Source organism: Indicator indicator, chromosome 36 (assembly GCF_027791375.1).
Source record: "Indicator indicator isolate 239-I01 chromosome 36, UM_Iind_1.1, whole genome shotgun sequence".
NCBI classification, from domain to species: domain Eukaryota; kingdom Metazoa; phylum Chordata; class Aves; order Piciformes; family Indicatoridae; genus Indicator; species Indicator indicator.
The window spans coordinates 1,213,343-1,349,215 of NC_072045.1; the positions used below are offsets into that span (position 1 = coordinate 1,213,343).

Here is a 135,873-nt window from a genome sequence, read left to right on the forward strand (position 1 = left end):
TGGAGACATCCAGCAGTCCCTCAAGGACTTTTTCCCAGGTCCTGCTGGCCCACTTGTGTCTGGAGATCTAAGGAAACTGCTCCAGCTCCACTCTTGGATCCTTTGTTTTGCTGCAACATCCCGGGGAGGAAGGATCCAAGCAGAGAAGCAAGGATAGGAAATGAGCTTCCTGCCCACTCCTGCAGGCAGGACGGACATCCTGCCATGGCCGGGCTGGGACAGCTCAGCCTGCCTGGGGGATGTGTGCTGGGTTGGTTTCTGTGTACAGCATGGAGGCCTTCACTGCAGCACTGTCCTAGGCAAAGCCCTGGGCAGCCTTTGCCTGTGGGTCTCACACTGTGCCCATCCTAGCCAGCCCATTGGTGGGGCCATGGAGGGGGCGATGGAGGCAGGAGCCAGGCTTGGGCAGGCATGGGGGAGCTGGAGCAGGCGGAGATGAGCTCAGGCAGGCAGGAAACGGCTGGAACACACCCCAGCAGCTGCTGTTCCACGTTCACCCTTAGCACAAAGTTTCTCCCAGCCATAGCCCACCAGCAGGCAGCCCTGGACATCCAGGGCTTTGGGAGCCTGCTGCCCATGGCAGGGACCAGGGTGCCAAACGGTTTGGGATCCCAGTGCCCAGGGAGCAAATGGAGTGGGTCAGTTCATGCTGCAGCACACAGGGCTGCAGCCTCTCCCCACCAGCATCTCCAGCAGTGTTTCCCAAACTCTCTCCATCTAAGGGCCACCAGAATGAGGCAGGATGACAGCAAAGGCTTGCTCACAGCCAGTTGCTTGCCTGGCCAAGCTCTGTGAGTTTCCTCATGTGCCAGCACCGTGCAGTTCCTGTGCTGCATGAGCAGGGACATGGACACAGCCTGTTCTGTCAGTTTGCATCCACTTCCAGCTCCTGGGGCTCTGCTCCCAGCACACTGCAGAGCAGCTCCTTGCCATGCTGGTGCACATCACAGCACACACACCCCTACTGCCTGGATAGGGAAACTGAGGCACAATCACATGCACAGTCCCAGCTGGGGCTGGCAGAGAGCAAAGGACTGGGATTCACAAAACAAAAGCATGGTTTGAGACCTTCTTCTGGACCAAAAAAAGCTCTTTAGTGTTTCTGATGATTGAAAACTCATTAGGTCCCAGAGTTTTGGGAGGGTCAGGGCCAGTTATTCTGTCCAGCAGAAGGTTCAGGACCAGGCCCGGCCAGGATGCCATGAAAGTTAGTAGAGCCCCAGGCAGCTAAACTACAACATTGCAGCACCAGGAAAACATTGGGAGTTGGCAAAACTGCTCCTACAACAGCCACGAAAGCCTGGCTAGCCCCACTCATCACTGTGCAGGGTGGTGAGAGATGTTGAATGCTTGGTCCCAGGCTGTGGCAGTCCCTGATCTTTACCCATGTCCTTACCAGGACTGGGCACCCAGCTGTCTTTCACCTACCTGAAGACCTGCAGCCTGGCAGTTGCGTGTTCATTAACTCAAAGCTTGGCACAGCAGGGCAGGCAGCAGGAGCTGCCATTTGCCTCCAAGCCTGGATTCAGCTGGGGCTGCCAGGGCCTGCTGGCCCTGCCAGGCAGGTGCCCCAGCTTGGACTGGTCCTTGGTCCGCATCCCTGGCCCGGGGTGAAGGCATCACGCTGGCCAACATGTGAGACTTGGGAATGGCTTTTCTCCATGCAGCCTCCCAGTGCAGCTGTGATTTACTGGGGTTACAGCAGGGTCTGGCCCTTGGCACTGCTCTGGCCATGTCTTTGTGCTTGAGCTTTACAGAGCTCCCTCAGGAAGCCCTGAATGTTAGAGGCAGAGGCTGTCCCTTGGGGTTAGTTCTGGTTGGTCACAAGAGCTTACAGCCAAGGGTTCTGAGTAGCTCAGGGAACGACTCCACAGCCCAAAGGCTGCTGTTGAGCTTTAGCCTGGAAATACCTCTGAGCTGCCACAGCTGCTCCAGCAGCAAATTTAGGCAGCCCCAGGTTTCTGTTTCCTTGGAGGTGCTTCGTGCTTCAAGGCTCCTCAGCACTGTTTCACAGCTCTGCCCTGGTCCTGGGGTGGCAGTGGACACATGGGAAAGGTCTGCAGAGCTGGCATGAGATCTCTTTCCCAAGATCATTTTAACTCAACTCTTCCAGGGTTTTTCCCTGCCTTCACAAGGAGGAAACAATAACTGCAGTTTGGTAATGGGTGACAGCTTTGTCAGGATTCCAAGAGGGAGACCAAGGACCTGGCTGTGTGCCCTCCGTGGAGCTCTGAGCTGAGACTCAGGGCACAAGCTTTGTGGCACGGCCAGTGGGCAGACACTGGTGGGACTTTGCTCACTGTGCCAGACTTACCTTCCAGGTCTGGATGGAGGAGGCAGGCTGCATGGCTAGGGAGGAGAGGCCAATTTCTTTGCCAGGCAGGCAGTGAATCGACAGGAGTGGAGCTATTCTAGACCTGCTTTGGAGACAGAACAAGGGCATGAAATGATCAAGTTCATTACCACAGGATGTTGGAGAGGCCAAGTATGTAAATGGGTTGGAGAGGGGTGAGGTTTGTCAGTGGAGGTAGATCCATTAGGCTTTTCCGTCCAGATGCTGACCTTTTCCCAGGAAGTCCCCAGGCTGGCAGGCGGCAGCTGGGCGGGAGCCGGGAAGTGCTGCTTGCTTCTCCTGCTCTTCCCGAGAGCAGTGGTTACAGAAGAGTCAGCCACGGAAAACCACCCGCGGGGTGCAGCAGCTGAAAAAGAGAGAAAAAGAAGCAGAAGTCCTTGCTGAGAAATTCAGCCTTGAAAGGGGTTGGAGCTGCTAGTGAGGGCAAGCTTTAAAATGTGAAACTGCCAGGGGTCCCTGCGGGATGGAGCACGGCCCAGAGCTTGGCGCTGAGCGACCGGCGTGCGGAGCAGGCAAGGAAGAAAGCTGGCAAGAAAAGGAGACAAACAGCCTGCTGCTGAGCCAGGGCAGGGCTGCCAAAACCCAGCGGGGCCAGGCCCGGGGGAGCCCGTCTGGGGAGAGTGGCACAGGGCTCCCAGGCACGGGTGGGACGTGTGAGACCAGAGGGGCCAGGCAGGCTGGGGGGACACATCTGTGATGTGAGGAGGAGGATGGAGCAGGGAGCTGGACTCCTGGCACCCGCAGGCCACCAGCCCGCAGCAGTGTTGAGCTCAGGGCTGAGGATACCACACATCATCAGGGCGACACAGGCAGGGGATCCCCCTTTCTCCAGGGAGACCATGGCAAGGTGAGCAGGGTAGGGACATGCCCAGAGTGATGAGTAAGGGCATTATCTCATCCCATTCGAGAGATAACCAGGGCAGGGGATTCCCCAGAGATAACCAGGGCAGGGGTTCCGCCATCCCTGGAGTGACTGGGACAGTGGACACCTCCCTTCCCGGGCTCTCTGGGACAAAGGAGAGCCCTTCCCCAGGGTAACCAGGACGGCGGACCCCGACGTGACCAGGCCAAGGGACATCCTCTTCCTGGGCTCGACAGGACAGGGGATATCCCACCCCGGGGACCACGGGGACAGAGATGGCCCCAGATGCCCCCAGCCCCAGGAGAGGGGAGCGGCAGGACCTCCGTGCCGGAGTGAGAGGGGGTCCCGCGGTGCTGCGCGGGCCGGGGGCGGTGCCCGTCCCGGTCGGGGCCCGGGGGCGATCCCCTCCCGCCGCCACCGCCCCGCCCCGCCCCGCTCTCGGCCCGCCCTCGGCCCGGGGCTGCGGCGGGCAGCGCTGCCCGGCGCCGCGGTGCAGCCCAGAGCTGCGGGGCCCGGGACGGCGGCCCCGAGCTGGGGCCCGGCTGCAGCCCAGACGCCCGGGCGGTGAGGTGAGGGGCGGCGGAGAAGGGACGGGGAAGGTCCGGTCTGGCCGGCAGCGGCGGCTCCGGACGGCGGCGGGGCGGGGGCTCGTCCCCGTGGCGGAGCCTGGCGGGGCCCCCGGAGTCGGAGTCGGAGTCAGAGCCGCCGCCGCCGCCGCCCGGGGCCCGCCGAGGGGCCGCTCGGGGACCGCGCTGGGGTGGGGCGGGCCTGACATCTCCCTGCTCGGGAACTATGCCCTGGCAGCACCGGGACCGGGGCTTCTGCCCTCACCCAGCGGAGCCTGGACCGGTGCAGGCGGCTCCGGGCCGTCGGGGCCGAGCTGGGCCGCCTGCCCCGGCTGACGAGGAATCTCCGGGGCGGTGTACGGGTCTGGGTTGGGTTGGGTTGGGCTGGGGGCGCCCGAACCTGCGGGGGCGTGCAGAGGGCTGGGAGTGCTATGGGCGTCCCAGAAGGGTGGGAATGCTGGTGGGCACCCGGGGTGTGGGGACCTGCTAGGGACGGCGGTGCTGTGGAGCACCCCAGGGCACTGGGAGGCTGCAGGACTGGGGGACACTCCGAGGTGCTGGAGGCCCACAGGGCTGGGGGTGTGGCAGGGGCTGCAGGCCCCTCTGGGGTGCTGGAGGGCACATGGTGGGCAGATGGGGAACCCGTCGTGGGGCTGTGCCCAGTGCTATGGGTGTACCTGGCTGCGTGTGTACCCAGGGCTAAGTGGAACCACTTCACCCCCCAGCACCTCCTCGCAGCAGGGTGATCCTAGGCCGCTGGGACTCTGCCAGCTGCATGTGTGGTCATCAGCCCTGGGGGGATCAGGGAGGTGTTTCTGGAAGTGGTGGTGGGCAGCTGTGATGGGAGTGCAAGACCAGAGGTAGATGTTTTCTAGTGGAGTTACAGGAGCCCTACTGAGCTATAGATGTGGCACGGCATGGAGAGCAGATCCCCCTGTGAGCACATCTACCTATGGACCACACCTGCTGTCCAGGTTGTGTGAGCCTGGGGAGGTCCCCGAGGTGCTGGAGAGCTCAAGCAGCTCCCATGGCTTTCTGACACCCATGCTGACAGTGACAAACTCCAGAAATAGCAGCCTAGCCCTGAGATGAGGCTGCTGAGTGGGAAGCAGCATTTCCTTTTCCCTCTCTGGCCAGCACAGGCACACCCACACAGCACCCAGCAGTAATGGGAGCAGCTCCAGCATGGGCAGTGTGGCCAACGGGGCCTGGGAGAGCAGGCGTGGGGACAGCAGGTGGCACACAACACCAGCTGTGCTCTACAGCCATGGTCCAGGGGATGGGGACAGGAGAGGTGGCCAGGAAGGTGCCACAGCACCAGCGGTGACACTGCAGGTGACAGGGACGTGTGAGCAGCCTGAATCCCAGCAGGGCACTGGCAGTGGTGGAAGCCCTGTGCTTGCTCAGTGTTTTCCCTTTAACTCTGGGACAGCCTCAGCCCCAAGCTTTGGGCCTTATCTCCTGCACGCAGCTTTGGGGGAAGCATGCCTGGCTGAGATAAATCAAGTTGTGCTGGCCAGGGCTGCTCTGGACTCTGTTCTTCTCACATTCCTCATGACCTCACTGTTTTGGCTTGGGAGGAGAGCCAGTGAGAACTCTCTCCATGTCCAGCTCTGGCCACGCTGGTGGAGTGGCTCAGGCTGTATGGCCAAGCATATGTGGCTGAACCAGGGTGGGGGCTGCCCCACTTGTGCCCCTGATGAGGGAAAGGGCCCAAAGAAGTCTGCAGCTTTAACAATAGCTGTTCCAGGCCTGTTCCCTGCAGCCCAGGGGCTTGGGGACCCAGAGCAGAGAAGGCTCCACAAGGCCAAGCATGCCAGGGGGTTGGGTGAGGCTGGGGCATGAGTACTGGGCTGTATGTGAGCTGTGCCAACTTGCCCAGGCTGCCCCATCCCCTACAGGGCTTTTTATTGTCACTGAGCAGAGCAGCTCTAGTTTTGGCCCCAAGTTTCCTGTGTTGGCATCACTACGGTGGCAAGAGGAAGAATCAGAGGTGCAAGCCCAGGGTGAAGTGTAGCCCTCCCTCCATAGGGACAACTGTGTCCTCATGCAGTAGCCTTCTCCTTCACCTCCTCCTCCTCCACTTCTCTTGGTCCCCCCCTGCTTCTCTGCAGAAATAGAGCAAGACTAGAAACAACGTTTGCATTTTTTATCCAAAGGAATCTGGCACCTGGGGGCCCCTGTGCCCAGCCCCATCAGCACCAAGCCCTGGTGCCCAGGGGAGCAGCCACAGCTGCTGAAAATCAGCCTTTGGCACCAAGGTGGCCGGCATGGTCTTCCCCATTGGGACTTCAGCCCAGGTGGAGAGCGGCTTCCCTTTGAAGTGCTGGTGGCGGCCAGCTGGGGACAAGGGCTGGCTTTGTGTGGCCGCCCCAGCAGGTGCCAGCAGCGGCTGGGCCAAGGGTGTGGGGACTTAACCCTTTCACTGCCGCTGTACAGGGCCCTCTGCCTCCTTTGCTCATACTCTCCAGCTCAAATCCACCCTGCCTCTCACTTCACCACCCAGCCCAGGGCAGCCCAGGTGCAGGTTGCATACTGCATGGTGCCCAGGGGGACATCATGGGGAGCCTGTCAGGGTTTGGCCATCACAGGGTCTCCAGAGCAGTATGCAGTGATTTGGAGCAGGTCCATGGCCTGGCCTGGCTCTTTGTTTTGGAGCTGGGTGAAGGCAGAACTGGATCCAGCCCATCTTGTTGGACCTCCAACGATGGGGGCCAAGAGCCACAGGGGAACTGTGAGAGGCTGTCCCCTGGCTTTGGGGACAGGCAGTGCTGCCATGTATCCGCTGGCATCAGCTGAAGGGGCAGGACGAGGTGGCACAGGGAAGGAGCAGTGCAGCCCTGGGTCAGCAGAGGGGACATCAGGGCAGTGCTGGGGGAAGGGCCTCTGCCACAAGCAGCAGAACTTGTGCAGGGCTCCCGGCAGAGGCAGCTCCTCCTGGCACAGCCCCAGGCAGGACAATGTCTGCCCAGGCAGCGGAAGGGAGCTGCTGGCTGAGGAAATGCTGCTGCTGGCCCTGCTCCTGCTGCTCTCCCCCTTCCTCCCGTTTGATTTACAGCCTGCACAGAGCCTGCTGGGAGGTTTGTCCTCACCACCATGCTGCTTAATGACCTGCAGTGAGGGCCTCGGGGAGGAGGAAGCTGGCAGCTCCCCGGGGCAGGAGGGATTGGATGAGCTGGGGGTGCCAGGCACGAAGTTGGTGGCAGGGGAAAGGTGGAGTGCCAGGACAGAGCTGGGATGATCCCAGGGAAGGTGGAAGGGGTGCCAGGATGGAGCTGGGATGATCCCAAGGGAGGTGGAAGCTGGAAGTACATCAGCTATGGATGGGTTGGTAGAGGAGGGCAAGAGCCCCAGGATCTGGCCTGGTGACTGATGGGAGGTGTCTCATTCTTGCTTGGTTGTAGTGAACCCCTCGACCCCATGCCCTGGGGCTGCAGTGGGAGGCTGCCCTGTCCAGCTGAGCCTGACCTGGTGCTGCCTGTTCCAAGGCTGCTCCTCCAGCTCCTGGCAGCTGCGTGGTCAGGGTGAGCCACAGGCTGGTGACTGCAGCCGCATTGCCATGGGCAGGGGGTGCAAGGCAGGGACGCTCACACCATCCCCATGTGACAGGGATGGCCACAGCATCTCTGCTGTGGAAGTCTGGATCCTCTGATTGTCCCAGGCAGGGGATTTGGAAATGGATGTGAATGTCTGTCTGCAGCCAAGGGCAGATCCTGAACCCTGATCTGGACAGAGCTGAGTCTCAGCTTCCCTTAGGGCCGTTCCTGAGCTGCCTTTCCTCTGCAGCATGCTTCCTCCCTCGCTTTTTTCCAAAAATAGCTTGGTGCCAGATGCTTTGCCCACCAACAGCTGCACAGCCCTATGGCCACCTGTGCCCATGGGCAGGGCCACCACATCCCTGCCAAGTGAGAACCCTGTGGGTGCCTGGGGGGTGATGCTGTGCGCAGCAGCAGTAAGTGATCCTGGGGTTCTGTTTGCCCCTGTCCTGCTCCTGCCAGGAACACTTCCAGCCTGGGCCCAGCACCCAGATGCTGCCAGATGTTATGGCAGGTCCCATCTAAATGCTCACAGCTGGCAGCACCCTTAGCTTGAGCTCACCCTGGCCTGTAGCCACATCCTGCTGGCTCCCCTCCAGCATGCCCATGCCTGGCTCCTGGGGTTCCCATTTCATTGCCCCCACCTCCCACCATGCCTTAGCCCCCACTAGGAAAAGGCAGCCAAGTCCCTCCTGGGGGGTCACTGACCCTCAAGACACCCCTGGGGCAGGGATGGACAGCACAGGGCACCCTGGTCCTGCTCAGCCCTTGCAGAGGGCAGCCATGGCACCCAGTGGCCCAGAGGTGCTGGCAGCTACCTGCTGTCAGGCAAAAGCATCGATTCACTTCATCCAAAGCAAACTTTTCTGCGGCCTCTTTTTTCTTTCCACTCGTTCTCGCAGCACAGCCAGGCTCTGACTCACGGCTCTGCACCCTTGGAGCTGGCAGGGAGCGGCCGCAGCGGCCCCAGCCCGAGCATTCCTTAAATGTACAAAGAGCCCCAGCCCCGCAGGCAGCGCTCCGCTCCTGCCGCACCGCCGGCGCCACAGCGGGGGAGGGAGCTCGGCACATGGCGGAGGGTGGCTGTGGGGTGTCCCCCGGCCAGGGGACACTGATTTGTGGCTGCGTGGGGCTCAGTGTTCCCTGATTGCTCAGTTTCAAAGGACGTGGCCCTGTCGTTGCAGGTTGATGATCCCCTAGTCAGCAACATCCTGGGGAGAAGATGGCTCAGCCTGCACCCCTGAACCAAAACCTTCCAGGTAAAGAGGCTGGGGGTGTCACGGGGCAGGGACAGCAGAGGGCACGTGAGGGGAGTGGCAGGGCTGAGCTGTCCCATCCCATCTTCAGGGGCTTCTTCACCCCAGCACCAACCTTGGCACAGAGTGGGTGCCCTGTGACACCCAACAACACTGAGGGTGCCAGGGTCCTCTGCTGGGCGCACTGCCAGCAGTATCCTGGCACAGAGTGGGGCCTGCAGAACCCAGTATAACCCAGTGGGAAAAGCCTTCCTGCCTCCATCAGGTCTCTCCCTAGCCATCCCTCCTCCTCCCGCAGATCTCGGGGGCCCATTCTTGTACCGGGACCAGGACGATGGGGAGAAGAGCTCCTACTCACTGGAGACTCCCTACGGCTTCCTCCTGGACCTGGATTTCCTGAAGTACGTCGATGACATCCAAAGTGGCCAAACGCTCAGGAAGGTGCCACGCAGGGCCAGAGGTGCCCGGCAGCCGCCCAACGCCCTGCGCAGCCCCATCAGCCATGCCAGTGCCTGGACCTCCACTGAATCCCTCACCTCCATGGCCAGTGAGGATGGAAGGGCAGCAGTGCTGCTGTCCCCACACAGCCAGGGGGCCCCGAGCAAGCCAACCTCCCACCCTGTCTCGCCGCCGCTGCCGGTGCGGCTGCTCCCTCCTCCCACCCGCAAGGGCCTCGTGCGAAACCCGCGGGTGGAGAAGACCCTGCTGGAGACAAGCCGGAGGCTGGAGCAGGAGCAAGGCCACTTGCAGGACTTCAGTGGTGCCTCCCGCAGCAGCCCGAGCCAGCAGCTCCCCTGGGCGCTGGTAGGCACGGAGGGGCAGGTCGGCTGGGGCCAGGCGAGCCCTGGCAGCTCAGGGCACAGCACCCCGGCGGTAGGGCTCAGCACTGCACCCCTGCACCATGTGCGGGAGCAGATGGCTGCGGCCCTGCGGCAGCTGCGGGACCTGGAGGAGCAGGTGAAAGTCATCCCCCTGCTGGAGACACAGATCTGTGAGCTGAAGAGGGAGAAGGCAAAGCTGATGGAGAAGCTGTCGGCAGAGCCCAGCGAGGCTTTCGGCCATCCCCCTGGCTCCGAGGCAGTGGCAGGGGGTGAGGAGCCAGCCCGAGCAGGGCTGGAGGGTGAAGTGGAGCCAGTGAAGGGGCGAGCGAGCAAGATCGCAGAGCTGAGGAAGCTGACGGAGAAGCTGGCAGTGCCAGAGAGGGCTGGCCGGGGTTGGCCCAGCAGGAGCCCCAGGGCCGCCGAGAGACTGTGCCGCTCTGTGGCGGTGGGTGAGGACCGTGCCATGGCTGATGTGGTCTTCTACTACCGGTCCCAGCAGGAGGGCAGCGATGTGGTTGACAGCAGGGAGAGGGAGCGCAAGGATGCGTCCGTCTGGGTGCTGGAGTCCTCACTGGGGCTGTCCAGCGAGGCAGAGCAGGAGCTGGAGCTGCTGCAGCAGACAGTGGGGCACCAGAAGGAGGTAATTGCCCTGATGGAGGGGCACCTGCAGGAGGCCACGCGGGAGTTGGAGGAGCTGCGGCTGGAGGTGTGTGCCCGTAGGCCCTGTGGGCAGGCGGACAAGGAGGTGACAGCCAAGCCACAGGTGGCTGAGGTGCTGGTGGAGGCTGCAGTGGCGATGCAGAGCCGGGCGGCCGGAGACACCCTGCAGACGGCGGAGGCAGGTGTGGAGTGCTGCCCACAGACTGCCTGCATCGGGGTGGGCTGCCACCCCCAGGGGCACGACGTGGCCGTCGGACCGGATTCGGTGCCCAGGGGTGAAGACAAAGGCAGCCAAACAGATGTGTGCAGCAGCCAGACCGACATGGGCAGCACCGTCCCAGCAGGCGAGGAGGCAGAGCCCAGTGCAGGCCATGCCCTGAGTGCCTCCTTGGTGCAGGCTGCAGGAGAAACAGGGGGGATGTGCCAGAGCAGCCCAGCCCCCAGGCCAGCCATGCCAGACATGATGCCCAGTGGCTGTGACCCGTGCCCAGGGCAGGATGGCAGAGCTGCTCCGAGCCCTGCAGCTGGTGAGTCAGCACCACGGGTGACAGCAGGGTTTGGGATGGGATGTCCCTGTAGGAAAGAGGAGGGTGGCCCTAATGGGGACAGCGCCTGCAGGACCAATGTGGGTAGGCTCCTGACACCCATCTCTACCCCAGGAGCCCTGAAGTCCATCATGAAGAAGAGGGATGGCCCTCCCCGGAGTGAGGCCGAGGGCAGCAAGAAGAGCCTGCAGTTCGTGGGCGTGCTGAACGGGGAGTATGTGCTGGGGGCCTTCTCCTGCCCGCCTGGGCCGGCCCTGGGCCCCAGCATCCCCACCCTGCACTGGGGAGCAGTGGCAGTAGGGTCTCAGGGGGGGACCAGCCAGGTGCTGTGTTACCACCGAGCAGCTTCCCTTTGCACAGGTACGAGAGCACATCCAGCGAGGAGGAGGAGGAGGAGGAGGAGGAGGAGGAGGAGGAGGAGGAGGAGGACAGCTCCTCTGAGAAGGCTTCGGCTGACAGCTCCAACAGCGAGGAGCAGGACACGGAAACCACAGATGAGGAGGCTGGGGAAGGCAAGCCGGAACCAGGACAGGAGTGTCAGGGGGATGCAGTGACCCTGCTGGAGCCCCCTGAGGTGAAGGAGAAGTAAGTGCCCAGTGAGGAAGGCTCCCTCACGCTGCACAGGCTGGCACCAGCCCTGCCCACTCAGCAGCTCTGCCCTGGGTTTGGTGCAGCTGATGGGGAAAGCACTTCCAGCTCCTGCAAAAACCATTCAGCAGGAAGAGTCCTGCCAGCTTCTTGGGTCTGCTGTGGAGAGGAGGAGAGCGCAGATGCCCCTTTGCTGGAGTAGTTTGGAGTGGGATATAAAAAACCAACAACCCTTTAATGGCATTTTTCAACGAAAGGGAAAAATTTGGCCTAAATCTGGATAAACACTGCCTGGGCACACCCAGGTAGGGCTTGGCTCAGCAGAGCTTTGCAGAGGCTGAAGCTGCCAAGTTACAACTACCAAGCTGGTTGTTGCACCACAAGAAGCTCATGGGCACAGGGGAGAGGAGGCTCTGGAGGAGCCTCAGGGTGGCTCTGGCTGGGGAGGCTTGGGTCAGGGGATGCAGGCCTGTGGTACAGACCCCTCCCTGCTCTCCCCAGGTTTGAGCTGAGCCCCAGGATGCGGGAGGCCTGCCTCATTGTTAAGACACACCTGGGCCATGCTGGTGCCACCAAGAGCAAAGAGGTGGTGAGTGGGGTGCTGTGGGTGGGACCTGCTCAACCAGTGCCTGCCAGGGTCCTCCCTGGGGCTGCCCTTCCCAAAAACAGACCAAGCAAAGCTCAGCATCTTCCCCCAGAACACAGCCCTTGGCTCCAGACACCCCTGAACCCACGAGGACTCAAGCTTGGGCCATCCCAATATGGGGTTGGGGTTCCCTGCCTTCTCCCAAACCCTTCCTCTGGAGGATTTCTGCTCCCTGCCAGGGGCAGCAGCAGAGGGTGGCTGCAGGGGGGTGTGGGGCATGCAGAAGCTGCAGCCCCCAGCTCAGTCCCGCTCGCTGCCCACAGCTCGCCAGCAGCAGCTTGGTGCTGCAGGAGTGGTTCCGTCTGTCCAGCCAGAAGTCCTCCGTCCCTGACACAGTTGCCAACCACCTGCTGGCCTTCGCCGAGCTCTCTCCTGCTCTCCTGACCCACGTGGTGAACCTGGCAGATGGCAATGGCAACACAGCTCTGCACTACAGTGTATCCCACTCCAACTTCCACATTGTGCAGCTGCTGCTGGACACAGGTCAGTGCCCCTAAGCCCCAGAAACATCCCCATGCCACCATCCTACTCTGGCCCCAGGCCATGTCCTGGCCCTGCCAGGCATGGCGAGATGGTGCTGGCAGCAAAGGGGCAGGAAGAGCTGCCCTGGGCTGTGCCCATCCACAGGTGCAGAAGAATGTGGGTAGCCACTGCAGCCCAGATTGGAGAGGGAGAACCCCTCAGCAAGCCTGTGCCCGTGGGGCTGTGGGACATCTTGAAGCACCCTAGGCAGGGCAGGATCCAGGCACGTGGCTCAGTCCATGCCTACTGAGCCCCCTGCTGTGCCCATCTCCCAGGGGTCTGTAATGTGGACCACCAGAACAAAGCTGGCTACACAGCTCTCATGCTGGCAGCGCTAGCAGCTGTCGAGCAGGAAGACGACATGAACGTGGTCAGGAGGCTCTTCAGCATGGGCAACGTCAATGCCAAGGCCAGCCAGGTGAGTGTGGGCTTGGGGTCACCATCCTTACCTGCTCCTCTGGCCCCGAGGCAGCTGCCAGGGCCAAGCTCAGCTCCTCCAAGGGCAGGACTGTGACTCCAGAGCCTGGAGGGGCTAGGACAGAGGGCATCATGTTAGGAACTCCTGCCTGGCATCAGGGCTCTTAGGTCTCACCCATATCTAATCTCGAGTGAGAGGTGCCCAGAGACTGGGTGGGCACCAGGGACAGGAGCAGTCCCTCCCTGGGGCAGCAGAAGAGTGGGTGGCAGAACCAGGGCAGGAGCAGCCTGGCAGCGTCCCTTGCACTGCAGGCTGGGCAGACCGCGCTGATGCTGGCTGTCAGCCACGGCCGGCAGGAGATGGTGGCCGCCCTGCTGGCCTGCGGGGCCGACGTCAACCTGCAGGACGAGGAGGGCTCCACGGCTCTGATGTGCGCCTGCGAGCATGGCCGCACCCACACCGTGAAGCTGCTGCTCGCCCAGCCTGCCTGCGACGTCTCCATCACCGACACCGTAAGTCTCTGTGCCGCCGCGGCCCGGCGACACCTGCCCCGCCCCGCGGCCTGCCCCGAGGGTCTTCCCAAGCGCCCTCCCTTCCAGGACGGGAATAACGCCGTGGCCATCGCGCTGGAGGCTGGGCACAGCGACATCGCTGTGCTGCTCTACGCCCACCTCAATGGCACCAAGGCACAGCCTCCAGTGAGTACCTCTCCCCGCCACCCCCCAGCTCCTGCCACCTGCCCTGTGCCACTGCACCATGCCTCAGCTGCACTGGTAGGAAGGGGGCCCCGTGGGAGTGGACAGGGCTGTGACCCACAGTACCCCCCAGGAAAGGGCTGCAAGGACAGGTGCCACACACTCACTGCATCCTCAGAAGCAGGGACCCAGCCTGGCTGGTCCTGACCAGGAGTCACTGGAGGGATCTCTGGTGACATTTTGTGGCTGCTCTCTCTACAGCAGGGGATATCTCCAACAGCCCTGAAGAGCCCAGGCAGCCCCAAGACAGCAGATCAGTAACCCTGGGATCCAGCCAGGTGCCAGTCAGCATCATCAGCACTGGCCTGTAACTGATGTCCCCTCACCTGCCACTCCTGTGCATGCTGAACTGCTCCCTGCACTGCAGATGCTCCAACCCCCCTGTCACTAGGAGCAGGCCTCCTCCCAGGGCCTCACTTGCCTGTCTGTGCTGCTGACAGCAGCCCAGGCATGGCCACCTTGCTCCACCAAGGGACAGAGAAGCCAAGCATCAAGTGACCTCGGCATGGGGTGTGCCCCATCCCCTCTGCTCCCTGCTGTCACCACTGGAGCTATGCTGGCAGGGCCCTCTGTGAGTCCCTAACGCACTGGAACACAGAAAACAAACCCAACAGCACTAGCTCCTGGTTTCTGCTCTCAGCAGCCCCTGGCAGCTGTGGGGCAGTGGAGCTGGTGGCAGGGGGCAGGGCTGTGGAAGGTCTGCACCAGCTCAGTGTCCCTGGGGAAGCCATGCCCAGCAGGCAAGAGAGAGGGGACACAGCAAGCTGCTTCCTGGTGCCTTGGACATGGTCTGGGAGCAATTCCAGACTGAAATACTTGCCCTTCTTTTCCGGCATTTCCTTTCCTGGATGAAATCTGCATTTTTTTCCTAGCACATGCACACAAAGTGATAAAAACCCAACCCAACCATATATTACTTAGTCAAAGGATGGAGTTCAACATGGAATCACTTGGTGATGTCATCTGCTGAGCCAGGAACACTTCTGGGCACTCAGGGCAGCAGCGAAGCTAACAGGAGGAGGCCACAAGCCACGGACAGAGACTGCCCAGCCAACACCTGACGCAGGGAGCAGAGACCTTGTCCCAGGGGGAAGGACAGAAATTAGCTGCTCAGTATAAATAGAGTCTCAGAGCCACTGACTGTGAAGGCAACCAGAGCCCAAACCCTTCCCAAAAGTGAGGAGAGCATCTGAGGATAGCTCCAGGAAAAAAAAAGTGGCAAGAAGTGCTGAGGGAGCCCAGGGCCTGCAGAGAGGGATGTGTATGTCGCAGATGTGTGTGTGCACCAGGCAGGGTGAGAGCAGGCAAGGTAAGGAGCAAGGACCAGGAAGAAAGAGAAAAAAAGCTTCTGCATGTGAAGTCAGCTCTGTTCTGAAACCTTCACAAAGCCAATGTGTGGCACAGCCCCTCCCCCTTCTGCTCTGTGGCCCAGCCTCCTCCCCCACCATCACTTCTGCCCCACCTAGGCCTGGTCTGGGCCATGCTGCAAGCTCGGAGATGCTCCCCAGGAAACTTGGTGTGGGCTGCACACTGCTGACCTCGCAGTGGGGCTGCTTCAGCTTTGCACTGAAGTTAATCTACAATGCTCACAGCCACTCCCTAGTACACTACTCTATGTATTCTGTACTCGCTGCTTTGGTCTCACAGGTTTGTTTACTGATATTTTAATACTGATGTCTATTTTTAAGATATAAATAAAATTTAAAGTAAAAATGCTTTGAATTATTATTACAGCCAGCAGCAGCCTCCTGCCTCCTTGTCTGGCTCAAAACCCCCAGAACAGCTACAGCAGAGGATACCCCAGCACAGGCCTCACCCTGAGCAGGTGCCTGCACATTTCTGCATTCCCTGCAGGTTTCTGAGCTGCCTACATCCACCAGGCTCATTTTATTCCAGCTGAACTGTCCCAGTCAGTGTCTTCTGGCCTGTTTCACTTCACAGGACCAAGTGGGACAACAGGACCAGACTGAGCCCTTTGCTACCCCTGGCTCACCCCGTGCTCTCGTGTTAAGCTACATTATTCAAGGGCAATCAGAGTGGGGATGCAGTCACCTCTGTCCTCACATGGTCATGGGCTGACCCCACAGAGACATCTGGGATGGGCTACAGCTGTTCTCAGCCATGCCTACTGTAAGTTTACCTCTGACTGGCCACTGACTCACAGCTAATGCCTCCTGCCTGGGCTACTCAGCACTGTCAGCTGCCACAGCAAATGCTCTTTGGTCATTTCTAAAGCTCTGCAGGGAAAAAACAGCAGCCAGAGGACTGAGTTCTAAGGTGGACTTCTTGTACTTGCAGCTAGCTCCTTAGAGCTCTGCTGCACCACACCAATCAGGGGAGTGCAGGCTCATGCAATGCTCTGAGATAGCCCCAAAGAATTACCAAGCACAAGATCAAGTGACAGCACAAGCAGATATTGGTAAGAGCTTTGTCCTGAGCACAGAATCCATGAGCTGACCACGCACAACACCCACAGGAGGCAAAAAAACCCACAAACCCCTACTCTTTCAATACCAGCCCCCAGAGCAATCCTCACCATCTGCCCAATTTGAGCAATGGGAACACCCATTCCAGAAGTGCTCTCCTCAGCTTCAGGATAGTCAAACTCTCAATTCCACCTGCAACTAAAGTGTCTTAACCAAGGCCTGAACACTGAAGGATGAACACTCCCATCAGACATCCCAGAGGAGGTGCAGACCTGACACAGTTCAAGCATACCATAGACCAGTGTCACCCTTTCCAGATAGAAAACGCCAGTACTTAAAACCCAGCCCTTCAATTGTGCCAGTTTTCAGGCTCATTCCAACTCCTTCCAGCCTTTTACTTTATGCAACAGCTCAAACCAGTAATCTTTCTAGCTGATCATCTGGTAATAGGAAAAGTTGAGGAGTGAAGTAAGGGCAACAAGTTTATTAACTCCTTTAAGGAGAGAGGGAGAGAAACTCTGACTGTGGGTGGCTGCCAGGAAAGAGCAGGTGTATTTATAGCAACATTCATAGAATGGTTTGCTGAGGACAGACAAGCAGCAGGCTGGTGCCCTGGAAGCTGGTACAAAGCTGGACTTCCAATCTGTAAACTCCTCAGAAGTCCACTTTGTTTATCAGTGCCACTTTACCAGTTACTGACAAAAAAACAGCTACTGTAAAGGTCAGATCAAGACTACTGCAATCAAAATAATTATTTTTGTTAATAGAAATTCAAGAACACAGCACTATTATAAAGAAGAATGCTGTGTAACCCCAGCAACAAAGCAGGGTGTGCTTTCATCCCTCAGCTGAACCCAATGACAAAAGGCAGGCGAACAAGTGCTGGGATACAGCAGAGCACTAGGACACAGCAGGGCAAACCTGCACTCAGTGAGATCCAGGCAAGGGACTACTGGAAAAAACCTTTTATTGCAATTACAGGACCGCTATGCTCCTCTCCATCCATCCGGCCCAGCTGAAGCCCACCAGCCGCTCCGAGTATGCGCTACCAGAATTCATCACCTGAAAGAGAGCAGCAGGGGCCATGCCGGCTTAGAGGCTCGGGGGCTTCGCGGCGCGGGGAGGCTGCAGCCGCCGCCCCGCAACCCCGGGCGGCCCCACACTCACCGGCTCAGCGCAGCCGCCGCGCCTCACGCTCCGACTCCAGCAGAGTGAGAACGTCGCCCTCCCGCACCGGCCCCTTGACGTTGCGGATGATGGAGCGGCTCGTATCATCCATGAACTCCACACGCACCTGCGGGCCCAGAAGGCGTCAGCGCGGCCCAGCGGCCCCGTTCCCCAGCCAGGCCCGGCCCGGCCCGGCCACTCACCTGCGTGCACTGCCCCTGGGAACCGGTCCGGCCCAGTACCTTAGTCACCTGCGGGGACAGAGCGGAGGGTAGTGTCAGCTCCCGATCCCCGTGTCGTGTCGTGCCGTGCCCCGTCCCGTCCCAGAGCCCCCCAGCCCCACCCTGGCCAGCTTGATGGGCTGCACGCGGCTGGTGTCCATGTCTGCTCCGCGGGGGAAGGGCCGCTGCCTACCCGCGCCGCCTTATATAGCGCTAGCCCTCGCGAGACACGGCGTGCCCCGCGAGCTCCCAGCAGTCCCCGCGCCGCTCGCTGCCCTTCACAGCGGCCAAAATGGCGACGGCCACTAGCATCATCCAACGCTTCCGCAACTTCCTGGCGGGGGTAAGGGCGATCCCGGTCCCGGTCCCGGTCCCGAGCGCGGCCGGGCTCGCGGGGCTCTGCGCTGTTGGCTCTATAGAGCCGCCGGTGCAGGGCAGAGGCCCGCGGGTCTGCACAGCGCCCGGCATTGCGTGAGCCGCTCTCCCCTTGCCTTGCAGCGGAACCTCCAGGCCAAGCTGGCGCTGCGCTACGAGGAGATCTCCAAGAGGTGCTAGCGGGCCGGGCCGGGCTGCGGATTTCGGCGTCAGTGCCGAGGCTCCTCGGCCCCAACTGACCTGCTGGATCCGTTTTCTGTCTAGAACTCAGCCGCCGCCTCGGCTCCCGGTGGGTCCCAGCCACAAGTTCGCCGATAACTACTACTGCAGCCGGGATGGACGGCGAGAGTCGTTCCCTCCCATCGTGGTCGCGTCGCAGCAGAAAACTCTGGCGGCAGGGGCTCAGGTTGGCAGGTGGGTCTGACCTTGTCCGTCCTGCAGCACTGCTGCTGCCATTGTTCGAGCTGAGTGGGTTTAAGCCTTGTTTGACTTATACCGGAGATGCAGAACTCTTCCTATTACCAGTGATGGATTTCCAAAGTTGGTAAAAGAACCCTGAACTATTTCTTTGTCTGTATCTCCTCTTGAATAAGGGAAATAGTTGGAAATTGACTTAACAAACCTCTCTAGCAGTAATGAAATCTGTACTTCCAATTAAATCTTGCTAATCTATTTTTCTTTCTTTCTTTCCTCTACCACAGTTCAGGCTCTGCAGTGACAACAGCTGATAAAAAACCGGTGACACCAGGACCACCACTTAAGAAGTGGGAAATTTCTAAAGACCAGCCCTATTTGTGAGCAGTGAGGGTGAACAAGGCTGGATGTGCTGGTCACACTTTGTCATAAAGCAGCACTCTGAGGGGGAGGCCTGTGGTGGACTTTGCAGCAGTGGTGCTCCATGGAGCTTGTCAGCTGCTGCTGATTGATAAATAAATGTATTTAAAGCTGTGGTTATTCCTCCTCATTCTGTCTGTCCTATTTAAATTAGCCAGAGTACTGCTTTTTAATGTTTTGGGCGTGAGGCTTTCTTGAGGGAATAGGAGCACAGCACATGGAGGTGAGCTCTGAATTTGTAAGTTACAGCTGAGGCCCTGCTTCAGGATGGAGCTTACCAAACAGTCCCTAGCCAAAAAAGCCCTGATTTTGCAGAGACAAGTGCCCTGCAGCCTTCTTACTGGAAGTCAGGCTGCCCTGCTGCAGCCACCCACTGTAGTCACAACTCTTCCCTAGTGACAAGGGGTTGGCTGTAGCTGCTGTGAGCTGTGCTGGTTACTCCACTGCACTGCTGAAGGTTTGCCTGCTGCCTGCGCTGCCGGAGCGTGAGGTAGTTCCTTTGCGCATGGCGGCTGGCAGCTAGCAGCGGGGTCACCTCGCTGCCCGGGCTGGGAAGCCGGAGAAAGCTGCAGATGCGGCCGGGGCTGAAGGGAGCCGGGCACCGACTGTGGAGGATCTGCCCGCCAAGGGGCACCAGAACCGCGGCCCGCTCCCCCATCCGGCAGAGAATGCCTCGGGATGGCGCGAGGGGCGGGTTGGGCCTCCTCAAGGGCGTGCGCCTTCGTCCCGCGCATCCCATTGGTCGAGGGCAGACCCGCGCGCATGCGCTCCGCTGGAGCGCGGCCAGCTTTATAGCGCAGAGGAGGGGCCCTAGGGCCTGGGCTAGCGGCATGGCGGGGCGGCGTCGGCTGCTCTCGTTCTTGTTCCTGCTCCCGCTGCTCTTCCCGGTGCTGGTCCCGCTCCCGGTCTCGCTCCTGCCGCCTCCGCCAGCGAACGGTGAGAGCGGGAGGGGGGGTAGGACCGGCACTCGCACGTGTCGCGGTTGTGCTTCTTAGCTCCCGCGTACACCCTTCGCTCCCATTGGCTGCTGCTCGTGTACGCCCTCGCGTGCGGGCTTCCCTCGCGAGGGGCGGGGAGGGTAGAGGATCTTTGGGGGGTGGGGGGGGAATCAGCATTCCAGCGGCTCCTCACCCTCTGGCCGTCCCTGCAGCCTCCCTGCCTGGTTGCTCCTCGGGCCAGTTCCAGTGCAAGCCTGGCACCCTCTGCTTTCTGAATGAGTGGCGCTGCGATGGGCACCCGGACTGCGAGGACGGGGAGGACGAGCGGGACTGCAGTGGGCGCCCGGACTGCGAGGACGGTGAGGACGAGTGGGGATGCGAGACGGCGACCCCGGCGGAGCCGAGTCCTGATGACGCCTGGGTGACCCCGCCGCGGAGCTCGGCGGTGCTGCCCACTGACAGCGCAGGTACGGGACCGGGAACACAGATTCCGGTCGGCCGGGGGAGGGCAGCTGCAGACTGAGTCCGGTGGTACCCCGGTAAAGGCCCTCACTGCCACGCAGAGACCACTGCGCTGCTGGCAGCGTGCTGCGGGGAGGGGAAGCGCTGCAGGGTTGGCCCTACCTTGAGCTTCCTCCCGTGGACAATGCGGTGAAATCCCCCAGGGGAAGTGCCTTTGAAGTACCTTCTTCCAGAAAGTGCCATTCTGTAGCTTCCTTCCAACAAAGCAGTGGTACTGGAGTCCCATCTCAGCTGCTCTCGTCTTTGGGGAGTAGGTGAACTGGAGGGAAGGGGACAGTGGAAGCGCTTCTGGGCCGTAGGAGCAGGATCAGGGCAGCAGATGCTGGTGTCTGTCAAGCTGACCTTCAGCACCTGCATCCCCAGGGCTGCTCTTGTCTGCTGCTCTGCTCTGAGTTGTTCTGGAGCTTCCCTTGTCACAGACCTGTAACTGGCTGAGGGGCTTGGAAGGGCTGTTCCAGCCCCAGGGGTTCTGTGGTGTCAGGGAGTTGAAGCACCAGGTATGGAGGGTAGGGATACTGCTGCAGGCATGAGCAGCAGTGCTTGGATTTGATCTCTGCAGCAGTTCATTTGGTAGGTGGGGAGGTGTGTTGCAACCAAAAGGTTGGACCTTGGGCTTCTACAAGGACAGGTTAGGATGCTGCAGCTACAGCTGGACAGTTTCCCAGCTTTCCCTCTCACACATTTCCAGCAGGAGGTTTGGTTTTTTTTTTTTTCCTCTCTGCTGTGGGCTTATCACAGTAACAGCAGATAAGTTTCTGCTCAAATTGAAAAAGGCCTCTTGAGGTTGGCATTGTTGAGGTGAGCTGGGCACTCAGCCAGACACTGACCATAAGGTGTGTTGGAAGCCTGACTGACTTCTTGCTTTTTCTTGCAGAGACTTCAGGTACAGCTGTGCTTGAGGGCTCTGTGCCATCAGGGACTCAAGGCCACTTTTGGATCTTGATTGTTGCAGGTATGTGAGACCCAGACTGCTGTACATGGTCCTGGGCTATACATTGAGTATCCTGATGGAATTAATTCCAGATTTGTGTCAGTAGCTGCTTTTGCTGGGCTGGGAGGACTGGGGCAGGCCTTACACCACAGCTTAATTATTCCTCTGACTCGGACACACCATGTCCTTGGAAAGGTCATTCCATGCAGTCTGGCACTAACTCGTTTCCTCTTTCTGTCCCTTATCCTTGAGGGAAGCTGCTGATCTCTAGCTGTTGGCTAACACTGTTGAGCAGCAGAATCCAGCCCTGATGTCCAGGCCAAGTACTGTGAGTGGTTCTCTGCTTGTGCACTCTCCTCTCTAGTGCTCCTGAGTGTCCTGGTAGCTGTGGGTTCTATTGCTGTTTGGGGTCTGTCCAAAGCAAAAAGCAGATCTGACATCTTCAGTCTTGAAAAACCATCCAGGGAACAGCTGATGCCTGACAAGAGCCAGACAGGTTCCTTTCCCTGAAGGTAAGTCTCTTGTGCCCGAGGGAGAAATGCCTATTGCTTTGTATTCCCAGCCTCTAGAGCTTTCCCCTCTGGGAGCAGCTTTTCCCAACTATTCCTGCTGCTGGTCAGCCTCATGCCTGGGTTTTCAGTCTGGCTTGAAGCAGCAGAGCTCTCCTCTTCCTCACAAGTCAGGCTTGAAGGCTCTTGCTTGGCTGCAGGGGTAGCTGCCTAGCCCAGTGTGAGACGATGATGGCTTGCTCTGGTGGTGATGTCTGATCTCTGTCCCTCCTTCACTGCCCAAGGACACTGAGCAGTGTCCTTGTGCTGATCTGCTGCTGGGGGCTGTTTTCCTCAGCTTTGCACAAAGGGAAGTCAAACCAGTCCATTCCCAGAGGCCTGTCCATAACCAAGTGCTTCTCTGCTCTTGTAACAGGGATTTTTGCCATGAGGTGATGAGATGGTTCTGGTGCCCCTCCTGCTCACTACAGAGGCTGACTGCGTTGGACATAAGCTCTTCAGTCTGGGTTGTTGCACTGGAGTAAGAAGGTGCTCCCCTTGGAAATGGGTCTTAGATGGTTGGGACTACTTTGGCTCTGGAAGTAGCACAGAGCCTTCCCTGGTGCTATGAACTCACCCCTCATACAGATGGGAGACATTCCCTCCTGTTGCTGTCTCCAGGGGCTGGTGATGCCACTTCTTACCAGTGTGGCCTTGGGCACAGAGGTTTTGTTCTCCATGACGTGACAGGCACTAGGTGCACTGTTTCCTCCCAGATTCCTGTCAACTGCTTTCTTCCACTTCCAGCCAAGAGGCCTTTTCCACCTGCCCCATTCTTCCCCCTGAGTTTTGTCAGGGAGTGGAGACTCCGACATGCATTTCAGCAGGAGCTGAGTGACTCCACAGGGATTAGCTGGCTGTTTGCTCCCTGTTTGTGCTGGGCTTTTGGTGCTGCTCAGTCCTACCTGCAAGAGGTGTGTACTGGCAGGTCAACCTTGAAAAGCTTCTGCCTGATGGGGCTTTGCCAAGCTGCCACTGAGAGCCAGCATGGGGCAAGCAGCTTCTCCTCACACTCCCTTCCAGCCATCCTCACACTCCCTTCCAGCCAGGTCACTGCCCTGTGCAGAACTACACTTTTCACCCCAGTGCTGAGCTCTGGATGTTGTTTCTCTGACACTGTTCGAGGTATCTTCCTTAAAACTCTTCTGACATCAGTGGTGTCCTTGAGGTGTCTGTACTGGGACCAATGCATTTATCTCCATCAGTGGTGTGTTCAGTGGGGTCAAGTGCGGTTGATTTGCCTGGGAGATGGGATCCAGCCAGAGGGACCTTCAGGCTGGAAGAGTGGGGCCATGTGAACCTTATGAAGTTCATGTGCAAGGTCCTGTGCCTTGGTTGGGGCAGTCTGGAGAAGAGAAGGCTCCAGGGAGACCCTATTGTGTCTGTTCAGTAATATAAATATTGATTAAAAGTACAAATACTGATTCAAAATATAAATAAAGGGGGCTTGGAAGAAAGGTGGAGAGAGGCTTTTGACCAGGGCCTGCAGTGACAGGACCAGGCACAATGGTTATAAAGTGGAAGGAGGTGGACTAAGATTGGACACAAGGGAGAAATTTTTCACACTGAGGGTTGTGAGACCCTAGCCCAGGTTGCCCAGGCAGGTGGTAGATCCCTGGAAACATCTGAGGTGAGGTTTGGGGTTTTTTTGCTTTCAGCTTGCAGTAGCTGATGTCTTGGATCAAACATGGTTTGTGCACTGGGGCCTCTGTGCAGCTTCCTGAGCAGCTGCATGCTGTGCACTTCTCAGGAGAACTGGCAGTTGGGGAAGGAAATTCCTGAGCAGAGCCTTCAGGTCAGTGGTGGCCCCATGCACCTTGCACAAATGTTCACCAAGTGCACAAATGATGAAATGCTGCTGCCCAGGCTGCTGAGCTCTCTGCCTTAAAGGTGAGACTTTGCCTTGCCAAGCAGACCCTGGTCATCAGCCTTGGAGCAGGAGCCTTCATCTGCTGGATGGTGTGGGGGAGATGGTGAACCCCATCAGAGAGACAGCTCCATGTGGTGGGGAGCTCTGAGTTCCTCCAGAGCTGCTATGTTTAGCACCAGCCTGCAGGTCACCTTCAGGGCTGCACACAGCCTTGCTTCTGTTTTCATAGGGACAGGTGGAGAGAGCTGCTGGTGAATGACACAGGGGAATAAAGAATCTGAAACTAAGGGCTGCTGGGTTTTTTTTACTTTCCTTGGGTTTATCCACGTGGGAGGGTGGGGGCTGCATCACCTTGGGATTTTCACATCCTGGGAAAGAGGACTCGTGGTGGATAGGCTGGCAGGGCAGGTAGGGAAAGCAAGGGCTGCTGTGCCTGCCTGGGTCTGGAGTGACACCAGCACACGCCAGAGAAAATGGAATCAAGGGAGCAGAGTGACAGAAGAAAATGAAATAAAGGAAGCAGATTGTGTGGGGCCGAGTGAAGCAGCTGGTGCTGGCACCCAGGGGTGCACAACAGATGACAATGGAAAGTTTAGCCAACAACCTGAGAAATTTGAGACTACCTGAGTTGGCTCCTTCATGAGAGTAAGGGAAAGGGGCAAATGTGCAGCAGAGTGGGAAGGTGCTCCAGAGATCCCAGTAGGACAGGGCTGAGCCAGGGCTGATAGAGCTGCTTGTGGCAGAGGTCAGCTGTCACCAGCCTGGCCCAGATCATCCTCTTAGCTGGAGCTGTAGAGCTGAGCTGCCCTGTTCTGTGACACAGGGCAGAGCCCCTTGCTCTGTGTGGTGAGGAGCAAGGCTGGGGGGTCATGCTGAGCAGTCTCAGCCTCTTCCCACTGCAAGTCCCTGCAGGTTTTGCTCACTGATCCCTGAGCTGTTCCAGGGCTGAAAGAAACTTTTATTTTTTTGGTGGGTCTTGTGCCAGAAGCATTTTTGTTGTCCTAATCCCCAGGCTCAGGGACTTCAATGGTGGTGGAGCCTGAGCTGCTTTCCAGCCTGGGAGCAGCTTTGTGCTCCAGGTCCCTCTGTTCAATTAGATCAATTCATGGAAATCTTTGTGGTGTTTCACATGGTGAGCTAAGGCTGTGCTCCAGATGTTTAGTTTTGATTCCCCTTTTAACTTGCAGATCAAAAGGATTCTTTCCTTCTCTTCTCTTTCTGTAGTTTAGGGGAGTTTTTCCTGCATATTTGCATTTCCAGTGCCCCGTTTCCTGTTCCTGCCCTTGCTGCTGGGAGCACGGCTGCTGTGGTGAGCAGGTGGCACAGGGCATTGATGCAGGAGCAGCTCTCACGTTGAGGATCTTCTCAGGCACTGAGTTGAGGGTCAGAAGGTTCCTTCACCTCTTTCCGCATCAATCTGGGTGCTGAGGGATGAGCTGGGAGGTGACGGCCACTTCCCTGCCTTGGGCTGTGACAACTGATGGGGCAGGGGCAGCTGCTTAAGGAGTGGCTGCTGCCAAGAGCAGCATCTGCAGTGGGGGTGCAAAGCTGGTGGAATCCTGACCGCCTGCACCTTCCTGTGTTGCCAGGGGAGGGCTTCGGGGTCAGATCAAGGCAAGTCCCTGCTGCCTCTCCACTTGCCATTGTGGATGCCGTCCTTGGGAGCCGGGTAGCGTGCCAGAGGCAAACAGCTAATAACAGCCCAAGGGAGGAGAGGGGCAGGCTGGAAATAGTTCCTTACATAAAGGGCTGCTGCTCCAATCTCATTATGGTCTTAGGGAGCGGACACTCGGCCGCCTCCGACCCCTCGGATGGAAATCACAATCTGATCAGCAATCGGCTTTGGGAACCTGGCAGGTGCCACATGGCACCATAGCACAGCCAGTGCCCCCTGGGCAGCAGCTCACCGCTGCTCCTCTGAGCCCGCAGCACTTCTCCCATCGGTGTGCAGCCGGTGGGAACACTCCCATGGAGCCGGAGCTGCCCTCCTCCAGCCCATAGCAGCAGGCAGAGGGCACCATGCGGCAGCTGGCAGCGAGGCGGGCGAGTCTCTCAGCCAGCGTCAAGATCGGGGATCGCCGCGGCTGCTGCTACAGGACCCCGGAGGAGGAGGAAGTGCACATTCCGTTCGCACAGGACAGCCTGGTGAAGCGATGGAGCTCCATGCAGAACGTGGCAGATGTGAGCCAGGAGGAAAGCAAAGCTCCCGTCCAAAGGAACAAGTTCCTGCTCAACATTAACGTGGGTGGCAAACCGTTCCAGATCGCCTGCAAGGTGGCAGCCCAGTACCCTGTCACCAGGCTGGGCAAGCTTGCCCTCTGCACGGACCCCATGACAAAGCTGCAGCTCTGTGATGACTACTCGGTGCAGAAGAATGAGTACTTCTTTGACAGGGACCCTTCCATCTTCCACTACATCTTCCACTTCTACTGCAGCGGAGTGCTGTGGATCATGGATGAGATGTGCCCCAGCAACTTCATGGAGGAGGTGGAGTACTGGGGGATCCACCTGAAGTACAGCCAGCGCTGCTGCCGCATCCTCTTTGAGGAGAAGCAGGACGAGCTCAACGAGTACCTGAAAATAGAGAAGGAGCTGGAGGCAGAACTGGAGCCCGTGGACTTGTCAGGGAAGTTTGAGGGCAAGTTCCTGGGGCAGTTCCGGGGGATGGTCTGGAACCTGATCGAGAACCCCTACTCCTCAGTGGCAGCTAAGATCATTGCGGTCATGTCAAGTCTCTTTGTGCTCATCTCCATCGTGGGCATGACGCTCAGCACCGTGGAGGAGATACAGCACAAGACAGGGAAGGTGTGGATGGAGCAGCTGGAGGTGGTCTGTGCCATCTTCTTCACCTCTGAGTACATCATGAGGCTCATCTCCTCCACCAGCTTCAAGAACTTCCTGCGTGCGGCGTTCAATGCTGTGGACCTGGTGGCCATCCTGCCCTTCTACGTCCAGATCCTCTTCGAGAGCCTGGACGAGGCAGAGACTCTGTACCATGAGGAGCTGCACAAGGTGGAGAACGTCAGCAAGCTGGGCAAGGTCCTCAAGCTCATCAAGCTCATGCGGATCTTCCGCATCCTCAAGCTGGCGCGGCACTCCACCGGGCTGCGAGCCTTCGGCTTCACCATGCGCCAGTGCTACCAGCAGGTCTGCTGCCTCTTCCTCTTCATCGCCATGGGGGTCTTCACCTTCTCCGCCCTCATGCACTCGGTGGAGCATGACGTGCCAGGAACCAGCTTCACCAGCATCCCCTATGCATGGTGGTGGGCAGCGGTAAGTGGGTAGGGGCTGCCCTGCTGCCTGGGGGGCTCACCCCTGCTGCCAGCCAGGAGGCAGAACAGGGCCCAGGCTTCCCAGCAGCTCAGCCCTCCATGCTCTGAGAAACCAGAGATTTGGGCTCAAAAGCCAGCACTGTGGTGGGATGGTGGGACAGAGGTGGTGGCCTGGGAACCTCCATGCCTGAGCTGGTGACAAGGTGTAACTCAGTCCAGGCTTTGTTTTGTCATGGGACGAAGTGTTGGGTGGATGTGAGACAGCCAACCAGGACACCACTGCAGCCTGGCTGGGCTCAGGAGAGGGTGACCCAGGGCTGCATGTGAGTACCAAGGAAACAGAATCATAGAATCACAGAATGGTTTGGGTTGGAAAGGACCTCCAAAGCTCATCCAGTCCAACTCCCTCTGCAGTCAGCAGGGACATCCTCCACTAGATCAGGTTGCCCAGAGCCTGACCTTGAATATCTCCAGGGATGGGGCCTCAAGCACCTCCCTGGGCAACCTTTTGCAGTATTCCAGCAGCCTCATGGTGCAGAACTTGTTCCTAACATCCAATCTAAATCTGCTCTGCTCTAGTTTCAAACCATTGCCCCTGGTGCCATCACTGCAGGCCTTTGGAAACTGCCCTTCAGGCACTGCAAGGTTGCTATTAGGTCTCCTCAGAGCCTTCTCTTCTCCAGGCTGAACACCCCCAGCTACCTCAGTCTGTTCTCATAGCAGGGCTGCTCCAACCTCATGAGCATTTTCATGGTCCTCCTCTGGACCAGCTCCATGAGGTCCATGTCCTCCCTGTGTTGAGGGCTCAAGCTGGATGCAGTGACATGGTCACACCATGGTCACACCATGCCTCAGCTCCTGCCCTGGGAGAGGGCACAGCCTGGGCTGTGCTGCAGGGGAGGACAGGAGCCCTGCTTGTGCTGAGAGCCAGCACCTCTGCTGAGCCCAGGGCCAAGGGTGAACCTGGGATTGGCTTCTGTTCTTACAATCCCCCTTGACCACCACAGGCTGCCTGCTCCTAATTCACTCTTCCAGGGGGAATTGCAAAGTCACCAGCTTGGAGCATTCAACTGTCACAGGCAGACCCTGTCCTGGTCAGCACAGCTCCATGCAAAGCCCAGAGCTCTGCCTCAGCTCTCCCTGTCTTCACAGCCTTGCTCCCCTGCCATCCTCCGGGAGCATTCCTGGGCAGAAGCTCCATTTGCCTTGGAGGGAGGGACCAGGAAGCTGCGGGAATGGGCAGCTTAGGGCCAGGAAGCACCTGAGCTGTGCTGCTTGGGGGCAGGAAGCTGCAGCAGCTGGCTGGCTGCTGGGAAAACTGCAGCTTGGTGACGTCCAACTGCTGGGAGGGATGGAAAGGGCAGGAGGGAGCAGGGAGACTTGCATCTGGTCTCCACTCTTGGGGCATCATCCAGCTCTTGCCTTGGACTCTACAAGCCTGCTGGGTGCAGCCAGGGGAGCTGAGCATGACCTGCAGGCTGCTGGAGCAGCCAGTGTGGCTGCTGGCTGTGACCAAGGGCTGTGCCATTCCCGGGTGCTGGCTCCCACACAGGGGCAGAGGCACTAGGTCCCAGCACCAGCAGGCAGCCTCTGCTGGGCTTGTCCAGGAGGGATTTTTTTATCCTTTCCCCTCCTCCCCCAGGTCAGCCTCTCCACCGTGGGCTACGGAGACACAGTGCCCGACTCGGTGCTCGGCAGGATAGTGGCGTTTGCCTGCATCTCCTTTGGCATCATCCTCAACGGCATGCCCATCTCCATCCTCTACAACAAGTTTTCTGACTACTACGCCAAGCTGAAGGCTCACGAGAACGAGCTCAACCAGGCGCTTAAGCCCTGCCGCAGGGTCCGGCTGAAGGAGCGAGTGCTGCGCAAGCTGTCCGAGTGCTGCGGCGCCGACCCCCGCGGCCCCCGCTGACCGCCGGCCCCGCCCCCACCGCCGCCCTGTGCCCAGCCCTGCAGCCTGGCCAGCCTGGAGCAGCTCCTGGCCCCCAGGGAGGCTCCGTGGCTCCGGCAGGGTCACAGCAGCGTCCGGGTGGATCTGCCATGCAGGGGCCCCTCCAGCCCGGGTTGTCCGGAGAGACAGTGTGGCAGCGGTGACATCCCTCGGTGCCACCTGCTAGGCTCTCCTGGGCGCAGAGCGGTCGGTAAGGGATCAGCTACAGAGCAGGCTGCATGGCTGAGGCAGGTTGGCTAGGTGCCCTGGGCTGGGCTTGGGGCACCCTGAGGACACCACCGGTAAGGTGCCCAGGGCTGGACTCTGTCATCTCCCTGTGGATGGTAGAAGTGGACACCCATGAGGAACTCAGCCCAGAGTGACACCTGTGCAGGTGCTGCTCCTGGGCTGGATGGGCACACACAGGCTCCTCTACTCAGGCAGTGGCCCAGGACCCTGCAACTCCTTCCCAGCCAAGCAGACATTCAGGCCAGACTGTGTCCAGTGTGTGGACTGGAGTGAAGGCCCACAGGAAGCTGCAGCCATGCATCCTTACAGCCAGACCCCCTTCCCCTCCCACTTCCCCTTTCCCTTCCCTTCCCACTTCCCCTTCCCCTCCCACTTCTCCTTCCCCTTTCCCTTCCCCTTTTCCTTCCCTTCCCTTGCCACTCAAGATGCTGCAGGGAAGTGTGGGCACTCTGGGGGTGGCCACAGCACCCCCAGGAACAGGCAGTTAATAAAGGAGGCCACAACCACTCATTGTCCTGGACACTTGAACAGCCTCTCTGTGTAATGCAGCAAACTGCTGCTGGCAATCCAGGGCTGAGGTGGGGACACATCCCCGGGGCTCACTGCCCACTGGTGGGAAACTGCGGCTCTGGTAAGGTGCAGCTGAGCCTGTCTCATGATGGCTGTGGGGTGAGCTGCCTGCCCCTGGGTGCATTGTGCTCTGTGTGTACTCAGCATGAACGAGTTGGCTCTGCCCTGTGCCCACATCCTGGTGGGACAGAGGGGAAAGATTTGCCTTCCAGTGTGAAACCACATCTGGCTGGAGATTCACTCCTGCCTTGGATGGGATAGGTAAAAGGGCCTCATCCTGCAGGGAAGGCAGTGGTGAAGAAGGGCCAGCAACTGCTGGTGCTGTTTTCAGGTGAGTGGTTGGAGGAAACTGGTGCCCACCAGGCCTGAGTGCGATTTGGTCACTTGCCAGCTGGGTTTGTGGATGAAGAGCTGCTGGGGGAAGTCCTTTATGCCTGAAACCAGAATTCAGCTGCTGCTGTTGAAACTGCTGGAAAGAGTTGGGGTGGTCTGAGTCAGGGACAGCCACACTCCCACTGAGTCCTGCACTGCAGGGGACAAGGGGGCTGTGCCAGATGGTTCAAGATGAAGACCCCTGCCCTGACACTCGGCACCTACACCCACACCCCAGTACCCAGACTGACACCCACCCCCTGCATACCTCCCCAGCACCAACCTGACCCCTAATGCTGGCCAGCTGTGGTTTTCACCCCATTGCTCTTCCCCAAGGAACACTCTCCCCAGGCATGGCACAGCCTCCTCTGGCCACCTCCACCCAGAACTATCCTTCCCCACCACCCACCTGCCCTGGCAGCCCCACTTTGGGGCATCTCTACATCTCTCCTCAATCCCAAACCTTATCACCGCATCTCCCCTGCATGCCCCCATCACCCGCTTGGGATCCCCTAGCCTCCCACCCCCACTGTGCACTGGCTGATGGGTCCTGAGCTCATTCACCTTCCAAGGAACAGGACTCAGCATCCAAACCTTGCCCTGACCCCAGGGGCTGTGCTGTGGCTGCATCTTCATCCCCCTCCTTGCAGCACCCTCCCTGTGCCCACAAGCTGTTTGCTTGCCCTTGCCCAACCCCATCCCAGGCACTGGCCCCGCCAGCAGCCCCTTGGCCAACCCCATCCCAGGCACTGGCCCCACCAGCAGCCCCTCAGAGAACATCACCTTTAATAGTTGCTCTGCAGCTACTTCACATCACTCAGCACAGAACTGTACAGACATTTACAGGACCCCGTGTGGGCAGGGTCTAGCATATATTAGTGCTCTGGCTATGTACATATGGTACAGCCTGTGGGCAGCCCCTGCACAGGGCACGCCCAAACAGAGCTGCTGCCCCAGGGCTGCCAAGTCCCATGGGCTCATTCCCCTCATTTTGATCAGAGCTCGGCCCTGAGCCTTGCTGAGCACCAGTGGAGCTGCTGGCACCCAGAGCAGTGCTGGGCACCCCTTGCTTTGCTCACCCAGGCCTCTTTCAGAGGTCAGAGACCCCTGCGGAGATGCTCCAGAGGGAGCGGGAGCAGGCTCTGCTGCAGCAGCGTCTCCCTGCTCCTGCTCCCCAGCTCAGTGGCAGCCGCAGCTCCCTGCCACCATGTCGTCGTACTGCTTCAGCACCACGTTCTCGTCATCATCGAAGTAGAGCAGGTTGATGGAGTAGAGCTTGTCAGGCACGCAGCAGGGGCTGCTGACACCCTGGCTCAGCTTGAGGGCGTTGATGATGGACTGCACGGTGGCATGGTTGGTGGGCCGCATGTTCTCGCCCAGCGGGAAGGGGCAAGAGCCCTTGCAGTGGTAGGCGTTATAGCCGCGGGGGGAGATGATCCACCCCGACCAGCCGATCTCCTCAAAGTCCACAGACAAGGGACGCTTCTGGCAGGGCTGCAGCCGGTCCAGGGAGCGAGCACTGCGGGGCACACCCAGCCTGGGCACAGACAGCTGGGCAGGGACCACGGGAGCCCGCGGCTGCACATCTGCCAGAGAGGAGCAGCAGATGCATCAGCCGTAGCACGGGGCTTGGAACTGGATGATCCTTGAGGTCCCTTCCAACCCTGACAGTTCTATGATTCTATAACCATCACCACATGAGCCTGGCAGGAGGGAGAATGAAGTGCAGACACCCCCAGGCCTGGCCACCCCTCCCCACAGGGCTTTGTCTGCAGCTGCCTGGTGTGGTGAGCCCTGCAGTCACAGCCTGTCAGCAGCCCAGGCAGAGCCATCAGGAGATGACAGGCTCAGCCCCATGGCCACACTCATCAGAGCAAACAAAATCCAGATTGAGATGTGCAAGCCTGCACCCCTGCACAGAGCAAACCAGACAGGAGATGGCCTCTCCCTCTGGCTTCAGAAGGATCTTTGGATTTGAAGGAGCCCTGGGGAGCACCTCACCACCCTAAGGATGAGGGGATGGTGGCATGGAGGGAGCTATGCCAGGGTGTGTGAGACCCACCTGGGAAGTCAGCCATGGGCAGGGATGCTCCTCGGCGCCCATCATCCGTGAACAGGACCAGCATGGGCTTTTTGCTGTCATGGTGGTCCATGCTGGATGCAAACTGCAGTGGGGGGGGGTCAAGAGGGCTCCCATCCACACCCTGGACTGTCACCAGCAAACCCTGGTTGCTGCTTTCGTCTTCGGTCCAGTCTCGAACCTGGGAACAAAAGCAGTGTCAGCAGAGCCAGGACAGGCACCGTGCTGGTGTCTCCAGGGCAGCCCCCAGGCCAGCAGAGCCAGGGCCTTGCCAGCAGTGGGGCAGTGTGAACTGGGACACCCTAAGGCCACACTGCATCCCCAGCTTTGTTGCCCTTCTGAGCAGAGCAGTGGGGCTGGTCTGAGGCAGGACAGAGCAACCTCCCAGGGCTCTTGGCAGGGCTCCTACCCCTCCCAGAGGCTACATCCCTCCCAGCTGCTGCAGACTGCAGACAGGGAATCAGAGCCCAAAAGGCTGCTGGGAGTGAAATGGGTTAACGAAAGCTCCTGTAGCAACCTCCAGGGCTCTCTCTGTGCCACCCAACCAGAGGAGAAGCAACTCACAGCCTGTGTGATGGCAAAGACCTCCCAGCCCGAGCCCTGCAGCGGGACGAGTCTGGCTGCCAGCAGCTTCTTTCCTCCTGGTGCCTCCGGCTCGCTCTCCAGCACCTGGTAGATGGTGACCTGGGGAAGGCAGCAAAGGGCAGTGACCACCAGCGGGTCCTGCCCAAGGAAGAAGGCCCGGGATAAGTACTGGGGAACAAAAAGGTGGGAGATGGAGTTGTCAGCCTGGGTTTGTCACAATCTGTGGGTGCCTTGGCTGGCGTCTGTACAAACCAGAACCCACCAGGGTTCTATCACCCTGCAAGCAACTGCAGGGTGCCAGTGACATCCCCAGGCACAAACTGGCCATAGCTCCATCCACATCCTGTCCCCATCCCCATGCCCATCCTAACCCCATGCCCAGCCAGGCCTGTCCCTACCCCTCTCCTCACCTGGCAGAAGTGGTGCCTTTTGAGCCCATCGGTGAGCCTTGGCCAGAGGCGGAAGAGATGCAGCTCTGCTGTCAGGATCTTCTCGTTCTTGGCCACGCTGGAGAGCATGAAGAGGAACCTCATACTCTCACCGTGAGCTGGAGGGAAGGATGTGTTGAGGAGTGGAGTCAAACCAGGGGTGGCACCTTCACTGGCCACGCTTGGGCCCTTCCTGCAGTCCCATCCTCAGCACTGCAGGGACCCCCTCCTTACTTTTATCCAAGAAGCTGCGGACGGTGTTGCCCTCCAGGATGTCAGGGTTCTTGGTGACACCATCTGCGTTGGCAACAGTGTTGAATAGATCCACCATGTACTGGGGTGGCTGCTTGACGTGTGCCGGAGGTGGGGGAGGGTCTTCCATGCCAAAGACTTCCAGCAGCCTCTTCAGTGCCTCAGCCCTCCGGCTCCCCGCACCAGCCGGGCTCGGGCAGGTCGGCTTGGCCAGGGCCAGCAGCAGCAGGATGGTCGCAAGCATGATTCTGCTGTCCCTGACTCAGATCTGCTCCCTCCTGCCGTCCCGACCCTGCCTTTATAACTGGCTGGAAAGGTTGAGTGGAGTCAAATATGCACAAGAGCAATCAGGAAGGCAAAGAGAGCTAATTGTTCTGCTAACAAGGTGTGAAGCAGGACTCCCGGCACGCAGTACACAGGCGGGAGGAGAGGACAGCTCACCCCAGAGCTCCTGGGGCTGCTGGGAACATGGGGGGTCTAAGGCCACACAGCCCCTCAGCCACACAGCCCTATAGCAAGGCCCTGGCTTGGTCAAGTCTGCGCTCCGTAGGAGGCTAACTGGTTTTTAATGACGGCACTAATGGGGCAAACGGGAGGGCCTTTGTGTGGAGATCGCGGGCTGGACCTGTCCCCTTCCCATCCCTGTCCCCACGCTGTAGTCACTGCCCAGAGCCAGGGCATCAGTGGGGCTCCGTTTCCCTGCCCCATGTCCCTGCCTGGCGTGCAGGGCAGGGTATCCAGGGACCCTTCACGCAGCAGGAGAAGCCCAGGCTGCAGGTCTCCAACACTCCCCACTGCAACACCTGCACCAGGGAGCCCAGGCAGCCCGGACCACGCTGCCCTCCGGGTCTCCAGCAGAGAACCAGCATCTCCTGGGGCTGTAGCTTCCCTGCACAGGCTGCCGGGTCCTGAGCTGCGACAGTATCTCAGCAGCACAAGGAACTAAACCAGAAATAAGCCTTTTGTTTTAAAAATTAGCCAGGTGGCTTCCTGGGGATTAAAAGGCATTTGCTGCTAACTCCTGAATGCTCAGTGTTTGTATCATGAGAACCCTTTGGGCTCTGGATGATGGGATGGAGACAATTCTTGCACTCTTATTCCCCAGTCACAGATGGTCCAGGCTAGTGAAGGTGGAAGTGTTGACACAGCACACTTGGGCTCTCTATTTGTCATTTGTTTAGTGCCATGTCGCTGAACAGAAAAAAAATGAGCCCCACAAGCATGGGATCTGCTCTCTCACCTTCCCTTCTCTCCTGGTCCCTCAACCCCACAGGCATCAGCCAAAGCACTTCCAGGCAAACATGACAGGAGATGAGGCAAAGGCTATTTGCCCAGATGGTGCCTGTAATTTATTGGTCTAGAGAACAAGTCCCATGAGGAGATAGAGGGGACTAGGAGAGGAGTCTGGAGAAGAAGAAGCTGAGGGAAGACCTTATTGCTCTCTACAACTCCCTGAGAGGAGACTGCAGTGAGGAGGGGGTTGGGCTCTGCTCCCTAGTCTCAGGTGATAGAAGAGGAAATGGCCTGAAATTGTGCCAGGGGAGGGTTAGTTTGGAGAGGAGGAAAAAATTCTTTGCTGTCAGAGTGGTCAGGGATTGGAACAGGCTGTCCAGGGAGGTGTTCAAGAAAGGTGTGGCCATGGTACTTGGGGATATGATTTATGGCCATGGTGGTGTTAGTGAATGGTTGGACTGGATGACCTTAGAGGGCTTCGCCAACCCAAACAATTCTGTTCTATGGTTCTATTCTAACCCAGTGCCTGGATGGTGCAAGGGTTGTTAATTATCCAGAAAAGGCAGGGAAGCAAAACTAGCCTTGAGTTAATTGATAGAGGAAATTGTTTGCATCCCCTGGATCCTTTCCTTCCTCTTCCTGGCTCACCAGCAGCAAGTCCTGCAGAGTATCTGGGGTTGCTGCAGAGGGGATGTCTGCCCCAGCATCCCTGCTGCCACGTTCCTTCTTTGACTCCTTCTCCACATTTTGTAAATGGGAGCAGCTGGGCTCCTGCATCCCCAGCCCGTGCCAGACGGCTGCATCCTCTCACACCAAACCCCGGGATGCCCGGGCAGGCTGAGAGGCCATAGGGCTGCACAGCAGAGCCCCCAGGGAGCTGCAAATTGCCTGTGAAATGCTGCAAAACCTTTTGCAGAGGGTTCTTTTCTACAAGCACTGTTAAAAACAGCTTTTATGCAAAAAATAGCCTCCTATCATTTACATATAGTACAGACAGTCTGGCGGGGGTCTTGCAGGAGCCCACCTGCCGCTGCCCAGCCCTGCTGCCCCCTGCGCTTGCTCTGCCGGATGGCCAGGACGCTCCCGAACGTGTGCAGCTCGTACCGGTGAGAGGCACAGCGGTTGGAGGCAGCCTCTGCCCGGCACGGACATTTCTCTGCACCTTCTGACTCCCTGCAGTTACAGACAAATCCAGTAGGTCCCCTGGCCCCTCACGCCCTGGGGCCGAGCTTTTCATCACCTGCAGAAACGGCAGATGCCCTGGACCAGGGTGAAGGAGAAAGGAGGCAGCTCGCTCCCAGCAGCATCTACTCCTTACTCCTGGTGTAACTGGGTGAGCTGTCTCCTTCCTCTCTGCCTCTGCCAGTCAAGGGTAATTTCCCTCTCCTGTGATTTGCTTTCCTTTGCATCCTTTGCGTTCACCCTGGATTTGTGTCTGCAAGCAGCACCAAGCGCTGCCCCTCTGGCCTGAAGTGATTGCCTGAGGCACCCTGCCCCGCAGTATCTCCCTCCTCCTGCCGCACAGCATCTCCCTCCTCCTGCCCCACAGCATCTCCGTCCTCCTGCCCCACAGCATCTCCCTCCTCCTCCCCCACAGCACCTCCCTCCTCCTGCCCCGCAGCACATCTAGGAGGTGGGTGGCAGGAATGGCAACCCCAGGCTGGAGGAAGCCACTGTCAGGATCCATCTGTCTGCTTTCATGGAGGACCAGAACCTCTGTATGCAGCTGCCCAAAGGGATTCAGCAGCGCCATGGGCAGGTTGTTCCTCACCCAGAGCAGTGTGCGGCTGTGGCACCGCTGCGAACGCTGCTCTGCCTTTGTCCCCAGCCCATAGCGTGACCCAAAACCTGCTCCCAGGTCCAGACCCAGGAGCAGCAGATGTCCTGTTCGACAGGCATGGGAAGAGCTCAGACCTGCCTCTGAATGTCTGTGGATGCGTCCGGAAGCGGAGCGACCGGATCCGGGCAGCTGTGCTTGGCTAAGCGAGCAGGGATCCCCCGAGGAGCAGCTGCCCAAGCACCTTCCCACATCAATTTCCTACTAAGATTTGCAAAACAAAGACTTGAAAACCCCTTGAAGCACCTCACTGGGGACACCTCAGGGGATCTGCCGCCCCCTCCACCTGCCCTCTGTCCTTGGGCTGTACCTACACCCCTGTAGAAGGGCAGCAGCGAGGCCAAGCTTGTAAGAAGCATTCTGGGGACACACCGCGGAGGGGGAGGGGGTTGAGTCAGAGCTCCACACATAAAGGGATGTGGAACTGGAGAGCAGAGTTTCTCTTGAGTTGAGCTTAAAACATGCTTATGGATTATATACTTTTAAAAAGATATATTTTGCTGCTCACTTCATTACAGTTTTAACAAACTCCTCCCCTCCATTTGTTGCTTTGTGGTGCTGATGTGTACACACCAAAGAAGTGGCAGTAAAGGACATTTTATAGCATTTTATATGTATCTGATATATACATTTTAAAGGTTGGACCAGTGATCCTTGGGGTACTTTCCAAACTGGCATTCTGTGGTTCTGTGAGAGCCCTGGGGCTGGTTAGTCTGGAGAAGAGAAGGCTGAGAGGGGATCTGATCAATGTCTATAAATATCTGCAGGATGGGTGTCAATAAGGGGCCAGGCTCAGTTCAGTGGTCTCCTGTGATAGAAGAAGGGGCAGTGGACGCAAACTGGAACCCAGGAGGTTCCACCTCAGCATGAGGAGAAACTTCTTTGGTGTGAGGGTGCTGGTGCCCTGGAACAGGCTGCCCAGAGAGGTTGTGGAGTCTTCTTCTCTGGAGACCTTCAAGCTCCACTGATATAGCATTAGCTTAGGTAGATAAATGCATGTATTAGATGAGGTATTAGTGTAAGGATAGGTATTTAGGTGTATGTATAAGACTATTAGTAGATAAATATGTATGGCAGAATAGAATAGCAAAATCATTTTAGGATCTAACTCTGTGGCTGTTTGAATTTGACCTTGCAGATGCTTAGTAAACTATTTTAGCTATTTCATAATGAGAATTAGTAGGCCTGAGAAAGTAGCTCATTATTAGGATGTAGGCTTGATAAAACAGCTCATTATCAACTACCATATAAAGGAAAGTATCTGTTCAAGGATAGGGGGCTGTGACACCTGGCAAGAAGGTGATGGAAGGACAAGCAGCCAAGTACAAGGTGAAAAGTACAGTTGTGAGGAAGACCACTTGCTTCATCCAAAGACCCCCTACTCACCACCACCAGATGGCTTTGTGCAAGTGCAGAAGGAAGGAATTTTGGGGATGGACTATGCAAATGGTTTCTTAGAACTAATTATCTTAACCCCACCATTTTGTGTCCAGCCTCACCTTGAATATCTCCAGGGGTGGGGCCCCAGACACCTCCCTGGGCAACCTGTTGCAGTGTTCCAGCAACCTGCTGGTGCAGAATTTGTTTCAAACATCCAATCTTAATCTGCTCTGCTCTAGTTGATCCTGGTCCTGTCCCTGCAGGCCTTTGCAAACAGTCTCTCTGCAGCCTTCTTGTAGCCCCTTCAGGTACTGGAAGACTGCTCTAAGGTCTCCCTGGAGCCTTCTCCAGGCTGAACACCCCCAGCTCCCTCAGCCTGTCTTCATAGCAGAGGTGCTCCAACCTCCTGATCAGTTCAGTTGCCTCCTCTGGACTCTCTCCACCAGGTCCATGTCCTTTCTGTGTTGGGGGTTCCACAGGTGGACACTCACTGTTGGTGAGGTCTCAGCAGAGCAGAGGGGCAGGACCCTCTCTCTCTCCATCTCTGGCCACATTGCTTTTGGTGCAGCTCAGGCTGCCACTGGCCTTCTGTTCTGCAAGCTCACACTGTCTGCTCATGTCCAGCTTCTCATCCACCAGCATCCCTGGCTCCTTTTCTGCAGGGCTGCTTTCTATCACCTCCTCCCCCAGCCTGTACTGACAGTGAGGATACCTCTACAGACAAATTTCTTTCTGCTACACTTTGCTGCCAGTGTGTGCTTAGAGGTGCTAGGGTGAAGCTGCCCATGCCAGAGGATCCACCCAGCTGTTCAAACCCCAGCTGAGCTCCACAGAGGAGGCTAAGCTGTGGGAAGCCAACCTTGAGCCCTTGCTCCTGGCACAGAATCACAGAATCAACAAGGCTGGAAAAGACCTCAAGGATCATCAAAGTCCAACCTGTCACCCACGACCTCATGACCACTAAACCATGTCACCAAGTGCCACGTCCAATCCCCGCTTGAACACCTCCAGGGATGGTGACTCTACCACCTCCCTGGGCAGCACATTCCAACATCTAACAACTCTCTCTGTGACGAACTTTCTCTCACCTCCAGCCTAAACCTCCCCTGGCACAGCTTGAGACTGTGTCCTCTTGTTCTGCTGCTGCTTGCCTGGGAGAAGAGACCAACCCCCTCCTGGCTACAACCTCCCCTCAGGGAGTTGTAGACAGCAATGAGGTCACCCCTGAGCCTCCTCTTCTGCAGGCTAAACACCCCCAGCTCCTTTAGCCTCTCCTCACAGTGCTGTGCTCCAGACCCCTCCCCAGCCTCGTTGCCCTTCTCTGGACACGTTGAAGTATCTCAATGTCCTTCTTAAACTGAGGGGCCCAGAACCGGACACAGTACTCAAGGTGTGGCCTAACCAGTGCTGAGCACAGGGCACGATGACTTCCCTGTTCCTGCTGGTCACACTACTCTTGATGCAGGCCAGGATGCCATTGTCTTCTTGGCCACCTGGGCACACTGCTGGCTCCTGTCCAGCTGCTGGTAACCAGTACCCCCAGCTCCGTCTCTGCCTGGCTGCTCTCCAGCCACTCTGTCCCCAGCCTGTAGCACTGCTTGGGGTTGTTGTGGCCAAAGTGCAGCACCTGGCACTTGGACTTTGTTGAAAGCCATCCTGTTGGACTCTGCCCATCTGTCCAGCTGGTCAAGGTCTCTGTAGATCCTTTCTACCCTCTAACAGATCAACTCCTGGTCCCAACTTGGTGTCATCTGCAAATTTACTGATGACTGACTCAATCCCCTCATCCAGATCATCAATAAAGATATTGAACAGGGTGGGGCCCAGCACTGATCCCTGGGGGACACCACTGGTCTCCAGCTGGCAGTGGCACCATTCATCACCATTCTCTGGGCTCAGCCCTCCAGCCAGTTCCTAACCCAGCACAGTGCTCAGCAGTCTCCTGGTGGTGTCCCACCTGGGACACTCAGTTGCATTTCTCCTTCATCTTGCAGCTCTCCAGCATCCCAACCACCTCCCCGCTTTGGGGGGTTTGGCCAGAGCAGTGCTGAACTTTGTGGGAGTGCAGAAAAGTCCATCTGCAAGGGGAGAAGGAAATTTAATCTGGGGCTGCATCTGAGGCTGCAGCATCTTCACCTGCCCTGAGGCACAGATGCAGGTCAAGCTGCAGCACCCAGTGTGGAAAATGCTGCTCCCTGTGTGAGGGTCCCCAGCTGAGAGGCTGGGGCTCACTTCATCACCTCATCAGGCCTCAGCAACAGGTTTTGTTCCTCCATCCCAGTTTCAGACCTCAGGACAAAGAGACATTTTTGTGGGTGCCAGGTGTGAAAGCTGCTCATGGCCCTGTGAAAGCCACATCTGAAGAGGAGCTCCTCAGGGCAGACAGGGTCCTGCACCAGGAGCTGGGGAGCACTGCTCAACCTCTCCTCATTCAGCAGTTCCCTCTGGATGTGCCAGGGCACTGTGCCCTGCAAGGGCTTCTCAGGTGCTGCAGACAGTGTCAGTGGCTCTCCTGCAGATATATTCCCCCAGGCAACTCCAAGGATTGGCTCTGGGCTGGAGTCAGCTCTTCCCACAAGCAGAAGAACTGGCCAGGGCTGGGGGGATGGAGGCAGCAAGTCCCCACACCAACTGCAGCCACTGCATCTGCCTGGCCATGCTGTGGGACAGAGGAAAGCCTGGACAAGAGAGAAGGAAGGGGAAGGGAGGTGATGGTCATGGTTCTGGGGGACAGGATTGAGCCCTGCTTTGCCTTTTATTTCCCTGTTCAAGCTTTAACTGAATGAAAAATTACCAGGGAAAAAAAAAAGAAAGAAGTTGTGTTTGGATGTGTCAGCCCTGGTCTGAGTGTTAGGGAGGGTAGGTAGAGGAGCAGGGTGAGGGAGGGTTCAAGTGGCCATGCTGAAAGGCCACATCTTTGCTGCTGTGTCACGTCCAGGCCAGGACTCACCACCTCCATGGCAGGTCCAGGCTTGGCTGAGGCTGGGGCTCAGCAGCTGGAGAGGAGAGACAGAGGCTCCTGTAGCAGTCTCCTGTCTGGTTGGGAGGAAGCAGGCACAGAGTGTCCTGTCTGGCTCGCTCTGAGCTGTGCAGAAGCAAACAGCTTCTCTGCTCAACCTGCCAAGAGCTGTCCCTCACCAAGTAAACAAGGGCTTAAATCTGCTTAAATTGCATGAGAAGGGTATGGCTACACTGATGGCCAGCTCTTGGCTTTGGGCTCTAAATAAGACCTATCCTTGCCCTGTCCCTGCCCCTGGGTGTGTTTGGTTCCTGTCTCTAAAGTGGTCGTGAGAGTTTCCTGCCTCCTCCCAGCCACTTCAGCTGCTGGAGGAGATTTCTTTGTTCCAGGACCGGGCTGGGTTTTCAGGGGAGGGAAAAGCTTTTTCTGAAAGCAAACCTCTCTGGGCTGCCTTGAGAGGAGGACACAAAATCCCAACCAGCATCTCTGTGAGATTTTAACATCCTTCTCCAGCTGCCCCCTCCCTGCTCCTCTGACCTGCCCAGTCTTTAACATGACACTGAAAGTGTCTGCCTGGCTGTCAGGGGAAAATCCAGAAGGAAAGTGTCGAGACCTGCCCTAGGGCAGGGGCAAAGCTGGGGGGCGAGTCCACATCTCTCAGCCCTGGGCCATTGTCACTGAATGAGCCACGGTGCATTAGGCAGCCCGGGGACACCAGCACCGTCCCGCACCTCCCAGTCACACGTCTGGGAAGTGAATGCTGATTCTCGCACCTCTGGAAAAAAACACTTCACGCTGCCTAATTTCCTCTTCCACTTGCCGTGTCCTTTGCCAGGCCCGCTCCAGCTCTCCCATCCGCAGAGCCCCTCGGGCTTTGGTTTTCCCTCCCATGCCCCCGGCTTCCGCAGCCCCTCTGGCTCAGGTCCCCTTGCCGCTCCCAAGCGGCCAGGACCTGCGCTGGTCTCTGTCCCTCCCTAGTGGTTGCTGCCCAGCCCTGCGCAGGGGCTGCCAGGAAGGGTTAGATGCAGAAATGGTCATAAAGTAAACCCCAGGAGAAGTGATTTTCTCTAGTAGCTGTGGGAAATCATCTCAACACAGCTTTCCAGGCTGATCAAACCAGACCAGCTCACCCTCTCTGACCTGGTCGGTTGTTTTTTTTTAGACTCACAGACTGGCTTGGGTTGGAAGAGACCTTTAAAGGTCATCCAACCTTGCAGGGAGGTGGTCTCACCTCAGTGGTCTCACACATTCAATGTGCGAGACAGCAGAGCAGCTCAAGCAGAACCAGTTCAGCCCCATCCCAGTGGAAGGGTTTGAACTGTCTGGAATGATGCTGTTTGGAGTTTCCTTTTTCCAAGGGATTTTGGGTGCATCAGTGTAGCTCTCTGGTGCCAAGATGAAACGGCAGACAGAAAATGCCACTGGTAATGGTTGCTGAGTGCTCTGTTTTCAGCAGAGCTTTTCACTGGGGCTGATTTTCTTGCTTTGAGTGGGGGGGTTGCAGCAGAGACCCCCGAGGTCCCTCCCAGCCTGGGTTACTCAGATCTATGATCTCTGGTCAGAGGACACTTCCCTGTCACACGAGGGGTTGCATCTCCATGCCCACACCCTGCCCAGGGGCAGAGAATTGCCATGGCACCTGCAGACCTGTGCTGCAAGGGCCCAGAGGGGAAAAGAAACTCCAAACCCTGACACTGTGAAATGCAAGCCCATGCCCAGCCGAGGCAGACCAGAGTGGTGCTGGATCATGCTCTGAGCCCTGCTGCTGATCTTGGTCTCACAGAAGAGCTTTTCCATACTGCTGCAGGGAGGGGAGCTCTGTGTCCTTATGGCCAAGGAGGCCAATGGGCTCCTGGGCTGCAGTCAGAAGTGTGGTCAGCAGGTGAAGGGAGGTTCTCCTCCCCTCTTCTCTGCCCTGGTGAGACCACATCTGGAGTATTGAGTCCAATTCTGGGCTCCCCAGTTCAAGAGGGACAGGGATCTGCTGGAGAGAGTCCAATGGAGGCTACCAGGATACTGAAGGGCCTGGAACATCTCTGATGGGGAAAGACTGAGAGCCCTGGGGCTTCTTAGTCTGGAGAGGAGAAGGCTGAGAGGAGATCTGATCAATGTCTGTAAATATCTGCAGGGTGGGTGTCAAGAATGTGACAGGCTGGGCCAGGACAAGGGGCAGTGGATGCAAACTGGAACCCAGGAGGTTCCACCTCAGCATGAGGAGAAACTTCTTTGGTGTGAGGGTGCTGGAGCCCTGGAGCAGGCTGCCCAGAGAGGTTGTGGAGTCTCCTTCTCTGGAGGCTTTCCAGATCCACCTGGATGTGTTCCTGTGTGACCTGCTCTGGGTGCTCCTGCTCTGGCAGGGGGCTGGACTGGGTGATCTCTAGAGGTCTCTTCCAACCCCTAACACTGTTTCTGTGACTCTCCATCGTTCCCACACCTGTGCTGCAGGCTGGGGCAGAGCACTGCCCTGCACTGACTGACCTCCCAGGGAGAGTCTGGGAAGGTTTTCAGAGCTGGGAGACAGAGACATTCCTCGGGGCAGGTGCTGCAGTGCCAGCCCCCCACCTCTGTCACCTCCACCTCTGGAAGGCCTCCCAGGAGCAGGAGCTGCTCTGTGTGTGGGCACCAGCTGGCAGCAGGACCCCACAGGGCAGGAGAGCCAGACCCTGACTGCAGCAGTGAGTCAGGGAGCCTGAGCTGCACCTGTACAGAAGGTAAAGACATGGTGGAGGACAGCTTCAGCATCAAAGCCCTGCTACAAACCACTCCTGACCTAGAGCTGACTCAGGGTTTGCTGCCTTCCTGCTTTGTGGCTGTGGTGCTGCCCTTCCCAGTGGCAGCAGTACAAAACTGCTCATTCTCTAACCCTGCTACCATCAGCTGAGCTGTGCTGGCCAAACTGGTCCTCATTTCACCCCAGGGTCCTGATACACAGGATGGGTGGCCTTGAAAGCTCCTCCAGTCCAACCCCTGCAGCCAGCAGGGACGTCTGCAGCTAGAGCAGGTTGCTGAGAGCCCCAAACAACCTGACCTGCAGTGGTGCCAGGGATGCCAGCTCCCACCTCTCTGGGCACCTGGGCCAGGCTCTCATCACTCTCAGTAAAGAATTTGTAAATAATAAACAATCTACTTCTAAATAGTAATGAATCTACTCTAAATCTCCCCCTTTTTAGTTTTAAACCACCCTCCCTTGTCCTGTCATGACAGGCCTTGCTCAAAACTCTGTCCCCAGCTTTCTGTTCAGCTCCTTTAAGCTCTGAAAGGCCATCAGAAGGTTTCCCTGGAGCCTTCTCTTCTCCAGGCTGACCAAGCCTAAGTCTCTCAGCCTGGCCTCATGGCAGAGGGCTTCCACTCTCTGATCATTTTTGAAGCCTCTGCTCATGTCCTTGTGCTGAGCTCTCCAGAGCTGCACACAGATCTGCAGTGTGATGATAGCTTAGGAAATGAATGTGGATGTTTCTGCCTGGAAGATGTTGCACCAGCAGTGCCACCAGTGGGACAAGTGAAAGCAAGAGTCTCCAGCTACAGTCCTGCTGCTGAACTCTTGCAGGACACACACATGCAGCACCCTGCAGTGCTTGCTACCAGGGTTAGTTATGCTGCTGGAGATGTGACTTTAAGCAATGTCACTTCTGCTGGGACGAGGAGAGCATCACAGCCTGTGTGTAGCTGTCCCAAAGTGCAGAGGCTCCTCCCTGTCCCTCCCAGGAGTGACACATGGCACGTGGCAAGGGAATGACACAAGCACCTCAAAGGCCATGAGATCACAGCTCCTGCCAGCTCTGCTCAGCCAGGCAGGTCTCCAGCCTTCTACATACAGGGCAGCATCTCTCACATACAGCAGTGGCTCAGTTGCTCTTGCTGGTGGTGCTGGGGAGAAGAGAAATGCAGGAGGGTGCAGCCTGGAGCAGCTGGGCAGGTGCTGTGACAGCTCTTCAGCTGAGCACTGTCCCCTCCTCTGCCCCAAGGCATCCAGCACTGATGGAGTTTTCACTTGCCCAACCTGCATCACCCCCTGCTTGCTGGCTCCAGCAGGACAAGAGGCTCAGTGGGAGGTTTTCAGCAGCACAGAAGCAAACCCCAGGGGTTTTGAAATCACAGCCTCAGACATGACCTTCACCCAGACCTGACTGCCCTGCCCTGGGAGGAGGGGGGGAACCAAGATACTTTTCCCACCTTCTGGCTTCTAAGGAAATGGAGCAATGTCTGGAGAGCCCCAGGAGGCTGGGCTGGGAGGAGCTGACCCCCTGGGACAGGCAGCTGGACTGGCACTTCCCAAACATCCAGGCTGCCAGGAATGCTGCAGAGCACAGGACTGACAAGAGGGATACTCCTCACCTTCAGGAGGTGCAGTGCAGGCTCAGGCTCAAGCCTCAGCACAACAAAAACCCTGAACAAAGAGCCCCAGACCCAGCATGTGCCACAAACTCTTCACCTTGCACTGACTCAAAACCTGCCCTGCAGCTTCAGAGTGAGGCACAACCACCATCCCCATGCTGCACAGCACCAGGAGACACCCAGGGACACTGGAAACTCACCTTTGGGGTACAGCTGCTGCCAGCAGCCTGAGGACTTCTCTGTCCAGAGAGCTGAGTGAGCAGGAAGTGAGTTGCTGTGTATCAGCCATGCCTGGTGGTAATCTCTGTGGGTGCTCCTCACCTTCAGCTCAAGGATGAGACTTGCTGGTTGCTTTTCCAGCTGAGGACACTGCTAACCCCTGCTCTCCCAGCCCCAGAGGCTGAGTTTGTTATTCCCATCCCTCATTTTTACTACTTTTGCTGTTTGCATCTTTATTGACTCCTCCAAAGCTATTTCCTCTGGAGCTGACAAGCTGTCACCACTTGTGCCACAGTTCCTGCCTTGGCTGTGCTCATTTTGCAGTTCCTGCTCCTCACATAAGCACCTGAGGCTGCAAACACTGAATCTGTGCAAGTGCTGCTCTAATGCACTGAGGAAGCCCTAAGCAAGCTCAGCCCTTTGGCTCCACAGTTCAAAGCCACTTTCAGCTATCAGCTGAAGCTCATTTCCCAGAGCCTTACTGCACAGCAAGGGGAACTGAGACTGAGCTCCTGGAGGCCACAGGCTGCTTTCTGGTGAACAAATGGAGCTGGTTCCTACTTTCCCTGCACAGCAAACTCAGGACTCCTTGTTGTGTTGTTGACAACCCTTCCAACACACATCCTGGGAAGTGAAAGTCTGCAGCAGTCCTGAACTTAGACAGCACCAAAGAGAAACAAACAGAACTCAGCCACAGAACTGAACCACCCTGCAGCACCCTGGCACAGGAAACGAAGCCTCCTGTGTGAGATGAACAGACCTAGGGGCCAGGCTCTTCTGTTCCTGAGAAGGGCCACGAGGATGAGCAGAGGGCTGGAGCTCCTCCCATGGAGACAGGCTGAGAGAGTTGGGGTGGTTCAGTCTGGAGAGGAGAAGGCTCTGAGAAGAACTTCTTGTGGCCTTCCAGCATCTGAAGGGGCTACAGGAAAGCTGGGGAGGGACTTTTGAGGGTGTCAGGGAGTGATAGGACTGGAGTGGGATGGAGCAAAACCAGAAGTGGGGAGATTCAGATTGCATGTTAAGAAGTTCTTCCCCATGAGGGTGGTGAGACACTGGCACAGGTTGCCCAGGGAGGTGGTGGAAGCCACATCCCTGGAGGTGTTCAAGGCCAGGCTGGATGTGGCTGTGAGCAATCTGCTGTGGTGTGAGGTGTCCCTGCCCATGGCAGGGGGTTGGAACTGGATGATCCTTGAGGTCCCTTCCAACCCTGATAATTCTGTGATTCTGTTCTGTGATTATTTGGCCAACAAGTCCCCAGAGCACTCCTGTGCTTAATCTCTCAAGGAAAAACTCACCAGGATCATTTCAACATCAGGAAACCCCTAGGACTGGTGGGCAGGCTGTGAGTGGGGAAGCTGAAGGGATCCCAGTTTCTCACGGGCGAAAGGGGAACTCACCATGTGCCACGTGGAGGACATGGCTCTTCTCCCTGCAGCAGCTCCTCTCTGCAGGCAGGGTCCATTGCTGGTCCTCTCTGCCTGTGGCTCCAGCAGCTGCAGTCACAACCACCAAGCCCAGCACTACCCCAGTTTAAATTCACCTTTCCAGATGGAGCTGGGAGAAGGCTCTGAGTGAAGACCACAAGCCTGTAGGCACCTGCTGTCCTGAACCAGCTTCCACTGAGGAGGAGGAGAAGGAGATCTAAGTAGTTACAAGTGGCCATGACCCTTTTGACGTCTCAGGCCTGGCTATCAGGGACAACAGCCACCTCATAACCACTGCAAAAAGTGCTGCCCTGAGCCATGGGGCACATCAGGAACCAGTGCCCTGCTCTCCTCTGCTTCCACATTACTGCAGCCTGAGCTTGGCAGCAGCCTCACACAGCTCATGGGAGCAGCCTCACACAGCTCCATGGGAGAAGCCTCACACAGCTCCATGGGAGCAGCCTCACACAGCTCATGGGCACTGAGCTCTGCACAGCAGCTTCCTCCAGGATAAACTCCAAATGATTTGCTGAGTGCAGCCAATCCTCTACACTTCTCATGGTGAAGCACTGCAGAAAACAAACACCATGCCCATAACAGAAGCATCAGACAGAAAGCCAGCCTGGCATTGCCTGCACACAGCCTGGCATCACAGGCCCACACAAACCCTTTTCTCTCCTGTGCAAGAGGTCAAAGCAGCGAGGAGCAAAAGGAACTTACTGGCAAAGATGGGAGCATGCAAGAGCCCTGCAAAGCACAGCACAGCTCCTGGGTACTTTGAGGTCTCTTCCAGCCTTCTTGATTCTATGATTCTATGATTCTATGCTGCACCCTGGAAAACACAAAAAGGCCTCTGGTACCTATCCTGGGCCCTCCCTCAGCAGCTGAGAGGGTGCCCAGCTGGAGGACAAAACAGGTCTGCATGTGGCACATCCCCAGGCTGCCAGCTGAGCAGCGACGGCAGCTCCTGGCCTCGCTCCCTCCTGTCTATGGGGGTCAGGTCTCAAGCAAACTTCAAAGTGGTTTTTGAGAGCACTTGGGTTTGTCCCCAGCCTGGGGAAAGCTTCCTTGGGGTCTTTGTTCTTATCACCACTTTCAAACTGATTTGATCAAACACAATTGAGTTTGTGGCAACTCAGAGTGGCTTGCAAGTCCTTTCATTTGAAAGCAGAATACATCCCTCTTGCATCCCTCACCCCTCATGCATCCCTCACCCCTCATGAATCCCTCACCCCTCATGCATCCCTCACTCCTCATGCATCCCTCACTCCTCATGCATCCCTCACTCCTCATGCATCCCTCACTCCTCATGCATCCCTCACCCCTCATGCATCCCTCACCCCTCATGCATCCCTCACCCCTCATGCATCTCTCACTCCTCATGCATCCCTCACTCCTCATGCATCCCTCACCCCTCATGCATCCCTCACCCCTCATGCATCCCTCACCCCTCATGCATCCCTCACCCCTCATGCATCCCTCACTCCTCATGCATCCCTCACTCCTCATGCATCCCTCACCCCTCATGCATCCCTCACCCCTCATGCATCCCTCACCCCTCATGAATCCCTCATGCATCCCTCACCCCCATGCATCACTCAATGGTCTTTTTTTCTGGGACCACCCTCCTTGGCTCCTCCACACCACTAGAACTGAGACAAAGCTGTTTGTCAAAGCTGGCCACAGGCAGGACTCAGCCACATCAGCAGTTTCAGTGTTCCCCACAGCACACACAGAGACCCTGCAGCTTTTGCCTCTTGTCAGTGCAACTGAGCCCTGGCACCTTTCCTTTGCAGCTTGGTATATACCTGGAAGGAAGGAACAGTCTCCTGAGTCCTGGAAACAGCAGAGACACAGAGAGTGCTTGTGTGCTGTGTGGGACTCCCAGGCACACCACTCAAGGGCAGTGGATGTCCTGAACTTTTGCTGCATGTGGACCTTAATCACACAGGTCAGGAGCTCTGCAGCAGTTTGGCCAAATGCACACAGCAGGGAAGAGATCCAGCCCCTAAGGAATCCTTTTTTTTTGCCAGATTCAGGAATGAGAGTGTACCAGAGACCACTGATGGCAGCATAATGCATCAACACCACTCTGGCACTCAAAAGAGTTTGGAGGGGTTGGGTTTTTTTTGGCTACAGTTCCTTAGAGGTGCAGCAACCACCAATGTATGGAAGCTGTGCACCCCTAAAACAAACCAAATCTCCCTCGAGCTCATACTGTAGGAGATTCACAGACTGCATTGGCTTGGAAGGGACCCTCAAAGACCCCAACCCCCCTGCAGGCAGCAGGGACATCTCGAGCTAGAGCAGGCTGCCCAAGGCCACATCAAGTTTGATCTTGAATGTCTTCAGGAACAGGGTCTTGACCACATCCCTGGGCAGCCTCTTCCAGTATTTCACAACCCTCACTGTGCAGAACTTCCTCCTGATGTCCAACCTAAATCTCCCCTGCTCCAGTTTCAAACCACTGCCCCTTGTCCCACTGCCACAGATGCAAGCAATGAGCAAGAGCAAAATTCTATCAGAAGGCATCCACTGTAAACACCACAATTTACCACAGGGCTACAGCAATCCCAAAGCCTTCATCCCAGCAGCACACAGGAGAAACCAGCACAGCTGTTTAACAACAAAAAATGAATTTAATTGTGTTTGGCCAAGAAACAGAACATGTACAGAGAAAATTATCCATAAAAAAGGAGTTCACCGTGCCTGGGCACTGAGCTGAGCCTCTCCCTCCACTCACAGCTCTGTGGAGCTGGAGCGTGCCTGGACTGCTACTGTGAGCTGGCCAGAGCTGGGCAGCAGCAGGCACCACTACCAGGGCACAGGCAAGGGACATACAAAATAGTTATGAAAAAATATGCATTTTAAATAAAGAACTTACAAGAACTTAAACTTTATACAAAATATGGTTGCAACTTCAGTGTCTCCACCTATGGACTCTCCATGTCTCCACCCTGCTCTCCACATCCATCTCTGCCAGACTCTTTCTCCAGAGAGCTCCACCTCTGTCCAGCTCAGTCCAAAGTACCTAAACAGAAACAAACAAAGTATAACCTCAGGAGGCAGCAACACAGCTCTGTGAACAAAAACAGCCAAGGGAATGTGCAGTAATGTTTTGAAGTTTACACAAATCATAGAATCATAGAACATTAGAGAGTGGAAGGGACTTCCAGAGAGCATCGAATCCAAGCCCCTGCCAGAGCAGGATCACCCAGGGTAGTCCACACAGGAACACATCCACGTGGGTTTTGAAAGTCTCCAGAGAAGGAGACTCCACAACCTCTCTGGGCAGCCTGCTCCAGGGCTCTGTCACCCTCACACCAAAGAAGTTTCTCCTCATGTTGAGCTGAAACCTTCTGTGTTCCAGTTTGTATCCATTGTTCCTTGTCTTATTCCTGTGCACCACTGAAAAGAGCCTGGCCCTCTCCCCTTGCCCCCCACCCCTCAAATATTGATAGACATTGATCAGATCCCTCTCAGCCTGCTCTTCTCCAGACTAAACAGCCCCAGGGCTCTCAGTCTCTCTTCACAGGGGAGATGCTCAAGTCCCCAAATCGTCCTTGTGGCTCTCCTTTGGACTCTCTCCAGCAGATCCCTGCCCCTCTTGAACTGGGGAGCCCAGAACTGGACACAGTATTCCAGGTGTGGTCTCACCAGGGGAGAGTAGAGGGGGAGAAGAACCTCCCTAGATCTGCATGAGGTCACACATGAAGAAACCCAAATCTAGTTAAAAAATGTTGTAGGTGTCTCAGGGTCCACTTGATTTGTGTTTAACCTCTCAGACAGAGGCCTAACAAGTCACACAATTAAAGGTGTAGAAACAGAAGACTCTGCAAATTATTAAGTCCTTTCTCACCCAAAAAAGAAATTACACAAAACACTGAATCCAAGTGAAACCAAGGAGAAACTCACCCTCCAAGAAAGCAAATTCATCAATAGCTTCAATGGCATTATCTGCAAAGCAGATATTGAAAACAATTAACATAGCTAAACCAACTTCATATCTACATCTGCTTCAAACAGTATTCCAAAGGACATCCCAGCACAGTCACCAGTTTCAAAGAGCTTTACTTGGTTTCAAGCTGGTGAGTGAAATTCAAAGAAGGAGAAGCAGCTACGACAGCTTCACCACGCTGGGTAAGGAGGGAAAATCCTCCACCCTAGCAACCCTTTGCTAAGGACAGCACAGAATATGCTCTCATACCCAGGTCTTTTCTCTGCAGGGTTTTCCTTTTTCCTTGCTGAGCATACACATAAGCATCTTTGGCTATAGTTTCAACAAACAACTCCTGCAACATAAAAACCAAGGCAGTTACACACAAGGGGTGAAAGAGGGAAGAGAGAACATCCTGAGGCAAGGAAAGGTTCTACAAGACTTCACGAAGAAACCAAAACCTCCCTTTCAACATTTCACCTTTCCAGTAAATAGCTCTGAAAATAACAGATGAAGCTGCTGGGCAGTGATGCACAGGAGAAGCAACAAGAGCAGAGAGAAAGCCAGGAGGCAACAGGACAGAGATGGTTCCTCCAGACACGTCCAGGAGACCAGCTACAGTCCAGCTGCTCGCAGGACCCCTTCTGAAGAGGGAAAAGTGTCCTGCACGCAATGCACATAGCACAGCTGTCCTGGCATGGCACCCAGCGGCTTCGGGTGGCAGCCCCCTCCGAACACCTTCCCTCCGCACCGGGGAGCCGCTGCGGGCTGCGGTAGGGTCTCCAGCGCCAGGAGAGGCCTTGTGCTGTGCCCGGCTCCTCCCGCGGCCTCCTCGGCTGTCTGCACCGCCCGGTCGCCCCGGTGCCTGGGGCAGATGGACCGGGCAGGGGCAGCGGCTGCCGTCCTGTTTCCCCCGGGGCAGCTCGGGACAGGGGCCCGGGTGACCGCCGGGCGCTGCCTGCTGACCGGACCAGGCACCAGCTGGGAGAGGAAAGCCTCAAACCCTCCGAAAGGGGGAAAAGCCCTTTAGAAAAAGTCAAGCGAGCGGCTCCACAGCTCACAACCGCCGAGCGCAGTGCTGGGGGCTACGGCCCGGCTCCGTTCCGGCGGCAGCCCGGGGTGAGAGCGGCCTCCCAGCCGCCCCCATCGCCAGCCGGCCGCGGCCACCCCTCACCGTGGCCCGCGCCAGCACGAACACGGCCTCCTGGCTGGCCAGGCTGACATCCGGGTCCGCCTTCACCAGCGCCTTCACCCGCGCCAGCGGCAGCCGGGCCAGGCGGGCCGGCCCCGGCCCCGCGCCCGCCGCCTCCTCCCCCGGTCCCGCTGCCTCGCCGGCCGCCACCGGCACAGCCACCAGCACCGGCACGGGAACCGGCACGGGCACCGGCACGGCCCCCGCCGCCGCCATCCCGCGCCCACAGCTGCGCCTGCGCGGGGCCGCCGCGGGGAGGGGATGGGAGAACACGCGGGGGGCACGGGAGGGAGGAGTGGAGAGCCGGGGAGGGCCCGAGCGCCTGGGCTGTTGGCCGGGGGGCAGTCGCGGCGCTGGCGGCTCCGCCCCAGGTCCTTCTTGCCCTCCGTCGCTCCCCGGCTCCAGCCTTTCGCCAAGCCCCGTGGCCTCCCGCTCGCCGCTCTCACCACAGCGAGGCCCTTGAGCAGCTGCGTGACAGCGCTTGTGCCCCACAGACCGCTCTTCAGCGTCCCTCTGCCCCGAGCTGTGCCCTGCCCGCGGCAGTGGTACTGGTGCAGTGAAGAAGGTGGCGATGGGGACCGAGCTCTCCCAGGAGGTGGCTGCCACAGCTGCCTGCCATGTACTCTCACACTGCCTTCCCTTGGGTCTGGTGTGGGACCTCCCCATGGCCTTTCTTCATCTAGTCTCCAGCAGATGGGATCAAAGCCTTCAGTGCCCACCTTGGGTACCCAGTATCTTCTGCAGGACCCCCTAGGGCCACCATCCTTACCTAACAGTTCGCCTGTCCCAGCCTTCCCCGCACTGCCTCATCCTAACACCATCCGCAGGCACTGCTGGAGGGGCATCTTCCGAAAGGGCTGGAGGGACACAGCACCCCTGGGCAGGGACATGAGCACCTGCCTGCAGCCAGCCAGGGCAGCCTGCTACAGAGCTTGGCTCAGCTGCTCGGACCTTTCCTGCCTCTGAGGCAATCAGCCCTGGTGTTTCGACACAGAGATGGCCCAGCTCAGCATGGCACCAGGTACAGTGCTTCCCCTGCTCCCCATTAGCAGAGCAGGTATCTCTCACTTTCGGACACTGGAAAGCCACAGTCCTCTGCCCAGCCCTGCCGTGCTCCTGCAGAGCTTGGCTGAGCAGGGCCGTGCTGGTTTTGCCATGCAACTTCTGCAAACCTCCTCCACCCTCTGCAGGTCCTGTGGAGTGCTGAAGACCTGACCTGCGGCAGGCTCACATCGACCACCACCAATGGAGAACACAAACCACCCTCCTGGTCCATCCTTCATCCCACAGCCACCACTTGAACTCTTCTCTGGATGGTAGTGGTTTATGGGCAGCAGGGCTTGGTGGGCTTCAAGCTTCCCAACAGCAGCAGTGTCCAAACTAGCAGTGCACCAAGAGCTGCTCCTCCTCCTCCTCTTCCTCCTCCTCATTGCGCTGTTTCACAGTCAGGCTGCGGCGACTTCCTGGCGTTGCCCACAGCTTCTCACCAACTGTTAGGAAAGAACTTCTGGTTTCAGGGCAGGGGCACTTTGGAGAGGCTCGCCCTGCACATGTTGTTCAGCTTGGATGCCTCCTGTGGTCTTTAGAGAGGAGGTGAGCACACGGGAAAGCAGCTGCTGATGGAAAATGGTGAGTAAAGAACTGAGTCTGGGCTTCACTGGACCTGGGGATGGGGCACAGGGAGCAGAGCCACAGCTCCTGCTTGGAAAGGCTTTGGCAGTGTCCTCGCAAGGGGCTGGATCCTGCTGAGACCCTTTCTCCCCCTGGAAGATAAAGTCCTCCTGTTTGTCTGAGCTGGTTGGAGCTTCAAACATCTCTGCTCAGTTCCTGGGCCTAGTGCAAGCTTTTCTGGTTGGTGTTGGGCTGGATTCAAATATCTGTGAAGAGGAGGAGGCTGCTCTGCCACCGAGTCCAGGAGGGCACCCACTGGTGCAAAACCTATTGAAGAACCTGGAGGTGCTCACAGGGACAGTGCTGCTGTGTCCACAGCTACACCTGAGGGCTCCATGCAAGTCCCAGCTGATGGAACAGCTCCCAGACTGATGGTTACAAACCTCTGAATCATTCAGGTGCCAGAGGTCCCAGCAGCACATTGGGAATCAGAGAGAGATTGGGGGTTAGGGTTCATTATTTTGGGTGCAAGCTGCAGTGCCTGGTGTTCAGGAAGCAGGAACCTGTTCAGCTTTACTGCTGGCTGTGCTGCGGCTGCGGCGCTGCAGCCTCTGCAGGGAAGCTGAGGGGGGCTGCCTGGGCATCTGAGGGGAACTTGCACTTATTTGGGCTTATGGGAGGGCATTGGAGCTGGAGATTAGGAAGAAATCCTTTCCAGTGAGGGTGGTGAGACACTGGAACACGTTGCCCAGGATGGCCTGGAGGTGTTCAAGGCCAGGCTGGATGAGGCCTTGAGCAGCTTTGGCTAGTGGGAGGTGACCATGGCAGGGGGGTTGGAGGTGGATGATCATTAAGATCTCTTCTGACCCAACCCCACCCTGTGATTCTATGTACATTGGAGCAGTTATGTCTCAAAGCACTGCTCCAGCTTCTTTGCACGCCAGCCCTTCTGTTGTCAAAAAAAAATGACACAACACAAACCCAAAGTGAAGTCTCAGAGTGGGGAGAACTTAAAAAGCAAAGCCAAGGGCAAGCAAAGCAGGGGTAGAGACACTGTTGTCCAGGGACAAGGGGGTGGGAGAAAGATGGGGGAGGGTAAGATGATCACTGCCCTTCCACAAGATCCATCTGAGAAGCTTAGGGCAAATGTAAGCACATCTCACCTGAGCATCATGACACACCTTGGACCTGGAATTCTTCTTCCAAATGTCATTCAGACACCTCCTGGCAGCCTTTCTCAGGAGGCTTCAGCAAAAGTTGCTTTCTGGTCATTGAGGAAGCCAGGGGCAGCTGTGCGCTGGGGCTGGCATGTCCCAGTTCACATGAGCATGGTGTGAGCAGCACAGGAAATGCACTGGTCAGGAAAGTAGGGCAGAGCTGCTGCCTCTGGGCCTTGGGTTGTGTGTGCAGGCAGGGTGAGTCTCAGCACTGCTGGCCCAGGTTTTCCTCCATGCTGGCATCTCTGTGTGGCCTCCCCAGCCACCTCCTGTCCAGTTGCCCTGAGTTCACATGGACCTCATGGGACCAAGGACCAGGGCAAGACAGGTTGCTCCCATCTGAGGCTTGGGCAGTTTCTAGATTGCAAATTTTGGCCTCAGGAGCTTTGCTACTAGTAGAGTACAATCCTCCACCCAATCCCTCTGTTTGGAGGCTCCCTGGTGGTGCATGAAGGGTGGATCAGATCAAAAGATTCCATGAAATTCCTCCTGGAAGCCCTGGTGGTGGAACCTGTCCTCAGTCTGCTGCAGCCCAATGTTATTTTCTCAGCCATGTCCCAGGACCACTTTGAGCAGAGACCACATTTCATGGAGGGGGTTCAGTGCCAGGCCATGCTGAGGAGAGGCTGCATTCCCTGGGGGGGGCTGTGACTTGTTTTCCTCCATGGTGCTTTAGCTGGAGCTTTTCTTGCTGGTTGCAGACACATCTGGAGGGCAAAGAGGCTGTGGTGAAGCACCTGCTGGCAAAGTTCGAAGGGAACAGGAAGGACCCACCCGAAGCTGGCAGCTGGCCACAGAGCTGCTCTGCAGCAGCACCCGCAGCAGAGCTGGGACAGACCCCCACGGTGGGCTCCAAGGGTGAGCCCCCTCCAGAGCCCCCCCGCATCAGGAGGCTGGACTTCAGCAGGGCTTCTCCAACCCACAGTAAGGGTCAGAGTGTGGGACATCATTTGCCTCCTCATCCCATCTCTGAGCCCCCAGGATGGATGGTGAGGCTGAAGAAGGGGATTGCTCAAGAGGCCAGGTCCCAGCCAGCCCCTCCAAGGCCAGGAGGAGGAGACACATTGAGCAAGGAAGCAGGAACCACCTCCAACCCTGCCCAGAGAAACCAAGCCCAGCAGACGTGGCCGCCCAGCAGAAGCAAAGCTGCTCCAGTGGTTCCTGCTAAAGGAGCAGCTGCCACAGCCTCCCTGGATGCCACGAGAAGTGCCCCTGGGACAGGGCACCCAGACCTGCCTCCCAGAAAGCCTCTGCCAAATGCCAGGGTGCTGGGGGCGAGGCCAGCCAAGCCCAAGCGTCCTCCTGTCGTGCATCTGGAGAAGTTCAGTGCAGCTGCAGGTCCTGGGATGCCTGCACCTCCTGCCACAGAGCCCCCAAGGAGTGTTCAGCTGGGTATGGCAGGTACCTGCAGCTTCCCCAGAGAAAGGGGAAGGAAAATCCTCCCAGTTAGAGTCTGGAGCTCCTGGGAGATGGAAACACTGGGGTGGGGGCACTGATGGAGACATGGGGGCTTGTGATGCCAAAGGGGCTTCTATGGGCATGGTATGTGAAAAGGAAAGAGAGGGCAGCAGGTGCAGGAGCAAAGGGGACTTGGTGCCCTGTCAGAGACTGGGGACAGGCATCAGTCTCTGGGGTGCTTGCAGGGAGTGGGGCTGGAGCGAAAACCTGAGGGGTGCTGACCAAGCTCCTCAGGAGGGTGAGCCCAGTGCAGGACACTAAGGTGGTTGGTGGCTGGAGTCCATGGGAAAAGAGAGGCTGAGATCCAGGCTTGTTAAGGTGGCAGGAGGGAGAGCAAAGAGGAGATCCTCTCACTGCCCACAGCTAAGGGAGGCGAAGGTGGAGCTGGGCTCTTCCCAGAGGTGCCCAGGAGCAGAATCAGGGGTGCTGGGCATGGGCTGCAGTAGAGGAAATCCCAGTCTGCTGCAGGAGCAGCACAGCCCTGTGGCAGGCATGAGGGAGATGGCATCAGAGACATTCAGCTCTCACCTGCATGAGGCCCTAAACAACCTGCTCTGAGGCTAGCCCTGCTCTGGCAGGGGGTTGGGCGAGAGACTCCAGAGGCTCCTTCTAGCCAGTTGACCCCTGGGTGGCTGCCAGAGCAGGCAGCTGTCAGAGCAGGCAGCCTGGCTGGTGGGAAGCAGAGTTGTTTCCCATCCAATGGGCAAGAAGCCTTTCTACACGTTTGGCCAAGGCACAGAGGCTCTCTGAAGCTGGCAGCATGTTGCCTGCATCACCATCTGCCTCCAAGCCTGTAGGAGCCACCAAGAGTAGCCAGGCACAGCTGCAGCTGTGGCCACGAGAGCCATGGTGCTGGCCTGGTGGTGCCCTCCTCACCAGCTGTCCGTGGGGTGCAGGGCTTGGTTCCTCTTGGTCAGGTTGGTTCCAGATCTAGGCAGATGAGTTTTTAACAGCTGTCACTCTGCTGATCATACTCTGGTTGATGAAACCTGTTTCAAATCCTGTTTCTTGTCAGCTCCTCTTAACTTCTTGTTCACCACCCTCCAGCTATGGGGCCCCCAGCACAAGGACACGGAGCTGTTGGAGCAAGTCCAGAGGACCACAAAGATGAGGGTTGGAGCACCTCCTCTGTGAGGACAGGTTGAGAGGGTAGGGTTGTTCAGCCTGGAGAAGAGCAGGCTTTGGGGAGACTTTCTTGTGGACTTTCAGTACTTAAAGAAGGCTCTAAGACAGATGGGAACAGTATTGCTACAAGGGTCTGTAGTGACAGGATGAGAGATGGTGACTTTAAACTGTCTGAGGGGAGATTTAGATTAGATGTAAGGAAGAAATTCTTCATTATGAGGGTGATGAGACACAGGAATGGTGACACCAGAGAAAGTGTGGATGTCCCATCCCTAGAAGTGTTGAAGGCCAGGTTGGATGGGGCTCTGAGCAGCCTGGCCCAGTGGAAGACCATGGCAGGGGGCTGGGCTGGATGATCTCTAAGGTCCTTCCAGCCCAAAGCATTCTGTGGTGGTTCTGTGCTGGTTCATGCCATAGCCATGTTGCAGAGGGCAGCCATGAGTAGAGAGCTCTCTTCCTTTCCTTACAAGGCCTGCAAACTCCACATGCTCTGTGGAGTTTTGTTTCAGGTGGTGTTGCTGTGTGGGCACCCAGAGGCCTCAGGCCCAGCCATGCAGTTGTGGTGGAGATGATGCTCCCTCATGGGCACCAGGCCTGGCAGCAGAGGGAGTGAGCTGCTGTCTGTGTCCTAAAAAGCAGCAGTTTTCAAGTCATTGTTTGATTCCTGGATGCTGAGGCAAGTTGGAACATCTAGAGTTGCAGCCCTGCCCTGCTCTGGTTCTTTTTGTTAATTTTTAGGGCAATCCTAGGATTTTTAGGCCTTGTTATATAATTTCACATTACATGGCACAGCTGCCGTGTTGTGCCATGGATCTTCATGCCAGTTTCTGGGTGATATGGTTTGACCAGGCTGGTGACAGCTACCTGCCTGGTGATTAGAAAAAGAGGATGTTAGCAGGGATGGAGAAGTACAGGGCCAGCAGATCCATGTGCTCAGGGATCTCAGGATCTCAGGGCTTGCCCTGACTGCTACACGTCTGGAGCTCAGAGCTTTCACCACGTTCAAAATACCCACGTGGGCCTCTTCCCCTTTCCTTTCATCACTGATCCAGGGAGAAAGTAGCAGAACTGGGGAAATACTGATTAGAGCTCCCCAGTGAGCTGTGCCCCAAGGTGATGGGATGAGAGAAACTCCTCCGAGGAGCCATGGAGTGGAAACCGCTCACTGGATCCAGACGTGCAGTCAGTTGTACCTCCTCCCACCCCTCTGCACTACCTCTAGCCCAGGGCAGCTCTGACCTCAGGCAGGGTGAGCAGAGTGGACTAAGCCTTTGCTGTTCTTCTTTTCACCGAAGGCTGTATGAAGCCAGCCCCGGCCCCGGCCCCGGCCCCGGCCCCGGTCCCCGCCCCGGCACGCCTCCTGCCGCAAGCTGCTCCCGCTGGGACCGGGTAAGGACCAGGGCACCGCTTCCATTCTGGGGGGCTTCCAGGCTGCCAGACCCAACGCGGGGGCACCTGAAGAAACACCAAGAGGGTCCTTGGGTTCTCCTGCCTGTTCCTGGAGCCCAAGCTGGGACAGCACCTTGTGCAGGCAACTCCTGCAGTGCCATCCTTTGTGGGCTGTGTGACCAAGCAGGTCTGGCTGCTGCCGTCACACCCTGCACCCATCCCCTGCACCCCAGGCTGCTGCCCCATGCTGCTGAGCCTAGCGAGGAGCTGCTGGCACATGGCACAGGGCTGCTGGCACATGGCACAGAGCTGCTGCCCCAGACCTGACCCCAGCTGCCTGCTGCCCACCCTTCTCCTGGCAGCCTTGACCCTGCCCTTGGCCCCCAGTGCCATGGCTGCAGCAAGGCTCCCTGATGGCTGTGTGCCTCCTGGCAGGCCTGAGGAGGAGATCTATGATGACGTAGAGCCAGTGGGGCCACCCAGGGCAGGCCGAGGCTTCCAGCTGCCCAGCATGTTCCGGCCGTCAGCATCTCCCTGCCCCACAGCAGGTGAGTACAAGAGGGGCTGGGGTGCTGCTGGGGGCAGCTCAGAGAGCATCCAGGCCCCAGAGAGCCCTGGGCAGCAGTGCAGCCCACACTGCTCCCATGCAGGGCAGGGCAATGGGTTTCTCTGCTCCCTTATAAAGGGGCATGGGAAACCTTGATGCTAACCACACTCAGAGGACCAGCTCAGGGTTTGGTCCCAGGAGGAGGAAGCTCTTGCTGCTGTTTCAGCCTCGTGTCCTGTTCCGCTGGGTGTCAACATCACCTCTCGGGGATTTGGTTTTCCAGGTGGAGATGCTGGTCGAGCTGCTAACAGGGCTGCCTTGCTGGCAGCTGCACAGAGGTAACAGAGCTTTCACTCTTTCTGAGGGTCCCAACACAGCCAGGGGCTCCTTACTTTGACAAAGCTGGGGGCTTGATGATCTCTGCTGGGCTTGGGTGAAAGGTCCATGGTGAGGAGCACAAGCAGCAGTCCCAACACATGGCTGCAGAGCTCCAGCAGCCCCAGAGCTGGGGCAGGGAGATGTGATGGGGCAGCAGCCAGGGAGGGAAGGGGATGGGAGAGAGCAGAGCCTGGGGTCACATGAGCTTTCCTATGACTCACAACGACTCTGCAGAGAAGCCCAAGTCTCCCAGAAGATGAAGGCAATGACACTCAAGGAAAGCAAGAAGGAGAAGCTGGACAGGGAGTTTCAGAAGAAATTCAAGGTGAGCAGCAATTGCTTTTCCCTCTGAGTTCCCCTGCACCTCCCAGGAAGGATGGAGAGCGGTGGCAGAGAGAAGCTGTGCTCTGTAGAGACCAACTGAGAGCCAGGCCCCGCATGCCCTGTTCTCCCTGACACATCCCCAGATGAGAGCAGCCCTCCAGAGCTCCTGGCTGCAGAGGGATTTGCTCTTTACAGGAAGGGAGGGCTGGGGGTGCTGCCCCGGGGCTGCTGCTGAGCTGCAGCACTGCTGTTTGTGCTTCAGTTCGAAGGAAGCATCAATGTCCTGACTCAGATGATGGTTGACCCTGCAGCAGTGGAGAAGAGGGGAGGAGGGAAGAACCTTCCCCTGAGGCGGGGAGAGATCCTCGATGTCATTCAGTTCACAAACGAGGAGCAGATCCTCTGCCGGAACAGCCAGAGGAGATGTAAGTCATGGCTGAGGCTCTGCCTGCAGCAGGGATCACAGCACACAGGGCCCTGGGAATTCCTCATGTGCACAGCCCTGGCAGGCAGCTGGAGACATCCCCTGTGCATGAGCCAGCCCTGCTGTACCCTGGTCACAAGTGTTCCACTTCTCCTTGCACAAGCTTCCTGTTCTGCTTCCTGCTCAGCTCTTGGCTGGGCTTGGCCCCCCCCTGCTCGAAGCCCTCACTGCTCCTGGAGTCTCTTGGCCACCAGCCCAGCTCAGGCCTTGTATGGGCACAGACTCCACAAGCTGTGGTTGCTGTGAAGGTTGCTCAGGTGAAATGGGTGCAGCTGCTCTGGGCAGAGAGGTGGGGGGTCAGGCTCCTCCCAGCCTGGCAGGCCCAGTCCCTGCATTGCCCCCCAGGTTCCTCCTGAGGGTCCAGCTCAGTTTCCCACAGCCAGGCTCCTCCTTGTCCCCAGCTTTCCTTGTGTCAGGAGGTGCTGCTAACCATTGCCTGTCCTGGGCAGGTGCCAGGGTGAGGGCCTGGCTGTGCTCTGGCTCCCAGCACAGCCTGACTCACATTCCCTGTTCTGTTGCAGATGGCTACGTGCCTCGGGCTGTGATGCTGCACCTGTGAGTACCTCTTCCCCAGCCCCCTCCCCAGCCCCTTTCTCCCCACTCTGCAAGGTGTAGCAATTGCCCAGGGAATGCCTGGCATTGAACCAGCCCTGGTAATTGAATGCCAGCTCAAACCCAAGGTAGCGACCATAAGCATAACTGGCTACTTAGCCTGGCAGTGGAATCTGCCACTTCTGGTGTCAGCAAAGACTCTGGCACTTGAAGCAACTTCCTGGAGTGCTGTGAGCCCTCCCCAAGCTGTGGTCCCTCAGGTGGGGCAGTGGCAGTGACAGGCCAGCAGCTCCCCGCAACCTGAGCCAGGGCCAACCTCCCTGCACAATGTAAGAGGGGCAGAGCTGTGCTCATCCCAGATCCCAGCTCTGCAAGGAGAGCAGGAGGCTGGCAGGAGGCAGACAGGGTGATGGACAGCAGAGTTCCTGCTGGGAGAGGTGGTGCAGCCATGGCAGCAGGATCTGACCCTTGCCTTGGGAGGAGGTGGGCACCAGGCTGCTCATGGCACTGTTTCTGTTCTCTCGCAGGGACACTGACATCTACGATGACGTTGAGATTTAGGGTAGGTGCAGAGGGAGCTGTGATCCCCACACCAGCACCTCCTCTCCTGCTGTTTCCCCACCTTCCTTCTCTGTGATTTCTCTCCTTCTCTCTTCCTTTCTCTCAGTTCTCCACAGGTCCTCACATTTCTCTATTCTCAGTTATTTGGACTTTCCTGCACCCTTTCCATTCTACCTTGATCCCTCCACTGTGCTGCCAGCCCCAAAGACCCTTCAATGTCCTGTGAGATCTCCCTGACCCCTCAGATGCCCTCGGGGATGCCCTTTCTGGGGATCACCCCTGGCTTGCACACAGCTGTGAAGCTGGTGCTGGCTGGAGACAGCTGAGTTTTAGCTGTGCCAACAGGCAAACAGGTTGAGTGATCCATGCTGGAGCCAAAGGCACAGGACAGCAGCACCAGAGACCCCTCCAGGGGCTGGGACCTGACAGCACTGTTTGGCACACTCCTGCTCTGCTTCCTCCTGAGATAGCCACAGAAGCCACTGTATCCCTGCTGGGACAGCAGTGAGGTCTCTGAGTGTGTGGGGAGGTGGCAGCGGGGGGTGGGGGGAGGGGGGGGTCAGAGGCATCCTCAGCTCAAACCTTCTCTGTGGCTTTGTTCTATGTAAAATCTGGCAATGGTTTGAGAGGCTTCCATGGTCTTATTTGTGAGGGGGGCAGTGTATTAAAACATGGGCTGGAGAGGCTTTAACTGGGAGAGGTTTTAGTGTCCTTCCCCACTGCCAGAGCATCCTCAGCCTGGGAGCAGCACCCCCCATCCTTCAGCTGTCTTCTGCCCCACTCAAACCCCAGCCCCAGCCAGAGTCCAGCTGGGCACAGAAATCCTCTAAAATAGACAGGAATCATTTCCCAGGTGTCCCAGCAGCATCCTGGGCCTCAGGGCAGCTTCCCAGCAGAGCTGGAGGAGGGTTTGGGTCTGCTGGGGCAGGCACTGCTGTGGGTACAGTTGGCACCCTGGGTCAGCACCCTCGGCTAATGTTGTGTAGATGCCCACTGGAGATTCTTGCACGACTGGGGAAGAGGCTTCCTCTGCCAGCTCTGCCCTCACAAAGCCCTGCCAGGAGTGGGGTGGGAAGGAGGGGCACTGAGCCAGCAGGGCCAAAAACCCCATAACAGCCTCCAGGGACAGGAGCCAGATCCTTTGAGCTCAGGATCTATGGTGGGGAGGGAGTTCTGGGCCTGAGTCCCTGCTGCTGCCCCTGGGGGAGGGATAACCTGTGAGGGTTTGGCAGCAGCTGGCAAGATGCCAAGCCCAGATTAACCACTTTCAGACGTCACTTTCTGTTATGGGAAAGACTCCTGAATAGCCCTGCAGCTTCTGCTCCCTGGGATTAGCTGCCAGGGCATGCTCAGCTCCAGCTGAGGGCAGGGGTCCAATGGCTTGGCAGTGCCCAGTGCGATGAGCAGAGCTGGGAGCTGCTCCAAGGGGCATCGCCTTGGCAGCTGAGGACGACCATGTGGGAGCAAGTCAGGAGAGCTGTGCTGAGCTCTCTGTCCACCACCTCCCTGCGCCTCTGGAAGTGGCTGAGAGCCTTCTGGTGCAAGAATGGCCTCCTGACGCTCTCCATGCTGTCGGTGGCCACTGGCTGCACTCTGGGGTTCCTGTTGCGGGCACTGGAGCTGACGGAGCTGGTGAGCCTGGCTGGGGTGGGAGCCAGGGGGTGGAGTGGGCAGTTGGGGCAGCTGGCCCTGGGTGCCAGCAGGACATCACCAAAATGGCCCCAGGCAGGCACAGCCCCAAAAGCAAAGACTCCTGCGCCCAACCCACACCTCTCAGGGCAGCTGTCTCCCTGTGGCTTTTCTGGGGTTTTCTGACCAAAAATCTGCCAGTGAATGCCAAAGCTGCAGGACAAATCCTGCCTCCCTCCACCGGGTCCCCCAAATCCTGCTGACTCCACTGGGAATGGGGCCTTCTGGCATAGACCTTGTGGGACCGCAGAGACTCCAGGGGGGATGGGATGGGAAAAGGAGGAGGGGATGCTCAGCTGCCGGGTGCTCGGTAACAGGCTTCCCCTAGCACAAACAGCAGCGCCGGGAGCCAAGGGATGAACTCCTCCTGTCCCTTCCCAGAGGCTGTGCAGGTGCTCAGCCAAAGCACTTCGCACTCTCTGGAGAAGGCTCAGCCAGTGAGCACCAGGCTGGAGCAGGCTCTGGGAGGCTTCCAGGGGTCCCCTTCCTCTGAGGACCCTTGGGGACAAATGCACTGGAGAGGATGCCCCTGAGCAGTGCTTTCCCTCCGTGCTCTTTCGGAGCGCGGCGCTGTTAGAGCCGCCGCTGGGCTCCAGGTGGCTGTGCTGCCTGCGGTCTCCTGGCTGGGGCTCAGCTCTGATCCTCGGCGCGCAGGCTGAGCCTGGCAGCGAGGACGCTGCTTCGGCAGAGCTCAGCTGGGGCTGGAGCAGCCCCGTGTCATCCACTGGGATTTATCCAAGGCTTGTCACTTCAATTACGGCCCTCGGCATCACCGCCCGCGGGATGATCCTTACTTAATGGAGCCTGGGGGCAAGCTCCCTGCCCGCGCGCAGCCCCGCGTAGCCGGCAGCCGCCCTGGGCTTCCGGCCGGTAGAGCCTGGGGACAAGAGCTCCTCACGCTGCCATGCACCGAGTTGCCTGTTGCCACAGCCCTCCACTTTGTCCCCGGGGGCCGCGTCCCCTCCTTAGACTTCTGACCCAAAACCTGCAGCTGAGGGGCTGGAGGAGCAGCTGGTCCCTGGTTTCCTGCCTGCAGTGGTGGAGGTGGAGCGGCATGAAGCTGAGAAACCCTCTAACAAAAGAGACTTTGCTTAAACCTGCTGCTTCTCCTTGCACTGAGCTAGATGGATCATGGCTCTGCTCATCCTGAGTTCCCCCAGGGAAATCAGCCACTTTTAGGTCCCATGGGGAGAGCAGCATGGAGCCTTTGTTCTGCTTGACTTGGCATCCCTCAAATGCTGGATGCTCAAATGTTGGATGCTTTCGAGTAACCAAAAGTACCTGTTTGGGACACTCACCTGACACCCCTGCAGTGGCAGAGTGAAAGACTGGGGGGCAGGGACAGAGGGATGGATAGGTGGAGGCATGTAAGGGACTCAGCAACCAGAAGGATGGTGAATGGAGAGATGGATATGGAGGGATGGATGGTTGGTGGAGGAAGGGATGGATGGGTGCTGGGATGGAGGGATGTTGGCCCAGGTGGCTGCTGGTCTCGCAGACCCCTCACTTTTCCCTTGGTCATGGCTGTGAGATCCAGGCCTTGAGGACCTCTCTTCAGGCAGCCCTTCCCTACACCCTTGTGAGAAATGTGGATGCCACAGGGTGGAAACTTCCCTTGGTCCATCGTGAGGCTGCCCCACAGTTCGGCTGGACATTTGGGCTGTCCCTGAGCTCTGCTTTGCCATTTGCAGGCACCAAGCAGCTCCACCTTTTGCTGCTGCCCCAAGGCTGCACACACAGCTTTGGGACACATTTGTCCATGCAGCTGAGACTCTGCTCCCCAGGAGGTCCTAGCAGCAGGAGCATGAGAACCATTCCCTAGAGGGCGTTGGACCCAGGGATGTTTTTGGGAGGGGACCAGGCCCTCTCTAGTTCACAGCCAGGTTTCCCATATGGCCAGGATCTCCCATCCCCAATCCAGCTCTTGGTAAGGCACAGCCTGAGGAAGAGTATCCTGGGTGCCACGAGGGACAGCTGCTGGCTGGGAGCTGAGCTCAGAGCTGGGCCTGCTTGGGAGAAAGGCAAATTTCCCAGACTTAAGCCCTTAACTGTGGTCAGTGCCCAGCCCTTGGCTCTCACCTGATCAGTGCCTCTGCCACACCTGCAGGAGAAGCAGTACTTTTCCTTTCCTGGAGAGCTCCTCATGAGGATGTTGAAGATGCTGATCCTGCCCTTGATCACCTCCAGGTAAGACTCCCATCTTCTGCTTCTAAAGTAGCATCTCTCCATCATGTTGAGCTTGCCCCATGATCCCCAGTTGAGGAGATCACCCCAAAACTGCATGGGATGAGAATAACCTAATCCCAAAGCAGCCAGCAACCAAGCAGCATCCCCTGGCTTGGTGTCCCTCAAACCCCACAGTTCCCCAGCAGAAGCCTGGGAATTATCCTCACATGCATCTGGTAAACACCTGCACCATGATCAGACACCGGGGCTGGGCTGTTTCCCTTCTTTGTGGGCCCAGCCAGCTGGCAATGCCAGGACCATCTATGGCTGGTTGATGATGGGCAGCTGTTTAAATTTAAAGCAAATGTCCTTATTTTAGAGGGGTTTGAGAAAGCTCAGGTAGGAACCCAGAGCAGCCCTCCATGTGGTGCCTGTTTGCAGATCCCGCTTGCATCTGCCTCTCCAGATCCAAAAATAAGGAGCAGAGTCACACTGGAGCCTGAGCAAAGTCTTGAGAAGCTGGCTTGGATTGACACCTTTTAAAAAACTGCTGGCAGATGCTCACTAGAAAGCCCCAAAGGCTCTGCTCCCTGGGGGCTGTGGTGTGCTGGGGCTGGTTTGGAAGCAGTGTGGTCTCTGTCCTGGTCATGCTTGGCCTGTTATCAGCCCTTGCAGAGCTGCTTTCTTTTCCTCTCCAGTATTTCACACCCCCTCCCAGATGTGCTGTCTGGGTTGTCCTTTTGCTGTTGGAGTGCTCTCCACAGCTCCATGGGGCTGGGTCACCCCACAGCTGCTCTCCAGGGCTGCAAAGGGCTCCCAGGACTTTTCTTGCACATTGAACTGAAGAAGGCTTTTGTCTCATGTAATGACAAAATCATGATGTGACACCTTCCCCCTGTGCACCACCCCAGAGGGAACCAGGAGTGCTCTGAGGATGGATTTGTCCAGGTTGGGGCATCAGCCCAAATCTCCTGTTGGAAAGTGTCTCACCTCAGCATTGCTTCTGTGGCCACCCTGGAGCTTCCAAGAGTCTCTCCCCTTCTGGGAATCTGTGGGCTGGCCACGACCTCAACCACCCATCCCTGGCGTCCAAGCAGGCATCAATGCTTGCAGCCTCTGTCTCCATCACATCACACCCAAGGGCTGTCAGGCTGCTGCTGAACACCACTGCAGGCTTGGCCAGGGCTGTGCAGGGCCCCGGGGGGCGCTGGAGCAGTTGAAGAGCAGCACCCAGGAGCTCAGGGTGGGTCCTTGTGCACAGAGCAAGCAGCAGCCCCCAAATGCTCTCACAAGTGGCAGCAGCAGCTCTCAGCAGCTCCCAGCCTCTGCTGCCTTCTCTATTTTTAGTTCAGTTTTGTTAAGAAGTAGCTTATGAGCTGCTGCTTGGGAGTGCTGACATGTAGGTGATGTCCCAGAGCAGGGCCTGTCCCCACCAGGGTTCTCTAAGCTTTGCTTCATCTTACTTCACTGTTCACAGGGAGAGCAGCAGCAGAGCTGTCCTGGTCTGAGCATGCCTGGCCAGCACTAATCCCCTGCAGCTGCTCACTCATCCCTGCCCACCTCTGCTAGGATGGGAAGGAGAAAACCCAACAAAAGGTGCCAAGGACTAGGCAAGTCTCAGCCACCAGTCGTGGTCCTGGGGAGAAGGCAGAGTCGACTTGGGGAAAGAAAACCCATTTTATTTAAACAAAACTGGCAGCAGTTTGCAACCAAATCAGAGCAGGGCAGTGAGGAACAGGAACCAATCTTCTCCCACTCCTCCCTCTCCAGGCCCAGCTCTCCTCTCTCTGCCTCCTCCCCTCCAGTGCTGCAGGGAGCTGGGGAGTTGCAGACAGTCCCAGTCCATTCCATGCTGTTTCTGCTGCTGCTGCTTCCTCCTCAGGAGAGAAACGGCTCACAATCCTCCCCTGCTGCAGTGTGACCTTCCAACAGGTGATTGTCCTCCACCAGCTTCTCCAACCAGCCTGGGGCTCTTCTGAAAGCTGTGGTCCTCCCAGCAATGCTTGAGCAGGGGCCCCCCTCAAGCCACAGCCTTCTGGAGCAGCCACTGCTCTGCTGTGGGCTATAGATGGAATTCTGCCCCATCACTCATCTCCATGGGCCACAGGTCCTCATCCTGCCACACCACCCAAGGCTGAAGGGAATGGCTGCTCCAGCCTCCCCCTTTCTTGCTCACTGACTTCAGAGTTAATATGATTGACTCTGCCATGTCCACTGCCCCAGCCCAAACCAATCTACCCAGCAGGCTTTTCCTTGATTGCAAAGCTGGGTCTGACCTCTCACAGGAGCCACACCAGCAGCCTCCTCCCCCTCTAACAAAACCTCACCTGACACAAACCCAACACAACAGGGCCCAAGGATGTAAGAGCAAAGCCTCACTCCCAAAGGAGAGCAGCAGCAGCTCTTCACCAGCAAAGCACACTGAGAACATTTACTGCTTATCCCTTGGAGAACACATGGCCAGGTCTTGAGAAGGTGCTCAGAGAGATGTCTCTTGCCCTTCACAGCTCAGCTTAGGCTACCACAAGCCCATCCTGGGTGTGAGATGCTGTGGGCACAGGCACATGGATGTGCAGGAGCTCAGCGATGCCCTGAAGTGTTGGTTAAAAAGCCTCCAAGGAAACTTCTCCCTCCTGCAGACTTTGGCTCTTAGGTGCAGCTCTGGCAGCAGACACTGACCACAACCTTTTCTGTTGCAGCCTCATGTCTGGGTTGGCCACCATGGACTCCAAGGCCTGTGGGAAGATGGGGGTGATCACCATCACCTACTACCTGTGGACAACCTTCATGGCAGTGACCATTGGCATCATCCTGGTGGTCAGCATCCACCCTGGTGCAGCTGCCCAGAAGGATGACTACTCTGTGAGCAAAGTGGTGCTGAGCTCTGCTGATGCACTACTGGATTTAATCAGGTATGTCACAGGATCTCAGGAGGAGCCAAGTTTAGGATGGCCTTTCACAAACAGGATCTTCATGCAAGTAACTGAGGTCCTGGGAGGTGCTGAGGCCTCAAGGGAAACAGGAGAACCTTTGGCCATGCTGAGCAGGCACCAGCACCCTAGACTCAGCAACATGGAGTTCATTGCTCCCCACACTGTCACCACTGCTGCTCTCTGCCCAGAGTCAGCTGCACAGAGAGGTGCAGCAGTGGGGAACAGATTTAAATTCCCTGTGGAGCTCCCAGGTTCTCTCCCTGTGGCCCCAGCCATGGCAAGTGGAGCCCTGCACCTCCTTGGGCTTTGCAGGGTAAACGAACCCAGGGCTGCACTAAAGCAGTGGATGGAGGTTACCTGGGGAGGTGGCACAGCAGGGACCCAGGGCTGGGGCAGAATCTCACTTTCTAGAGGTGTCTGACCAGCTAGGCAAGCCTCTGAGCAGCCTGCTCCAGCCTTGCAGGTGCTCCTGCCCCGAGCAGGGGGCTGCAGATGTGCAGCCCAGACTCTAGCTCCTAGGTGTCAGTCTAGGTGTGCTTTGCTGTCCTGCCCTCCGCTCAGCTCCCAGCCTGTGTTCACCCTCAGCTTGCACAGGGGACGTGGAGCTGTTGGCTGTAATGGTTTTCCTCTTGGCCTTGTGACCTCCAGAGGAGCTTCCCAGGCTGCTCCCTGTGTTCTCAGGATGCACATTAACCCCACTGCTCTTTTACAGGAATATGTTCCCTTCTAACCTGATTGAGGCCTCATTCCAGCAGGTGAGTTCACCCAGATCCACCACCTGGGGTGGTTCTCAGCTCCAGATGCTGCTCTCCCTGGCTGCGAGCTCTTCCCCAACCACAGCATGGACATGTGACCCTTCCCCCAGCCTCCTGTCCCACCCTGCCTGCTCCCATGCTTTCTACTCACCCCAGGGCAGGCCCCCAAAGGCAGGAGGGAGTTGGTGGTGGCACAGGGACACCCCTGCCTGCCCTCTGCCCAGGGGCTGCCACACAGAAGCAGCACAATGCCTCTTCCCTCAGACCTCACTATGGTGCTGTCGCTCTCAGTCCCTTGGGGTTCTGGGAGCAGAGGCTGAGGAGCAAAGGTTGACACTGAGGAGGAAAGGTTGATAGAAAGGTTGGGGTGGATAAAAGGGGGAGACTGAGGAGAAACCAGGGAGGTTTGAGGGAAGAAAGGAAGATGACTGAGCTGAGGGCATTGGGAAAACAGCTGTAAAGCCCCCAGAAGGAGATGTGGGGTGAAGAGGCCTCTCCATGGCCCAGTGCTGTGCTGGGGCCCTGCACAGTGCCATGGATGCTCCCCAAGAGTGCAGCCTCACTCGGGGGTGGCTCTGCTGAGGTCTGCAGGGAGATCTCTATGCCCATTTCTTGCTTCCTTTTAGACCTTTTTACTGCTTGCACAACAAACTTTTGGACCCCAGGACCACCTGGCCCAGTGATGGCTTTGCCCCTGTGTTCAGGGCAGGATGGAGTCTGTTGCCAACAGGACACTGACCTCCCTGCTTTGCTTTTGCTGCAGTACCGAACTGTGCTTGTCCCGGTGGTGAAGTCCCCTGGCTCCCCCAGGATCCCAGGGAAGTCTCTCAGCTTCATTTACTTTGCCCCTGATGATGAACACCCTGAGATTCACCACCCTGTGCTCCTCGAGCTGACGCCGTCCCCAGAGATGACCTACAGGACCCTGCCAGGGACCAGCAACGAGATGAATGTCCTGGGCATCGTCATCTTCTCAGCAACCATAGGTACCTGCTCCAGACACAAGGGACCTGTGCCATGGCCTGGCCCAGCCCCTGGGGCTCAGCAGCAGCTCTGGCCCAGGGTGCAGCTGCTGTGGCCTTGCGCTGTGCACTGAGGGATGCTGAGGGACAAAGTCATTTTAGCTCTAACTGCTCAAGTCCCTGGGGAACCAGGCACAGCAGGGAGCTCCTACGAACACAGTACCATCTATAATGAAGGTTTAGGACACCAAGGAGCCTGTTTCCTCCCCAGGTTCAACTTATGAACCTTCACAGCCCAAGCAGGGTTCCAGAGGGTTTCCAAATTGCCACAGAAGCTGCAGGGTCTTCTTTGTGAGGTCTGCTGAAGCAAGCTGTAACTTCTGCAGAGGCCACCTGGGACACAGCTTGTTATAAAGGGTCCAGAGCCTTTACTCTGGCAATGTTCCTGAGCAGGCAGCAAGTGAAGGCTGGGTCAGACTTAGTGCCTGCCACAAATGAGTAGAAATTCCCAGCAGGAGTTTCTGAAGGTGAGGAAACCAGCACTGCCCAGTTGGGAAGCCTGCACTGCCCAGCTGGCAATCCTGCCCAGGCAAGGTGCTCAGCAGCAGCTTCAGGAAGGAAGGAGCAAGGGCTGGATGGAGAAAACATGCAAGAGATGAGGAGGAAGAAGATTTAAGAGGGAGAAAGTGAGGGAAGGAGGAACTTGGAGCTGACTCAGTGTAAGATAGAAGGGCACTGGGCACAAGGCTGAGGGAGAAAGGAAGAGAGGAATCAGGAGGGAAAGGAGTAGGAGGCGATGAGATGAGCATGGGGCCAGGATTACAGGAGATTAAAAGGTGAGGGCAAGGAGCTTGAACTTAGTGTATAAGGAACCAAAAAGCCAATTAGAGGATTTGAGGGGTGGAAGCAGTGCAGCCAGCAGAGTGCTGGACAGACCAGAGCACTGAGACCAAGGCAGAGTAAGCAGTCTTAAGGGCTATGATAAAGTGAGAGCCACAGTGAGACTGGGCAGGGACAGACTAAGGATCCTTACAGGCAAGAGATGTCTGTGGCAGACTCCTGCCCAGTGACTAACCACACCTGCACACTCAGGCTGTAAGTTCTCCATGTGACAGTGACACATAGCCAAGGCAGTGGTCTCCTGGGATGCTTATAGAACAGTGTGGCCAGGCCAAGGGAGGGTCTCCTCCCCCTCTACTCTACGTTGCTGAGACCACATCTGGAGTATTGTGTCCAGTTCTGGGCTCCCCAGTTCAAGAGGGACAGGAAATGATTAGAGAGGGTCCAACAAAGGCTGTGAGGATGATGAAGGGCCTGGAAAAATCTGTGTGATAGCTGAGAGCCCTGGGGCTGCTTAGTCTGGAGAAGAGAAGGCTGAGAGGAGATCTTATCAATGTCAATAAGTATCTGAGGGGTCGGTGTCAAGAAGAGGCCAGGCTGGGTCAGGCTCTTTTTGGTGGTGTCCTGTGACAGGACAAGGGGCAGTGGCCACAAACTGGAACCCAGGAGGTTCCACCTCAGCATGAAAGAGAAACATCTTTGGTGTGAGGGTGCTAGAGCCCTGGAGCAGGCTGCCCAGAGAGGTTGTGGAGTCTCCTTCTCTGAAGACTTTCCAGACCCACCTGGAAGTGTTCCTGTGTGAGCTGCCCTGGGTGACCCTGCTCTGGCAGGGGGATTGGACTCCATGATCTCCAGAGGTCCCTTCCAACCCCCACCAATCTATGACTGTATGATCCCAAGCTCTTGCTCACAGGACATGTGCCCTGCTCCAGGCCAGCCAGAAGCTGCTTTTCTCTTCTGTGATTACCACCCTGCTAGCGTGGGAGTGAGGATCAGCACTGAGTGAGGACACAGCAGATCCCCAGGGCCAGCCCAGCCACCCAGCTGCACTCTCTAGGCTGTGCATGGGATGGATCAGAGCTCCAGGAAACTGCAGACTAGCACCAAGGGTTGGGCAGCATGGAAAAGGACATTAGAACACCTGCAGCAAGCTTTTCCTGGTGGGAGAGGTTGAGCTAACAGGGTCCGTCTGGCAGAGAACAGGAGGGACAGGGAAGGCCAGCAGGGAACAGCTTGCTGGGGAAAACAAGGATCAGCTCCTCCCTGCAGCAAGGCAGGTGAGGCCAGGTAGAGGGCAGCTGAGATACGGGCAAAGGATATTTGTGTCCAATACTAAAATGAAGCAGTTCGTGGAACTGAGAGCAATGTCCCTGCAATTCCTGTGGCTACCTGGAGTGGCTTTGCTGTGGATGGAGCCCACACAGCTCCCACAGCTCCAGAGATCTCCTCGCTGCCACTGAGCATCTGCAGTCACCTCTGTAGCTTTTAAAATCCAGAGAAGGGCAGAGATTTAAAGCCACTGGAAGTGAGCTGTGCATTTGCTAGGGCTACCTTTGCTAAGGCAGTTGTCTGTAGGACCCCAGGAGATGGATTTATTTCAGACCAGCTGCTACGGTCACCAAATACCAGAAGAGTATCCATAGAGTTGAGATTTAAAGATGCCAGGGCTGGTCTCATTTCTGAGGATGCTGGCAAAGGTGACCCTATCTCATCTCTCTTCTGAGCAAGCCTAGAGATCCAACTACCTGCCAAGGCTCTTCAGGAGTCCTCAGTCCTGAAAACTAAAAAGGGTGAGAGGGATGAAACAAGATCCTGACTCTATTCTTCTTTTCCAAGCTACAGCAGACACTTGTACAGCGCCTCAGGAGTCACTCCAGCTAATGGGGTGACAGCTAAAGGGCATGCAGGGAGCTGGAAACCAGATGGGCAACCACTGAAAGACTTGTTCTGGGTTTTGCTTAATGTGTGTCTGGAAAGCCTCTGCACCAGTGAAAGCAACAGGATTTAGCACTGACCAGACCAGAAAACACCACAACCCCCTAACCAAATTTCCATTTCTGCTTAGTATTCCTCCAAGAGAAGGTCAGACTAGAATTAAATTAACAAACCAGCAAAATAAACCCCAGAGGTGAGGGGAGGCTTACATCACCCATGTGGAAATCTGTACCGAGCAGGACCTGCTGCGAGTTTGCTCCATGAGAGCTATTCTGTGGCCACCAGAGCCTCGAGATGCTGGGCACAGCACCCAGGGTCCTGCTGAGTAACACAAACCACTGTGCTTGGCTGCAGGACTGCTGCTGGGGAAGATGGGCGAGCGAGGAGCCCCTCTGGTCAACGTCTGCCAGTGCCTGAACGAGGCAGTCATGAAAATTGTCTCCATGGCAGTTTGGTAAATCTTTTGATTGATTCTGTGATTTGCCTACCTGCTGCCTAAGGTTGGCACACGTTGGGCACAGGTTGCCCAATACCTATTGTGAGTTATTTTTGTTGGGCTGTTTCAGGTGGCACCCAGCACTGCAGTGACTCCTGCGGTGCCTCAGTGCCTGCTGCAGCCTCACAGATTATTTTCATGCTTGCTCTTGACAGGTACTTCCCGTTTGGCATTGTGTTTCTCATTGCTGGCAAGATCCTGGAGATGGAAGATCCATCAGTGATCGGGCAGAAGCTGGGACTCTATGCCGTCACGGTGGTGTCAGGGCTGGCCATCCATGGGCTCTTTATCTTGCCTCTGCTGTTTGTGCTCATCACCAAGAAAAATCCCTTTGCTTTCATTCAGGGGATACTGCAGGCCCTGCTGATCGCCTTAGCCACATCTTCCAGGTTCGGAAACAAGGCTCAGGGAGGGAGCTGTGGCTGTGTGCAGGGCCAGGCAAGCCATGGCAGCACAGGTACCATTCAGACAAGCATTAGGCTCCAGTGTGGTTTGAAGTGAGATCACTTCCACTTTCCCTTATTAGTAGGATGCTTGGTACTGCCCTGGCCCTCAGCAGGATAAGCCTCAGTTCCTTCTGCAGACCCCATCAGCTCATGTTGCTCTTCTGTTTGCCCCCTCCTGGGGTTCTCCCAGAGAAAGCAGCAGTGTCTGCTTAGCTGCTGCCAGTAGCTCTCTCCCAGAGAGCTCCAGACAGGGCTGTGTTGGTGCTTTACAAACCAGTGTGGGGTTAGGATCCTGGGTTATAACTGAAAACATCAAAAGCTCTTCTGAACACTTTACTGAAACCCTTAAATCAACTCCCATGTCTGCCAGGCTCCTGCAGGGAATAGTGTCATCTGCTTTGGAAGATTTTATAGTTGTAGGTCACTTTAGGAACTCCTGTGTCCCTGCTGGAGAATGGGCAGACTAAAACTTTTGCTTAGAAGACATCTGAGGAGGCAAAAGGCTTTTCTAGCCTCCCTAGTGTTGCTTTTTCACACAATCCCAATAGAGCCATTTGGGATTGTGCCTCTCTCCCCCAGTGCCTCAGCTGCAGTCTCTTTTGCCTCATCTCTGAACTATTCCAGGTGTGCTTGGCCAAGGCTCTGAGCAATCTGCTCTAGCTGAAGATGTCTCTGCTCACTGCAGTGGGGTTGGGTTAGACGGCCTTGAAACGTCCCTTCCAGCCCAAAGCAGTCTGCAATGATTCTCTGATTTCTTGTTCTGCAGCTCAGCAACCCTGCCCATCACTCTGAAGTGTCTCCTGGAAAACAACGGCATAGACAGACGTGTGGCACGCTTTGTCCTGCCTGTTGGTGCCACCATCAACATGGATGGCACTGCACTCTACGAGGCAGTCGCTGCCATCTTCATTGCCCAGGTCAATGAATACGACTTGGATTTGGGACAAATCATAACTATAAGGTAAAGGCTTCTGTGCAGCAGCTGAATGATTTCTTTATTGTGTTTCTAGACATTTTAACAGCCTCTCACTCTTTGGTGACAACATCTCACACTTGGGTCGAGATCTTGCTACTGCAGAGTGAATTTTGCTGCAAGGTAGAGGAGCAGGCAAAGGAGCAGTGTGAGCTAGCCCCTGTGCTCTGCAGAGGGACCCCTGGGACTCTGCACCCAGAGAGTTTGCTGCACAGTCAAAGGCTCTGCCCCTAGGTAAAAGCCAGACTGTGACACCACAGCCAGAGCGGGTCAACACCTGCAGTGCAGATCAGACCCTGAGCACAGAAGGGTTTGTGCAGGTGTGATTTACTCCTCTTCAGGAACGGAATAGCTTCATAAGCAAGGAAGCAAAGCACCTATCTAGATAAAAATAAGTGCAGTTGCAAATATTCAGCAACTTTATGCAGGGGCTGCCCACCCTGAGATGCAGAGGGACTAAGAATTACCTGCTGCAAGCCCTCAGCTTGGGTGTGCACAGGCAGGAGCTCAGGAGAGCATCAGGAAGCAGGAAGGTGGATGAAGCCAGATCCATTCCATCCAGGAATAACTTCCTGTGCCATGCAAACTCCCTCCTTGCTTTCTTCTGCAGCATAACAGCAACAGCAGCCAGCATCGGGGCGGCCGGGATCCCCCAGTCCGGGCTGGTCACCATGGTCATCGTGCTGACCTCCGTGGGGCTGCCGACCGACGACATCACCCTCATCATCGCCATCGACTGGGCTCTGTGAGTGCTCTCCAGAGGAACAGGCAGGGCCCAGTGCCAGTCCGTGGTGATGTATCTGAAGCATCTCTGACAGGGGCAAACAGAGGTTGAGATATCCCAGAAGAAGCCCAGGAGCTAAGTGCAAGGCTCTTCATTTTCCTCGTTTGCCTGACATAGCCCTGGGCCACAGGGAAGCAGCCTCTGCAAAGTGCCTGACTGGAGGCACTGCTGTTCCAAGGAGCTCATCACTGCCCCGTGCCTCTCTGAGGGGAGACCTCATTGAGCTCCCTGCAGGGAGGTTGGAGTGAGGAGGGGGCAGCCTCTGCTCCTTGGTGGCAAGGGACAGGACAAGAACAAATGGTTCCAAGCTGCACCAGGGGAGGCTCAGGGAATATTTCTGCACTGGAGGGGTTCTCAGACATTGGAAGAGGCTGCCCAGGGCAGTGCTGGAGTCACCATCCCTGGGGGTGTTCAAGCAGCCTCTGGACCTAGTGCTTAGGGACACGGTTTAGTGCTGACCCTGCAGTGCTGGGCTGAGGGTTGGACTGGATGAGCTTGGAGGTCTCTTCCAACTGGATGTATTCTGTGGTTCTGTGATTCAGGACTGCACATGGCAGAGTGGGGATCACAACCAACCACTCCCTCATGCAAGGCCCTCAGTTTGAAATGCCAAATTCTGCCCAAATTCCTATCTGATTGTAAACCAGCTTAACTGGAGGTCTCAAACAAGTTGCAACCTCTACCTCTCTGATCCATCCACCTACTTCTACTTCTAAAAGAAGAAAAAGTTGCTGCTTGCTTCCACAGTGAGAGGCAGGAAAGGAGGAAAGCTGGTGTGCAGTATTCATGAAGCATCACTGTGCAAAGCTACTGGTTAAAGTACTCCCTAGAAGTACCTCAAGCCCTAAGCTGCTCCAAGCTGTCCAATCTGTGAACAAAGAGGGACAGAAGTGGTGGCTGGCACACAGCTGTTCTGGTGGAATATTATCCCTGGAAGAGGAACAAGGGTGGTGAGGCAGGGTGGAAGGTATCTGGTTCCTCACAGACGGAAATGAAAATTAGCCAGAATGATAGTAACAAGACAAGAGAGCAGCAAAAGGGGTGGAAATATGCAACTGATCAGGGCAAAAAGCAAAAATCTCCAGAGGAAGAAAAAAACCCAAAGTAGTCAGAGAAACCAATAATAAATCATAAAGCACTGGCAATGATTTGCAGCATGTGCTCATCCAGTTTGCTGCTTCTGGTTCTGAAGCATCAGTGTCCTCACAGTTAAAAAGGAGAAAAGAGAAAGAGGTCACCTCAAAGCAGTACCAAGGTAAAGTGCAGCTTGGGGTCACCTCAAAGCAGTACCAAGGTAAAGTGCAGCTTGGGGTCACCTCAAAGCAGTACCAAGGTAAAGTGCAGCTTGGGTACACACCAAATCAAAGCAGAAAGTTAGCTGGTTTGTGAACACACCCAACAAAAACCTTCTTGCATTTGAGAAGCAACTGATCTCTCAAACCCATCTGGCACCAGAGTTGGAGGCTTACTGCAGTCAGCTCTGCGCACTGAGAAGACAGTGACACAAAAGCAGCTCCAGCAGCCTCACAGTGCTGGGCTCACACAGACTCTGCATGTTCCATTTTCTGAAAGAGCAGTGTTGGACTTATCTTTGCAGCCCAGAAAGCCAACCAGATCCTGGGCTGCATCAAGAGAAGCGTGGCCAGCAGGACAAGGATGAGACTCCACCTGCAGCACTGTGTCCAGATCTGGAGCCTCTATTACAGCAAAGATCTAGAGGGGCTGGAAGGTGTCCAGAGCAGGGCCACAAGGATGAGCAGAGGGCTGGAGCTCCGAGGAGACCTTATTGTGGCCTTCCAGTATCTGAAGGGGGCTACAAGAAAGCTGGGGAGGGACTTTTTAGTCAAGTAGTCATAGGACTGGGGGGGAATGGAGCAAAACTAGAAGTGGGGAGATTCAGATTGGATGTTCTTCCCCATGAGTGTAGTGAGATACTGGAAGAGGTTGCCCAGGGAGGTGATGGAAGCCTCATCCCTGGAGGTTTTTAAGGCCAGGCTGGATGTGGCTCAGAGCAACCTGATCTGGTGTGAGGTGTCCCTGCCCATGGCAGGGGGTTGGAACTGGATGAGCCTTGAGGTCCCTTCCAGCCACTGCCAAAACCAGCAGCAGAGCCACTAGGGACAGAGGCTGACATGTTTCAAAGCCTTAGAAGGCCCCCACCAACTGCACCCTCATGGCTTTCTCTTGCCTAGGGATCGATTCCGGACTATGACCAATGTCCTTGGAGATGCTCTGGCTGCTGGCATCGTAGCCCACGTCTGCAAGAAGGACTTTGCCCCTAAGCCCCCCAAGGTGAGTAGAGCCTGTCTGGGGGAGCAGGGGTACACAGGGGCTGGTGACCATGCTCAGACAGCTGTGCTCACCTCAAGCATTTTTCCTTTTTGCAGCAAGATCCAGTAAGCCACACAGAGAACTGTCCTGCAGAGAGCTCCCAGGTGCACCCCAGAGACAACGTGATTGAGATGATCGAGGAGACTCTGCTTGAGCGGACTGGGGTTCATTACAACATCTGCCAGGTGTAGATCAGCCCCTTCCTGCTCCCAGGAAAAGGATCTTGGTGCTTACCACTGACACAGTGAATGTTAGCTACAGATGCTCTGCAAGATGAAGGCCTTACCTGGCACAGAAGGTGGGAAAATCCCCTCTGTCCTTTGAGGACCAAAGGACCTTCCAACAAGCACCCAACAGCAAAGCTCTGCTGCCGAGGAGAAAGGAGAAGCTCCTCCTTGCAGATGGCTGCAGCGGGGAGCTTGCTGCCCCAATGCTCTGAGGCAGCAGGGACTGGAAGGTTTTATGCCTCACCTGTTTTCAAGCCCCACTCTTTTTGAAGGTTAGGAGGTGAGCAGATACGAGACAGCTGGAACTGGACTGGGAGAGAAGGCAGCAGATGGGACCAAAATCTGACACTGTAGCCCTGCAGCCCTTACCTGATGGCCACTGCCCTCTGGAAAGGTTTCATTTAACATAGAGATTTTCTGAAGTCATTACTTTCTTTGTTACCAGGTTCTCATCTAAAAACTGAGATTATGTGAATTTCTGTCTGGAGCTTGAAACCCAAGTTGGCTGTAAATGGATTTGCAGCCCCTGCACAGCTGCCTGCAGTGCTCCACGCCCTTCCCCACAGCAGGATTCACTCAAGCAGTGGTGCAGGGCAGCTGCACAGGAGGGTTTGTGAGCTGTTCTCCCACACTGAAATGAACTGAGCAGGCCCAGCTACAACCACACTGATTTTCCCAGCTGAGGACCTGTCCCTAATTCAAATTCCAATTACAGCCTTAACATCCAGGCTGCCCAGAGCAGCCTTCTCCACAAAAGCCTTTTATGCCAACTCACGTTGCTGAATTAATCTCTCTCTCAAATTGCTCCCTCCCCTTCTCCCTCTTGCTTTGTCTCTACTGCCACAGCATTCAGGCTCATGGCAGCAGCTCCAGCTTCCACTAACATCACTTAACTGTTCTCCAACTGCACACAAAGAAAACATTTCCTGTGCATAATCCTTCATGCTGGAGTGAGGGGCTTTGAAGTATTTTCTAGTTTAAAAGAAACATTAATTCCACTTTTGCCAAATGGAAAGCAGAAGTTACTGACTATCATAACCCAGCTTGGCACAGAAACCAGCAGTCTTCTCCCTGACAGCTTCAAAAAGCTTTCAAAGAATCAGGATCCCCTCAAGGTCAGCTTGAGGTACTGCTGTTACCTTTGGTCTTTCTTACCCTCTCCCCTCAGCTGAGCAGTTGTTGAGTACCTCCCTAGGCATTACTGCTCAACTGCTCTGCACCAGGAGCAGTTCTGTCATTTGCAAAAAGAAAAATGATCACATTCAAGGCCAGAAATCTCTGCAGCATCCCAGTGGCCCTCCCGACATCATCTACCATCAGCTGCCTGTATCACACTGCAGTTTAGCACCACTGTCTCTTCAGTGTTTTGCAACTCAGTGGCCACAGGCTGTTGTTCTTCCAGACCCAGACCCCACACTGGGAGATTCTGGTGAACGCTGGGGAGGCTCCAAGCAGCTCCCGGACATGGGGCAGAGACCCCTTGCTCCTGCACAGCCCCCAAACTAGAGATGGAGAAATGGATGCTTCTGAAGCACATTGTTCCAAGGTAGCCATTTAAACCAGGCAAGTTCAATAGGGCAGTTTAACAGCCCTGCTCAGATGCCTGCTTTACAGGGCAGGAAGTGGTGCCTGGAAGCAACCATCTCCCTTGCTGATTTCCCATGGGGACCAAAAGGTAGCCAAGGTGAATCCCACTTTTCATAGGGATGACCTCTGGACATTACAAGACAGGATCCTGACCCTGCAATGAAAGCAAACTGAATGTCCCCAGCAGAGGTGGGGATGCAGGATGAGCCTCTGTGCAGTTCCTCACATAAGAGGCCTCTACCTTCTGTAGAGCACCCACACCCCCCACCTCCAAATGCTGCAGGCCTACAGACACACAGAATAGAGCATCCTCAAGCTCCTTGCAGAACTGTTACTGACAAAACTGAGCTGGTGCTCAGGAGCAAACCTGGAGCTGGTGAAGCAAACAACTCTGTGCAGGAGTTGTGCAGTTGTCTTACCAGGAGCACTCCTGGTGCCTGGTGAGAGCTAAGGTTTGATCTGTGACATCAGCAGCAAGGAGATTGTTCTGTTCATTAGAAGTGTCCTGCCATGGACACACCTTCTGATAAAGGGTTAAGCACTCTGAGCCCTGAGCACTCAGATCTGGGCGGTAATCACTTTGCTTCTCTACCAGGATAAACAAGAGGAAAAAAACAAATAATAATTCTGAATGTCTGTTTGTGGTCCAGCAAAAACCAAAGCCATCATTACTGATGTGAAAGAGTCCAAGGTAAGGACAATCCTTCTGCTCCAGCACTGCAAACGCTGCACAGAGGCAGCAGTTCAATACCTTTTAACAGGAAAAAGCAAGAGTGGAAAAGTTAAAGTAGATTTACTAAATGCTCAAGTTCAGTGGCTGGTAAAGTATCCACTGCCCAGCTGACATCCTTGGGGTGGCACCATCCCAGCCCCACCAAGGAAGAACATTTACACCCAGCAGCAGAGAACAACAGCCTTGAGTGCCAGAACTAAAAAAGCAGGCAGGCACCCACCCAAGGCCAGAACATCAGCACAACCTCATGGCTGGGCACAGAGAATGAAAGCCTAGCAGTGGGTGAGGGACACAGGATTTCCAGAAGAGATTTCTACAAGTCAAGAGAGCAGCACAAAGTTTCTGGGCCCCACCTGAAGTAGTTTTATTCTGTCCTGATTATATTCAGGAGCACCATGACTGGAGGGAGGCAGTGATGTGTGCTCCACAGCAGGCAAACCAAAGCATCTTGCTCAGCAGACTGAAAATTACCAATCCTCCCCACTCCTCCAACCCCCCCTGCCCCCCCCCTAAAAAAAAAAAAAAGGTCAGGTAGGATTCAGTGCTACTGACTGATGTGCTGCACCTCCATGGCACGTTAGACTGCTCCAGATACCTGGAAGAACAAAACAAAATGCCTCTCTCCATTTATGAGAGCATGAACCCCTTCCTGCTGCGTTTCCCTGCAACTGGAGATGTATAGCACACACTGTACACACTCTGAGCTCTGCTGTACAGGGCTCCAAACAGAATTTCTCCCATGGAAATCTTTTCCTCCCAAGCGTAAGCTGCTCAGCTGACACAGGGATACAGGTGCCCCAGGTCATGGCTTGGGTCCATAATCCTATAATAAATTCAGAGAGAAGCTGGGAAAAGGAACCTGGCTATTAAGGCTCCACTGAGGAAAACAGAAAGTCAGACAGCTGCTTCCAAAAGCTAAAATCCCTGTCAAAAATATTCATCGGTCTTGTGGTCATTGAACAAAAGCTGAAGCAGCCCTTAGCTCTGTGGCACCTCCCAAATCCTGGCAGAAAATCCACCAGTTTGGCTGTGCTTTGGGAATGCCACGTCACCCGGGGCTTGGGGAATTTGGGGACGTGACTCACCACAAACCGAAGCTTAAAGGAGCCTGCAGCAGATTGAGCCCTGGGCTGGAAAGGAAGCTTCACCCAAGAGACACCAGGCCAGGATCAAGCTGCCCTGACCTCAAAGAGCAGGTTCATTTCCATGCTGCTAGAGGTCTCCCAAAGCATGAATGGTTTCTACAGATCAGAAGCTATAAAAGTGATGCTTTTTGATCACGGACTTCCACTTTGATGTATCTCTCGAGGGTGTGCAAATGGAGGGAGCAGAGCAGCACACGAAAGGCACAGGCAGCAGAGAGCGCTGTGACCTTCCCTTCGCTCACGGCAAGATGCACCTCGGGTTGCGGTTACTGAAACTGAAGAGAGCAGAACTCAGTGCAGCAGCGCCTGGCAAACTAAGATCAAAGCAATAGACGTGAAACCAGCCCCAGACTCCCTATCTGAAACGAAAACATGGAACTTTCAAATCACTCTGAGCAGGGTTTCTAGAAGAACTCTCTGAACATGCCACTCCACGAGGTTTGAAAGTCTTTATTTCATCTGTGAAACACCAGGTTCCTCTGTCCAGCTTCCCAGAGGAGCCCCAAGCAGCACCTATGCCTTAGCTACCTCCTTCTTACCCCTTCTATACTTCCCTCAGCAGCAGAAGCCCAGACTAAAGTCTCCTTTAAGCAGGAAATGCCTCCCTAGGGAACATGTGCTGGGAGTCCTCGGGGTTTGCCTCCTCCTTTCTGATTCCCTGGACACATTTATTTCCTTGAGGAATTTCTGGGTTTATCTGCTAACAACTGGCAACACTTCACTCTGGACTGCAGGCAGCTGCTTCTCAGCACCACTCAGCAGTTCCCTTGCACTGTAGCTCAGCAGCTCCTACAGAAGATGCAGCAAAAGCCACTCCAGGGTGTGGCAGTGTTGCTGCTTGGAGCATCCTCTGCAAACTGCTTCCCAAGGGCTCCTACCTACTTCAGAAACTCTTCATGCCGTGGCCAAACACATCTGGAACTGCGCTGAGCACCCAAATTTATGTCTGGATAGGAAATCACCATGAGAACAAGGCAGCCCTGAGCAGAACACAGGACAGAGATGTCTCATGGACATCAGCTTGGGTCTGGACAGGCCTGGGCACTGTGCTGCCCCTCATTGTCTGACACTCTCCAGGTGCACGAGGAGGGAGCTCTACCCTCTGGGTAGGATGCTCCACAATCCGTGCAGGAGGCCGCTGGTCTGGTGCCAGTGCAGCTGTGCTGCCATCTGGCTGTGCAGCACACACTTACCTTTGCCCTCCAGATGGTGCACGTCTCATTTCAACCACACGCATCCTGTGGTCAGCAGTCAGAGACAAGCACCTCCGTGAGCAGTGAGCCTCCTGCATTTTAGCAGATGAGTTTCTTCTGAAGTCTCTTACTGGTGGGCTTGGTGTTAAGATTTTTAATGGCTTGAGTCCATAGGATGGGTCCCACTCTACCTCACAGGTCTGAGCAGAGAGATCTTTACAATGTTGAACCTTCAGACTCTGAGGACCAGATTTTGGCTTTGGAGACACAAAGCACCCAGACTATAGCTTGACACAGACAGGAAAGAACAGGGCTGAAACATTGCACCCAACCCCAAACTTGCCGTTTCACTTACCTTGCTATCTCACCTCAGAGATCTTTCACTCACTCTCCTTCCTTGAGCAGAACCACAACCAAATGGATCTTTGGTCATTCTCCTCCTGGTTGCCCTTTCAATACTCCTGAATTCTTCAATCTCTGCAAAGCATTACCTTAGCCATGTTCTGGGTGACAGCAGCAACGTGACCCCCATCTTCAGAAAGCTGTCTTAGCTTTAGGCATCTTAACTCCATTTTGCTGACTGCTCTCTAAATGCCAAACTTCAAACAGTTAAATGCTGAATGGAGACTGACAGGCACCTGTTGGGGTGGGGCCAGAGGGCCACAAAAATGAACCAAGGGCAGAAAGTTCTCTGCTGTGAGGCCAGGATGAGAATTGGACTTGTTCAGCCTCAAGAAGAGAAGGCTCCAGGGCAACCTTTTGGTGGGAACTTTTGGGTACTTCAAATGCCCATCAGAAAGCTGGGGACAGACTTTTTAGCAGGGCCTGATGGGGGCACAACTAGAGGTGATGGTGTGGAACTAAGAGGGAGATTCAGCCTAGAGAGAAGGAAATTCTTTATGCTGAGGGTGGTGAGACCCTGGTACAGGTTGCCCAGAGGTGGGAGCTACCCCATGGCTGGCACCATTCCAGGTCAGGTTGTTTGGGGCTCTGAGCAGCCTGCTCTAGTTGCAGGTGTCCCTGCAGGCTGTCGGGGTCGGACTGGATGAGGTTTAAAGGTCCCTTCCCACCCAAACCTGTCTGACTCCATAAATGCTCTTTGCACCTGTGCCCTGGCAGACAGCTCCAGCCAGGCTGAATTTTTCACAGTTCCCAATGCCACCAAGCCTCTGGTCCTGACCTCTGTTAGTTTCTCCTGCTCACACCCTGGTGAGTCTTCCCAAGAGCATACCTGCACCCAGTCATCTATTGGCCAGTTATTAGCTGCTCTTTAAGATGCTTTCTTCCAACCTGAGCACCAGCCTGCACTTCCTACACATGAAGTCTGAAGCAGGACATAAAACATCAATCCTCATCCTTTGCTACCTTGTTTGTAACTAGAGTTACAAAAGCAGAGATTTCTGTACTCATTCACATCCTCACTTTTTCAACCAGGTACCAAAAACACAGGCAGGGTACTGGTGTTTGTCTACCTGGAGACCTCAGTAGTGTCACCTTCTGAATCTGCAATCACAAACCTCCCTCTCCCCTTTCAAGTCATGATCCAGCAAAAGCAGCAGCTCAGTGAGCAGGAGCCAAGTGAAGCCTCACACAGTGACTTGGGTAGGCAGCAGACAGCAGACCCAAGCAGCTGAGTCACACTATCAGGGCTGAACACCAACCACCATCTCTCCCAGCAGCTGGAATGCAGCATTTGCAGCTTCCCAACTCTTGCCTCACCAAGCGCCAGATGAAATGTACAGAGAAATACGCAGCGCCCCCAAAAAGAGGCAGATACAAAGGTCCAGAGAAAGACACAAGAACCAAAATAAGCAGACACAAACCAAACAGGTGTTCTCCACATTCCTCCATCCTTCCCCAAAGCAAACAGTTCTTCACCCAAGTCCCAACAGAAGAGCTGCTGTCCCAGGATCTTGTCTTTTCTCACCTCCCAGCACAGGAGCAGAAGCTCTGGGCTGCTGATTCTCTCTTCAGCACACCTACACATGGAGCATCATCAGCAGTGGTGAGACCAGCATGGCTGAGCTGCAGCCCACTGCTCTCCATCCCAGGAGACAGGAAAAACAGGGAAGGAGCATTTGCTGCCCCTGCCTGCAGAAGGCCTGAGCTGAGAACAGGATGCCCATGGGTTAGGGCTTAGCAGCCTGGGGATAACCTTCAACAAGCTTCCCTTCAACTGCTCGCTACTCCAGGGACCTGCTACTACATGAAGTAAAACCTTAAGTTCAAAGCACTACAGAGAATGCAACTATCAACCCCAGGCTATCACAGGAAGGTTGGGGAGGGAGGGTGGGGAGGGGATGAATTATAACATCTAATGAGTCAGGAGACGGGAAAAACACCAGGAGCAGCAGGAAGCTTGTCCTGTGCTATGTCAGGAAACTGTGGTGGGAAATGTGAAGTTAAGATGGTAAGAGCCTGGAATACTGTGTCCAGTTTTGGGTTCCCCAGCTCAAGAGAGACAGAAATCTGCTGGAGAGAGTCCAGTGGAGGCCAAGAGGATGATGAAGAAACTGAAACATCTCTGCTGTAACAAAAAGACTGAGAGCCCTGGAGCTGGTTAGTCTGGAGAGCGGATATGATCAATGCCTATAAACATAAGGGGTGGGAGGGCAGGATGAAGGGGCCAGGCTCTCTTTAGTGGTGCCCAGTGACAGGACAAGGGGCAATGGACACAAACTTGAACCCAAACTTGAGGTTCCACCTCAACATAAGAAGAAACTTCTTTGGTGTGAGGGTGCTGGAGGCCTGGAGCAGGCTGCCCAGAGAGGTTGTGGAGTCTCCTCTGAAGACTTTCAGAACCTGTCTGGATGTGTTCCTGTGTGACCTGTCCTGGGTGACCCTGCTCTGGCAGGGGGGTTGGATTGGTTGACCTCTGGACGTCCCTTCCAACCATTCTGTGATTACTTTAGTATTCAAACTCCTTGGTGTAAGAGCCCCAAAGCACATCTTCAGTCAATCCCTTGCACAGCAGTTAGCTGACTCAAACACTGAACCTCCTCATTTATTGAAGTTTTTGAGAAGGGAATTCAAAGTGATGGAAAGTTAAGAAACCAAACCAAAACCCAACCCAAGCCCTCCAGCAGCAGGCTGTGACCAAGTGCTCAGCAGTTCAGTTCTGCAAGCTGACAAGTTCTGCCTTTCCCCCCTCACAAGGATCTGTTCCTACCTTAGATTCTTCCTTCATCTGCATGGGTTCCAGTTTCAATACAAATGCTGAACACTACCCCAGTTCTTAAGCCTTCTGCTCTGCTGCCCTGGCTTTCCAAACTACAGCATCAACTTCTGATGAGAAAGGTTCCTAATGAAGATGGGAGGAATGCATGCAGGCAGTCTGAGTCCTCAGAGCCATGCCAAACTCTGACCATCCCTTCTTGGAACAGCAATCCAAAGAGCAGACCTTGGCTCTGGCTGAAGGTCTGCATTCTTGAAGAGTTTCTCTCCACTCTTTCTAGGGTGATAAGGTGCAGCTCACTGAGGGACTTGCATGGCTCAGCATTTACAGTTCTGTAGAAAAGATTTCTGATTTAAAAAGAGAACCAAGGAATGCCCCAGAGCTGGACTGACAACTACCACTCAGCACCCTAACACACAGAGATGAACTGTGGTAAATCCTCAGACTGAAATAATCCAACAGCAATCCTTTGGGTCACAGGCAGAGGGCAAGCATACCACCAGCAATGAACTGGAATGGCTCAAGAGGTCTGCAGCCACTTCCAAACCCACTGAGAACATCTGCTGCTGCCTATGCAACAGCCACCCAACTGCAGCTGCTCTGAACCAGGTTGGGGACAGGCAACATCAGCCTCCAAGTACCCAAAGAGAACATCCTGCTTTGGAATGGAGAACCCAGGCATGGGAGCCTCTACTGCCAGCAGTGGCACAGGCAGAGCCCCCTGGGGATGAGCAGGTCTTGGGCTGCATGAGCCAGTGCTGAGGCTCCCTGGCAGTGCACACAGGAAGAAGCTCCTTCAGCCAAGGCAGTCTGTGTGTTCCTCACCAGACAGAGCCTCCAGCTGGCTTTAACCTGCAGATGTTTGTTCCCATCCTTTACCTGTCCCCTCAGCAGTGCTGGCAGCCACATCCCTCTGTGACTGCAGGGAACACAGATCCAGGAACTCCGCAGCCACTGCAGAGGCCTTGCAGTTGAGTCCTACGAACAGTTTATCAGCACAGAGAAGCTGAGAGTTGAGAGCTGGTACAAGATGATGCAGATGGCAACATTTATAGGAAGACCATCACCTAAAACAGTATCCAGCACTCACCTCTGGAGTCTTGTCTCCAGTTCCTGTTGGTTTGGGGTTTTTTAGGACCTCAATATCTAAATTCCTTTTGTAATACAAACAAAAACCCCAAACATTTTTGAAGCCACATCATCCTTTTCCTGTTGAGCTTTCCCACAGAGATGAGTGCTGAGACCATGAAGCAGAGCTGCTATAAGGAAGTCCTCATGCAGCTGCTTCCAGTGAAGAGCAGGAGCTGGACAGGCTTCAGCTGGCAGCACAGCTCCAGCACTGGCCAGCAGCTGAGCTGGTCCCACTCCAGCACCTGTGCTAGAGAGCTCAAGCACTCTGGGCAAACCCCTTTCACCCTTGCTCTCAGTAGGGTGTCACAACTCTTTTCCTCCTTTGGATGGTGCACCAAAAGTTTGCTTAGGGACAGATGCTGACCTTCCTCACTAGGCAAAGTGGTGCAATGGCTCAGATCTCCCACTCCAACAGTTCCCCAGCCCCACCCAGAGCACAGCCAGCAGCACTCCTGCAGAAACCTTCCCAGTGTTTACCACCCAGCAGCCATGGCACCGCCACGGAGTTACTCATCGCAGGAGTGTTTCACACATTGTCAGACTCCCTAACCTCGCCAACAGAAGTCCGCCCTTCCCCCTGCTTGCTCTTCCCTGTGCAGAGTTTGCAGGACTCCCTCAGCTAAACCCAGAACTTGAGCTAACAAAGGAGCTGGGAAATCTGATCCTGTGCAGTGGGCACTGGAGCTGCTCTAAGGGCAGCATCTGTGATGTGAAGGTGCAGAGGGCACGTTCAGGGCAAGCATTCCTTCAGCAAGGCCTCTGGCAGCCCAACAGCACAGGAGCGTCACACACTGGCTGGCTTAGGGTGCTGGACATGGAGACAAGAGAAATGCACAAAGCTTCCAAACAAGACTCCCACCTTGTTGCTGCCTTTGAGATCTGCTGTGTTTGAGTAACACAGGCTGGAAATCTGGGCAGCCAGAAGGCTCCCAGGGAACTACTACAGCACTGGAGCCTTTGCTGCCCAGGATCAAACCACTGGTGCATGCCTGTGACGTGGCTGAGTGATCGAACAAGTCACAAACTTCCACTTGCCTTCTGCAGAAAGCACTTAAGACACTTGGCAAGGCCTGAGTGTGCTTTATCTAAGGCAGCACAAGCAGCCAGGACCTCTCCTGGAATCCAGTGCCAGGGGTGTGGGAGTGGGGCCTGGCAGTGCAGCTCAGGCAGTGGTGCTGTGCCAGGGCATATGCAGTTGGTCACTGCCAGCTCACTAAAACCAGTCCTTCTCCAGGCTGAATTGGCTTCCTTCCTCCAATCCTGCAGCAAGAAAGGGTTACAGCATTAAGACCATGAAGCATGGCAAAAACAGAGAGGGAGGAACCCAGCAAGTGTGACTTACACCATAATGAAAGGGATGTCAGAAGCCACTGACTCCCAGAGGAGGGGCAGCATTTTGCCCAGATGGAGAAGTGTTGGAAGTGCTCCTTGAGGAGCAGTGATATGGTGCACTCCAGGAGCACTGCTGAGGAGCACCCAGAGGCAGCACACAGGCATGGGGCCAGCTGCAAACTCCAGAAAGCTTTGGCTGTCAAATGTTTGCCTGGCATCAGATGAATTTTCTGAGGCTACCACACCTCTGTCCCACCAGCACCTGCATCTCAGGTACAAACTCCAGAAAGCTTTGGCTGTCAAATGTTTGCCTGGCATCAGATGAATTTTCTGAGGCTACCACACCTCTGTCCCACCAGCACCTGCATCTCAGGTGGTGGAAGCTTCACAGGACCTTGGATTTTTAAGCCTCTTTGTAAGAATTCCCTCTGCATAGTGCAGGGTTGTGGCCTAGCAGGAATGTGCATGCACAAGGTTGGTACAGATCATGGGGGTGTCCTCAGCAAGGTACCCACAAAGGCAGCCTCCATCCATTGCAATGCACAGAGAGCAGCTGTGTGCACACAGCAGGCTCTGAACACAGGACTGTCTGCAGGGTCTCTTGGAAGGTACAAAGCAGAAGGAAGCATCTGGGCCAGAAAGGTGGAGCAGGACAGGTAAGGGTGGAGCAGGTAACAAAGATGTCCATCCCAAATTTGGTAAGTTTGGTTAAACTGAGAGCAAACCATTTGTGCCATGACTCCAGAGGAGCACAGAAGCTTACTTACCACAGCTGCATGCAGGCTCCAATACAGCCCTGAGGTCTCCAGGGTGAAGCCTGCTGCTTCCACCACACCTCAGCTGGAGCCTGCTGAAGCCTATGAGAAGGAGGCAGCTCATCACTGTTCATACTGACTCAGCACTGCTCCTAACCAAAGCAATTTCTGCTTTGCTCTCCTTTACCATCTCTGTAGCATGCACAGGCTGGATTTGGAGGCAGAATCTGTTCCAACACACTCAAGCAGAATTTCAGTTAAAGTAAGTTCAACAGCTCCACTGATACCTATTTAAAGAGCACAGGAAGCCCCAAACTCATTTTTATTCAACCCTACGAAGTTCTTTCAAGCTGTAGTTTAAGCTGAGAACATGCTCTTGAGGAACTGCCCCAGCTCCAGCTCTGCAGAGCTGTCAACCTGTTCTGAAAAGCTTTAGATCCAACTCAAACAAGGGAAATCTGGTTTCAAACCAAGCCAAATCTCACCTGAAATAATTGTGTTGCATGGCAACAGAAGTTATGTTCTAACTAGATTCAAAATCCCATCTTAAGTTCACTGCTTCTCTAGGTTGTGTGTCACAGTGCAAAGAGTGAAACCTGCCTCTGGGTTCAGCTGCAGAGTTCACACACACAAAAATGTTTCACTTTTCCTTCCAGGCTTGCCGCTGTGAGGCAAATGATAAGCAGAAGGCAGCTTAAGGAAGAGGAAGGGAGCTTCAAAACAGTGAAGCAGCAAAAGGAAAGCAGATAGCAGAGGTACAGGATGGGCTGCTCTGACACTGAGTGTGCTGGGGAAGTAGAGGGAGAGTGAAGGGAGGAGGGAGTGGGATGGTGACCAAGCTTCAGATGCTTTCCTGAAGAGCTTCTTTTCCTGATACTGCTGGAGGCAAAAGCCTGAGCTAAACACACCATGACCACAACCCAGGGGACACCCCTTACACTAATGTGCTTCTAGGTCAGTTTGTTGGAGTTTTTAAAGACAGGAGACAGAGAAGGAAATACAAAGCCAGGATGAAATTCCCTTGGCTCCTGACATGGAAATCAGTTTAATGTTTACAATTTTTTTGGTCCCCTCCCCAGTATTCCAGAAGTGAAGGAAGTGAATTTTAACAGCAGGGGACTCCAGGAATCCCAACAGCAGTGGGGGAAGAATCTAAATCTAGGGACTCCGTTGGAAATTCCAACAGTGGTCAGAAACAGCCTGTGAATGGAGTCACCCAGGACTAGCATCCGGGGGGAGGAGGAATGCAGAAGTTTGCCCAGCTCCATCCAGAGGAGAAAGGCTTCAAGTTCTGTAGTGGTAATTCAAAGCATTCCTGATTCCAGCAGATGCTGCACACTCACTGATGTTATTAGATTGGTAGCAACAGAAAATGCTCCTCTCTGCTCTTTACCAGCTCAGCACAGAGAAACATCTCAAGCTGAGAGGCTGGTACACAGCTCTGGGCAACCTGATCTAGTTGAGGATTCCCTGCTGGCTGTAGAGTGGGGGGGTTGGACTTGATGACCTTTGAAGGTCCCTTTCAACCCAGACCATTCTATGATCCTAGAGGTTGGTGACCAGTGCTGGACTCAGCAGTTTCCATACCAAGACCAATAACTGCAAACCCAGTTTGCCACTGCACTGAGATGCCAGAGCTGATGCAGCACCACATCCATTCCCTAGTATCTCCTCAGACCCTGATCTTATTTTATGGCCCTTTGCACACTCAAGTCATCAAGATAACAGAAAAATCAGAGGCAGTGCCTCCAAGGCAGGATCATGAGCCCACCTCTCACAGATGGGCAATTTGTGACTGCAGAACACAGCAAGGAGCTTGCTGAAACTCAGCAGGAACCAACTCTGATTTATCAAAGCTGTCAAAACTTGTGTGGGTGAAAACCAGAAGTATTTGTAAAGATCCTGTGCAGAGCTAGCAGCAGCACACAGGCCCCTCCTGACTGCCAGGACAAGGTTTCAGCAAAGGTCACTTCCAGGACCTCCCCAGGGCCAGGTGCCTGTCCTGCCTCACAGCCACAGCTGTACCAAAGGAGCTGGGGCAGCCTCCTGAGCTGGCAGCTCACGGCTGGCTCATTCAAGAGCTATCTTCAACAGTTCCAACACACATCTGGGGACAGTGTAGCTGGGCTTTGGCTTTGGTTTAATCAGGATGAACAACAGAAGGTGAGGAGAACTGAGTTTTTTTCCCTGAAAAACAAAAGGTAGTCATGCACCTTCTTTTAATTCCATCTTTCTACCAAGGCTACAGGTAACAAATTCTGTAGTGGAGCCAATTCATCAACAGGGCTCAGATTCTTCTGAGACAAAAAGTCAAACTCCAAATTGCACAACAACAATCCAATTCCTGCAGGGAAAAGAAGACAAAATATGAGCAATTAAGTAAAAGCCTCAAATGGTATGTGGAGTACATCACCTTTCAGCAGGGATCACTGCAGTACACGATGGGCATGTTCCAGACAAGGACTCAACAAAGCCAGGCATGGGCACATGGCAGAAGTTCAAAGTTCCTCTGCACTACTGACAGAGTCCTCGGTGGAAGCATGATGGACACAGGCATCAGTAGCTAGGTGCTGCTTCATGTAATTGTGAAAACACCATGTAGAAAAGAAAGCTCAGCATTTCCATCCACAGGATTCTATAAAGCTGCTGCTGCTGCATTTATCAAAGCTCAGAATTGTTTCAATATGAAAATTCCCAATTTTCCAGGTCACTTCCAAAAAAATCATGGCGGAAAATTTCTGAGGGCTTGAAGTAAAGCACAACCAAAGTATGGAGTGGGGACAGCTCTGCAGTAACTTCTAAAAGAAGTGAATTTACAGAAGTGGTCTTAAAAATAACACAATAGGATCCAAACTTCATTTCAGACATTTGGAAAGCAGTGTCGTACTTTATTTAAAATAAACCCATGTAAAAACAAAGTTTAAATGAAAATGGTACCTGAAAAATAAATTATTTGAGATATAAAACAAATCAATAACTTAAAAACACACTAAATATACAAAATATCGAACCATATACTGTACAGTATGGAAAAAAACAATTGAGAAACCCTCCTGTCCCACAAACAGCTTAATTCATTAACCAAGGGTTACAGAAGTCAACGGAAAGCAACTGAAGGGAAGGACTAGAAGTACAGGATTGCTCCAAATCACTGCACAAAGCAAGGCTCAGCCCAACTTAGGTTTCAAAAGTCTCAAGTCATTTTCTTCTCAATGACCAAGTGAAAAAGTTCAGCTGTACCACTGAAAAGTTGCTCCAAAAGGTTTCAAACTAAGGACCAATGGGATGAGAATTGAGGCTCTAAAAGGTGAGCACAGTAGCAATTGTTCAAGGTTTCAAGCGGCAGTTCTAATATCACTGATTTTCCATCATTATCCACAAAAAAAAAGAGAAAGAATTTAAGTGCTGAAATTTCCACTCAACAGAAAAACATTCCTAGTTCCAACTCTGTCAGTGCTCTCCCAGGTGTGATGTACACTAAACACCCACAACTGCAAGAGGGCAGAAACCCACCCCAGGATTCAGAGACAAATCCACTCACTGGGTGCTGTGGTTTGCTTTAGAGATCAGAAAGGGCTTCAACTGCTTTTCAAATGGTGCAGAAAGAGAAAGCAACACTGAAAGGCTTGGCTTAGTTGTGCTGCAAGGGAGTGCTAGCAAAAAGTCTTCACAGAAGTGCTGCTGTACCTGATCAATCTCAGAGTGGACCTGAGCCATGACCTGCAGCACTGAGCTCTACCATTTGTAATGGGGCAGTCACCCGGGACAGGCACCATCACCTGGGGGCACTGGAGGAACTCTGACCCTTTTCACCAACTCTGCATTGTCCCCAGTTAATGAGAAGTAAACCAAATGAGTTTTAATAACCACAGGAAGTAAGCCCTGGCCTTCAGACCTTCGTATTTAGCAGTGCTATCGTGCTGGCAAGGGCATGGCTGCAGCAGGATCTTGTCTATGGTAAAGAAAGACTCTTCTGCTTTCAAACAGAGACTGAAGCACCTCAGGTGATAAATTCAGTTTTGGGGGGTGGGAGAGGGGTACCAAACCAAACCAAAACCAAACAGAAAACCAAAACCAAAACAAACAAGTCCAGCTCCACTAAGGGAGCTCAAAGGGAACTGCTCAATGTGCCTTTGGTCCCTTCATTCTATAGCTATTCTAGGGAGCCTAGAAGTGGCAGTGTTACAATCATGTGCTTCACTGACAGTGTTCCAAAGAATACATCTCCTCTTTGTGGTCACCTTCTGCCAGAGGCAGCCTCAGAACAAGTTGTTCTGTATTTGACTTGTGAATGAAGCAGGAAAGCTCACAAAGAGCAGCACAGAAACCTGCCACACCCCCTAAGTCTTGGCAGGGAGCTGGTTCAGAGGACCTGGTGCCCAGGAATGGTTGATTTGATTGTAAGAGCTGTTTATTTGGGTAAAAAGGACAAGGTCGGGACACTCTCCAAGGTTGGGGGTTTTGAGCCCTTAACTCTGACTTGGCCCCAAAGCAACTTCAGTTAGTTCAGAATGCACTGACAAAACCCTCTCCTGAAATGTTTAAGGATTCTCTACCTTATCAACCTTACCCAGAACATTAAAGCAACACAAAACGTGTAGTCAATGTTTGAGAACCTTGGGGACCATGTGTTCCCCAAAATTCTGAAAGCCTGGCTGCCCTTTGCAGTTATTTCTCTGCTTTGGTTTTTATCTGCTGCCTATTCCTGCCTACAAATGGAACTGTGCCCATCCTCACCAAGAGCTTTAACTGCTTTAGATAAACAATGACTACAACCTTCAGTGCCTCTACAAAATTAGGTGTCCTCTCCACACCAACAACTTTTGGTCACCTGGGCAAATGGAAGGGGCCATGAACTGACCAAGTGTCAGCGATGGATCCTGTTTGAGTGGCTTGTGGATCTCTGAATGTTCAGTGGCTTTCATGCTCTGGTGACACAGATGAAGGCAAGCAAAGGAACAGAGCTGTGGGGCACACCACTGTGGGGATACTGTTCTGTACAGTGGCATTTCCTGCCTTCTCCTTCCACCCTAAGAGATGGATCTTCAGGTCCCAGATCTAGAGCAGAAGCAAAGGGATTGGCACAAGCTCGGCACAGGAGGCAGCATTAGCTGTCATGGCTCAAGTCCCCTCCCCCTCCAGGCAGAAAAGCTGAGCACAGCATCTCAGGCAACCCAGACTCAGGTGATGGAGCTTGAAGAACAAAAATCCCACACTTTGGTACACAGACACCATCTAAAATGGAATCACAAGAGACCTAAACACTAAGCTGCTTTGGGTTCTGCTCCTGTTTATTGCTGTCCTGACAGTGCCACCTCTGCAGGAGCTGTGCCTGCCTCTGCCAGCGGGGGCTGGGCACACAGCAAGGCCCCAGATTCCCTTTCTGCATGGGCTTGGAATCTTCGCTGTCTGCAAAGAGTTCACACAAGGCTTAAGTGTGATCAGATCTGTGCAGTCAGCTTTCTGCAGAGGGCTGAATTCCATTCATAGTGGAAATCTGGGCAATAAATGTCAGTTATTGAGCAGGAACAAAAGCCTATTAATAAATCAGGCCCAAGTCTGGATGAAGCCTTCAAGGAATTTTTAATGTGACAAAAGCCAACTTTTTCCAGATACTAAGAGAATGAGATTGATTTCTCTGTCTTTATTTTGTGCAACACAACTAAAGCCCAGGAAATCTTCAGAGAAGTCTGCAGGTAGCATTCAGCCACACTCAGGACAGTTTTGCTGTGAACTAGGTATTGTCTCATTTTAGAGTGAGACTCCACAGTCTAGCAAAGACTCAAGACAGCTCCTGTGAACCTCCGGAAGCAGCCCCAAAGCCAGAGCTTGAAGCAAGCATGCCTTGGCCTGAGAAGAGCCTTCCTGGACAGTCTTGCACAGCAAGAGCGGGGAAAAGGTTCCAAGTAAGGGCAGCAGAGCTTCCCGTTCAGAAGAGATAAAACAAAGTGATCCTAAAGCTCCAAGTGCCAAAGCAACAACTGAAATAGCAGCAGACAGCTGCTGACATTTCCTGAAACACACAACTGGCCTGCAAAAGACTCCCAAGTCCTGGAGGCTGACCAAGTCCTGACATAGGATCCTGCTCTCACACAGGCCACAGGAGCCAAGGCTCAAAGGTGATTGCTGTACAGCCTGCTCCCAGCCAGCAAAGTGAAAGCCCAGGGCGGCTTCCTGCTGCCCAAAGCTACAGCAGCAGAGGCCAGGCTGTGCTCAAGTGCTGAGCAGTCACAGGCACAGGAGAGCTCTGTGAAAGCAGGGCAGGTCTGGACACAAAGCAAACAGAGCCCAGTTGAAGCCTGACACCACCACCTCTTGTCTGGCCATTTGCACTCCCACTCAGCAGCTTGAGCCCAGCTTCCCTAAGGGAAGAACTGAAGAAGCCTTCTCTCATCTCTTCTTTTTAAGTACAGGTAGATGGAGTTCCCCTTTTGGTAACCACATCTGCCTGTGTGATCAAATCAGTGAGAAGAGGAAATGGTGTTGCCTGATGGCAGCTTCATGAAAGGCAGATGGATGTGCTCAGAAGTGCTGGCACAAACCCCCAGGGCTGTCCCCAGAGACATCACAGCTCCCCTCATCATCTCCACAGCAGACCCTGCAGTGCAGCATGGCCAGCACCATGTGCTCTCCTCAGCAATTATCCCTGGTCCCTCAGAAGCAGGTACCTCACGGTCTCCTGTGAGGCTTTTCCCCTATTTTAAAGGACCCCGAAACACTCCAACTGCAGCTGTTTCCTCTGGCACCTTTCCAGTCTGGACCATGAAAATCCAGGCCTTTAAAATCTGACATCACATCCTAATCCAGCAACCAAGACCATCTCACATTCTCTACACTGAGCCTACTGCACCTCATGATAAATCTTAAGAAACCTCTGCCTTGAGCCAGGACTTGGGCTTTACAAAGATGTTGTAAGCAATGACTGAGAAGTGTCACCTGAAAGACATCTGGATTTCATCAGCCTGAAGGATGAGAAAGCAGAAGGCAGCTACAACTTTTCTAAAGTCCCTGAGGATTCAGAGACAAAAAAACCCTCTCTTGAAACAGGACCTTTCCAAGGAGAGCTCCTAAGGAGGGTAAGCTAGATGGGAAGGAAATGAGCTGCTCCCGCTTCCTGGGTAGAAACACTGATGGCAGATTACTTGCAAGAATTGTTTCCACTTGCAAAAGTTTCCTTTTGGTCTTTACCAGGTGGCTGCATGGGCAGGACAAAAGCACTAGCACACATGCCCAGGTTTTTCTTGTCTTCTGTTATTTAGGCCAAGTATTTGCTGACTGTCAGAATGGAGCTGCCCAGACACTACTTCTAGGAGCAGCCCTTGGCATTTTAGCAGGACTGGTCCTGCTTTGCTCATCTAAATTGCCAGCTAACTATTTGGAGAGCAACTAGCAGAAGCTAAGATCAGATGTTCCTAGAAGATGTTTTCATCCCACTGCTGAAACAATATTCTGCATTTCCTTCCTGCTTAGCAAAGAATGGGAGATAGAATATCATGGAAGTAGTGGTCAGATGCCAGTAATGCCAAAAAGCCTCCAAGAGAAGCTTTATTTCAAAAATCCAAGTGCCAGCTGGTGAGCTGCCAGCAGTGCTGCTGCTGCAGGGGCAATGGGCAGTGTCTGTAAGCACTGCTGAAGCCCAGCCATGCTCAGGCTGTCAGTCCCTGGAGATCTAAACCCCCTCTGATAAAACAGCAACTCCCACTTCGTTTGAAAAACCACCTTACATGAAATAAGGCAAGTGAGACCTGCAGGGAACCGGAAATGCCTGCAGGGCCACTCCTGTGGGACAGAGCAGTGTGAGGTTAAGAGGGGGTGAGAGACACTTGGTACTTCTTGATACTACACAGCTCTGACTTGGGAGGAATCTTCCCAAATGCTTCTGCATCTCTCCCTGTACACAGAAATAAAGCATTCAGTGAAGAGACGAATGGTGAGGAACTGGTGGAAGCATCTGGAACAGCCAGCCAGAAAGCACACTTTGTAGGGTGGAGGTTGGGTGGTTGCTCTGTCACAGGCACCATTCCACTTTTCAAAAGTGGTACTGAACAGGACTGGCAGGAAGCAGCAAGAGCAAAAATCCCACTGCCACTCAGTGTACACAAGCTCCATGCCCATGGGAGACTGCTCCCTATGCCAAGGCTTTCAGTAAGCCAGAGGCAGCTCCAGAAACAGCAGCAGCAGCATTTCCTAGACAATGCTGGAGATGGGCAGCCAGGTCAGCTGCTCTCAGGGCAGCCATGCTGAGCAGACCTCTTTGGACTGTGCAAGACCCCGTTGCAGGAAGAGGAGAAACAACTGTGAGCCAAGGCAAGGGCAGCTGGACAACAAAGGAGCAGGCAGCATGGAACAGCCTCTGGAGTCTGAAAAATCAACTCTGGGACTGGTAGAGGTTCACACAAAAAAGGAGACACTGCAAGAAAACTGCCCCTGACCCCCCATCTGCTCTGCCTTCTGGCAACTGAACATCAACACCAGAGCTGGAAGTTGCCCAGGCAGTGGTGTAGCGGTGCCCAGCATCCTCACACACCTTTACCTGAGGGAGGAATCCTTTCCAGGTTTCCTCCCAGAGAACACCTGCAGGGTTACATCAGCCTGTGGCACAGCCTCTCTGTGCCAGGTTTTTTTGTAGTGCCCCTGTTTCACAGCCCTTTTTTTCTTCTACTCATCTCTCAAAGGAGGAACTTAAAACTCTTAGGAGCTAGAGGTCTTTAAAACACTTTTTGAAAGCTGGATGTTTTGTGCAGTACTCAGCAAAAAAACAGAAAATAACAAACAAAACAAAATTTGAGCAAAACAAAATCAAATTTAATGTTCTTAAATGCAAAAGTAAAAACAAACAAAAAACACAAAAAAGCAAAAGAAAATTAACAGAAACAGAACAACTCAAAGTTTCAAGGCAGTCTGCAGAAAACTTGGGGAGGGGGTGGGGGGATTCTTCTTTCCATCTACAAATCAAAGGGTTGGGGTTTGGGGTTGGTTGGGTTTTTTTGTTGTTATTAATATCTAACTTGCAAGTAGTTAAGTACTTTTCTGCTGAGTGTTCAAGAAATAAAGCTAAGTTGTCAAAACAAAATCCTAATAAAATAGAACAAAAAAAATTACTCAATCTAGCACTCTTTAGAAGGGATGCGAGAAACACAATGCTCAAATGTTTAGAGACTGGGGGGAGGAAGTTTGTCTTTACAGAACAGATTCCAAAGGGATTCCAACCATAATGATCAGCTCAGGAGCTCACTGTGTTATAATGTACCAGTAAGTAGTGCACCATGCATTAAATATTTGGACAGAAGAGATTCAGTTGGATAAAGTAGCAACAGAAATTCACACTTTGGGGGGGGTTGGGGTTTGGGTTTGCTTTTTATGGAGTTTCATTTTGTCTCTGAAATCTTCCTGGAGTTTCTTTGAAACTCTTTGGTCCGTTCCTATCCAAGTGGGCTTTAAAAAAGTTGTGTTTCTAAAACCTGCCAACTGGGACAGCTTGGCCACTGCTCAGTGTGCAACTTACCTCCTCAATGGTGTTAAAAGCTACACTGGCATGCTGCTACTTACAAGACCTTTACTTTCCCAAGCCTGCTCCTCAGCTCTATGTGTAGTGATGCAAATTAAAAATCAAACAACTGACTGGTAGCTAAACACAGGCATTGCTCAACTTTGCTTCCGTACTACTGAGGCTGGGGCGAAGGGGTAGGGAAAACAACAACATCGAAGAAAAAAAACAAACCAAACAAGGAAAGGAACAATTTCAGCCTGCTACTTGTCAGCAAATTCCAGTTTTTGCAGCCAACATTCCATGGAACAAATGTTAGTCTCATAAGTGAAAGCATGCTTCAGTTTTACCACCATCCAGAGGCTGTCGGTAATGCAATCTACTTGGAGATTTCAGGGGGGAAGTTTGGTTTTGTGTTTTTTTTTTTTTTGTTTTGACCACATTTGAAATGAAATAACTTAAAGGAACTTAAAAATTGGTCTAACATTGTGGGATTTCAAACATTTGAACATGTCAGTTGCATCCCAGTATATAAAACCTTTTTTTTTCCTTTCCACTTCTCATTTAGACTAAAGACAAACACTTGTGAAAATTGGCGCAGGATGAGTCTTACACTAAACAAACAAAAAGAAATGGTTCAACTTCTGTCACTCCATTTTTAGCTATTCCATACAAAAAAAAAAACCCAAAAGAAACCAAAAAGAAAAGAAAAAGCACGAGCAAGTTATTTGTGGGACTTGTTGGTTTTGAAGGAAACCTGTAAGATTTTGTCCCCCAGGCGGTAGCCATTAAGACTTGCTATGGCCATTGCAGCTTCTTCATAGTTTGTCATGGTCACAAAACCAAAACCTTTGCACTTGTTGGTGTTGAAATCTCGAATGACTTTCACATTGGTAACCGCGCCAAAGGGGCCAAACATCTGCCAGAGGATTCCCTCATCAGCATCTTGCCCAAGGTTGTAGATGAAGATACACCAGCCAGAAGATGCGTTTCCTGGAACATTTACACCAGAAAGCCCACTCATGTGATCTACACCCATGGGAGAGAACCTAGCAAATAAAAAGCACAATATTGCATGTAAAAGTTCAAGTCAATCAAGCAAATGCACTCGAATGGGAAGCAACTGAGAATGAATATTTGCTACATGGACATCAAAAGTGCCAGAAAGAAATGTTTCCCCATTCAAACTGACAATCAAATTGACAGCTGCCAGGAAAAAAGTGTTAAATATTTCAACTGCTTTAGCAATAGGGAGCTGGCCTTAGGAACAGGCAGGCAACAGGAGAGTTGCAAGGCAAGATTACATTGTCACCTCCAGAGGGGCCCTGGGTCCATCTCTGCAGCTCAGCTAGGCTGTTCAGAGTGCTCTGGGGCATCAGTGTGGCATTGCAGGAGTGCAGGTACCAGGCAACGCCTCCCCAGAGGGCCCAGCTTGCTTCAAGCTCAGACATCTCCCACTTACTTTGCTCAAGGAGTCTGCATCCCAGATCCTCCTTTTCTTGCCTCTAAAATAGCACGGGGAAGGCTTAAGTCAAAGGATTTCTTTGGGCTTTGCTGGGGCGTGGAGGAGGGGAGGAGCTGCTTTATTCTTCAGACTAGAGACTGTGTATTAATTTGTTTCTTTTTTTGTGGAACAGAACAAAACCTGCTCCCTTCCCCACCATGAGGCAGCAGGTGCAGGCAAACACTCCCAGTATGAGCAAGACTTAAATAAGCCACAGTGGTGCCTACTCACAGCTATTAGGCAGCTAAGGACACATTGGCACCTCCTGACTCAGTCCTCAGTAGCTGGGCTGCCCCACAGCTCTGGCTACAGAATTTCAGTCTCAGGGCGTGATTCCTTAAGGCAGGAATTCTAACTGCAGTAGCTTTCCAACATCAAAATAGCAAACCACATGTAAGCACAGGTTGACCGTTGCAGGGTGCACATAAAGGTTTTCCACTGACTCCATGCTAGGAGAACTTTTCTGACTTCACTGCCCTGGCTTTTTAAAACCACTCACCCACTGCTCCTGACCCCTGCCTCCTGCACAGGACCCCAGCAGTAACTATGCAGAACAAAGTACAAAACCCCTCTCCTTTATAGGTCTTGCTTTGTCTCTTCTCCTATAACCTAATTCCCCTTTATTCTCTTTCTGGTCTCCATCCTAGAAATTCAAAGCTTCACAAAATTTTAATGCAATATTAGGGTTGCACAGCTAAGAACTCAAAGATCAGGAAATGTGAAAGTTAAGGTTAAAAAAAACAAAAATAAAACACCTCCATTTGATCCCTCGTGCTTATGTATTACTTAAAAATGTGAGGTCAGGTGATTGTAGAAATATAATGATACTATACCAGGGGTTCCCAAACTGTGGTGTACCACTGGTGATATGCAAACCACTTAAAGGTGGTACACGTGCTGCTCTCTGCCAAGAACATGGCGGTGGCAGTTCCTGATTCTCTGCTGACCTGGAGGAAACAGGGAATGGATGTCTGGGCAGTGAACGCTGCATTAAGTGCCAAACACTCCCCCACTGACTTCTTCCTGCCCTGCATAAAGAGAGGAGCTGCTGCTGTCTCTCTAGAGAAGGAGGGCTCCCAGCAGCAGAGCTCAGCAGGCAGGTGAGCAGGGCTGCAGCAGCCCCCAGCTGCACTCCGAGCAGTCACTGCTCAGCTGGCACTCGGCTGATGCACTCATACAAGAGAACCACTCAGTCATCAGCTCCCCCGCCCCAGAGAGCTCAGTTGTTTGGACTCCTGAGCTATGAGCCCCTCCTGTCCCCAGAGCAGGGGCAGTGCTGTTGGGGCAGGCCCCTTCCCTTCCCCTCCATCACAGCTCAGGCAGGCTGCAGCCCGTGGGCTCCCTGCCGCTGGGGTTCCTAGAGCCCAGTGCAGACCCTGAGCTCGGGCTGCAGGTACTCACTGCTGCTGCCACTGCTGGCCAGCCCCAAGCAAATCCAGGTTTGGGAATCCTTGCACTAGAGTACAACTGGAAAGGCAGTTAAGAGCATCAGAGTGGGAAGGAGACACTAACCCCAGGTGATCTGCTCAGGCTGTGACACATCCACTACTGGCTGTGCTGTTACAGAACAGGGTCCTGTGGTCACATGCTTTAGATGTTTTCTGACAGAGACCTTCAGCTCTGTAGCTTCTTTACATGTGAGGAATGGTCTGGCAGGATAAATATGTTAATATCTGGAAAGCTTGCATCTCAACAGATCACCAGTCTTGGGTTTCTGCTCACACAGAGGTGGAACAGAAAATCACTAAGCTCAGAATTGCACAATGTTGGTTCCAGCAGTCAGTGTAGCCCTGAACCCTCTTGCTCTAAAGCCTCAGGCTCTGCCCACACTTGGGCAGGGCAGCTGAGGATTAAACATATCTACGTAACTTCAGCCAGCAAACACCTCTGCTCTTTGGCTATGCTCATTTTCAGATTCTCCTCTCTTCCAGTCACAAAAATGTTGCAGGTTTGTACACAACAACCAAAATCCTTACCAAAGCAAATCCCAAACAGGGTAAAAACACCTCCAAAGGACTTGAAAAGTCATTGCAAAAACACAGCCCTAGGAACCCCCACCTCACACAACCTCCCTCCTAGCCAGCTCTAACGTGACTGCAGAGAAACTACACCTAAGGCAGTTCACATGAAATCCAAACCTTCCACAGAAGCTTCTGGTTGGATAAAGAGCAGCCAAAGTGCAGAGGTGACAGCAAAGGTGGTACAGGATTAGAGCCATGTGCTGACCTTCAGATTGCATCCACCTGGAAGCAGCACTGCACAGGACTCAGCAGGAGTGAAAGCAGAGCTCCAGTGGCTCAGCTGATCTGAGACATCTCTACACTCACCCTGGCTGGAGGCCTGTGCCAGGACAAAGGACCTCCTGGCCAGCTTGGAAGAACAGCCTGGGGTACAGAGCATCTGATACACAACCCTCCACCCTACAGCAAAAGATTGGTTTTGACCTCACATTGCTAAGTCATCTGCAATTTGTTTAGGGCTGTTTAAAAGCCCTTCTGGTTTGGGCAAACAGCTCTGAAGCCACAGAGATCCAACTGCTTTGGAGAAGATGCTTTTTAGAGTTCCACTAATACTGGAACTGGAGCAATCTCAGACTTACTGCTGCTGTCCTGGGGTTTGCTGTATTTCACTTTATACTTCCTCCTCTACAGAGCTTTCTTAATTCTTCCTAAGAGACTTTTCATGAGCGTCTAGGGACAGGCCAAGGGGAAATGGTTTGAAGCTGAGGGAGAGCAGGGTTAGACTGAAGCTAATGAAGAAGTTCTTCAGTGTAAGAGTTCTGAGAATTCTGGAACAGGCTGCCCAGGGAGACTGTGGATGCCTCCTTCCTGGGGGTGTGCAAGGCCAGGCTGGATGAGGCCTTGAGCAGCTGAGTCTAGTTGAGAGGTGTCCCTGCCCATGGTGGAAGGTTGCAGTAGATGATCTCTGAGGTCCCTTTCAACCTGAGCCATTCTATGGTTCTGATTTCTCTCTGGATGGCTCTTTGAAGTCCTTCTAACCTCAAAACCCCAACCTCTTGTGACATTAGGTATCAATGTGGGATATTTTTAGCTGCAATCTTTTCACTTGATAAGGTTCTCATTTATATGAGCAACCTTTTGCTCTTCTGTCACGAGAGTGCCTCACTCCACAGATCCAGGGATTATTTTTAACACACTAGAGGACACAATCCCAGAGATGTTTCTTCTAACTGAAAACACTTTCTGTCCAGTTCCATGACAGTCCTGTCATTCCCTAGGCAATAATAATATTTTTAATATTAGCCTATGTTGCCTTTGTTGGCCTATGTTGTCTGTCATTGGAATGTGCTGCCCAGGGAGGTAGCAGAGTCACTGTCCCTGGAAGTTTTCAAAAAAGGACTGGATGTGGCACTTGAAGCCATGGTTTAGTTAGTCATGAGGTGTTGGGTGATAGGTTGGACTTGATGATCTCTGAGGTCTTTTCTAACCTTGTCGATTCTATGATTCACACCTGAGCCTGGCAGCTTCTTGCTCCTGAAGAGCTCCACAAAGAGCAGGAGTTCAATGTCACTGATACTGGGCCTCAACCAACCTCTCATACCCTGACACAGACAGGAACAGTCTACTAGGTACAAATGAAGCTTTGAGAACTCAGTGATGGAAGCTTTAGGCCTACAGTAACCTGGTGTGAAAGCAAGCAGCCTCCATCAGAGAGCAGCAGCAAATGAAGAGGTTTCACAGCACCACGTTCCTCTAGGGCTTTGCTGCAGCGCTGTTCTGGGTGAAATGGTTTCTTCTGCAGCAGTCTCACCACAGACAACCTGCATCCAAATGACAAATTGGCTTAAAAGCTGAACATTTAAACAATTTCACTGGAGTTAAACAGATGTGTGGGAGCTGTCCAAGCAATATCCTCAGTGACAGGGTTAAACACTCTTAAGAGTCTTCTCATGTTTCCCCTTGACCAAAGAATTATCAAGAAATAACAACTCCCCTCTGGGCATTTTGGGCCTAATTCCTGGATTCTGACATCAACAGAGAGATGCCCATTTAATTAAGTAGGAGCTGGCTCCAATCCTGAGCAAGACTGAAAGCAAAACCAGCTGAACTGGGAATCACTTTGAGATTTGGAAGAACACCCTGGCATGAAGCTCTGGTGAGCTGCAGAAGCAGAGGGCTTTGGCCAGCCTGCTCAAGCTTTAGGAGCTCAGCTCTTCCATGTCAGAGTACAAGACCTCCAGATCTGTCCTTCTGCTAAAGTAAGCAAAGCTCACCCTTGCCCAGATGCTTTAGCTATCCTCCAAACACAAACCCATGCTGCAGTGTTCATTGCTTCTGGATGCAATGGGGAATACTTTGGAGCACGTCTCAGAATGAGCACTCCAGTGGAACAAGGCATTCACAGCAGTTCCCGATGTGAGCCACAAATACCACAGGAACTACAAAGGATTAAGAGAACATTAAAGAAAGGGTTTGAGTCATATCTGGGGAAAATTAATAATTACAAATTAGAGAAACCAAAGGCTTAATCCTGGATTTACAGGACTAGGATGGAGGGAGATGAAGTGTAATCAAAATGTCAGTGTGAGTATTCAACCTCTGTGCAGCAGAGACCCCAACTGGAATTCATCCAGCCCAGGAGCTCCCTGGAAGCAGTTTATCCTTTCGTCAGGTTTCGTTCACTACATAAAACAAACAAGATTCAGCCCAAGCTAAGGATCCTAAGCTTCACCACACTATGAACAATTATAACTCATTAAGTTCAGCATCCTTTGAGGGAGACTTACTAGAAAAAGCTGCAGTCAACACCAAAAGCTGGGAAGAATCAAGAGGGCTGTGGGCTGGTGCAGGTGTGGTTTACCCATGGTGCAGGCCATGCATGTGTGGCTGAGAGAGGGAAGGGTTCAAGTTCCTGCAAGGCTATGACAAGATACCAAGAGGGAGGGACAGTTCCTGCCTTCAAGTCCCCACTATTCACAGCAGCATGGCTTACCCAGAACTGCTCTGCTACTGCCTCTGCCAGTCTGCAATACCTGAACATCTGAACACAAATCTGCACCTCAGACACCGTGCTTTAAGCAACTGTGGTAAGCAGGTTCAAGTGATTCTTGTTCAAAGCAACCAAGGCAGTTTCTAAAGGCAAAAGACACTGTCTCCCACAGTCTGGAAGCAGACAACAGGCTGCAATTACTTAATGGTTCCACTGACCTTAGGAGGGCTGAAGGACAGAACCCTGAACAGCTAGAGATGTAGGCTGAAATCCCTTAGACTTTCTTAAGCAGCAATAAGGTTTTCCTGGTTTACTACGACACCTCCCTGCTGGAACCAATGGTTCAGAGCTTTAAGTTGCCAAATGTAGACACATTCAGAGAGATGGACTCCAGAATGGGGATCTGTTGAGACAGGCATCTACCAACACCCATCTGGAACCTGCAGCTGGCTATCACCTCCCTGTAGGCTCAGTGGCAGAAGTAAGACACCGTAGGGTATGCTCCATTCACATCATGAACTTAACAGCAGTTTTACAGGTAAGACTTGACTGGACTCATGTTTGAATTCCACAAGCTCTTCACAAACCACTGCAGGACACACAGTGCACTATGCATTCATTCAGACATGCTGCAATGAAGAGGTGAGTGCAGAGCTGCCGAGGCCGCGGCCCAGCCGCTGCTCCTAACCTACCTGAATCTCTGCGCCTGGTGGTGCACCGGCCCTCCAAACCGTCTAGCTGGTGAGTGACACAGCTGGGACAGCAGGGCCACATTTTTGTTCTGGTTAGGATTGGCTGCAAACTTCACTGTAATGGGTTCGGAGGAACCAGGGGGTTTGTGACCATTGAAATTTGTAATTGCCTCTTCTGCTTCTGACCTTTTGTCAAACCGGATAAATGCGACCCCTCTGGACAAACCTTTTAACCAAACCAATAGAAACAAAACAAAACAAAACAAAAACAAAACAAAAAAAATAAAAAAATAATTGAAGTTCAGGATAAACTCAAAATAACTTTAAAAGCAAAAAAACAAAAAAGTTAAATATTTTTTTCTTTATGGTCACAGCTTTCAAGTTCTCTACATTTATCAACGGTTCTTCGGAAGCTGGAGGATAAAGGACAAAATTAAGGAACAAAAGACAAGTTAAAGACATTCACATCAGCTACAGCAGCCCAGAGACTGCAACAGAGACAGACAATTCCATGAAATCCATCAGCAGCTGGCATTTGCAATAAAAAAAATCCCTCCCAACATTTTCCAGTAAATAAAAGGATTTCATTGCAGTTGGTTAAAAACAAACCCAAACCTCCTTAGCTTTGATTATCACCAAAAAGCTTCACCTGCAACCCCAACATTGACAACACTGACACCAATTTCTGCCCAGGTATTTCAGTTTCCCATGCTGAAAACACTGTTGTGGAGATGGGGGCAGGAGGGTCCAGCTCTCATGGTTTAACCTTTTGTCATGAAGGGATCACGGATTCCACACACCACAGCTGTCACTCCTCAGCTTTGATTCATTGTGAGCTGATCAAGAACTGGTAAGGGGATGGGAGAAATTCCACTGCTGTTAACATTTCCTGGTTTCATTTCTTGTCCCAGAGCCTAGCCACTGCATGCTGCCACCCTTCTGAATGAGGTAAGAGGCCCTAGGAAATCTCTTTTCCACTCTCCCCTCATTCTCATCTCCGACCTGAGGACAGCTGGAAACATTTATCAGAGAAGCTCCAAGGGTATCTTCTGTTTGAATTTCATCCGCAAGCAGACACTGTCCTAGAGGGCAGCAAGTTCTCCATGGGACGCTAGCGTGGCCTGTGGCCAAGAAAGCCAACAGCATCCTGGGGTACAGCAAGAAAAGTGTGGCCAGCGGGGCTAGGGAGGTTCTTCTACCCCTCTGCTCTGCCCTGGTGAGCAGAGTGGTGAGACCACACCTGGAATAGTGCCCAATTTGAGCCTCCCCAGTTCAAGGAGACAGGGACCTGCTGGAGAGAGTCCAACAGAGACTACAAAGATGACTGGGGGACTGGGATATCTCTGCTGTGAAGAACAACTGAGAACTCTGGGGCTGTTTAGTCTGTAGAGGAGAAGGCTGAGAGGGGATCTGATCCATGTGAGGGGTGGGTGGCAAGATGAAGGTTCCAGGCTCTTTTCAGTGGTGCCCTGGAACAGGACAAGAACAACAGGTACAAGCTGGAACCCAGGAGGTTCCACCTGAATACGAGGAGAAACTTCTTTGGTGTGAGTATGCTGGAGCCCTGCAGCAGGCTGCCCAGAGAGGTTGTGGAGTCTCCTTCTCTGAAGCCTTGAAAACCTTTCTGGATGTGTTTACCCTTCAATGCTAAGTTGAGGGTTGGACTGGATGATCTTCAAGGTCTCTTCCAACCAGATATATTCTGTGATTCTGTGTGACCTGCCCTGGGTGATCCTGGTCTAGCAGGAGATTGGACTTTACTATCTCTGGAAGTCCCTTCCAACCCCTAACATCTTGTGGTTCTGGCCAGACCAACCTTAAGCCTTTACCAGCACTGTTGCAGAAGGACCAAATCAAATACTTTCATCTTGTCTCTGCTCTACACCAAACACAGGGCAACCCTCAAAGCCAGTTTCAGAAGTTGTCTGAGCCCATCATAAATCACAAAGGTTTGTACCAACTGAACATTGCAGCCTGACAAAACCCTGGGCATGTGGCAAGGAAGCAAAAGGGAATCCAGCCCCACAGGCTGGTCTATAGGCAAGGCATCTTTTCACTGGAGCACTGGCACAACTTCCAGAAATAACCTCTCCTGTTATTGTGTCAAGTATGAGGAGTCCCAGGCAGCCTTCTGCCTACGTCACTGCACCTACAGAAGCTGAAGAACAGCAGCAGGGGCTGGCTAGCAGCTGTGCAGCTGCTGTTCCCAGAGTGAGCTGGAAAGGAGTTAGCATCTGAAGACATTTTTCTGTTATTTTATTTCTTCTGTCAGCTTCCAAAATAGGAGGCTGGAGTGTATCAGTTCATCAAGTCTGAGCAGACAGCACTACATACTCCAACCCCACTGAGATGAGCCAGGAAGAGAGGCACAGAAGAGCAGCAGCAGCCAGAACTCAGCAAGGGCTATTCCCAGCATGCTGGCACTTCTTCCCCATTTGCAGGTGTCCATCCCAGTGCTTCCTGGGTGCTCTGTCACACAAAGGATGGAGAAAATCTATTTTTAAACAGATAGAATTTCCAAAGCCAGAGACCCTCCTCAGCTCAGAGGTGAGTGTAAGAGCACAAATCCCAGCTAGATGAAGATAGGAACTCAGGTTTTAAAGCCAAGGCCTGGCTGCACTCCTGAGGGGAGGCAAACCAAGGCTGTGTGCACTGAAGCAGCACCCATTCCTCCAGCACCACCTGAGTGTTGGAGCTGGAGCAAGATGTGTGTTCTGAGCTGACACTGGCACAGACAGCAGCATGGCCCAGCACACTCCATGAGAAGCAGGAGATTCTGGAGAGATGTGAATGGTCTGACTGCTGTCATTCAGTGTGCACTTGCAGCCCAGAGAGCAAACCACACCCTGGGCTGTACATCTGTAAGAGAAGTGTGGCCAGCAGGGCCAGGGAGGTCCTGGTCTCCCTCTGCTCCACTCTGGTGAGACCCCACCTGGAACATTCTGTCCAGTTCTAGAGCCTCTACAGGAAAGATCTGGAGGTGCTGGAATGTGTCCAGAGAAGGGCCACGAGGATTAGCAGAGGGCTGGAGCTGCTCTGCTATGGAAAGAGACAGAGAGTTGGGGTTGTTCAGTCTGGAGAGAAGGCTCTGACGAAACCTTATTGTAGCCTTCCAATATCTGAAGGGGGCTACAAGAAAACTGGGGAGGGACTTTTTAGGGTGCCAGGCAGTGACAGGACTGGGGAGGGATGGAGCAAAACTAGAAGTGGGGCGATTCAGATTGGATGTTAGGAAGAAGTTCTTCCCCATGAGAATGGTGAGACACTGCAACACAGGTTGCCCAGGGAGGTGGTGGAAGCCTCATCCCTGGAGGTTTTTAAGGCCAGGCTGGATGTGACTCTGATCTAGTGTGAGGTAACCCTGCTCATGGCAGGAGGGTTGAAACTGGGTGATCCTTGAGGTACCTTCCTACCTTCATACCTCTGCCAAAGACAGATGCTAGGCTTGACTCCAGCAGCAGCCAGAGGAGGATGACTCTTTCAGTCACTTTTATCAATAGAAGCTTTCAGTGCTCTGAAGACTTCTTGCTTCTACCTACAGCTGTCACCTAGCTAAGTGGCTCTAGAGACAGAACCATGCAGACCTCAAAACCCAACCAAATGTCTCCTCTCTAGAAGGCAAGGATCCCTGGCGTGGCTGCAGTCGTTACTCACCTCAGATTTCTCTGTGTTTACCATGCAGTCTGACCAAATCATTTCAAAGCAGAGGTCTACACAAGGGCCTAGCTGCAAGGGAGATGTGTAACACCTTCACCCTGCAGACTTCAGCACCTGGTCAGATTAAGCTCACCAAAAGCTGCTGCTGGCCTGCTCTAAATTACAGGAGATTCCTCAGAGCCTGAAAATGGCTCCTTAGCTGCTGGGTGCCAGTGCACATCCCAGCAGACAGGAATGACCCAGGTGGAATTGCTGCAGTTAGAGGATCTCCTGTTCTCACACAGCACAGCAGCAGGGAACTGGGGCTCTCTCCAAATGTAACCATGCCACAGGGGCTGCTGCAAGCAGAACAGCTGAGCCTACAGCCTAAGCCAGGCTCCTCAGTCTGAAATACAGGAGCTAAGGAACTAAAACTCTGCAAACACTAACAGGGAGTCAGCATTAAAGTTACAGTGGAAGCACTGTTTTCTGAGCTGAATGATTAACTTAGCAACTCCTCCCTTTATTTTTCTAATTTAAAACACAAAAATCCCCAAACCACAACAGCAAAACAAAACCAAACCCCAAGCCTTCAAGAGGGTGGCACTAAATGTGGTCATTCATAGGTTATCAATAACCAAAGCACTGGAAGGCACCTCCAGGGTTTACAATGAGAAAATTGGGGGTGTTCCCAGTTGGGAGAACAGTCAAAACACATCCTTATGCTTCTGGATGGATAATTATTGTCTGGGGTTTACCTGAGGACAACAGCTACATGTGTGTAATGCAAAGGCAATGTCAGCCCTCTAAACACTACACTACAGTAAGGAAGTGTCACAACAAGACAGCAGATGGGGACAGACCAGCAGCTGACAGCAGAAGCAGAGAACAGGACAGGAGGTTTGGGCTGCCAGCCAGCAAAGGAGGCAGAACAGGGCACTCTGTGGTTTAAAAAGAACACTGGAAAAGGATCTCCCATGGAAATGCTATGAGTTATGACACCAGATGCCATGAGTAGTGGAGGTCTGAGTTAGTCTGGGAACTGCCAGTCTCAGAAAGACACCAAAATGGTCCCCAGTACAGTTTGCTGAAGGAGTGCAGAGCTCACCTGTGGTTTGATCCACCAGCACACGCGAGTTGATGATGCGTCCAAAGCGTGAGAACATATCCTCTACATCCTTCTGTGTCATGGACCTGGGCAGGCCACTGATATATAAATTAGCATCCTTGATAACTTCAGAGCTTGGGCGAGCATAGGAGACCTGCAGAGAGGAAAAAAAGTATTTCCATTCAGGGTGGAAATAGGAAAGGGTAATTCATTTTGTCTTGCCTCACTTCTAATTCATTTCTACCTGGAGCTCAGAAACAGCTGAACAGAGATGAGGGAGGAAAAACTGCCAGAACCATGTGAGAAAAGTCCCACATCTGTTTGACTCCAGCACAACTCCATTCATTGGGGTCTCATCCAACAGCTATAGATGTACTGCTAAGAAGAGGCAGCAGCAGCCTAAACCAACACCTCCAGCCAACACTTGCTGTGCTGAATAACCCCTGCCTGAAGTTCTGACTGGGATGCAGGATCTGCCACTAACCCCAAATCACACCAAGAACTTGTGCTGTGGGTGCACTCTTTAAAGCCTCACAGGACTTTAACAGCTGCAGTACGGTTTTCTATTTCAACTTCTGCTGCTCAAGAAAGTCACAAACCTCAGCTAAGCAGGGATGGCTTCCTACACCCAGCACCGCCTGCTCTGCTGGACAAACAGTCTGCATTCATGTGAGTTCCAACAGAGACCACAGAGTGTTTGAGATGTGCCTGATGAATCCCCCTCCATGGGTGCGCTTGGGGCCAGATTGGATGAGGCCTTGAGCAACCTGGGCTAGTGGGAGGTGTCCCACCCATGGCAGGGGGTTGGAGCTAGATGATCTTTAAGGTCCCTTCCAATCCAAACCATTCCATGAATCTGAGTTCAAAAGCCTGACACCACTTTGGAGTGATCCATTCTACTGCTGTAAAAACAATAGGAATGAAAAGCAGTGGAATCTGGGAATGCAAAGCTGTTACCAAACCTGACAGGCTCAACAGCTCCCTGCACTGCTGCTCTTTCAGCCCCTACAAAGCCTTACCACCAGAATGGAGTTTATTGGAAGATCAGAAAAGAGTTTCATAGAAGGCCAAACCCAATCTGTCCAGCCTACCTTAATAGTTTTTGACTGCAGTCTGAGGCCATTCAGTGTGTTTATTGCTCTCTCGGCATCCTTTGCAGTGACGTAGTTCACAAAGCCATAGCCTAAGCTGTGTCCTGGAAGAACATTTTCAAAATTAATCCCAAGAGAAGGAAGTCATCAGCATCAATGTGAAAGGAAATGAGAAAAAGCAAACAGCATCAGAATCCACACAGCAAGTATTGAAATAAGCCAAACAAGTTCTCATACATCAGAAGAAATAACTCAAAGCTTCTTCATTGCTGCTCCAGACACAGTGTGGGGTGTCACAAGCAGTGAGTCTCCCACACAGGATAGAAGACAAGAGCAAAAAGCTCTTATTGACTGTAGACATTTCCCGTGCTGTTACCTCACGTAAAGTTCACTCTTAACTCTTACAACGAAGATATTATTAATATAAATCTTTAAAACATTAACAGCAAAGGATATTTGGATCCTGATTTGTTCTGCTTCTACCTTCAACCCCCACAAGCACTATTATCAATTACAACACTGCATACTAAGATAATTTCAAGTTGCAATTTCCCAACAGTTAGAAGCTCTTACCTAAAACAGAGCTAAAAATAAATCCTGTCAAGACTCAGTGCAACAAAGCAACTCTCACGTAACACTGGGTTTGTTCAGCCTGGAGAAGAGAAGACTCCAGGGGGACCTTAAAGCTGCCTTCCAATACCTAAAAGGATCCTGCAGGAAGGCTGCAGAGAGACTTTCCATGAGACAGGCCAAGGGGGAATGGTTTGAAGCTGAGGCAGAGTAGGGTTAGACTGGAGCTGAGGAAGAACTTCTTCAGTACGAGGGTGGTGAAACTCTCGAACAGGCTGCCTCAGGAGGCTGTGGATGCCTCCTCTGTGGAGGTGTTCAAGGCCAGGCTGGATGAGGTCCTGAGCAGCTGAGTCTAGTTGAGAGGTGTCCCTGCCCATGGCAGGGGGTTGGAGCAGATGATCTCTGAGGTCCCTTCCAGCCTGAGCCATTCTGTGTTTAGATGCAGCTTTTTCAGACTTCTTGTCTCAGCCAAGACCCAAGGCTGAGATAAGGCAGACCCAAACAAATCTGCAGGCACACCCTGGAGAACAACATGCTCTTGGACTTCAACAAGAGACTGCTCTGACACACAGCCTTTTGTAACCACACTGGGACTCTGAAGTAAACTCCACTACCAAGCAAGATTTCTGATGCTTTCCAAGCATTTCAGAACAGCAAACACACACAGAGCCCCCAGCAAAAACTGTCAGAGACACTGAAGGGCTGCAGATTAATTACACCTGGTGATCAAAGAATTCACAGTCTGCTGAAAGTACTGAGATCTACAAGTCTAAAAGCCACAATCATAAAATCACAAAATGGTTTGGGTTGGAAGAGACCTTGAAGATCATCCAGTTCCAACCCCCTGCCATGGGCAGGGACACCTCCCACTAGCCCAGGTTGCTCAAGGCGTCATCCAGCCTGGCCTTGAACACCTCCAGGGAGGGGACAGTCACAGACTCCCTGGGCAACCTGTTCCAGTGTCTCCCCAACCCTCACTGCAAAGAATCTCTTCATCTCCACTCTCAATCTGCCCTTTCCCATCTCAAAGCCATTGTCGCTCATCCTGGCACTCCAAGATCTTGTCAAAAGTCCCTCCCCAGCTCTCCTGAAGCCCCTTCACGTACTGGAAGGCTGCTCTGAGGTCTCACTGAAGCTTTCACCATCCTGATCAGCCCCAACTCTCCTAGCCTGTCCCCACAGGGGAGGTTCTCCATCCCTCTGATCATCTTGGTGGCCTCCTCTGGACCCTCTCCACCAGCAGTTCTGTGTCCTTCTTGTGCTGGGGGCCCCAGAACTGGAGGCAGTGCTGCAGGTGAGCTCTCAGCAGAGCAGAGGGCCAGAACCCCCTCCCTGTGCTGATCCTCTGCTTTGGATGCAGCTCAGCACGCAGCTGCCTGCTGAGCTGCCAGCAACTGTTGCTGGCTCCTGGGTGAGAGGAAGGACTGGATGGAAGGAAGCTCCAAATAGCCCTCCAAGTGTTACTGCTAACAGCATATGAGTGACTTCAGAACAACTGGCACAGCACAACTGCCTGGCACATCCTCTGCTTCTCTCTGCTGTGTTGTGAAACTTAATAGCCCAGTAACTCATCTAGACCCAAATAATGTCTTTGCCTGTTTCCTAAAAGCCTCCTCCTATGAACAGTGCCAGTTCATTTTAACTGCCTGCAAAAGCCCGAAAAGCAGCCAACTCCCCTCTGTGCTCACCTCATACAGCAGCAATGCTCTGCTTTTATAGACCCAGTGCCACGAGAGCTGCAGCAGCACAGATCCACTCTCATGGACATTTGCAGTGGGAAATCACTCTGACAACCCAGGTCAGTTCTAGCTCCACATTGGAAACAAATGCAAGAAAAGCAAGATTTAAACACCAGTTTCTGCATCTTTGTCCTTGCAAGACCTACAGATAACACTGACCAGGATTTGCAGCCATCTCTAACAGCATGGTTTTGTTATTTCTTTATAACACTAACCTTCTGGTTTCTTAGGCAGAGATGGTCAAATCTTTACATCACATCTGGCTAAGCCACACTCACTCACCTACTGAAATTCTTTTTCCCCCAATTAAGAAAACAAATAATTTAACAATTAAGAAAGTGTTTAGTACCTGTCCCCTGGCTGACTTCTCCAGAACCTGACCAAGAAAAGAAAGATCAGCTGAAGAGCAACAAACAGCACAGGCAGCAGGCAATGACATTTTTCCTTCCCAAGAGAGTCCAGCACCCTTTGGGTGCAGCACACCAGCTGCTCTAGAGAGCTTTTCAGCCTGTCCCTAAAGCCACACAAACATCAACATCCCAGCAGAATACTGGACAGAATCAGTTCTTAATAATGTTTATGAAACCAGGCCCACAAGGGCCAGGGGAACAGACACGAACAGGACTGCCCCAGGGAGCCCTGCAGCCCAAGCTGTCAGTCCTTGGGGGGGACACTGCACCAGGGAAGGGGTGACCAGATTGTCCCAGCAGGGAGAGAGCAGCATTCCAAACCAGAGACATTTATTGAACTAGCTTCAGGCACAGATCAGGAGGTCAGCCTCCAAGCAGCGTATCTGACTGCCCTGCCCTTTCTCCTTGCCCTGCTGTGCTCCCAGGAGGGGACCAGCTGCACACTGCAGAGCAGCTGTGCTCCCAGGAATCCTGCAGGCCTGCAGCCTGCCCTTGCCCAGCAGCTCTCCTGCACAGCACCTGACAGGTTCTGCCTTCATGCAATACTGGAGATCAGTGACAAGAAGATGAAGCTACTTAGTTTGGGATTTATCCTGTACAAAAGTAACAGCATTCATGGACACAGAGCACCAACAGGGCCTAGTCCCTGTCAGCACAAACCAGCCACTTCCCTGTCCTCAAACATCAGCTTATGGCACATCAAAAGAAGTCAGATTTTTGTCCCAGGCACTGCGCTTGAAAGCCTGTTCCAGAACCCCCTCCAATGCTCTCCTTTACTAAATGCAGGTCCCCAGATTTGGCCTCCACTGGTTCTTGTGCAGGCAGTGCCACCAAGTGTCACACACTTGCCCTTCCCAGTGCCTGTTACCTAAAACCACACAGTGCCCGTTCCCTAAAACCACACAGTGCCCAGATCCCAATTGGCCTCCTCACTGCTTCTGTCTGAGCAAACTTCCCCACCTCTGATTCTGCACAGGTTGCTCAATGCCTTCTCCTCGAAGTGTTTGAGTGTCCTGGGAAAAGGGAGCAGGGCTCTGCTGGGGTTTACAGAACCACACAGATCACCAAGAGAAGGGCCTGAAAAGTGGCAGCACAACAACTGTCACATTTCCTCACATTTAAGTTCATCCCAAACCCCATAAATTACAGTTCTGTTCACTTCTACCTGCCATTAGGTAAGAAAATACCAATTCCCTGTCTTAATCTGTAAAAACCTGGAATTCAGCCCTGACCTGTCAGTACTCAGCACCTTTACATGACACCAGGGTAAGAGGGCTTCACAATCCCAGGCACCAATCCAGGCTGGGTGCAGAGTGGGGCTGAAGAAAGACCTGAGGTTGCCAAGCAGCTCCCCAGGAGCCAGCAGTGCCCTCATGCAGCCCAGAGGCAGCTGTGTGCTGGGCTGCAGCCAGAGGAGTGTGGGCAGCAGGGAAGGAGAGAGGATTCTGCCTCTTTCCTCTGCTCTGCTGAGACCTCACCTCCAATCCTGCCTCCAGGTCTGGTGTCCCCAGCAGAAGAAGGACACAGAGCTGCTGAACTGCGTCCAGAGGAGGCCACAAAGATGGTCCAAGGGCTGGAGCAGCTCTGCTGTGAGCACAGGCTACAGGAGATGGGGGTGTTCAGCCTGGAGAAGACTCCAGGGGGACCTTAGAGCTGTGTTCCAGTGCCTGAAGGGATCCTGTGGGAAGGCTGCAGAGGGACTGTTCATGATGGTGTCTGAGACAGGTCAAGGGGGAATGGTTTGAAGCTGAGGCAGAGCAGGGTTGGACTGGAGCTCAGGAAAAAGCTCTTCAGGAAGAGGATGGTTTAGACTCTGGAACAGGCTGCCCAGGGAGGCTGTGAATGCCTCCTGTGGGGGTGTTCAAGGCCAGGGTGGATGAGGCCTTGAGCAGCTGAGTCCAGTTGAGAGGTGTCCCTGCCCATGGTGGGGAGGTTGCAGTAGATGAGCTCTGAGGTCCCTTCCAACCTGAGCCATTCTAGGATTCCTTCAGTGCTAAAAACCCCAGCTCTCCCAAAGCTGGCAGCAGACATCATCCTGCCTTGCTCTAAAACACCTCACACATCGACCTCAGCCATCTCCTGCCATTTGGTTGCTGGTTTCATGATTGAACAGGGCAGGAGATGTGACAGAGGACAGCCCTGTTGCTGCAGGAGGCACCTTCCCCCGCCTGAGCACTCCTCAGCAGTCCTCTCTTTATTCACAACTTGGCTTCAGGTTCCCTCAGCCTAACCAGGCTGAATTGCCTGCCTCGAGGGAATGCCAGGGAAGAGAGGAGGAATCAGCACTTCCACAGCTTTCTGATTTATGCCAAGTCTTCATCCCAGCCAAGGAGACTACTAGTTTGCTTTACCATGGTGTTAAGAGGCTGCTAGAAACCTGCCATGCAAAGGAAGGCAGAACTACAATAGTTAATTACTATTAACTGAAATAATTTGGGGGCAAACCCCATCTTCAGAAAGTTTTGTAGAAGTCTGTACAGATATAAATGCAACTGTACTCCAGAGGCAGAGATTTCAAGCAGCTCCTCATCTGGATGAATAGCCACAAACCCTAGCTTTAAGCAAACTGCTTCTTCAGCAGAAAGAATCCAGTTCTGTTTCCATGATAAAAGCCCTTTCATGGCAGAGGCCTCAGTTTTGCTGTGTATCACTTGGGTTCTGGCCATGTCGTTCCATTCTCTCCCAGCTCCCCCAGACCCTGCTTCAGTTCTGAGCTTGTTTCTTCCTCTCCTCCTGCTCCTGACTGACAACTCCAATGTGCCTGGGGAGTCCAAGATGAGAGCAGAGCTGGTGCTTATTTACCTCTGCTCCCTCTCACAGCAGCTCCAATGGGTTCTCCCCAAGAACATTAAGAAAACCGGAATTGGCTACTGTTGTGTCAGAGCACCTCAAGTGTGGAGGTATTTCAGATTAGCAATCTCTCTCTGAACTGGGAAAGTATTAGTTCAGCCCAAGGAAATAACACAAATATGGAACAGATCTCCCCAGATGTGGCTCAGGGGAGGATGTGGAGTCCTGGAAAGGGAGCAGAACTTGGGCTTTTTCATTTGCTTGGCTTCACAAAATGTGCTGTGAGTGCTAACCAGCTGAATGTGTGGGAATGCACCAAGAAGCAGCATGAACAAACAGCAAGCTTCAGTCTGCTGAAAAAGCAGAATTCCAAGTGGCAACTGCAGTGCAGAGGATGAGAACAGATCCAAGTGCTCAGATTAGCCCTGTGTGGGCTGCCTCCAGTGCAGTGACACTGCTGGATGGCTGGGGACAGCACCACACCAACCCTGAGAAAAGTGCAAGCACCCTCGCATCAAAGACGCCACAAGAGGGCTGTGGCAGTGCCAGAAGTGTGGCAAGGCAGGAGGGCAGAGCACAGCATCAGGAGGCTGTGTTCTAACCCCTGAGCCAAGTCGCTGCTGCACACAGCAACTTTTGTTTCCCAAGGTCCCAGCACCCAGGAACAGCAGCAGATGTGGCAGCACAGAGCCTGGCTGAGCAGGGAGCTGCTGGCAGGGCTCCAAGGCAAAGAGGCCACATACAGGAACTGGAGGAAGTGACAGCCACACAAGGAGAGATTCAGAAACTGTCCTGCCCCAGAGCCAGAGCTCAGCTGCAGCTGACACTCCAAAGGGATGGAGGCAAACAAAGAAATTATCTCAAGGGTAACAAGCAAAACTTCTCCTGCTGTCTCAGCAGTGCAAGGCTGCAGAAGGAAAAGGTGAGAAGGCTGCTGACCAGGTGAGTGATGTGGTGGCAGTGACACAGGAGCCCTTCTTTGCCTGATGCTTCACTGGCAAAGTCTAACAGGGCCTCTGCACTTGGGAAAGGGTTCAAAGGACCATTGGGTGAAGATCACTTAAGGGACAGACTAGGTGAGAGAACTTGACTCATGTACATCCATGGGACAAGACAGACTCTCTGAGGGCAGGGCTGCCACCCAGAGCAGCCTAACACCTGAAGGAATGGGCCAAGAGGCATTCTGTGAAGTGCAGCAAGGATGGATGCAAAGCCCTGACCGTGGGATGGAACAACCTTGGCAGCACCACAGAGTGGCACTGACTGAGCAGCTGTGCAGAAAAGAGCAAAGTAAGCAGGAGCCAGCAGTGCACTATGAGAAAGTTAAGAGCATCCTGCACTCTCCTACAGCCAGGAGAAATGACTTAATTGTTTTGGATGAAAAAGGCCTCCAAGGTTGAGTCCAACCATCAACCCAGCACCACCATGGCCATTAAACCATGCCCCCAGGTGCTATGGCCATAGGTTTCTTGAACCCCTCCCCCACCTTCCTGGGCAGCCTGGTCCAACCCCTGACCACTCTTGCAGCAAACTACTTTTTCCTGATCTCCAACTTGAACCTCCCCCTGGTGCAACTTAAGGCCATTTCCTCTCCTTCTATCACCTGGTCCTAGGGAGAAGAGACCAACCCCCACTTCACCTCCTTCCAGGTAGTTGTAGAGAGCAATGAGGTCTCCCCTCAGCCTCTCTTCTCCAGACTAAGCAACCCCAGCAGCTCCTCACAGGAAGAAGAAAAGATCCTCTTTTACTCACTAGACAACACCTAAAATACTGCATCCAAATTTTCATGTGCCCTGACACAGGAAAGGCACCAAGACACTGGCATGAGCTTGGCACAGGAACACCACCATGCTGGTGACAGGAGGTCTGCAGCACAGGGAGTTTTACAAGAGCAGAAGGGATAATGTCCCGAGTAACCTGGGCTGGCCTCACAGCTGACTGCTCTGGAGCAGGGGGCTGAGTGAGTGTTCCACAGAACTGCACCATGCTCTGGGCCCAAACCACAGAGAGAGGAACTCAACACTGCATTCATCTGAGGTTCTTCCAGCTGACAGATAGTTTCATATGAAGCCTATCTGCATGCTTGGAGTAGGGATGGACCAGAACTGAGCATTAATGAAAGATTTAGACTAAAGAATCCACTCTGCTTCTCCCTCAGAATATTTTCTCCCATTGATAGAATCCTAGAATGGCTGAGGTTGGAAGGGACCTCAGAGATATCTACTGCAACCTCCCCACCATGGGCAGGGACACCTCTCAACTGGACTCAGCTGCTCAAGGCCTCATCCACCCTGGCCTTGAACACCCCCACAGGAGGCATCCACAGCCTCCCTGGGCAGCCTGTTCCAGAGTCTAAACCATCCTCTTCCTGAAGAGCTTTTTCCTGAGCTCCAGTCCAACCCTGCTCTGCCTCAGCTTCAAACCATTCCCCCTTGACCTGTCTCAGACACCATCATGAACAGTCCCTCTGCAGCCTTCCCACAGGATCCCTTCAGACACTGGAACACAGCTCTAAGGTCCCCCTGGAGTCTTCTCCAGGCTGAACACCCCCATCTCCTGTAGCCTGTGCTCACAGCAGAGCTGCTCCAGCCCTTGGACCATCTTTGTGGCCTCCTCTGGACGCAGTTCAGCAGCTCTGTGTCCTTCTTCTGCTGGGGACACCAGACCTGGAGGCAGGATTGGAGGTGAGGTCTCAGCAGAGCAGAGGAAAGAGGCAGAATCCCCTCTCTTGCCCTGCTGCTCCTGATGCAGCCTTTGGAGTTGATTTCTGGTGTAGTTCTTAAACCAAAGCCTGGAATGACCCAAGCTGCTCCCTGGCTGGCAAAGCAGGCTCTGGCAGTTTGCAGTGGACTAGTTCTGTCACATTTTTGGAAGCACCTACTCAGGCTATTTTTAACTGAGAAATCATTTCTGTAGGCTTCCACTAGTTTTATTCTGTCATTTTTGCCCACTGGTCTCAGGAGAGGATGCTGGTTTCTAGCTCCTCTCATCATGTCCTTCAGCGCAATGTTAAATCTGCTCCACATCATAACTTCTAACCCCTTTTTTCACTTTAATATTTTTCAAAACTTGACAGGTTCCACCCAGACAGTTTGGCTCAAATTAGAAGACAGGCAGCTGCTATTTGTTACCCCCTTGGCAGCTTCTGGTTTCACACCACAGGAGGAAAGACACTGAGGGGCTGCAGGGTGTCCAGAGACGAGCAACAAGGCTGGTGAGGGGTTGGGAGGGCAACATATGAGGAGAGGCTGAGAGAGCTGTGGGTGTTTGGTCTGGAGAAGAGGAGGCTGAGGGGAGACCTCATTGCCCTCTACAGCTCCCTGAAAGGAGGCTGCAGTGAGGCTGGGGTTAGTCTCTTCTCCCAGGTAACCAGCACCAGGATGAGAGGAAATGGACTTGAGTAGAGCCAGGGGAGGTTTAGGTTGGACATTAGGAGAAGTTTCTTTGCTTCCAGAGCGGTGAGGGATTGGAACAGGCTGCCCAGGGAGGTAGTGGAGTCCCCATCCCTGAAGGTGTTCAAGAAGTTGTAGATGTGGCACTTCGGGACATGGTTTAGTGGTCATGGTAGCTGGGTTATGGTTGGACTTGATCTTGAAGTTGCAGCTTTAGTGATTCTCCCATGGCCTTAACAAAGAAAACCGACCAAACAAAACCACACTAAAGCCCCAGCAAACAAAACACTACACACACCTTCCTCCAAAGAGCACCCACTAAAGAGAAACCACCACCACCAACCGGAGCACAGCTTCCTGAGGGAGTCAAATTGGATTTTTGGATGCGTGCAAAAACCTGAACTATTTCAGCACAGATCTTCCAGCCTAACAGTGGAAGGGCCTCACTTCCCACTCCAAGCCTGTCTGGATCAAGTCCCACCACCAAAAACAGAAGCCCATCTGGTTATCACTGGTCTACCTCACAGCTCAACCTCAGTCCTTCACTAAAGGTATTAATGATGCATCTCAGCCACTCTGAAAACATGAAGCTGAAACCTACAGCCTGAACCCAGAGCTCTTTGCTGATCCAGTCTCTGAGTACCCACACTCCTACATTCCTCAGCAACGTCCTCACACCTGCTCCAGCTCTGGCACTGAAGAGCTGCTGGGCTCTCTCTTTTCCCTCCAAATTGTAACATGGTCACCACTCCAAGTGCCCCAAAACCAGGACACATGCTGCTGGAGACAGAGCTAAGTGCAGTGGGTCCGGTACAGGTACTGAGACAGGCCCAAAGCCATTCTTGGCCATGCAAACACCAAGAAAGCCCTGCAAAAGTCCCATGGGATGGTCTTTGTGCCAGGCTGGGGGCAAAGCTCAGCCCCACTGGGCAGTTTGGTACCTAAGCTGGTAGCACAGCTGGGCAGGACTGCACTGCTGCAAGGCTGGAGGTGTCAGAGCAACACCACCCCAGGAGTCACTGCACTGTGCTCCACGTGCACACCAAGCACACCCCTGGGTAGCACAAACCCTAAAGCTTGGGTTTGTATCTAAGCACTTGACAACATTTGTCCTTTGAACACCTCTGTGGGCAGTGTCCACAGCACAGCTCAGCAGCTTCTGCCACAGGCCTGCATTCAGTGTCCCTGACACAGGCTGCCAGCCCAGCCCATGCCTGCTTCTGCCTAAGTCTTCAAGCCTGCAGGTCTGGCTTTGTGAGCCTCTTTCTGCTCCATGGCCAAGAAAGAAGAGTCTCCTCTGGGGACATTTAATGGCAAAGTGGCATCTAAGTGGTCTGGAGAGCCTGACCTTCACACAGCTGAGGAGAACATGAGCAGTGACACAGAGTTGCCTCTCCTCCCTCTGCAGAACAAATGGCATCTGCCTTGAAACAAATATGGTTGCAAGCAGTGCAGGCACTTCAGAAGCAGCCAAAAGCTCCAAACCCAACCTGACATAAGTCTGTTCTTTAGCCTGGTTCCAAGAGACACCTTACACGGACCTCCCCAGCTCTACAACGTTTAACAATGGGATCATGTGCAGCAAGAGAGAGAGCTTTATCTCCTGGACATGAAAAGCTTTAATGCTTGCAGTCACAAAGTCCTTCCATATATTTATATCATCTCTAAGTTCTCTTCCCATGTTTTCATTTCTATCATTTCCCAAACCTTTTCTATTGAGATTTAAGTTGCTCCAGGGCTCTTTTTCCAGCTGAATTGCCAACATCTAGATGCTGTCAAGACGATTTGGAAAGTGAACACAGAAATTACCAGGCCCAAAGTTGTGCATGAACACCACAGGCTGGTTTCCAGAGGAAACTTTTGGGAGGGAAATGCCTTCACCTGCTCACTGAGATCTCCTTTCTTCAACGAATTTTTGTCTGTGGTAGGAACAGAATCCTGACAATTGCAGACACCAAGGGCTGAAAAATCCACACTCCCCTACCCCATCTCCTAAGGAAGGAACTTCAGTTTAAGTAATGACACCTACATAGCTGCAAACATTGCAGTGCAGTATCACAGAATGGTTTGGGTGGGAAGGGACCTCCAAAGCTCATCCAGTCCAACCCCCTGCAGTCAGCAAGGACATCCCCAACTAGATCAGGTTGCCCTGAGCCCTGTCCAGCTTCACCTTGAATATCTCCAGAGAATGGTGCCTCAACCACCTCCCTGGGCAACCTGCTCCGGCACTCCACTACTCTTGTGGTGCAGAACTTGTTCCTCACATCCAATCTAAATCTGCTCTGCTCTAGTTTGAAGTCATTGCCCCTGGTCCTATCACTGCAGGCCTTTGCAAACAGTCTCTCTACAGCCTTATTGCAGCCTCCTTCAGGTACTGAAGTGCTTCAGAGTTAAGCTCTGAAATAAATTTTCAGGTGCACACTGCTGCTCCTTTGAAAGACAAGGAAAGTATCCCAAGAAGATGAGGAACAACAGCTTCCACTAAAAACATTGAGAAATAAAGTACAAAAGATGACTGCTACAGGACTCATTTTCATGGCTTCACGAGGGAAAAGTGAAGATGTCAGCTTTGGTGGAGTACCCCATGGACAACTGTGTGCCTTTTTGAACTTGTGCCTATGGCTGATAAGGGATAGCAAGTGAGAGTGTTCAACCTCTCAGTTCTCCAGCCAGTAAAAGGATGCTCACAACCCTAACCCTAGGGAGTCACCCTCTGTTATGCCAGCCCTGCCTTAAAGCTTTCAGAGAACACCGTCAGCTCCCTCTGACCACCTCAGACACTCCTCCCAGCTTGGTATCAGCTGCATCAAGCTCCGAGTGCAATCTGTGCCACCATCTGGGGCCTGACCCAAAGTTTTAAACAGAACTGGTGCTGACAGTAAACCTTTGGGTTCTTCACCAGTGACTTGCCTTCAGCTGGACTTCATGCTGCTGACCACCAGCCTCAGACTGCTGTAATTCACCCACAGGTCCTCGACAGTATCCTGCAGACAAGAACAACCCTTTGCTCTGCTCTGGTGAGAACTCAGCTCAAACACTGCCCACTTCTGGTGTCCCCAGCACAAGGAGGACACAGAGCTGTTGGAGTGAATCCAGAGGAGACCACAAAGATGATCCAAGGGCTGGAGCACTCTGGGAGCTATACTCTGTCCTGGGCTGTTACGTGGCCCTGTCCTAAGCTCAAGGTGTTTGACTCTCCCTAACCAAGGCTCAGCTGGACAGAAGCTCCAACCTGCCTCTGACCTGTAAGAGCTCCGAGCACCTTGCTAGAAGCCAAGGCCTCCTACAGCTACCTTCTTCTGGCAGCAGCAAGCACCCCAGCTCCTCAGAGGGTTCCCACAAGTCCCTTGGCAATCCCAGGAGTTCCCAGAACATTTAGAGGCAGAGCCCAGGAAGTGCTGCACCAGCTGCTGCTAGCTGTACTCTGAACCCCCTCAGCAGCTCCAGCCACCTTTCTCTTGAGGGTATTCTCACACCCTGCCAGAACCCAGCTGGTAGCTCTGAAGTGGTTTGTATGGGCAGGAAATGAAGTAAAGCTGGCAATGCCAGCAGGGTGTTCACTGTTAGGATTTGGACAATTTGTCCACAAACCATTTGCAATTTTCACTGAGTTAAACACTGCTGCTGGGTGCTCTTCAATGCACATTGAGTAGAAATTGCACACTACCAACTCAAAAGCTAAAAAAAACCACCAAACCTTCCAGGGGCAATGATGCCTCCCAGGGCAGCATGCAGAAGGGATTTCACAGGGCTTTTTCCCCATGCAAAAGGAAGCAAATCAGCCATACATAACATTTAAACACATCCCAGAAACCAGGAACCCTGCCCTAAGAGCCAGAGCTGCTTGCCGCCTATTAGCAGCTGCAAGCAGTGCATTCAAATCTCCCTTCTCTTTCTGCTTTCAAAGCTTAGGACGCAGATATTAATTTTCTTTAATTTCTGTGGAGAGTCTTCTAGAGCAGATATCATGAACAGAAACAGGGAGAGGTGCAGATAAAGCCACATTCCTGAGGAACTCCAACTACCTCGAGATTCTCTCTTGCTGGTCCTGTAAACACCTTGCCAGGTGCACACTGCAGTGGGAGCTGTGACTACAGCCGTTTGAGACAGACCCCAGATTTCTGCACCCAACCTCACAGACCACCCCAGAATGTCCATTCTGCTGCACACTTTTCAGCAAAGGGGAGCAATACCTTTGTGCCTGACAGCTGCTGATCAAGGAGCTCATCCTTAGGGAACTCCATCAGAGCTTGACCTTATGTGAGGAGGTGCAGACAGAGGAGAGGAAGCCTTGCTGTCTCCTTTCAGTGCCTGCAGAGATGGCTATGCTTTGGTAGCTGACAGGCACAGAGCCTTTGGCAGCCTGAAGGATCACATCCTGCATTTCCCAGAGTGCAAACACATGAATGTTGTGCTGTCACAGGATACCTTACTCCCTGCTCAAGCAGTCCAGGGGAGAGGGAGGGAACAAGAACCCTCCAGAAGCTGGATGCTTCCCTAACCAAATCAACTACCATCAGACTGAGCACTTCTAGAGCAGCACACAGGTCACCAGGTACTCAGAGCAGGGCTATGGGTGCCAGCAGCAATGAGATCCCACAGTGGTCTGAGACCCTAAGCACAGCAGAGCTTTAGGACAGCCAGCTTTAGGAGCAGAAGCATTTCAGTAAAGGACAGAAAAGCTAAATACAACTTAGGCTCAGGGCACTAACCTGCAGCTTTAGCATTTGGCCCAGCAGGGCACAGAGCAGGCTCAGGACAGCCAGGTTCAGGAAAGCTACAGCTGCTGATTAGCAGCACCCACACCATGCACATCAGACATCCTGACACTGGGCACCACTGGAAAGAGCCTGGCACCTGCGTCCTGACACCCACCCCTCAGATACTTACAGATATTGATCAGATTCCTTCTCAGCCTTCTCCTCTCCAGACTAACCAGCCCCAGGTCCCTCAGTCTTTCTTCATAGCAGAGGTTCCAGTTCTCCAATCATCCTTGTAGCCTCCACTGGACACTCTCCAGCAGATTCCTGTCTGTCTTGAATTGTAAGAGGAGGCCTGCACAGCAGATTGGCCAGAAACCCAGAGCCCAGAATTTGGCTATCCCAAGATCAAGCATCCCCAGCGCAAAATATGTTCCAAGGCCTACTTCTCCTATTGAGTCATCCATGGCAGAAGGGAGGTGCTCCAAGAAAGGACCTTTAGCATCCTACACTGCTGGGTAGGAAGTCAGTAGAGGCCACAGGTTTGGCACCACTAGTCAGTGCCAGAGGGCTGCAGTCCAGGCTGATGAGATAAACCCCAGCCCTATTCCTTGCTCTCAGCCTTGGCCAGAGCCACAGGAAGAGAGGATTTCATCACCTGAACTGCTACTCAAGTCTCAGCAATCACCACACTGAAGGCCAGGAGATGGAAGAGTGAAAAGCCACAGTTCAAACCTGACCTGTGCCACACTTTATCAGGAAACAACTTTCCAATGTTTCCAGAGGGCTCAGCCTCTAGGTCATCAAGGCGTGGCTAGTGCTGGTCCGAAGGTCTAACAGAAAGAACAACATCCAAAATGAGTCCTGCAGTTTTCTGACAGAAATCCTGGATGTCCAAGACACAACCACCATAAACACAAGGTACAGTGAGCAGCAATCCAGTACTTGCCCATCAAGCCCAGGAACTATTTAATTCCTCACAAGTTAAAACCATGTCTGGAAGTGCTTAGGAAAAGCAATATACAAACTGGAGAATCCTAGAATGGCTCAGGATGGAAGGGACCTCAGAGCTCATCTACTCCAACCCCCCTGCCATGGGCAGGGACACCTCTCAACCAGACTCAGCTGCTCAAGGCCTCATCCAGCCTGGCCTTGAACACCCCCAGGGAGAAGGCAGTCACAGCCTCCCTGGGCAGCCTGTGCCAGTCTCACCACCACGGTACTGAAGAAGTTCTTCCTAAGCTCCAGCCTAACCCTGCTCTGCCTCACCTTGTCCAACCCCCTTGCAGTGAGCAGGGACATCTCTGGAGCAACTGCACAGGGCTCACATACTGTGCACAAGTTACTCTTTACAGTTACAAACAAAAAAACCCAGCAAAACAAGAACAGAAAAAACAAACCCAGAACACAAAAAAAAAAAAAAAATGGGAGGGGAACACAAAAACCAAAACCATACCCACAAAAATCACCCAAACCACAAATCAACCAAAGCAAACCCACCAGAAGCCACCAAGTCTCAAACAGCAAACCAGCTGCAGTCATGCTTCTACAAACTGTTCCAGTCCAGCACACACGAAGCAGAAGATTCCCAGTAAGGGATGGAAACCGACACTGGTTGGCAGCTGCTTTCAGCCTCCTACAGTGTTCATCAGTAACAAAGTGGAGAAGCAGCCTGGTGTCTTTACGGAGTTTCTGTAAGTGTTATGAACCTGATTATGGCACATGAAAGCCTGTTCAGCACCATGCTGTACCTGAACCAAATCCAACACCACAGACCCTCTGGTCAAAAATTAAATACCTTGCTCAAAGGAGAGAGAAAAAAAAAAAAAAAACAAACCAACCAACCAAACATAAAACAACCAACACCCAACTTTGCCTTTCAAATGGATTCCTGAATCCAAGTAATCAGTCTGCTGAAAGCTAAGCCTAGTTCAGTGAGTCATGGAGAGCTGCATTCCAAGCAGAAGGCATTTTCTGCCCTACATATTTCATTTGAGAAAAAAATGAATATATCAGTCACTGCTTTATAAAACATACACATTATCAGACAACCACTGATTTCACCTCTGCAAATAATCAATAAAGGCAATTCTAAAGACAAAATGCTTTGATTTAAGTGCACCAAAGCTGTGATTTCATTGAAAAGAGATAAATTAATCTAAAAAGTCCAATTCCAACAAAAGGAGAAGTTGCTTCCCTTCTGCCCAGGCCACTACACCCCACAATATCTTGCCAATACCATGGCTTACCTGACCTCATAGAAACCAAGGTCAGGGAGCTGAGCAGATCCTTTTGCAGCTCTAATTTCCTCCTAGCTTGTCGTGGGGTCAGAAAAACGCATAAGGAAAGCAGGACTGGGCCCCAGGGCTGTTTTCAGGGGAGGCCAAACATCAGCTCTGCTCAGAGACGGACAAGCCAGGAATCTTAACACAACAGGGCAGAAAAGTGAAAGGAAGTAAAAAGGCTTCTGAAGAAGTTCATTCTTGATCACTGATACTCCAAAACTATTAGGGAGCAGGAAAAGCCTGGGAATTGCTCCTGACAGGGCTGCAGTTGAACGAAACAGTTGGCAGCAGAAGGAAGAAGTGGTCTGAGCAAAGCAGCCAGGCAGAACCAGACACTTGCACTTCAAAGCCAAGCTGGAATTTTGTCTGCAGGCACTCAGGGGCTATGCAATGTTACAGGAATTTCACTTTTGATTCCTCAGGGGGGTGTTAGCAATGCCTGAACACACAAGCGAGTTTTGGACTTTAAACTACCCAGCACTGTCAAGTTCTGAGTTAAAGTTAACCAGACTTTGGATGCTACAGGGAACTGCATCAGGCAATGCTCTGCCTTGCTTCCCACCTGAGATATCCTCACTACCCACACAGAACATTTTCTGCTTGCCTGAAAGGCCAAGGTGGGGATGAGCCATGACATCTGATGGAAGCTTGCTGGTTTAGGTTTGGTCCTTGCAAAAGCAGCCTCCAGAGCAAAGCCCTGCATGTCAAGGTGCATGGCAGTGCCTGGGCTGAACACAAAGCAAGAAGCACTGCAGGTAACTATTTCATGATTATTGTTACATGCACACTTTGTAAGCAGAGAGACACAGCTATCACATAACACTTCACCTGAAAGAAATTAGAGACATGGAAATCAGAGAAGCCCTTCTGAAAGTAAACTCTAAAGTTAAATTATTCAGCTCTCATGTCTGCTCTCAAGCATATAAATAAAGTCTGTTAAGATAGCACCAAATTCTCATGTGGTTGATCAGCTTTCCTGCAGTTTTTACAGCCAGGGAAGTAGCTCCAGACCTGCTTTGTTGTGGATTAGATAATGATCTAAATCAGTACTGCTAGGTTCTGAAATCCAACACTGAGCACGTGCAGCAGCAAATGCCCCACGGCAATCAGCTGCAGGCTGAGCACAGCCAGGTGTGCACAGCCAGCTAACAGCACAGGAACCTGCAGTTACAGAAACCATGCTCCCACTGATCCAGGTTCTATGAATTCTGAATAGGAATACCCAGAATTTGTAAATGAAGACTTTAACAGTGCAAGGATCCTTCACAGAGCTCCTAAAAAGCACAGATATGGCTCCTCAGAAGCAGCTGCTCTAGCAGCATTTTGTTTGTTTGCAAGGATCTGAATAATTCATTCCTCTCATTTTTTAAAGCTCCCACTAAGAATTCTATTTAAAGAACGTGGAAGTATGTGATGGTTTGAAACTGTCTTTTTAATTTTTCCTTGCAAAGTTCAGAACAGAGAAAGTGAAAGAGTATAAATAAGTCACTATTGGGTGTAAGAAAGCAAAACACTGATTGTTCTAAACACTTCCATTGGATAGATAGAAATGTTTAAGAACTATTACCCAAAACAAAGTAGGCATTCTGCACATTCTGCGTTCGGCAGTGGGGGCAGTTGCTGGGCTGTCTGGCTGCTGTTTCTTCTTCTCTTCTGGCTGAAGATAACACACTGACCTTGGCAGCTAAGTTAACAACTTTCTGCTTAACTAACTCTGCTTCTCTGTCCAGGGGGGTCTGGGAGGAAGCTCCTGGGAGAGAGAGAGGCCCCTTTGGGAGGGTCCCCTTGGGGGGAAGCAAAGGGAGTTCGGTTGTGCTTTTCTGTTGATTGCATATATTTGTAAATGTTGTGAACTTTGTGTATTTGTACATATTCATTGCATTTCATCATAGATTTTAGACTCTGCTTGTAAATACAGCCTTCATTTGCTTCCAGACTGAGCTAGCCTGGTTATTGTTGGTGGGGGGGGAATTTCAGCTCACACCGACACACTTTTTATTTTTTGGCGCTCCAACTCAGGGCTCGATTGCTTGTATGATTTATTTCTGCTCAGAAAGTGAAATTCCTCAGCAGTGATAAGGTCTGAAACACGCCACTCCTGTACTGACCAAAATCAGATCCAAAGGTTTGTTTATAGGTTCAGTGCTCAGGAAGAGACAACACTGTTCAGATTATAGGAAGAATAAATAAGATGAGGCCCAAATTCAAACCAGTCTTAGACAAGTCTATTGGTGTTTGCATTGAGGAGCTGCACCTCTTGGCATCTTTAACCACATACAAACCAGTCATTAATTTAGCGTTAATTAGTCCAGCTCCCTAGTAATATCCAAAGCCTTGGGGGTGCTGGGGGATAAGCTCAACATAAGCCACCAGCGTGCACTTGCAGCCCAGAGAGCCACCCACATCCTGGGCTGCATCAAAAGAAGTGTGGCCAGCAGTGTGGAGCTCCTTCTCCCATGGAGACAGGCTGAGAGAGTTGGGGTTGTTCAGTCTGGAGAGGAGAAGGCTCCAAGGAGACCTTATTGTGGCCTTCCAGTATCTGAAGGGGGGAATGGAGCAAAACTGAAGTGGGGAGATTCAGATTGGATACTAGGAAGAAGTTCTTCCCCATGAGGGTGGTAAGACACTGGCACAAATTGCCCAGGAAGGTGGTAGAAGCCTCATCCATGGAGGTTTTTAAGGCCAGGCTGGAGGTGGCTGTGAGCAACCTGATCTGGTGTGAGGTGTCCCTGCCCATGGCAGAGGGTTGGAACAGGATGATCCTTGAGGTCCCTTCCAGCCCTGCCAATTCTATGATTCCAAGTGAGTTACATGCACACTTGGCAGCAGCTTGATTATACACACACAAACATTTCCTGTTTCTCCATCAAACAGCATTCAGGTAAGGATTTGCTCACGCAGCCAACCACAAAGTGTCTCAGACACTGCTGGTACCTGCAACTTTGTCCCGGATGAGCTTTGCAGACTCAACTTCGCCGATACTGCTAAAGAGACTCCGCAGCTCATCCTGCGTCATGTTCTGAGGGAGGTAGTTTACAATTAAATTTGTTCTACCAATATCATCCCTGCAATCTTCAGCCATGTGATCTTCATAACCATTAGACATGTTATAGTACACCTGCAAAGAGAAAGAGCCCAAGTAAGTTGCAGATCTTTGCATTTCAAGAAGTGCTCCACCTGAAATAAGCCTGAATGTTTGTCAGAGCTGAGCACAAGCAGCTGCTTCAGCTCCATGTTTTTTCCAGTCACAAAACAAAGCAGGGTTTGTTGAAAATTCCAGAACAATTCACTCTTTCAAAGGAAAAAGCATGGCAATATACAAAACATGCACCATTAAAGAGCTCTTAAGGGCAGTTGTTCTACCTTAACAAAACCAACCCCACACTGCTACAAACACCAAAGTGCTCACAGCCACCAAGGCCACAGCAGGTTCCCTGTATGCAAGCTCTTGACCAGTCAGAACCAGGAACTGCCACCTCATGCCCAGAATCACAGAATGTTAGGGGCTGGAAGGGACCTCCAGAGATCACCCAGTCCAGAACCCTTAAAAGGCAGAAAGAAGAGCAGCAGCCAGACCTACCAGGCCTGGTTCAGTCTTTCAGCTGAGGACTGTCAAGTTTCTGAATGTTTTACCCTTCACATGTTGCTCATCCTGCAACTTGAGGCCCTGTTACTGTGGCACAGCTGCCTCTGGGTCACTGCTGGACTGCACACACAGACCCTCACAATCACTAAGGGTGCAAAAGCCCTCCAAGATCAAGCCCAACCCTCACCCCAACACCACCATGTCCCCAAGAGCCATGTCTATATATCTTTTGAACCCCTCCACCACTTCCCTGGGCAGCTTGTTCCAACAGCTCTGTGCAGGACAGGATGCAGCTAAGTGACGCACAGGGTGGGGAAGCCACCAAATGTGAACCTCAGAAACCACCTCAACACTTGCATGAGGTCAAAGATCAAGCCTCTACTTAACAGAGCTGAGCCTCCAAACCCTCACCATCACTGAGGTGCATCCTCCCAAACTCTCCTGGCACTAACTCCTGGTTCCAACTCATTGCAGACCCAAGCTGCTCTTCCTTTCACACCCTGCCAGAAAAGCAGGTTTTTAAAGCACTTTTACAACTACTTTGAAATTGTCAAAATCAGGAGACGTAAACCTTACTCTGCCACAGGAGAGTGGTCTAACAGGCTGAGGAAGCCTGGACTGGACTGCTCCTCGCAGCAAACACCACTGCCAGGAAGGTCATTTCTTGTCTGGCTCAGCTCTGGTTCTCCAGTTTGCTGCTGCAGATTTTTTCATCCTCACAGCCCAGAAGCTCTCTCTAGCTCCAAAAGAGCATTGTTTTGTTTAACAGCTCTTAAAGACAGCTCTGAAGCACACACAGAAAAGCCGTGAAATACCTGAAATGAATTCATGGCCTCCTGATGCTCACAGAATGGTAGGGGGTTAGAAGAAACCTCTAGAGATTGTCGACTCCAACCCCCCAGCCAGAGCAGGATCACACAGGAACACATCCAGGTGGGTCTTGAAAGTCTCCAGAGGAGACTCCACAACCTCTCTGGGCAGCCTGCTCCAGGGCTCCAGCACCCTTACACCTAAGAATTTTCTCCTCATGTTGAGGAGGAACCTCCGGGGTTCCAGTTTGTGTCCATTGTTCCTTGTCCTATCACAAGACACCACAGAAAAGAGCCTGGCCCCTGCAACTTGACACCCACCCCTCAGAAACTTATAGAAGTTAAGATTCTCTCTCAGCCTTCTCTCCTCAAGAGTTCAGCTCTCCTCCTCTTAACTCATTGGCGCGTTTTAACAGAGAATCCAAGCACTTTGGCCTCTCAGCAGCACCCAGATAGTGCAGCGTACACCAACAAGCTGCAAGAATGTTGAAGGATGAATGCATTTCAGCTCAAGCTCCACCAGCAAGAGGCATAAGACCAAGCACTTATTTTTTGGATTAAATTAAGGTTCAAACGAGAGGACTGAGATTTTGGGTGTTTTTTTTCTTCAACCATGAGCTCTCTCTGCAGGAACACCTTCAGAAGTTGGGCTGCATAAAGCTAAATCACCTAAGGTGATCATCTTCCCCTTGACTCTGCTCTGCTGAGACCTCACCTCCAATCCTGCCTCCAAGTCTGACATCCCCAGCAGAAGGAGGACACACAGCTGCTGGAGAGAGTCCAGATGAGGCCACAAAGACGATCCAAGGGCTGGAGCAGCTCTGCTGTGAGGGCAGGCTGTGGGAGATGGGGTTGTTCAGCCTGGAGAAGACTCCAGGGGGACCTTTGAGCTGCGTTCCAGTGCCTGAAGGGATCCTGCAGGAAGGCTGCAGAGGGACTGTTCATGAGGGTGAACAGTCTGAAGCTTGAATCTTAGGCAGAAGCTGAGGCAGAGCAGGGTTAGACTGAAGCTGAGGAAGAAGTTCTTCAGTAGGAGGGTGGTGAGACTCTGGAACAGGCTGCCCCGGGAGGTTGTGGCTGCCTCCTGTAGGGGTGTTCAAGGCCAGGGTGGGGGAGGCCTTCAGCAGCTGAGTCCAGTTGAGAGGTGTCCCTGCCCATGGTGGGGAGGTTGGAGTAGATGAGCTCTGAGGTCCCTTCCAACCTCAGCCACTCTAGGATTCTATGATCTGTTCTTACAGCTTCAGGTTACCAACTCTAAGTTTAGCTTCACACCATGGTATTCCAGAGTACAGCAAATGAATGCTCCACCAAGAGATGAAGCTAATGACAAAGTCAAAGCACTGGAAATTTGGCAGGAGGCTGGCAGCTCTTCCTCCCTTCTGAAAGCTTAGTGTAAACCTTCCAAGTTCAACATTAAATCTGCTTCTCATGGAATTTCTCAGTGCCACCAAGGAAAAATTAATCACCCCAGGCTCAAAGATGAACTTTGTGTTTAATAAAACTTTTCTCCAACACACTCATTTGGCCCGAAGATTCACAGGACACACTCCACAGAAGCATCTACTAAAGATTCCTCTAGCTGCAGTTTGCTTCAGAAGTGAGCAGGAGTCACAGCACAGTGCCTGAGGAATGAGCAATCACAGCTGAATTACAACAGTTTAAGATCTTGTTGCTTTTCAGCCAGCATCAGGGCAGCTGTTTGGAGAATTCACAGAATGTTAGGGGTTGGAAGGGACATCTGAAGATTGAGTCCAGCCCAACCCCCTGCCAGAGCAGAGTCACCCAAGGCAGCTCACACAGGAACACATTCATGGGGTTTTGAAGGACCCCAGAGAAGGAGACTCCACAACCTCTCTGGGAAGCCTGCTCCAGGCCTCCATCACCCTCACACCAACGATTTTCCTCATGTTGAGGGGTGGAACTTTCTGGGTTCCAGTTTGCATCCACTGCCCCACAATCCTGTCACAGGACACCACTGAAAAGAGCCTGGCCCAACTTGTCCCCTTCTTGACACCCACCCTGCAATACAGACACTGATCAGATCCCCTCTCAGCCTTTTCTTCTCCTCTCCAGACAAAGCAGCCCCAGGGCTCTCAGCCTTTCCTCATCACACAGATGTTCCAGGCCCTTCAGCATCCTCACAGCCTCTGCTGGACACTCTCCAGTATATCCCTGTCTCTCTTGAACTGGGGAGCCCAGAACTAGGCTCAATACTCCAGATGTGGTCTCACCAGGGCAGAGCAGAGGGGGAAGATGCCAAAGCTTCCAGCTCAGCTCAGTGCAGGGAGGCAGCCCTGCAGTGCCCTGGGTCTGCCAGCAGCTCTGCTGTCAGTGTGCTGTGCATGGCTGGGTCAGAAGCATGCCAGAAGGCCTCTCAAAAGTGGTGATGTTGAGGTACACACCACCAGCACAAGACAACTACAGCTCTGTGAAGATACAGACAAGGGCCTGAGCAGCAATGGCTGCTGCTTTGTTTCATGAATCAGGATCCTCAGGGATAAGCCTTTCCAGGGACTAAGCCTTTCCAGGGACTGCCATGCTACTGGCAACTGGAAATGGAATACTGGAAAAAGTCAGGAAGAGTCACTAGAAATGCTAAGTCTAGAAAGGAAATGCCTGCAGGAAGGGACTTCCTGCCCCTTCACCAGGCACATCTGACATTGATTTCATACCTTCTTCTTCTGGAGCTCAGACCTTAAATGTCCATAACAGAGCACAGCATTTTAGAAGGAACCATGGCTCCACTTCTGCTCAGCACAGCAGAGACTTCAGCTGAATCCTTAGTACTTGTGTTGAAGCACTAAGAGCTGGCAGCTTACCAGAGAGGTTCTGCTCCCCCTCACCTGCTGCTGAGCCTTCTACCCCCATTTCTGTGTGTCAAGTGTCCACATGAGCCAACCCCAGCACCCTTCTGTCCACAGGATAACCAATTTGTGCCATGAAAGCAATGGCAAACTGCACCAAGAAGGAAGCATTTCTTGTCATGTCAACAGTTTTAATCTGCTTTCTTTGCAGCAAGATAAGCACCAAAGCTAATGCTAGAGGATAGAGGAGAGCAAGAGGAAAGGCTGCAAAGCTAGAAGCAAGGGAAGAGACTCATCAGGTGACTTTAAGCTGCCAGGTTGTCTCTGTTGTACTTGAAATTATGCCATTATTATGGTCCCCTCCAGCTCTGTTGGAATCTCCTCTGTTCAACACATCTGAGCTATAAAACATTTTCAGGACTGTCTGAACAGAAGGCAACTCTGCTTGCTTGTGTCCTGTGTAAAACTCAAGCCCCAAGCACAACACACCAACATGTTGCTGAATACAGAAGTTCTACAGTATGATGAATAAGAAAAGGAAGATTTCTGCCAGCTTTACAAGTTTAAATTTCCTTCACTTGAACCAAATTTGCTCAAGATACAACAAATCCTTCTTCAGAGAACCACAGAACAGCCTAGGCTAGATATAGAGATAACTTAATCCAATCTCCCTGCCATGGGCAGGGACCCCTCTTAACCAGCCCAGGTTACTCAAGGCCTCATCCAACCTGGCCTTGAACATCTCCAGGGAGGAGGCATCCTCAGCCTCTCTGAACAATCCATTCCAGACTCTTGCCACCCTCATAGTGAAGAGTTTCTTCTTGCTGCTCAATTTCTCCTCCTACCAAGCCGAAGAAGTTACTACAGATTTTAACACCTTCCAAAACAGTAACTTAAAATTAAAAAAGTAGTTTTCTTTCTCACCCAAGTTCTACCTGCTGCCTACAGTGGCAGCAGGGCCAGGCGCCAAGCAGAGGGAACCCAGCACACCAGAAGTTACAGACTCACAGCTGGCATTAAGCAAAATTGACAGGAGTTTGGCAAATGGCTATCAGGTTTAAATCATTTTACCACAGCCTCCAGTCTCACTGCCTGCAACACTTAACCAACTCTAAGGAGTGCCTAAGGCAATGTTGATTCAGAACCAATTAGGACTGTGAAGGAAGCCTCCATCTGCTTTTCTTCAGGAAGAATATAAGAAGCAGTTGCACAAAGGCCTGGCAAACACTGTCATGGGATAGCAGGAATGGAGCCTGTAGAAGCTACAAAAGCAGAGAGAGGGAAAGGAGAAGAGCACAGCACTGATCAAGATGCCTTTCTCCTCATAATCCTTCACCAAGCACTTACACAAGCTCCCACAACACCAACACCAACACCATCCTGGCCACTCTGGAAGTCAGTGGGAAACCACTTCCTCTGCTGGTTGGGAGCTGTTCACTGCCAAGTGAGAATAAAAACAGCCCCCCCCA

The 135,873-nt window shown here is 53.4% G+C and overlaps 10 protein-coding genes across 13 annotated transcripts; 6 read left to right on the forward strand and 4 right to left on the reverse strand.

Moving 5' to 3' along the window:
* The first annotated feature begins 3,746 nt into the window (after window positions 1-3,746).
* Window positions 3,747-15,198, forward strand: KANK3 (KN motif and ankyrin repeat domains 3). 2 transcript variants are annotated; one of them, XM_054396025.1, is made up of 11 exons: window positions 3,747-3,784; window positions 8,502-8,576; window positions 8,872-10,581; window positions 10,714-10,813; window positions 10,960-11,184; window positions 11,689-11,776; window positions 12,097-12,316; window positions 12,631-12,773; window positions 13,085-13,285; window positions 13,373-13,471; window positions 13,730-15,198. In XM_054396025.1, the coding sequence occupies exons 2-11, from the start codon at window positions 8,540-8,542 to the stop codon at window positions 13,787-13,789; spliced, it is 2,883 nt and encodes a 960-aa protein (XP_054252000.1). In that variant the 5' UTR covers window positions 3,747-3,784; window positions 8,502-8,539; the 3' UTR covers window positions 13,790-15,198. The 2 variants fall into 2 exon arrangements, with proteins under 2 accessions (XP_054252000.1, XP_054251999.1); XM_054396024.1 differs by having other exon boundaries at window positions 13,373-13,772.
* Window positions 15,199-16,975: 1,777 nt separating this feature from the next.
* Window positions 16,976-17,536, reverse strand: RPS28 (ribosomal protein S28). Its single transcript, XM_054396026.1, has 4 exons — window positions 17,465-17,536; window positions 17,325-17,372; window positions 17,122-17,248; window positions 16,976-17,016 (listed from the first exon to the last, which is right to left on the reverse strand). The coding sequence occupies exons 1-3, from the start codon at window positions 17,501-17,503 to the stop codon at window positions 17,126-17,128; spliced, it is 210 nt and encodes a 69-aa protein (XP_054252001.1). The 5' UTR covers window positions 17,504-17,536; the 3' UTR covers window positions 16,976-17,016; window positions 17,122-17,125.
* A 76-nt stretch (window positions 17,537-17,612) lies between these two features.
* NDUFA7 (NADH:ubiquinone oxidoreductase subunit A7) lies at window positions 17,613-18,669 on the forward strand. Its single transcript, XM_054396262.1, has 4 exons — window positions 17,613-17,685; window positions 17,841-17,890; window positions 17,982-18,131; window positions 18,419-18,669. The coding sequence occupies exons 1-4, from the start codon at window positions 17,635-17,637 to the stop codon at window positions 18,513-18,515; spliced, it is 348 nt and encodes a 115-aa protein (XP_054252237.1). The 5' UTR covers window positions 17,613-17,634; the 3' UTR covers window positions 18,516-18,669.
* A 712-nt stretch (window positions 18,670-19,381) lies between these two features.
* On the forward strand, window positions 19,382-25,361 carry CD320 (CD320 molecule). The gene is made up of 6 exons (XM_054396036.1): window positions 19,382-19,487; window positions 19,702-19,956; window positions 20,886-20,963; window positions 21,307-21,438; window positions 24,950-25,029; window positions 25,218-25,361. Exons 1-6 carry the CDS (start codon window positions 19,382-19,384, stop codon window positions 25,359-25,361), a joined length of 795 nt encoding a protein of 264 aa, XP_054252011.1.
* Window positions 25,362-25,379: 18 nt separating this feature from the next.
* LOC128978414 (potassium voltage-gated channel subfamily V member 2-like) lies at window positions 25,380-28,547 on the forward strand. The gene is made up of 2 exons (XM_054396314.1): window positions 25,380-26,633; window positions 28,275-28,547. Exons 1-2 carry the CDS (start codon window positions 25,380-25,382, stop codon window positions 28,545-28,547), a joined length of 1,527 nt encoding a protein of 508 aa, XP_054252289.1.
* Window positions 28,548-30,935: 2,388 nt separating this feature from the next.
* Window positions 30,936-33,345, reverse strand: LOC128978409 (bone morphogenetic protein 2-like). The gene is made up of 5 exons (XM_054396308.1): window positions 33,084-33,345; window positions 32,832-32,968; window positions 32,401-32,520; window positions 31,819-32,017; window positions 30,936-31,342 (listed from the first exon to the last, which is right to left on the reverse strand). The coding sequence occupies exons 1-5, from the start codon at window positions 33,343-33,345 to the stop codon at window positions 30,936-30,938; spliced, it is 1,125 nt and encodes a 374-aa protein (XP_054252283.1).
* Window positions 33,346-49,472: 16,127 nt separating this feature from the next.
* On the reverse strand, window positions 49,473-58,810 carry POLE4 (DNA polymerase epsilon 4, accessory subunit). Its single transcript, XM_054396037.1, has 7 exons — window positions 58,746-58,810; window positions 58,338-58,483; window positions 52,790-52,813; window positions 51,600-51,748; window positions 50,696-50,780; window positions 50,404-50,445; window positions 49,473-49,519 (listed from the first exon to the last, which is right to left on the reverse strand). The coding sequence occupies exons 1-7, from the start codon at window positions 58,808-58,810 to the stop codon at window positions 49,506-49,508; spliced, it is 525 nt and encodes a 174-aa protein (XP_054252012.1). The 3' UTR covers window positions 49,473-49,505.
* Window positions 58,809-61,263, forward strand: PRAM1 (PML-RARA regulated adaptor molecule 1). Its single transcript, XM_054396038.1, has 6 exons — window positions 58,809-58,965; window positions 59,248-59,302; window positions 59,577-59,667; window positions 59,929-60,091; window positions 60,672-60,705; window positions 61,230-61,263. Exons 1-6 carry the CDS (start codon window positions 58,809-58,811, stop codon window positions 61,261-61,263), a joined length of 534 nt encoding a protein of 177 aa, XP_054252013.1.
* A 1,455-nt stretch (window positions 61,264-62,718) lies between these two features.
* Window positions 62,719-77,764, forward strand: LOC128978275 (excitatory amino acid transporter 5-like). Its single transcript, XM_054396085.1, has 11 exons — window positions 62,719-62,895; window positions 65,060-65,139; window positions 67,818-68,030; window positions 68,764-68,806; window positions 69,570-69,792; window positions 72,898-72,997; window positions 73,195-73,428; window positions 74,252-74,446; window positions 75,069-75,203; window positions 77,435-77,534; window positions 77,630-77,764. The coding sequence occupies exons 1-11, from the start codon at window positions 62,719-62,721 to the stop codon at window positions 77,762-77,764; spliced, it is 1,635 nt and encodes a 544-aa protein (XP_054252060.1).
* A 19,988-nt stretch (window positions 77,765-97,752) lies between these two features.
* Window positions 97,753-130,314, reverse strand: ELAVL1 (ELAV like RNA binding protein 1). Of its 3 annotated transcripts, XM_054396328.1 has the most exons (7): window positions 130,140-130,314; window positions 111,320-111,423; window positions 110,229-110,382; window positions 105,485-105,710; window positions 104,547-104,572; window positions 99,647-99,673; window positions 97,753-99,394 (listed from the first exon to the last, which is right to left on the reverse strand). In XM_054396328.1, the coding sequence occupies exons 1-7, from the start codon at window positions 130,309-130,311 to the stop codon at window positions 99,063-99,065; spliced, it is 1,041 nt and encodes a 346-aa protein (XP_054252303.1). In that variant the 5' UTR covers window positions 130,312-130,314; the 3' UTR covers window positions 97,753-99,062. The 3 variants fall into 3 exon arrangements, with proteins under 3 accessions (XP_054252303.1, XP_054252304.1, XP_054252301.1); XM_054396329.1 differs by lacking the exons at window positions 99,647-99,673; window positions 104,547-104,572 and adding an exon at window positions 99,984-99,986 and having other exon boundaries at window positions 97,753-99,387; XM_054396326.1 differs by lacking the exons at window positions 99,647-99,673; window positions 104,547-104,572 and having other exon boundaries at window positions 97,753-99,387.
* Window positions 130,315-135,873: the final 5,559 nt, after the last annotated feature.

Excerpts from the sequence above, each read along its gene's own strand:
- KANK3 (XM_054396024.1), top strand. The coding sequence starts at position 8,540 with ATGGCTCAGCCTGCACCCCTGAACCAAAACCTTCCAG. Across the intron at positions 10,814-10,959 it reads GTGGGCGTGCTGAACGGGGA|GTACGAGAGCACATCCAGCG; the intron begins GTATGTGCTGGG and ends CCCTTTGCACAG. Across the intron at positions 11,185-11,688 it reads CCCCCTGAGGTGAAGGAGAA|GTTTGAGCTGAGCCCCAGGA; the intron begins GTAAGTGCCCAG and ends TGCTCTCCCCAG.
- RPS28 (XM_054396026.1), bottom strand. The coding sequence starts at position 17,503 with ATGGACACCAGCCGCGTGCAGCCCATCAAGCTGGCCAGG. Across the intron at positions 17,373-17,464 it reads AGCCCATCAAGCTGGCCAGG|GTGACTAAGGTACTGGGCCG; the intron begins GTGGGGCTGGGG and ends CTGTCCCCGCAG. Across the intron at positions 17,249-17,324 it reads CCCAGGGGCAGTGCACGCAG|GTGCGTGTGGAGTTCATGGA; the intron begins GTGAGTGGCCGG and ends CTGGGCCCGCAG.
- NDUFA7 (XM_054396262.1), top strand. The coding sequence starts at position 17,635 with ATGGCGACGGCCACTAGCATCATCCAACGCTTCCGCAACTTCCTGGCG. Across the intron at positions 17,891-17,981 it reads TACGAGGAGATCTCCAAGAG|AACTCAGCCGCCGCCTCGGC; the intron begins GTGCTAGCGGGC and ends TTTTCTGTCTAG. Across the intron at positions 18,132-18,418 it reads GCAGGGGCTCAGGTTGGCAG|TTCAGGCTCTGCAGTGACAA; the intron begins GTGGGTCTGACC and ends CCTCTACCACAG.
- CD320 (XM_054396036.1), top strand. The coding sequence starts at position 19,382 with ATGGCGGGGCGGCGTCGGCTGCTCTCGTTCTTGTTCCTGCTCCCGCTG. Across the intron at positions 19,488-19,701 it reads GCCGCCTCCGCCAGCGAACG|CCTCCCTGCCTGGTTGCTCC; the intron begins GTGAGAGCGGGA and ends CCGTCCCTGCAG. Across the intron at positions 21,439-24,949 it reads GCCTGACAAGAGCCAGACAG|GGGAGGGCTTCGGGGTCAGA; the intron begins GTTCCTTTCCCT and ends CTGTGTTGCCAG.
- LOC128978414 (XM_054396314.1), top strand. The coding sequence starts at position 25,380 with ATGCGGCAGCTGGCAGCGAGGCGGGCGAGTCTCTCAGCCAGCGTCAAG. Across the intron at positions 26,634-28,274 it reads ATGCATGGTGGTGGGCAGCG|GTCAGCCTCTCCACCGTGGG; the intron begins GTAAGTGGGTAG and ends CTCCTCCCCCAG.
- LOC128978409 (XM_054396308.1), bottom strand. The coding sequence starts at position 33,345 with ATGCTTGCGACCATCCTGCTGCTGCTGGCCCTGGCCAAGCCGACCTGC. Across the intron at positions 32,969-33,083 it reads CCGCAGCTTCTTGGATAAAA|CTCACGGTGAGAGTATGAGG; the intron begins GTAAGGAGGGGG and ends CCTTCCCTCCAG. Across the intron at positions 32,521-32,831 it reads AAAGGCACCACTTCTGCCAG|GTCACCATCTACCAGGTGCT; the intron begins GTGAGGAGAGGG and ends TGCCTTCCCCAG.
- PRAM1 (XM_054396038.1), top strand. The coding sequence starts at position 58,809 with ATGGCTGCAGCAAGGCTCCCTGATGGCTGTGTGCCTCCTGGCAGGCCT. Across the intron at positions 58,966-59,247 it reads ATCTCCCTGCCCCACAGCAG|GTGGAGATGCTGGTCGAGCT; the intron begins GTGAGTACAAGA and ends TTGGTTTTCCAG. Across the intron at positions 60,706-61,229 it reads CGGGCTGTGATGCTGCACCT|GGACACTGACATCTACGATG; the intron begins GTGAGTACCTCT and ends GTTCTCTCGCAG.
- POLE4 (XM_054396037.1), bottom strand. The coding sequence starts at position 58,810 with ATGGCACTGGGGGCCAAGGGCAGGGTCAAGGCTGCCAGGAGAAGGGTG. Across the intron at positions 51,749-52,789 it reads ACCTGCAGAGGGTGGAGGAG|CGGGACCGGGGGAGGAGGCG; the intron begins GTTTGCAGAAGT and ends CCGGCGAGGCAG. Across the intron at positions 50,446-50,695 it reads CCTGCAGAGAAAAGACCTGG|ATAATGCCATTGAAGCTATT; the intron begins GTATGAGAGCAT and ends TCTGCTTTGCAG.
- LOC128978275 (XM_054396085.1), top strand. The coding sequence starts at position 62,719 with ATGTGGGAGCAAGTCAGGAGAGCTGTGCTGAGCTCTCTGTCCACCACC. Across the intron at positions 68,031-68,763 it reads GCACTACTGGATTTAATCAG|GAATATGTTCCCTTCTAACC; the intron begins GTATGTCACAGG and ends GCTCTTTTACAG. Across the intron at positions 74,447-75,068 it reads GGACAAATCATAACTATAAG|CATAACAGCAACAGCAGCCA; the intron begins GTAAAGGCTTCT and ends TTTCTTCTGCAG.
- ELAVL1 (XM_054396328.1), bottom strand. The coding sequence starts at position 130,311 with ATGTCTAATGGTTATGAAGATCACATGGCTGAAGATTGCAGGGATGAT. Across the intron at positions 110,383-111,319 it reads TGCAGTCAAAAACTATTAAG|GTCTCCTATGCTCGCCCAAG; the intron begins GTAGGCTGGACA and ends TCCTCTCTGCAG. Across the intron at positions 104,573-105,484 it reads CACCAGGCGCAGAGATTCAG|GATGCTGAACTTAATGAGTT; the intron begins GTAGGTTAGGAG and ends TCTCCCTCAAAG.